The sequence below is a fragment of the Zalophus californianus genome, chromosome 17 (genome assembly GCF_009762305.2).
Source record: "Zalophus californianus isolate mZalCal1 chromosome 17, mZalCal1.pri.v2, whole genome shotgun sequence".
NCBI lineage: Eukaryota > Metazoa > Chordata > Mammalia > Carnivora > Otariidae > Zalophus > Zalophus californianus.
This window is the reverse complement of record NC_045611.1, coordinates 54,143,628-54,280,328: the sequence shown is the minus strand read 5'-3', so window position 1 is coordinate 54,280,328 and position 136,701 is coordinate 54,143,628. Positions and strand designations below refer to the sequence as shown.

Genomic DNA, 136,701 nt, shown 5'->3' with positions numbered 1-136,701 from the left:
GGGTATGGGAGAGGAGGGCTGAGGGGGCTTCTCATGTCTAACCACAGCCCCCCAACACACCTCCACCCGTTGAGTCTCAAGTCCCACTTGGACACAACCTGACAGATACCCTGGCCAGTCAATGACCCATGGATGGGAGGCTCCTTCCTACCTGGTCTGTGTCCCAGGCAGACACCTGTTGTTGGGTTCTGTGTGGCACCTGGGAGGGGAAGAGGGGATTTTCCTCTTCAGTGGGGCGGGGTGATGTGAGATACATGTAGGCATCCCCCTGCCCCCAGAAAGCACAGAAACAAGGAGGGACAGGGCTTGAGTCCTTCTAGGTCCCATACTCAGCCAGACCTCCAGGACTAAAGCACAAAGCATCCCAGGCAGGCCTTCCCTTCCCTCACCCCTTCAGGGACCTGGGCATCCTGGCCCCGTACTCACAGGTGACATTGAGTTGGATGGTCCTTTCCACCATCACACCAGCTGCAGGGAAGTACACCTGACAGGTGAGGTTGGTGCCATGGTCCTGGGGCCGTGGGGTGAGGGTGAGCACCGAGGAGAGGTGGGTCCTGGGGCCCAGGGAGGTGAGGGCCACTGACGTCCAGGAGAAGATGGGGGGCGTGCCCCACTCACAGGCCCAGGGCACAGAGCAGGTCAGGTTCCCGGGGCGGCCAGACTCCAGGGTCCCTGGCTTGAGGATGTCAGGTGTGTGGGTCAGGGCTGTGAGGAGATGGGGAGACATGGGAATCAGGAGGAGGGTCAAGGGGAGGCCCTGAGAGAAGCCTCAGGGTTTGGTTCAGCTCCTGCCTCTGAGTCCTGACATGGGTCACCCCCTTCCTGGGAGGGAAGTGAGTCCCATCCCGCTCTGACCCAGGACCTCTGTCCTTCCCCTGTGGCTTCACCTGGAGGCTGCTCCTTACCCGTCACACGCACGGAGAGCTGGTTCTGTAGGTAACTATATTTCACATAAGGCCCTCTCTCCACCCTGAAGAAGTATGTCCCCGAGTCCCTTCTCTGTGCATCTCTGATGCCCAGGGAGCAGTTGTAGTCCCGGGGGCCCCCGAGGAGGTGGAATCGGCCCTGGGTCTCCTCCTGCACTTCTCGATCTGGGTTGTTTGTGGCCACTAGAACATGCTGGCTGTAATCACTCCCTTCCTGGAACCAGTAGCCATAAGTTGGGTCACCGTCAGTGTATTCGCGTTTGGGGTAGGAGAAGCTGCAGGGCACATGCACACACAGGCCCTCCTGCACTGTCAGGGACGCCGGCACTTTCAGCCAGTATCTTGAACGCTGAGCCAGGGACCCTGTGGGGAATCGAGGGTCAGCAACAGCCCCCGCCTGCCTGCCCCCCCACCCCCGGCCCACTCACCTGCCCACAGCAGGGGCAGAAAAAACGGCGGCAGCAACATCTTTAAGATGGGGCGTGTATGGGCTTCCCGTGAGTGAAGTAGAAGAGGAAGGCCGAGGGAGGGAGGCCGAGGGGGACCTACAGGAAGCTGGGGAGGAGCACAAGGCCTTGCGGTTCACAGAAGAGGAGATGCGGCGCCGGGGCTCCCCCTCTCTCTATGCACAGCAGCCACACCCTTGGCCAGAGACCAGGGAGCCCCATCCAGGTAGGAGAGACCAGCAGCAGACCCCGTGTCCTGCCCCCCATCTCGGCACCTCCCTCTGGCACCGGAGACTGGACCAGGACCTCTGAGGACATGTGAGGCACGAGACACAGTGGATCTCCCAAGGTCTTCCCACCTGAGGGGCTTGTCTGAGCAGCATCGTCTACACCAGGGAGCTAGTCAACTCCTGGCTAGACCTGGAAGGTCACAGCCTCATCTAGACCCTCAGGTGTTCTGTCCTGCAAGGTAGAGGATGCTTTAGGTCTGTGTGAGCCTCTGGGACAGAAGAAGAGAAGGGATCCTGGGTGAAGAGAAGGCAGGAGCCATTGATTCATTGATTCATTGATTAATTCATTCTCCAAATACTTAGTGAACATCTATGTTGGCTGAACTGGAGACAAGACAGCTGGGCCTGGCCTGGTCCATCCCTTGACATGGTCCCCACCAAGGGCACCACTTCCTCCATAGACACACTGCACTTTCGCTTTCTCCCTGTGAGTTTCACGAACTGCAGACACCAGGACTTTTTAGATGTGTCTGCGGGCCTACTGGATATTTTCTAAATATACAAGGATGGGTCCTTTCTTCTTTTACTTCTATTATGTTGATTCATGAAGTTTCAAAGGCATCTCCAAAATGAAAACTGTGTAGTATCTTCACGTAAAAGAGAAGGGAGAACGGTGTTCATGGGCTAGTGGAAAATCTTTTCCACAAATGCTGTCTATATAGCGGTGCATGGACTGAAGCAGTTTTTTTAGTTCCTCGTCATAGAAATTAGCATTTCCTGTGATGTAAAAAATCAGGTTCTCAAGGTGAAACGTGGCTCAAAACACATGTCACTGCAGAAAACATAAGTGGAATGAATATGCAGCTGCAATTAAAATCGCAGGTTCTGCCCATGTGATTTTCCATCTCACTCTGTGGAGCAGCACCTGGCAAATCGTTGATGCCTATATATACAATATAAATATATAATTGCATTTGCCATCATACAGTTGTAAAACCTTCCAAACACAGTAGTATCTAAAGAAGTGTTCCTTAAACATTACTAACATAGAGCTATTTTGCACCTCATCTGATAAAGGAAGAATTGAGTCTGCAGTAAGTGAAATCACACCTTATTCTAGGTTATTCAAAATGTAGGATTGTGGCACATAACAGAAAACCCAAGGCGATGGCTTTACAGTAAAGAGAGTTATACCATTTTCATGGACTGGAAGGTTCTGTGAGTTCGCATGATGTTTCTTTAATGAACTTTGTACTTTTTATAAGATACCACTTGAAGTGTGCATTTCTACAACTTATGACAAATGTATACCACCACAATGGAGACATAGAACATAACCACCAACCCAAACGTGTTTCTGGAATCTCTTTGCAGCTCATCACTGGCACCTCCAGCCCCAGGTAACCATTGATCTCGTCTCTGTCATGGTGAATTAATTTGGCCTATTTGAGAATTTCCTAGAAATGTACTCATTTGTGTGTTCTGGATTCTCTCACTTAGCATACTCCTTTTGAAATTGATCCACGTTGAATTTGTAGTTCATAATATATGATTACTAAGTATTATTCCATGATATGCGTATATTATAATCTTTTATTTATTCACCTATTGAGAGACATTTGAAATTTTCAAGTTTTGGCTATATGAAAGTGAAATTTTTATGGGCGTATTTCCATCCTCATGAGTATATACAAGAAGTATAATTGTGAAACTAACATAAGATTGTGTCAACCATACTTCAATTAAAAAATAGACATAAAAATGCTAAAGAAGAAAGAAGATCCCTCCACAAGAGTATAATTGTTGGGTCAAAGAGTAACTGCATATTTCACACTAACAGGAATTGCTAAACTACTCTCCAAAATGGATTGAACCTTTACCACTCCTATCTACAATGTTCCAGAATGCCAGTACCTCCACAGTCTTCTTAACACTTGATATTGACAGCCTTCTAAATTTTAGCAATTTTAGCAGAAGGGTGGTGGTTTCTCAATGTGTTCTTAAATTATTAATTTATTCTAATTACACATAGTGAGATTCACTTGTTATTACCTACAATTCTGTGAAGTTTGATGGATGTATAGAATTATGTAACCATAGCCACGGTTAAGAGACTGGTGAGTACCATTCCCCAAAATGTTTTTCCTCCTGTCCCTTGGTGGCCAAACCCTCCCTCCAACCATAACCTCTGCAAAAATGCTGGTCTATTCTCCATCCCTATAGTTCTGTTGTTTACTGAATGTCACAGAATCGGAATTATACCAAGAGTAGCCTTCAAAGTCTGGCTTCATTCACTTGGCATACTGCATTAGAGGGCCCTCAATATTGTTGGTTATGTATGCCAATAATTTTTTCCTGTACTTGCTGCTGGTACTTCACTGTTTCTCTGTACCGTTATGTTATATACACCATCCCTAGGAGACCATTGGAGTTGTTTCTAGGTTTGGGGTGGCTATGAATAAAGGAACTGTCAATATTCACAGGCAGGCTTCTGTGGGAACGTGTTTTTATTTCTACTAGGTAAGTATCTAGGCATCGAGTTGCTCGGTCCCACAAGCGGTGTAGGTTTAACTGAGACAAAACTGCCAAACTGTCCTCCAAAGTGGCTGTACCATTTGGTGTTTCCACCAACAGTGTATGGTGAGTTCTGGTTGCTCCACATTCTCTTTAGTATTTGACATTACCAGGAATTTTCTTTTATTTGTGCTTGGGTTATTCAGCCCTTCCAAGAGGTGTGCACTGGTATCTCATCCTGGTTTTACTCCGGGATTTCCTCAGCACAAGTGAGGGTGAGCATGTTTTCATGTGCTCATTTGCCATCCATTGTCCTTCTTTGCTGAAGTGGCTGATTTAAATCTTTGGCTGCTCTGTTTTTACTAGAGTAAAATATGCAGAACAAAACCTTTACCCTCTAACCATTGTCCAGGTCAGTGGCATTAAGCCCATTCCCATTGTTGTGCAACCATCACCACTGTCCATCTCCACAACTTTTTTCATCAACCCAATCTGATATTGTGTGCCAGTTAAGTTAATAACCCTTGATTCCCCCCTGTCCCCCACCCATCCCCTGAGCTTGACAACCATCATTCTATTTTCTGTGTCTATGAATTTGCCTACTCTAGATACATGATATAACTGGAATCTTCTAGGATTTTTCCTTTTGTGAATGGCTTATTGCACTTAGAATAATGTGCTCAATCCATGCTGTAGAATGTGTCAAACTTTCCATCTTTTTAAGACTGCATAATATGCCATTATATGGACATACCACGTTTTGTGTATCTGCTAATCTGTTGGTAGACCCTTGGGTTGTTTCCACCTTTTAGCGCTTATGAATAATGCTGCCACGAACAAGGATGTAGAAATATCTATTCAAGTGCTTGCCTTGGATCCTTTGGGTGTATACCCAGATGTGAAATTACCGGATCCTATGGTAATACTATGTTTAATTTTTTGAGGAACTGCCGTACTAATTTCACAACAGATGCACCATTTTACAATTTCAAGAGCAAAACACAGGAGTTCCATTTTCTCTGCATCCAGGCCAACACTTGGTATTTCCTGCTTTTTGTTTCGTTTTGTTTTTTTCATAATTGCCATCAGAATGAGTGTGAAGGGGTTTCTCATTGTGTTTGTTATCTGCATTTTGCTGATAGTAGATGTTGAGCAGTATTTCATGTGCTTAGTGGTCATTTGGATACTTTTTGAGAAATAGCTATTCAAATCCTTTGCCAATTTGTAAATACAGTTGTTTGTTTTTTTGTTGTTGAGACACAATTTTTTTATATAATTAGGTTTTATTTGTTTGTTTACTTATTGCTTTGTCTTGAAAGCCCTTGATATATTCTAGATACAACTCTTTCATCAGATACATATTTGTAGGTATTTTACCTCTGTCACTTTTCTTTTAGTTCTGTTGATAGTGGCTTTTACAGAACTGCAGGTCCCTGTTCCCCAAGATGTGTGTCATGCCCGAGGTGACCCACTAGTGCATCAAGACATGGAAGAGCAGAGTAAAGAAGGTCAGGGGGCCAGATGGGGACATATAGGGATGGAAAAATCCCTTGGGCCGAGCAGTGGGCTGAATAATGACCCCAAACATACCCAGGTCTTAATCTCTGGAAACTAGATGTTACCTTACAGGAAGCAGGGTCTTTGCAGATGGGATGAAGTTACAGATCTGGACTGTGGGGATCATCCTAAATTATCTGGGTTGGGTCCTAAGTCTATCAGAGTGTCCTTCTAAAGGGGAAGCAGAGGGTGACTTCCCGCACACAGAGCAGCATTAAGTAACATGATCACAGACCCAGAGTGGAGCAGTGACACCCCAGGTTAAGGAATGCTGGCAGCCACCATCACGAGCAAGAAGCAGGAGAAGGATTCTCTCCTTGAGCCTCTGGAGATCATGGAGCTCAACCACTCTTGATTTCTGTGCAGCAAAGCTGCTTTGGATTCTGGGGTTTAGGACATGGCCCCCAAGATGTGTCACCTTGGCATCGTGACCCTTTCAGGCTGAAGGATTTTGAGAAATGGCAGGTGGAGGAAGGACCTTGTGACTTTTCCCTCCCTCTGCCCAGAGGAATGGAGCATCACATGTCTGATGACAGGTGGACCCAGAGAAGGATCCGTCAAGCACGTCTCATCAAGCCCCTCCAGTTACTACCCACAGTCAAACCCTTTGTTCTCCCAGGTGTGATTCCAACTTTTCACTCTTCACCAAATCTAGGAAAACCCCCTCAGGTTTAACTGTTTATTCGGGTCTTCGTTTCCTTATGAAGGCTCCTGTGCCACATAGATCTCATATGAAATACATTTGTATACTTTCCTCTGATTCACCCCTCTTGTGTTACAGGGTGCCCAGGAAGATCTCCCAGTAGTGGGAAACAATGTGTCTCCTTCCTAACACAGCTTTCTGACCTTCCTGTGAGAGCTTACATTTCTTTGTTTTAAGACCCCAGGAGTGTGGCATTTGTTACAAGGGCCCCAGGAAGCTAATATGGGCGGGCGGGAAATCAGAGATGCCCCTTCCAGGAGGAATGCAGGGAAGGACAGGGAACAACCTGCATCTCCAGACCCTTGCTCTGTTCCTCTTTGCAGCAAAGTCTTCACAACGTTGTCTGTACCCCTTCTGCCATCTCCCCTGAATCTCCTGAACTTGCTCCAACCACATCTTCACCCCTTTCCTGCCCCTTTTGTCAAATCTGCCATTCTTGGGTCCCCAGTGACAAACGTCTCTCCAAGTGCCTCTATTTTTCTATGTGCAGTCTGTCCCTTTCCTCCCTATCGATTATCCCCTTCCAGGAGCTGCAGGATTTAATATCTCCCGCCTGGACCCCTCTGCTGATTCCAGGCAGTCGCAGCCTGCTCCATCCCTGACATTCTCAGAATGAGCATCTCTAAAGTCCTTGACTCCATCCTGCCAGATGCTCAGGGAAGACACTGGGCATCATTCTTTCTCCTCTCTTTCCCCCACTCCCCACATCCATTGGAATATCCTGCTCAGTTTATCTTCATAATATATCCAAAAATAAGTCCCCACTTTCTCTGGTTGGATCCAGCATCATGTCCCACCTGACGTAGCCAGCAGTGCACTTCCCCATCTCTGTCTTGCTGTCATGGACCCACTCTGGCTGGTCCTGAGCAGATCAGCCATGGGGATCCTACTGAAGGGAAAATTCAATCATATCTCTGCTCTCCTCAAAGGCTTCCAGATTTCTTGCATTTTCTGCAAGGCTCACATGGTCTGCACCAGGAAAATGTCTGCATCCCTATGGTATCCGCACTCCTACCACTGGGTCTCCACCCCCATGAGGTCTCCACTTCCTCAAGGTCTCCACACCCTTGGGGTCTGCATCCCATGGGGTCTGCACCCCCATCCCACAGGGTCTGCACCCCCACCAGATCAGCACCATCATCCCAGCATCCCCAACTTGCATTCTTGTGCTCTCAACCTCAGCCTCTGGTTTCCACACCAGCCCTCCTCCTGTCTCAGAGTTACTTCACTTGCCTTTCCCCATTTTCCATTTCCTGGGATAATTTTCTCTCAGGCAAATATAGAACCTGCTTTGTCACCTGCCTTCAAGTCTTTGCTCAAATGTCACCTCCTCAACTCTTGGTTACAGAGCATGGTCCCCAGTATGTCACGTGTTCCTCAGTCCGCATGGTTTTTCTGCAAACACATATTCTACCCAAAGTGCTCTAATATTATTTCTTATTTATTTCTCTTGATTTCTTGTCTCCAGAATGACAGGTTCTTGATGACAGAGATTTTTCTGTGTTCACTGATGCACCCCAAAACAAAACTAGGTGGCATATAGTAGGTGTTCAATAGTACTTGTTGAAAGAGTCTGTTAATAACTGAGTACAAGTTGACTCAAAATCATGTCTCTCTCTCTCTCTCTCTCTCTCTCCCTCTCTCTCACACACACACACACACACACACACACACACACACACACACACACACACAAAGAGCTGGGTGGCTTTTAAGACTGAGCCTGAAGATGATTAGGACTTGGAGATGCAGGATTGGGGAGGAAAGGGCACTTCAGGAGAGGGAAAGGCACATGCAAAGTCTCAGATCAGGAAAACCCTAACCCAGTTGGGTGTGGAGATGTTGCAAGATGCAGGGAGAGGTAAAGATCTCATGGAGGGTCTAGCGGGGAATGGACCATGCCAGGCCTTCAAATCCAGCCTTTTTGTACCTCAGTCTTGACTCTGAAGAGGAATCATAGCTGTTCATGCTGTGGAGAAGTGGATGATATTGCTCTCCCAAGACTCAGTGAGTTGAGGAGAGAAGGGGAGGCAGGAGGCTGGTGGGTTAGAGGCCCAGGGAAGACAGGAGGCCACAGGAACAAGCAGGGTCAGGAGGGGGAGGAGACTGGCATCAGGATGAGCTTAGGAGGAAGGAAGGACAAGACAGAGTGAGGTACTGGATCAAGCAGAAGGGAGGGAGGTCACAGTGGAGACTACACCGCAGTTCTGGTCTAGAGATGGGAGCCATGTCAACCACGTGAGAGAAATTCAGCAGGGAGGTAGGTTCGGGAGGAATGAGGTAGCTCAACATTGGCCGTGCTGAGTGGAGCAATCCTGGGGCCATCCTGGGGGCGGTGTTGGTGGGATTCTTGGGTGGTGAGCTGCCCACATCACTCACCTGAGGGATTAACTAGGGGGCCATGTTTGCCTCCGCCAGGTCCCCTGCAGGCCTGGCTGTCTCCTTCCTGAGGAACCTCCCTCTGAGAGAAGAGACCAGGGTCTTTCAGTCTAATCATGGGTGTGCAGGATGAACTCACTCACCCGATTTCCCAGTTAAGGGGTTAGAGGGCTGACTGAGCAGGGAGAGGGCAGGTCTGGCCTCACAGATCACCTTGAGCTCAGCAGGCACATCTCATCGTGGACACAGGGTGGAATCCTCACACCTGGTAGGCTTCCCACCTGCCCCATTCTCAGCCTGTTCAGTCCCTCCTGCACTGGTTCTGGGACTTAGCCACATGCCCCACCCTCCCCGCCCCTCCCCTTCCCCTGGGGCAGTGCTCACATGAGGATGATGAGGCAGAGGAAGAGGAACAGGATCTTGACAGCAGCTTCCCCAATGGCCACCGAAACCAATTCTGCCACAGGCCCTGATTTTCCTGTAGGGAAATTGGACAAGGACAGATTCATGTGCTTGAATGCAACCCTGTGTCCTTGACTCCCAGTGGGGCTCTGGACACTGGTTCTTCAAGCCTTCCTGCCTCACTGGGTGTGGGACCACCTGTGCTGGGGCCTCATGCCACCTCATACACTGCCCTTCCAGCAGTAGTACTGGACAAATATGCCTAAGCTGGACTTCATCAGAATGAATCCTCTTGTTCGTTTGATGCTATTTAGAATGTAAGAAGGCAACCTACGTATTGGGAAGAAATATTTGCCAGTCACAGATCTGATAAGGGGATAGTATCCAGTATATATAAAGAACACTTACAACTCAACCACAAAAAGGCAATCAATCCACTTTAAAAATGGGCAAAAGACTTAAAAAGTTTCTCCAGAGAAGACATATCAATGACAAATATGTCCATGTAAAAATGAACATTAGTCATTATGTAAATGCAAGCCAGACCCCACTGAGATATTCCCTCACACCCACTGGTAGGCTATAATTATTTTGAAAAGGAAAATAACAATGTTGGGAAGAATGTGTAGAAATGGAAACCCTCACACACTGCTGGTGGGAGTATAATATGGTGCTGCCGCTGTGGGAAACAGTCTGGCATTATCCTCAAAAAGTTAAAACATAGAAACTAGCCTTTGATGGTACTGGCGCAAAAACACACACATAGATCAATGGAACAGAATAGAGAGCCCAGAAATGGACCCTCAACTCTACGGTCAACTCATCTTTGACAAAGCAGGAAAGAATGTCCAATGGAAAAAAAGACAGTCTCTTCAACAAATGGTGTTGGGACAATTGGACAGCCACATGCAGAAGAATGAAACTGGACCATTTCCTTACACCACACACAAAAATAGACTCCAAATGGTTGAAAGACCTAAACATGAGACAGGAGTCCGTCAAAATCCTAAAGGAGAACACAGGCAGGAACCTCTTCAACCTCTGCTGCAGCAACTTCTTCCTAGAAACATCGCCAAAGGCAAGGGAAGCAAGGGCAAAAATGAACTATTGGGATTTCATCAAGATAAAAAGCTTTTGCACAGCAAAAGAAACAGTCCACAAAACCAAAAGACGACCGACAGAATGGGAGAAAATATTTGCAAATGACATATCAGATAAAGGGCTAGTATCCAAAATCTATAAAGAACTTATCAAACTCAACACCCAAAGAACAAATAACCCAATCAAGAAATGGGCAGAAGACATGAACAGACATTTTTCCAAAGAAGACATCCAAATGGCCAACAGACACTTGAAAAAGTGCTCAACATCGCTCGGCATCAGGGAAATCCAAATCAAAACCTCAATGAGATACCACCTCACACCCGTCAGAATAGCTAAAATTAACAAGTCAGGAAACGACAGATGTTGGCGGGGCTGCGGAGAAAGGGGAACTCTCCTACACTGTTGGTGGGAATGCAAACTGGTGCAACCACTCTGGGAAACAGTATGGAGGTTCCTCAAACAGTTGAAAATAGAGCTACCATACGATCCAGGAATTGCACTACTGGGTATTTACCCCAAAGATACAAATGTAGGGATCCGAAGGGGTACATGCACCCCAATGTTTATAGCAGCAATGTCCACAATAGCCAAACTGTGGAAAGAGCCAAGATGTCCATCGACAGATGAATGGATAAAGAAGATGTGGTATATATACAATGGAATATTATGCAGCCATCAAAAGGAATGAGATCTTGCCATTTGCAACGACGTGGATGCAACTGGAGGGTGTTATGCTGAGTCAAATAAGTCAATCAGAGAAAGACATGTATCACATGACCTCACTGATATGAGGAATTCTTAATCTCAGGAAACAAACTGAGGGTTGCTGGACTGGTAGGGGGTGGGAGGGATGGGGTGGCTGGGTGATAGACATTGGGGAGGGTATGTGCTATGGTGAGCGCTGCGAATTGTGCAAGACTGTTGAATCACAGGTCTGTACCTCTGAAACAAGTAATGCAATATATGTTAAGAAAATAAAAGAAGAAGAAGATAGCAGGAGGGGAAGAATGAAGGGGAGTAAGTCGGAGGGGGAGACGAACCATGAGAGACGATGGACTCTGAAAAACAAACTGAGGGTTCTAGAGGGGAGGGGGTGGGGGGATGGGTTAGCCTGGTGATGGGCATTAAAGACGGCACATTCTGCGTGGAGCACTGGGTGTTATGCACAAACAATGAATCATGGAACACTACATCAAAAACTAATGATGTAATGTATGGTGATTAACATAACAACAAACAAATAAATAAATAAATAAGAAACTAGCCTTTGACCCTGCATTTTCACTCCTCGACATATGCTCCCAAATACTGAAAAGAACGTTCAAACAAAAACATGTCCTTCAGTGTTCACAGTAGCATTATCATAGCCCCGAACAGAAACCACCCATATGTCCATCACCTGATCAGTGGATAGAATATGGTGCATCCATACAATAGAATAGTATCCAGACAAAAAGGAATTAGTACTCATACATGCCCTATGGATGGCCCTTGAAAACGTTTTGGTAAAATGAAAGAAGCCAGACGCATAAGACCATAGTCTGTAGGACTTCATTTAGTTGACATATCCCCAGTAGGCAAATCCACAGAGACAGAAGGCAGATTCGTGGTTGCAGGGTTCAGGAGGAGGGGGAATGGGGACTTACTGCCTAAGAGGCAGGTGATGACAATGCACGGTGGATGGAGTCAGGTAGTGGTGATGGTCCTACAACACTGTGAATGTCCTGAGAACCACATGTTTTGCACTTTGAAATGGTTAAAATGGCAAAGTTAACTTTAGGTGAATTTTTCCTCAAGGAAATAATACTGCATTTACATAAAAAATACTGGATGGAGATAGCAGTTGCCACCTGGTACTGGCAAAGATCAGAACATTCATCCCATGCAGGCTTGGTGAAAACATACACTTTGAGCCCTGACTGTTGGGAACATAAACTTGTCCATCCTCTGTGGAGAAAATTTGGTCCCATCTCTCAAGATTTCAAAGAACCTGCGTTCGAGCTATTTTGGTTTTAGGAATGTATCCCACAGACATAAACACACACACACATACAGAATGAGATGCAAGACTATGGATTGCAGTGTTGCAGTGGTTCTGTTAGTAGAATAAAATGAATGTCACGATTTCCCATGAGAAGAAGACACACACAGAATCATAAGCCATCCACAGGGAGGAATACTGCACAGTTTAGGAGAAGATGGAGGGCAGTCTGCACTATTGATATCAGAGGACCCTAAGATCCTCTAGGCGAACACACTAAGGCTCAGAGCAATCTATGGACACGGGTCACTTCCCAGGAGGCGACTGGGTATCTGAAGACAGATTCTGCTGTGCATTTTGAAAGTCTGCTTATGTGAATATATTACCTGTTCAGAAGTACATAAATAAGCAATTATTAGGGAGAATAAAAGACGGGCCAGGAGGAGTCATCAGGAGATGCATGATAAGGGGCAGGTCTTCAGGGTGCATGTTGCCCTGTTCTCCTCTTCTCCTGATACGGGTGGGGTGTGTGTGCAGAAGTGGGGGGAGGGGGGCCAATGGGGACAGCTGCTCACAGGGCCATGGGGCCTGGGGAGGGGGAGGAAACACTGAGTTCACACACAGGGGGTCCTGGTAACTGGGTGAGTTTAGAAAGAGGCAGGGACCCGACTCTGGCTGAGCTTTGAAAAGCCCCACTCTCTATACCCTGGGAGGAGACACACCTACCTGTGGTGTGTCTTAGGCAGACACCAGTTGTTGGGTTCTGTGTGGCACCTGGGATGGGAAGAAGGGATTTTCCTCTTCACTGGGGTGTGGTGAAGTGAGATACATGTAGGCATCCCCCTGCCCCCAGAAAGCACAGAAACAAGGAGGGACAGGGCTTGAGTCCTTCTAGGTCCCACACTCAGCCAGACCTCCAGGACTAAAGCACGAAGCATCCCAGGCTGGCCTTCCCTTCCCTCACCCCTTCAGGGACCTGGGCATCCTGGCCCCGTACTCACAGGTGACATTGAGTTGGATGGTCCTTTCCACCATCACACCAGCTGCAGGGAAGTACACCTGACAGGTGAGGTTGGTGCCATGGTCCTGGGGCCGTGGGGTGAGGGTGAGCACCGAGGAGAGGTGGGTCCTGGGGCCCAGGGAGGTGAGGGCCACTGACGTCCAGGAGAAGATGGGGGGCGTGCCCCACTCACAGGCCCAGGGCACAGAGCAGGTCAGGTTCCCGGGGCGGCCAGACTCCAGGGTCCCTGGCTTGAGGATGTCAGGTGTGTGGGTCAGGGCTGTGAGGAGATGGGGAGACATGGGAATCAGGAGGAGGGTCAAGGGGAGGCCCTGAGAGAAGCCTCAGGGTTTGGTTCAGCTCCTGCCTCTGAGTCCTGACATGGGTCACCCCCTTCCTGGGAGGGAAGTGAGTCCCATCCCGCTCTGACCCAGGACCTCTGTCCTTCCCCTGTGGCTTCACCTGGAGGCTGCTCCTTACCCGTCACACGCACGGAGAGCTGGTTCTGTAGGTAACTATATTTCACATAAGGCCCTCTCTCCACCCTGAAGAAGTATGTCCCCGAGTCCCTTCTCTGTGCATCTCTGATGCCCAGGGAGCAGTTGTAGTCCCGGGGGCCCCCGAGGAGGTGGAATCGGCCCTGGGTCTCCTCCTGCACTTCTCGATCTGGGTTGTTTGTGGCCACTAGAACATGCTGGCTGTAATCACTCCCTTCCTGGAACCAGTAGCCATAAGTTGGGTCACCGTCAGTGTATTCGCGTTTGGGGTAGGAGAAGCTGCAGGGCACATGCACACACAGGCCCTCCTGCACCGTCAGGGACGCCGGCACTTTCAGCCAGTATCTTGAACGCTGAGCCAGGGACCCTGTGGGGAATCGAGGGTCAGCAACAGCCCCCGCCCGCCTGCCCCCCCATCCCCGGCCCACTCACCTGCCCACAGCAGGGGCAGCAGCAGCAGAGGCAGCATCTGTGAGATGGAGCGTTGTGTGGGCTTCCTGTGGGTGAAGTAGAAGAGGAAGGCCGTGGGAGGGAGGCTGAGGAGGATCCTCAGGAAGCTGGGGAGGAGCACAAGACCTCATGGTTCACAGAAGAGGAACTGCAGCTGTGGAGTTCACGTCCTCTCTACACAGAGCCAACCACACCCCCTGGCCACAGACCAGGGAGACCCACCCAGGGAGGAGAGACCAGGAGCAGACCGCGTGTCCTGCCCCCCATCTCTGAGCTTCCTTCCGGCACCTGAGCCTGGACCATGTGCATATGTCTTGCCCATTAGGCCTCAAATTTGCTAGAAGCCTGTCCCGATGGGGAGGGGCGGAGCAGAGGTGTCTGAGAACTCCATAGCATGCGAGGGGCATAGGTGGTGTGTGCTGGAGCCCTGCTGTCCAGGCTGTGGTGTCACTGGTGCTGTCCATTTGCTCTGGGGAAGTGGTCACTTCCTGGCCTTGGCCGAGTTAGCTGCTGTGGTGTCTCGACCTATGGTTCTTGAACAGGGGTGTCTGCCTCCCTCCCCCCAAAGGGGAAATTTGTCAGTGTCTGGACACGTTTGATCATCATGGCTTGGGAGGAGGGTGTGTCTGGCATCTAGTGGGTTGAGACTAGGGATGCTTCTAAACATCCTCCGATGCACAGGATGGCTCACACTGCAAAAAATCATGCAGCTCCAAGGTTCAACAGTGCTGAGGTTGAGAGAGCCCAGTCTAGAGCTGAGAGGCAGTCAGTTCTTCCAGTTATGGGATCTTGGAGGTTCTGTGTGGGTGTCCAGCCTGTGAAAGATGAGTAAGGGTCTTGGGTACAGAGTGGATGTCAGCTCTGTGTTAAGGCTGGCGGCAAAGAGGAGATACACCAGACCCATTTCATGCCCTTGAGAGGCCTGGTAGAGACCATGAGGGAGGAAACAGGCTGGGGCTATGGGACTGGAGGCTCTGTTGGGTGCTTTGGGACACAGTGAGCAGAGTGGACATGGCCTGCACTCTCAGGGGATAGGAAGGAAGATTCCTAGCTATAGGACCCTGCCATGGGCCCAAGGTCAATGCAGAGGCAAACTTGGGCTGAGCAGTGGGAAGAGCTCTTTGCACCTTTCTGCTGTGGTTCCCCTGCTCACACAACAAGTGGCACTTCACCATGCCCTCAGGGGCCTCCTGGTCTTGCCTCCTGCCCTGCTGGAGGCCATGCCTGCACACTCCAGAGGTGTTACCCATAGGCAATGCAGACGCCTAACTGCCTTGCAGATGCTGCCCCGCTCCTTGCCATCAGCTCTCTGACTTCTCATGGGGAGACCGACTTGTCCATTCGACCACATTCACTGGACACCACCTGTGAGCATGGTGCTGTGCTGGGTCTGGGGCTGGGGCTGGGGCTGGGAGGTGAACAGGCAGACTCTGACCCCAAAGAGCCCCCAGTCCTGCCTGGTTGGGCTCTCGTGGGACGAGGTGCAGGGAGTGTTCAAACGCTCTCCATGGACGGCTCAGGGAGACTGAACTGAAGAGGGGACCTTCAGATGCTGTCACTCCCCCATCCTTCTAATGTCGTCTTTTCCCATGTCTCTCATCCGCAGGAACTCTGTGCCCCAGCCACATGCTGGATAGGCCTCAGGCCCTTTCCTTGAGGCCCCGTCACCTCTAGGATCCAGGATCCCGAGCCCAGGCACCAACATATCTCTGTCCTGGCAACAACAACACAGAAGACAGAGTGGGTCTGTGTCACTGGGAATGCCTGAAGCTGAACCTGAGAATAAAGTTGAGCCTGAGGTCGGTCGCTCCTGTCCCTTCTACCATCCTCTCTCATACCTGCTGGGGGGAGCATCCCAGAGACCAGCTTCCTGAAACTCACTCTGCACAGAGAAGCAGGGAGACCTGGGCGCCCCGCAGGTGCCACGAGCTGCAGGGGGATTCCCCCTCTGTCTCCAGCCCCTACCCAAGACAGCTCCAGGACCCTGGACAGCGAGGGCTGGGAGCAGCTCAGGGTGTGGCCCTCTGGGACCTTTCAATGGCCTTCTCTTCACCCCTTGGTAAAGCTACCTCACTATGCCCTGTGCCCTCACATGGCCTTTCCTCTGTGCCATACCTGGAGAGGGAGGAGGCAAGGGCAGGAGGGAGAGAGATCACTCTCTTCCCCTTCCCCTTCTTATAAGCCCACCCATTTTAGGATTCCACCTTTTTATTTAAGATTTTATTTATTTATTTGAGAGAGAGAGAGAGACAGCACAGAGGGAGACTATGAGGGAGAAGCAGGCTCCCCGCTGAGCAGAGAGCCCGATGCGGGGCTCGATCCCAGGACCCTGGGACTGAAGGCAGACGCTTAACCGACTGAGCCACCCAGGCGCCCCAGGATTCCAAACCTTTATGATCTGGTTTACTTTTAGTTATCTCTGAAAATACAACCACATTGGGGGTTGAGGCTCCAGCCTATGAATTCGGGGGGCATAATTCAGTCTACAACATTCAGGTTCCATGGAGCCCCCCATGTTTCATTCTTGTCCTCTTTGTAGGCAGTTTCCTATCCCTCACATGCAAAGAAAGCAAGTCATATAAATAATTATATTCTGCATTTCCGCTTTCCATTCGAAAGAAATATGTCCCAGCCTCCATCCTCCTGGTGTCAATGATGCTCAAAGCACAGTTATATTTCCCAGGGTCTCCGAGGAGGTGGAAACATCCCCGAGTCACAACCTGCAGTACGTGGTCTAGGTGGGTCCCGGCCACTGGAGCATCCTTACCAGGCTTGTCCCTGTTCTGGAACCAGTAGCCACAAGCAGGTGTGGATTTGTTCCAGCCATCCTGAGGGTAGGAGATGGTGCAGGTGTGGGGATGCACAGCTCTCATGTCATCACAAACTTGTTTGTTCACTTCCCGCTTGAAATCCGGATGCTCAGTCTGGGACCCTGTGGGTGAGAGTCTGTGCCTCAGCCACCATCTCCTACCTGCTCACCCCTGGACAGCAGGGTTGGCTGCAGCTCTGGGAAGGGATGAGCCAAGCCCTTTGCTGAGATTTTCTCTTTCATGGAATCGTGAGCTGTGGGACCAAGAGGAAGTTCTGACAGGAAGGTGAGTGACACTGAGGTGTGTGCACAGAACAGGAACTTTAGACCTGTTCTGTATTAGAGCTAGGCTGTCTTGAGAGATTGTGCTCACTTCCCATTTTTCAGAGAGGGCTACTGAAGTTCAGACAAGGCAATGGACATGCCCTAAGCACAGGGGAAGGCAAGACCTGCTCCCTGTCTCCACGCCCATGTCCTGACCCTGCTCTCTGCATTAGGGACCAAGGCCCTCCTGGGCAGGTATCAGGGAGTTGTACTATTCTTTTTTTTTTTTTTTTTTTAGCCTAAACGCTATTTATTGAAAAGACCAGAGAAGAGAGAGTTACACGCCCCCTAGGGACAGGATGGAACAAAACAAGCAGTGCAAGTCCACCTCCTGCTCAGCATGTTCTCTTGTTGCCCCACTGGGCCATCTTGTTGTTGATGGGCATCTTCAGGAAGCAGTCAGACTGCATTTAGTTAGCGATCTTCTCCAAAGCCTCAAAACGGCACATGAAAGCCTTCAGATTTGGAAACTCATCCAGGCACTTGGGCTCAAACAGACGGTTCTGATCTAAGACATCATAGGTGAGGAAATCCACAAAGGTGAGCTTTTCTCCTGCAAACCATGAGAATTTCCCCAGGAACAAGGAGAACTGTTTCAGTTGTCCAGGTAGCTGTTCCAAGTACTGAGGCTTCAATTTGTCAAGGTCAGGGCTATAGCACAGTCGTATCAGCTGCATGCGGAAATCCATTATTTGGTTCTCCATGATGTCCACTCGAATCTTTTCTTCTTCAGTCTCACCACACATATTGTGCTGGCGAGTGATGTAGCGCAAGATAGCATTGCTCTGGGTGATCTTGTTCTTACCATCCATGAGGTAGGGAAGGTTAGGAAAGTCCAGGTCGAGCTTGAATTTCACATCCAGCCATTGGCTTCTATCATAGTTGGGAACTTCCCCGCACGTGTACTGTTTCTCCTCATAGGATGTATCAGTGAACTCCAGGAGCATGCGGATGGAGTGCGCCAGCCCGCGAATATCCCAGTAACCTAGAACCATGGTCGACTTGGACAACGACATGCCGATGCTGTCTCGGTGCCTTCCAGGACTTGGGAGTTGTACTATTCTTGCTGGGGATTAGTTCTGGAGTGGCCCAAGTTGGAGTTAAAGGCAGAAGAATATGGAAGAACCCCAAGTAAGTTGAAGGGAGATGTTTTTCCGTTCATTCGTTTATTTAACAAAACAGAGTGAACACACTCACTGTGTTGGGGGCTGGAACTGAGACCTGACCTCACTTCTTCCTGCTTAGTGGGGTGGTCCCTAGGCAATTCCAGGATTTCGTGACAGGAGCCAGAACCAGGAAGAGCAGTCTACATAGGGATTTTTTTTTCCCAGGTTTTCACCTGGTTCACGGGGCACTTGATCTCCACATCTCTCTTTTGAGAGGACAAGATCCACCCATCTCCTTGACCATGTCTCCCGCCTTCCTCCATCACCACATAAGGGCAGGGCCAGTACAGTGCCCAGTACAAATACTTGAATAAATGGATGAAGGCTTTTCCAAACGCCCCTCCCAATTCACAGTGCAAAACCCCTCCTAATCTAGCATTCTACCGCAGAATGTTTCTTACATATGCTTTTGCTTCGGGCAGCGCCTCCTCTTGTCAAGTTTCACGTGTGGGGCTTTTTCTCTTGCTTTTCACACACTCTCAGCGTCCGGAGCTGCCTGACATCATGCAGAGTCCTGGCTATTCTGTGGTTGGAGGAGCAATTTGTGTTTAGTATGACTGTAGGAAATGGGCTTGTATCAGTGTGCAATTAGGTTTTGTTACAAAATACCCCATGTAGCCCATCCTCTCTTTGCAGAGGTTCCTGGAATGCTACTTTTAAACAACCTCCCATCCAGTGCTGAGCAAAACAAAACAAAACCTCAACACAGCAAGAGAGGACGAAGGAGTGTGTTCTTGACTGCTGAGACCATCTTCCTGTGGGAATCCTCCTCAGAGGCAGAAAGGTAGGTTGTGGCCACCAGATGGCAGTAATGATTCCTCAAATGCCTGCGGTTAAACTAAAAGGCTAAAGGAATTACCTGAAAGGTCATCTGAGATTTTTATGATTCCCAGGAAGTCGTCCAGTTAACTGAGGGAACCGTGTTAGTGTGAGCATTAGTGTCATTTAATTACGGTGCTAAACGCTTTACCTGTAATACATCCTTTGAGCCTCATGTAGAGCCACTGAGGTCTATAATAATGATCCCTTTCCATTTTACGAGCGATGATGAGGTTCATAGATGTGATAATCTTTCCTTTTCTTTCCTTTTTTTTTAAGACAGATCTCTTAAGGTACAATTTTTGTACAAAAAATGGCACATATTTAATGTATGCAATTTGATGAGCTTGAACTTATGCATTGCACCTGTAAAATCGTGACCACAATCCTGGTTATAAACACGCCCACCACCTCTCAAAGTTTCCCGGTGCCTCTATGCTTTTTATTGGTTTTTGTTTTGTTTTGTTTGCTGTAATTGTAGTACGAAAACTTAACATGAGGTCTACCCCCTTAACAAGTTTGTTAAGTGCACAATACAGTACTGGTAACTATAAGCTCTGTGCGACACAGAGGATCTCACAACTGATCCATCTTGCATAACCTGAATCTTTAATTCTTCTGACCAACAGCTCCCCGTTCCCCTTCCCTCCAGCCCCTGGCAACCACCACAATACTCTCTGCTTCTGTGAGCTAAACCTATTTAGATACTTCATTTAAGTATAATCATGGAGCATTTGTCCTTCTGCGATTGGCTTGTCCCATTTAGCATAAGGCCTTAACACAAAATGCATAAGGGAGTGCTTCAGGTTGTGAAACCATCTGCATGAGCATATGGAAGTATAAAACTCACTGGGAATGCCAGGTACACAGAAAAATATGGAACACGGTAACCCTGTAATGGTGGTGTATGAATCACTTAATTTTAGTATAAACGTGAAAAGACTAAAGTGTCAAGAATAACTATGACTAAAACAATTTGTTAATGGATACTTAGAAAAGATATAAATTGTGACATCAAAAATACAAAGTGTTGAGGGATTGAAGTGTAGAGTTTTGTATGCGATTAAGTTGGGAATAGGTTATGATAGACTGTTACAAAATTGAGATATTTCATGTTGTCACTTTCTGGAGAGCAGATCAAGCTCCTGCTGGAGCCAGATTTAAATCTCATCTTCCTGTCACTAAAGCATCTCTTTTTAACTGTACATTCCAAACCTGCAAATGGAAAATATATAGTGAGGGACACAATGTGGATTATTTAATGTGGAGTAATTATTTATTTATTTGACAGAGAGAGACACGGCGAGAGAGGGAACACAAGCATGGGGAGTGGGAGAGGCAGAAGCCGGCTTCCCGTGGAGCAGGGAGCCCGATGTGGGGCTTGATCCCGGGACCCTGAGATCATGACCTGAGCCGAAGGCAGTCGTTTAACAACTGAGCCACCCAGGCGCCCCTAACGTGGAGTAATTATTGACTTGACCACCAGGTCTGAGGCTCCTGTCTTTTATGTCTCTGCCTCTGAGTCCCCCCACGTTTTTCCCAAAGATTTAATTAATTAATTAATTTAGAGTGCGAGCTGGGGGAGGGGCAGAGGGGGAAGGAGAGAGAGAATCTCAAGCAGACTCCCTACTGAGTGCAGAGCCCAACTCTGGGCTCAATCTCACAACCCAGAGATCATGACCTGAGATGAAATCAAGAGTCAGACACTTAACTGACTGAGCCACCCAGGAGCCCCTCTGAGTCCCCTTTCTTATTCAGGACATAATTTTACCTGGCTTCAGGTGTGGCTGGTTCCAGGGTTCATATGACAGAGGCCCTATACTCCCCTCGCTTTTTTTTTTTTTTTTTTGGTCGTGTGGTTGCTGATTTTACTCAGCCTGGCTTTTGTTCTCAAATTCACAAAGGTCAGAGCTGTGATGTCCACTCGGCACATGAGGACACTGAAGCCGACAGAGATCAGGTAATTTTCTGGCAGAAACGGGTCTGTGCACTTCTCCACTGCCCCCACGGCGCCCCCTGGCGGCGGCGCATCTCTCTCAACGTTCCTTGCCCCGTTAGGGCGCCCTCTGCGGCTCACCCAGAGAGTTACGCGGATCCCTGCACCAGCCGCATCCTCCCTTCATTCCTCTATTTCAACCCATCCGCTTCCACGCCAGCTGCGCCCTGACACCCAGCTCCCACCCTGCTACTCTGAAGCCAATCTCTCTGACAGTCTCGCTGCACAGGAATGATAAAAGGCAAAGAATTATTACTATTATCACTGTTGTTATTACCCACGTTACTGTTAATGTTATTTTCCCATTCCACGCCCTTCTTCTCTGGGAGCTGATGGCGGGCGGGGGGCTGCCTCCTATCCTCTCTACCAGTTCTCATGGCACCCCCATGAGGATGTAGACCAAGATCAGGGTTGCTGTGATTGACAATTTCATGGCTCCCCCCGGTGGTCTGATGCACTTGGGGTGATAGGTTTGCCCACACAGGGCCCCAGGGACAAGGCTGGGGGTCGTCAGGGTTCCGCCTGGCTTACAGTTCCACAAAGATACCAGGTTAGCATTCCCTGTGGTCTCCAGGCCTGGTGAGCAGGAAGGAGTGGATGTTTCCTAGTACAGTCAACTGCAGGGGAAGAGATTGGTCAGAGGGAAGATTCTAATCTGGGTTTCAATCTCAGCTCTGCCTCTGGCTGTCTGGGTGGTCTTAAGTAGATCACAATCCCCTCAGGTCCTCTTCACCCACCTGGAGGATGTGAGGGGTAATATCTGCCCTGAAGGGAGATATGGGGGCTAGACACAGTTCTTGGAGGATGAAGCAATTAACAGCGTTCTCAGTACAGAGTAGATCAGAATTTCTCAAGCTTAGCACTATCAATATTTGGGGCCAGATAATTATTTCAGGGGTGGAGGGGTAAGGTTATCCTGCACACTGTAGCATGTTTAGCAGCATCCCTGGCCTCTACCCACTTGATACCTGTAGCAATAACCTCCATCACTCTAAGTTTAGACCACCAAAAATGACTCTAGGCGTTAGAATTGTCCCAAGGGCAAAATTGTGTTGGTTGAGAACCACTGCAGTAGCTGTTAAAGAAAGCAGTGATGATGGAAATGATGGTGATGCTGGTGCTGATGATGTTGGTGATGCTAAAATAGTGGTGATGGTGGTGGTGATGTGGTGATGGTGGTGGTGATGATGGTGGTGGTGGTGGTGATGTAGTGATAGTGGTGGTGATGGTGGTACTGGTGGTGATGGTGGTACTGGTGGTGATGGTGGTGGTACTGGTGGCGATGGTGGTGGTGGTGATGGTGGTGATGGTGGTGGTGGTGTTGATGGTGATGGTGGTGGTGATTGTGATAATGGCGATGATGGTGGTGATGGTGATGGTGGTGATGGTGGTACTGGTGGTGATGGTGGTGGTGGTGATGGTGGTGGTACTGGTGGTGATGGTGATTGTGGTGATGATGGTGATTATGGTGGTGGTGGTGGTGATGGTGGTGATTGTGGTGGTGATGGTGGTGATGGTGGTGGTGATTGTGGTAGTGATGGTGATGATGGTGGTGGTGGTGGTGGTGGTAGTATTGATTGTGGTGACGACAGTGGAGATTTTAGAAGACACATTCTTTTTTCAAATCATTTTAGTATTTTGGTGTGGAGCCTACCTGTGGTCATTGCATGGTCTATCAAGAAGCTTACAGTATTGACCATCAGTGTGACAGTTAGCCCATTTGTGCTTTAGTTTGCCATGCATAAAATGGGAGTAATACTGGTATTGACCTCACAGGGATGTCTGCTATGGGGATAAAGTAAGGTATCACTGACAAATAGCTTGGAACAAAGCTTGGCACAGAGTAAGCACTCAATAAAATCTTAAGTATTATTATTGATAGCATCGTCACTCAATGTACTTTTCCAAACTAGTCATGATAAACTCTAGGGAGTTTAAGAGTGGTTCCAGGATATCTAGGTTACTTTTTCTTCTACAGCCTGAAAGAAGCTATCTAGCCAGGCATAAACCCCTCCTCACAACCAGGAGTGAACTGAACATCTTCCACTGCCCCATTCTCCTTAGAGATGTCACGTTCTCCTTGGTCTCAGCTCTCCAGTCTGGTATGCATGAGAGCAGGGGGCTGGGAGTCAGAGAGGCCAGATTCAGAATTAGCCTCTGTCATTTTCTAGCTGTGTGACTTTAGGCAAGTATCTTCAACTCTCCGAACTCCGGCTTCTTCATTCACAAAACAGGGTTGAAGTTTCTACTTTGTGTGACTGTTGAGAGGGTTCAATATAATTTCTATAAATCATCTACTCTAGTGTCTGGCATATAATAGGTGTGAAATAACTTACTATTATTATCACTAGTAATTAAGCCAGGTAGTGCCAGCTTCTTTCCCAGGTACACCCAGCCTCTTTTCCCTCCCCACATCTGCTACCCCATGGCACCTTCCTCCAATGCCCTTAAGACATCAGAAATGCTAAAACATATGGGGAATGTGGAGGACTCTCAGTGTAGAGGTTAAGCTCCCAGATTCATCCCCTGCTACTCCTGAGGTCCTTCACAAGGAGGGCTTGGAAATAAGAAGCTGACCCCCTCATTTCTCCAGGATTCTCCTGCATTCTTTGTTTCCTAAGGACCTGAAATGTGACATCTTCCCTGACTTCTCCCCATAGGCAGCCCCAGTTACACGAGTGTCCACCTTAGACCATGAGGACAAGACCAGGTGGGCAAAAAGGTGAGGTGGGAGCGAGGGAGAAGGGCTGAGAGTCCCCAAAGAGATGGGCTAGGCTGGAGAGAGTCCAGGGTCTAGCTGGAAGAGACAGTCAAGAGAAGGAACCAGCCCAGTCACACTGAGGTTGAGAGACGGACGCTCCTGGAGGAAGTCTGGAGTCCTCACCTAGGACTGGGTGGGGGTGGGGGCGGTGCAGGGTGACATCAAGGGCAGAGTGGCCATTGGCTGCAACATCTGTCAATCACAGCCAGCCAATGGGAAGTAGGCTGGGGTGGGTCATATGTGGAGCCCTGTGCTCTAATTGCGAGGCCTCTTCTCCACTAGGAAATGCGCTTCTGACTTCTCCTTTTCCTTAGCTCGATGCTCACGGCACCACCAGAGAAGATGCAAAGATGACCATTGCCAGTGACGGGGAAACAGAACAACCTATAAGTGCCCAACAACCAGGAATGGCTTAAATGGACACAGCACAGGCTGAGCTAGTCTGTGATGGTTAGAAACCACGCTGGAGAAAGGTGCTCACTGATGCAGGAAATGCTTACGACTCATGGTTAGAAACGCATAGTGTAAAGCAGCTCCTGGTAGGACCATCGTTATGAAGAGGGGAGATTAACTAGCTGATATAATATGTACAGCATGTATGAAAATATGGAAAATGTCAACTATTAACAGTCTTATCTCTTAATTTCCTTTTTTGCACTTTACTGTATGTTCTAAAGTGTTTTTTTTTTCCCCCTCACAAAATGTGTGAACTGTTTTTATAATCAGGAAAAAAAAAGTTATGGGCCCAGCAGGCTTCATTGTGCTGTTCTGCTCGACTAAAACCCAATGAAGTTAAAACACCACCAGCAGGAAGAACCAGCTAGGGTTTTTAGCACCTCCTGCCCCACGTCCCCCAGCTAAGTCTGAGCCCGGGGCTGACCAGCGCTGTCTTCTGAATCATCTTCAACGTGTCCAGGCAGATTGAAAATAGGTGTGTGCGTGCTTATGCATCTCGGTGCCATTTCTATATGCTCTGCCCACGAATTTGACTTTTTGCGTGGTCTCTGTGCTCACTTATTTAACCACTATATCTATGTGTCAAAATGCAGGTTCACAGATATTTCCAAGCCACCTCATTTGAATGACAGAAAGCCAAGCACATCCTGAGTTAACCACTGCATATACCCATCGACAGAGGTGGACATTATACTATTTCTATATTTAAACCTGTATCTCCCCACCTTAGAGTCTTAAGTAGATATGGCTGTTGAATTTTACCCAAAGCCTTTTCATTATTGTTAAAAAATTTTTATTATTTTTTTGTCGAAGGTAGGTTTACATACAGTAAAATGCACAAATCTTACATGTATAATTCAGTGAGGTTTGATAAATACATACACTCATATAACTACTATCCCAATCAAGATATAGGATGTTTTCTGCACCCCAGAAAGTTTCCTTGTGCACCATTTAAAGTTATTCTGCAGCCACACACCCCCAAACAGAGGCAGCTGCTTTTGTGAATTTCTGTCCCAATAGATTAGTTTCATCTGTTCTTGAACTTCATCTAAGTGGAATTATAGAGTATATTCTTTTGTATCTGGCTTCTTTCACTCAACATGTTTTTGAAATTCATTCGTGTTCTTACATGTGCCAACTGTTCATTCTTTTATTTTGATGAATAGTATTCTGTTGTTTGGCTATAATACTTTGGTTATCCACTCACTTGTTGATGGACATTTTGTTGTTGTTGTTATTGTTATTGTTGTTGTTGATGGGCATTTGAGTTGTTTCTACCTTTGGTTATTATGAATAATGCTGCTATAAATATATGCAAATGTTTGTGTGGATCTTTACTTTCATTCTTCTTGAGTAAAAATTAGGGGTGGAATTTCTGGGTCATAGAGTGGGTATATTATGTTTAACTGTATAAAAAACCACCACACTGTTGTACAGAACACACAATTGTACTATTTACATCCCACCAGAAATATTCAAGTGTTCCAATTCCTCCACACCCTCTCAACATTTGGTGTGCTCAGGCTTTTTGATTTTAGCCTTTCTAACAGATGTGATAAGGCATCTCATTGTGATGAATTTTCATTTCCTTGATGTCCAGTGGTGTTGACCACCTTTCATGTACCTACTGGCCATTTGGATCTCTTCTTTTGTGAAATATATGATTGAGTCTTTTTTCCCATTTTAAAAATTAGGTTATTGTGTTATTAACTGGTAATAATTCTTTATATATTCTAAGTTCAAGCCCCTTTTCAGGGATATATATATTATATACATATAATATATATATATTTCTTCCAGTTTATGGCTTGCCTTTTCATTTTCTTAATCGTGTTTTTTGATGAACAGAACTTTTTAATGAAAAATATATATATACTGCTTACTGTTGTGGATGTCCTATGAGAAATCTTTGCATACCCATAGATATTCTCCTAAATTTTCTTCTAGAGCAGTTCTGTCTGATAGAAAAATAGTGCAAGCCAAATATGTAATTTCAAAAATCTAGTAGCTATAATAAAAAAAGTGAAAAGAAACTGGTGAAATTACTTTGAATGATAGTGTATTTAACCCAATATATCTAAAATATTATCATTCCAGCAGGTAATCAATATTAAAAATTATTAATGAGATCTTTTATCTCTTCTTTTTTGCACAGTACATGTAGCACATATTTAAAAAAGAAAGAACTTATCTATTTGAGAGAGAGAGAGCGAGAGCGCAAGCAGCGGGGAAGGAGCAGAGGGAGAGGGACAAGCAGACTCCCTACTGAGCGAGCCAGACGCAGGGCTCTATCCCAGGACCCTGAGATCACAATCCTAGCCGAAATCAAGAGTCGGTTGCTCTAAATGACTGAGCCACCCAGGTGTCCCTAGTGTAGCATGTCTTAAATGTCATGCGTGGCTAGTAGCTACCACACTGGGCAGCACAATTATAAAACCTTTATAGTTTTCACTTTTATGTTTATGATTCCTCTCAGACTAATTTTTTTGCATGTGACATGAGAAAGGGGTCAAGGTTCATTGTTTCCAAACCTTGACCCACTTGTTCTACTGCCATGTGTTAAAAAGTCCCTCCTTGGGATGCCTGGGTGGCTCAGATGGTTAAGTGTCTGCCTTCGGCTCAGGTCATGATCCTGGGGTCCTGGGATCGAGCCCCACATCGGGCTCCCTGCTGAGCAGGGAGCCTGCTTCTCCCCCTCCTTCTGCTTCTCCCCCTGCTCATGTTCTCTCTCTCTCTCTCTCTCTCTCTGTATCTCTGTGTCTCAAATGAATACATTTTAAAATCTTTTAAAAAAATAAAAATAAAAAGTCCCTCCTTTCCCAATTGAATAGACTTGGACCTGTTCAATTAACTATATATACACACTCTATTTATGGACTCTATTCTGTCCCTTACCACAGTGTCTTCATTACTCTAGCTTTATAGTAAAGTCTTATTTCTCCAACTGGGCTCTTTTATCAGACTGTTTTTGCTGTTCTAGGTCCCTCACATTCCTATGTAAACTTTGGAACCAACTTGCCAATTTATGTGTGTATCCATATGTATGTACTTACACGTTTGGGAAACTTCCTCATATGTTTGGTTTGTCTCTATAGGGAGATTGTCTCTATAGGCAGAGATCATGTCCCACTGTTTGATTCCCTTCTGAACCCAGAAGTCTACCTCCTGAGCTTGGCTTTCAAGAACAGAGGCAGAGGAAGGCCTGGTGGAAGCGCGTTCCAGGAGGAAGCATGTCAGCAGGCCAGAGTGAGGGCTGCTGCTGGAACCCTCCTGAGTCAGGGAGACTTTTCTGCTCAAAGCACAGGGATCCAGCATGTGGTCAGCATACGCTTTGTGCCAAGAGCTCTGACAGGATTTTCCTACTATAATTCTCACCACAAACTTGCAGTTAGGGCTTCTCATCCCTGTTTCACAGAGCAAGAAACTGAGGCATGGAAAGGTAGGGATTGGTCTGTCGCTTACTTAGTAAAGGGGGGGCGTGTGACTTTGCACTTGAAACTCTCTGTTTCCAAAGCCTATGTTCTTTCCACTGTACTTACAGCTCATCACCTGCAGGCCTTTTAATCCTACAGGAATCAGCCTCCGGCCTTTTCTTTGCCCCTCAGGGGCCAAGATCCCTCAATCCAGGGCTGGGTCTCAGCACGCTCTTACTTGTGAATCTTGATCTCCAAGCACTCGATACCAGTAGCCACCTGTTCCTGCCAGCCCCAAGGCTCTGTCCCATGAAAGCTGAGGGGTGCATAATGGAGCTCTTCTTCCTCCCCTGAGGAGGGGGAAGCTGCATCTGGGGGAAGGCTGCCTGCCCAGGATTCAATCAGGGGACCCTGGAGTGGAGGGAGAGAAAAGGGAGTCAGAGCAGATCGGTGGGGAGGCAGAGAGTACCTGGGAGGCAAGCCCATGAATTCATTCATCCATTCATCCCGCACACATTTTTGTTGAATCTCCTCCATTCATACTGTCCTCAAATATTTAATACATAGCACTTTATTTGGCGCTTGTGAATCTCATTAACTTCCCCAAACAACCCCATAAGGAAGATATTATTATTGTCCTCATTTTATCACTATGAAAATGGAGGGTGAACCAAGGAAGTAGCATGCTCAAAATCCCTGGTGAAACCAGGGTCCAGTCCAAGTTCTTTCTGACCCCAAAGCCTGGTGTCCTACTGAGGCCCTCTGTGCATGAGGCCCTGAGCTAGACACTGCATGTGCTATAATGGCTACAACAGATGTAGCCCCTGATCTCTGGCAACTTACTCTTTTTTTTCCCCCTCGCAGCTTACTTTTTAACCCAGGGAGGAGGCAAGGAGTGAGTTAAACAAATAAATATCTAATTGTGAATTATTATATAATGGACGGGAACTGGGTGAGGGAGAGAGAATTACAAAGCCTTGATTCGGGTACAGCACCTGTCCTTAGGAAGCTCGCAGTTTCGTGGAAGGACAGTCAGTCAAAGAAATTATGTCCCTGTGATACAGGCAGAAAAACAGCCCCTCAAAAGTGCCCATGCCCTAATCCCCAGGGACCTATGAATATGTTACCTTATATGGCAAAAGGGACTTTGGGGATGGAATTAAATTAAGGATATTGAGATGGGGAGATTGCCCTGGATTATTTGGGTGTGGTCAATGTAATCACAGGGGTTTTTCTCTTTAAAAATGAAAGGAGGCAGAGAGGGATTTGAAGATGCTTCTGGCCTTGAAGATAGAGACCAAGGCCATCCAGCTGCCTCCAGAAGCTGGAAAAGGCAAGAAATGCATTCTCCCCTGGAGCGTCCACACGGAATTCAGCCCTGCCACCAATACCTTGACTTTAACCCAGTGAAACCCATTTTGGACTTGGCATCTCTGGAGCTGTAAGATGATAAAATTATGCTGTTGGATGCCACTAAATGTGTAGGAGCTCATTACTGCAGAGCAGCTGGGGGGGTGGGGCCATCTGTTTCTGCTGCCCCCTCAAAAAGAGAACACTTTAACAAAACAGTTCATGTTTTTGCTCCTCCTGTTCTCTCTTGATTATTCAAGGTAAGATTCACACACACACACACAACCACTTCCTGACACTGTAGTTATAGAGACCTCTGCTTAGTGAAATCTAAATGGTTCCTTTTCATTCCCTGCCTTTCTGGACTTTGCAACAGCAGGTGACCCTGTTGCATGTCTTCCCTAAATAAAAGCCTTTCTTTTCTTAAACACAAGATATTCATCAACTGCCCTGGCAGCCACTTTGCTAGTTGCTCTCCATTTCCTGACCCCTAAGTATGAGAGGGGCCCCAGACTCTGCTTCTTCAACTTCACTTTGTGACCTTATTCACTCTATCGGCTTCATGTCATCTATAGGCTAGTGGTTCCCAAAGCCTTACCCACCAGTCCATTCCCTTTCTTGAACCGTGGACTTTGATCTGATGGTGTAGTTAAAATCGCTGTTTTCTTTTGTGTCCAAAACGCACACCAAACATATTCAAACTGAACTTCTCCTTTTCTCCCCCAGATCTCTTCCTCCTACAATCTTCTCAAGCACAATGATTGATGCCTCCATTCTTCTAGCTGCTCAGTGCAGAAATCTAGGAGTCATCCTGGACCCCTTTCTGTCACTCCTATTCCACCCTCAATCCATTAGCAATTCCCATTAGTTTTAACTTCAGACTTCATCTGGAATGCAATCATGCCCCACCCTCATGCCGTCCTGGTTCTGGTCACCATCATCTCCTGCCCGGAATGTTCCTCCAGCCACCTTTCTAACTTCCATGCTACACACAGTCTCTTCTTACACACAGCAGGCAGAGGGATCTGTGAAAATGAAAGCTGGATCATGTCCTTCTTCTGCTCAAATATCTCCAGATGCCCACAGTGGACTACGTGTGCAGACATGATTTACACATACCCTGACTTCTCCAAACTCATTTCCTGCCTGTTGGCACTTGCCTCCCTCTGTCTAATTACAGAGACTTCCTCTGGTCCTCCACTCACTGGTCTGCATCCTGTTTCTGAGCATTTGTACCTGCTATTTCTTCTGCCCAGAGTGCTCTTTGGTCACAATAGATTGCGAAGTCTTGAGGCTCCTTCATGTCTTTGCTTAATCATCACTAACAAAAACTACAAACCAACCTATGTAATGGCAGAGAATGTTTGCAAATCATATATCTGAAAAGATGTTAATATCCAGAATGTATAAAGAACTTCTACAACTCGGGGCACCTGGGTGGCTCAGACGGTTAAGCATCTGCCTTCGGCTCAGGTCGTGGTCCCAGGGTCCTGGGATCGAGCCCCGCAACAGGCTCCCTGCTTGGCAGGGGGCCTGCTTCTCCCTCTCCCACTCCCCCTGCTTGTGTTCCCTCTCTTGCTGTGTCTCTGTCAGATAAATAAATAAAATCTTTAAAAAAAATAACTTCTACAACTCAACAACAGCAACAACAGCAACAACAAAAAACCCCAAATAACCCAGTTTTTTAAGTGCATAAAAAACCTTGAATTAGACATTTCTCCAAAGAAGATATACAAATGGTAATAAGTCTATGCAAGACACTCTCCATTGCTAATCATTAGAGAAATGCAAATCAAAACTACAATGAGATATCATTTCACACCCATGAGGATGTCCACTATAAAAAGCAAGAAATAGGGGCACCTGATGGCTCAGTCAGTTAAGCATCTGCCTTCGGCTCAGGTCATGATCTCAGGATCCTGGGATCTAGCCCCATGTCAGGCTCTGCACTCAACAGGAGTCTGCTTCTCTCTCTCTCACCCTCTGCTTCTCCTCTTCCACTAGTGCTCTCTCTCTCAAATAAATAAATAAAATCTTTTTTAAAAAGGCAAAAAAAAAAAAAAAACAAAACCCAAACAAACCAAGTGTTGGTGAGGCTGTAGAAAAAATGAACCCTTGTGTATTGTTGGTGGAAAAGTAAAATGGTGCAGCCACTGGGGAAGACAGTATGGTGGTTTCTCAAAAAAATAAAAATGAAAACTCCCATGATCCAGCAATTCCATTTATGAGCATTTATCAAAAAAACTTGAAAGCAGGCTCTCAAAAAGATATTTATATACCCATGTACATTGCAGCATTATTTACAATAGCTAGAGATGGAAGTAACCTTAATATCCATCAGTAGATGAATGGATAAAGAAAATGTGTTGTATACAAACAACAGGATATTATTCAATCTTCAGAAAGAAGGACATCCTGGGGCACCTGGGTAGCTCAGTTGGTTGAGTGTCTGACTCTTGATTTCAGCTCAGGTCATGATCTCAGGGTCATGGGGTTGAACCTCGTGTTGGGCTCCATGCTCAGTGGGGAGTATGCTTAAGATTCTCTCTCTCCCTCTTCCTCTGTCCCTCCCCACTCTTGCATGCTCTCTTGCTCTCTCTCTCAAATAAAAAATAAATAAATCTTTAGAAAGAAGGACATCGTGTCACAGGCTACAACATGGATAAACTTAGAGGACATAATGCTAAGTGAAATAAGCCAGTCACAAAAAGACAAGAACTGCATGATTCCACTTATGTGAGGTATCTAAAGTCATTGAACCTACAGAAACAGAAAATAGAATTGTGGTTGCCAGGGGTTGGAGTGGCAGGGGAAGTGGGTCGTTGTTGTTCAATGGGTACTTATAGAATTTGTTTTGCAAGATGAAAATGTTCTGGAACTCTGTTGCACAACTGTACATTTAAAGAAGACTAGGTGGTAAATTTACCCCAATACATAAAGAACAACAACAACAAAAATATGAGCCATCTCCCCAGCATTCCCAGTCTCTGTGCCTGCATTTTCCCCAAAGTACATGTCTATCCTTCACACTGTAGCCACTTATTTGTTGTTTGGTTGTTTGTTTGATTGGTTGGTTGTATCCCTCTGTCTAGACTAAAACTTATTGAGCCCAAGATGATTTTTTTCTTTTTTTTTTTTTTTGGATTTTGTTTATTTGACAGATAGAGCTAGTGAGCACAAGTGGGGGGAATGGCAGAGGGAAAGGGAGAAGCAGGGAGCCCAATGTGGGGCTTGACCCCAGGACCCTGGGATCGTGACCTGAACCGAAGGCAGATGCTTAACCCTCTGAGCCACCCAAGAACCCCAAAAATCTTTTTCATAGATGAATCTTTGGCAGCTGAAATGCCTGTCACTTGGCAGGTGCTCAGTAACATTTCCTGAACGAATTAATGAATGAAAGTATGCACGGTACTTTGCTCAAAATCCTCCAAAGGCTTCCAGTCACACTCTGAATATAAATGGATGAAAAGTGTAACATTTACATTGGAGCATGAAGGCTGAACAGGAATGAAGACGTGGAAATGGGAGGGAAAAGCATTTGAGGAGAAAGGAAAAGCCCATGCAAAGACCCAGAGACACAAATAACCTTGTTCAGAGGAGTGGATGGAGTAGAAAGTAAGAGTGACTTTCTGAACCATTTGGAGATTGAGACCGAAGAAAACACGTGTGCCCCTAAAAAATGTTTTTGTATATTTTTAACGGTTATTTTTTCACAACATTAAAATAATTGAAATATTATTGCAAACTTAAAGAGCATGTATAGTAAAACATTACTTTCAGTTTAAAGATTTTATTTATACCCAAACCAGAATTTTTGATAATTTTGCTTTTCTGGTTTTACTGGAAGCAAACGTAGAGAGGACATTTTTTAAAATCAACTTCTCTGCTTCTCTCATTTTTATTTGAGAATGCTGCCATGTTTGACAATTTCTGTAGACTCAATTATGATCTTAAATAATTTTTAACTAACCTTAGTCTACTGGTCCTGTCATTGTTTAGGTTTTTTGTACTTTCCTCATCATGGATTTTTTGCCTTAATTTTTATTTTTGAAATAGTATATTAAAACATCATCTGGATTACTGAGATTTTTGAGCACCACCTTAAGTTTTGCATCTGGGACAAGTTCCTCCCTCACTCCACCCTAATCCTAGTCCTTCCGGACAGATAGGTGTGCTTGAGAGGTTGGAATATGCAGGGCTATAGGGTAAAGAGTTTGGACTCTGTACTCTGGGTGAGGGGTCCACAGACCATAGCCCATGGATCAAATATGGCCCACTGCCTGTGTCTGTAAAAAAGTTTTATTGGAACACATCTGTGCTCGTTCATTTACACATGGTCTATGGCTGCTTTTACTCGACAACAGCAGAGTTGAGTGCTTACAATAGACTGTAATGCCTGCAAAGCCAAAAATACCCATCTGGCCCTAGATTAGAAAAAGTTGCCAACCTCTGGTCTAGACAATGGAGGCAAGCAGTTCAAATGCAGAGGGACTGGATAGTGTTGGTTTTTAAATGACTGCTTAGTGTAGGACAAGGGAAGTGAGAGGCAAGGAGGTGAGGGGGTCCAGGGAAAAGATTCTGAAGCTTTGGCAATGATGGGAGTCAAATGGGGGGGGGGCTGGTGCTAGCTCTCCTTAAGAGGAAAAATAGACAAGACGTGGTGAATTTGGGGCTGTAGGAGAAGAAAGGGAGGGCAGAGAGAAGGTGACTCCTCCATGCCTGGCCTGAAAGAAAGAGGAGGGGGTGGTTGTGCTGTCACAAAGATGGGGAATCCTTAAGGAGGAGGAGGAGATAAGGAGAGCAAATTTGGCCATGCAGAGAGGAGCAATCCTGGGGGCCATCCTGGGGGGAGGTGTCCAGAAAGGATGCTCAAAAGTAAGACGCCCAGGTCACTCACCTGAGACACTGACCTTGTGACAACATTTGCACCTTCCATGACCATATTCCTGATGCCAACTGCTGGCCTTGTGGCTTTCTTCCTGCAGGACCTCACTCTGAGAGAAGAGACCAGAGAGCCTTTCAGTTTGGCCAGCTCAGGGTGCTGTAGGCAGACTAACTCCCTCCTCTGTTCTCTCTTAAGGGGCTGGAAGGGTGATGGAAGTAGGAGAGCAGTGGTCCCTTTCTGGAGACCCCAGTGTTGAGAACGCAGCCTTCCCCATCCTGGACAGTGGGGCCAGAGTTCTGTAACAGACTCACCCAGGTGCCATCGACTTCCTTCCTGCCCTTGCTTCAGGGTCTTAACCCATCCAGGTCCCTCCACTCTGTGCCCGCCTGCCCTTTCCACCCCAGGACAATCCCTCCAACCGCAGGGTCAATGCTCACGTGATGACGATGATGGAGAGAAACAGGAAAAACAGAGCCATAACACCTGCTCCCCCAGCTGCCTCCAGCATCCTCTCTGAAAAAAGCCATGCTTTTCCTACAGACAGGTTGGATTATTGGTCATTCCTCTCCAAGAACTCGGTACCTTCTCCCACTCCCTCCAGGACACTGATTCCTGTTTTCCAGCCCCTCCGCCAGACTCCAAACAGGGGCACCTGGGTCTTGGAGAAGCGATTAGGGCCCAGTGAGGGAGGCATATGGCGGGGGGGGGGTTTGGATTGCAGCCTGTCTTTATTTAAAATGCAGGAATTTCATTCATGGTAATATTTATTTTGCATTCATTTATATTTTTAAAAAACACTGCATTGCAGTATTACTTCTCATTAGTAAGGTTTTTTTGGCTTCTCCTTAAATTTTTGTGCTCATGGTGAGCGCTTCACTTGCCTCACCCTCCTCCCTGCCCCACAAATCAAGGATCTGTGTCCCCATACACACCTGTGCAGGCCCCGGCCCCTCTCCTTCAAGACCCACATCCTTCCCCCTGGCTTCCCCTCCCTGCTTTCACCCCACCCTACCGCCCTGATCTGGCAGGAAAAAGACAATGATACTATAGGTGGCAAGGAATATCTTGGACTCACAGGGGAGCACAGACCAGAACTGAGCTCCCCTGTAAGGCTCGGAGGCTCCTGGGGGTCCTGGGGGTGGTGCTGTTGTTCTCCTCCAGCCCCCCCCCCACCACAGGTGCACTCATTCTGCAGGGAGAGCCTCAGGGAGACATGCTGGGAGCCCACCAGGTTCTGAGCTCAGCAGGTGAACTCCCCTTCATCTTTCTCCTGTACTTGAGGCAGCTCTACCACCCCAGGGTTCAAGGGATTTGAGGAGTGCAGGGTCAGGCTCCCCCGGGCCCAGCTCAGCCTGGCAGGGGGGTTGCTATTGACAACACAGACCAGGAGCAGGGACTGGTCCTCCAGGACTGGAAGAGATGAGCCATTCTCCAGGGTTGTGGGTGCTGGAGAAAAAGAGACAGAGGATCAGAGAGACAAAAAGATGGAGAGAAAGCAGAAGGACTTGAAAACAGACTGGATGAGGGGACAGACAAACAGAAGTAGGTTGAAGTGCAGGAAAAAGCATGCTTTTTTCCCCTTGTTGGTGGGAATGCACACTTGTCCACCCTCCATTCAGGACAACTGGCCACATACCTCAACTTGGAAAGAATATAAAAGCTACATTTTGCTTTTAGGAGTTTATCCCGCAGACATACATATGCACAGTTGGGAAAGGAGACACAAGATTAGTCATTGCAGCTTTTTGGCTAATAGAATAAAATGAATGCTGTGATTTTCCATTAGGAGAAGACACGCATGGAATCAGAATCCATCCATGGGATGGATCAACCCCACAGTCTAGGAGAAGATGGAGGGCAGTCTGCACTATTGATATCAGAGGACCCTCAGATCCTCTAGGCAAACACACTAAGGCTCAGAGCAGTCCATAGACACGGGTCACTTTCCAGGAGAGGACTGGGTATCTGAGGACAGATTCTGCTGTGCATTTTGAAAGTCTGTCTATGTGAATATATTACCTGTTCAGAAGTACATAAATAAGCAATTATTAGGGAGAATAAAAGATGGGCCAGGAGGAGTCATCAGAAGTTGCATGATAAGGGGCAGATCTGCCGGGTGCATGTTGCCCTGTTCTCTTCTCCTGATAACGGAGGGGGGAGCGTGCGGAAGGTGGGGGAGGAGGCGGCTGAAGGGGACTGCTGCTCACAGAGCCATGGAGGCTGGGGAGGAGAATGACCCTTGGGTTCACCCACAGTGGGGAACCGGCCCTGCCCTTGCTCCGCACACCCCAGGAGGAAGCTCATTCTACCTGTGCCATTTCCTTGGGAGACAGTTGCTGTCAAGTTCTGCGGAGAGTCTGGGACAGAAAGACATGGCGGATTCATGTTGATGGGGAGGGCTGGTGGACATTGGCCTTCTGTCCCCAGGAGCTGCATAAATGGGGAAAGCGTGGAAACAGGTGGCCCCCTGACCCTCTCCCAGCCTGGATTTTGGGACCAGCATTCAATGTCCCAGGCCCTGACCCCTACCCCACAGCCCTCAGGACCCCATCAGGGACCCAGGGGGTCCTGGCCTGGCTCTCACAGGACACATCAAGGTGGATGGTCCTCATCGTGGTCACTTTGGCCCCAGGCAAGATCACTTGACAGGTGAGGGGACTGCCATGGTCCTGGGGCCGTGGGGTGAGGGTGAGCACCGAGGAGAGGTGAGTCCTGGGGCCCAAGGAAGTGAGGGACACTGACGTCCAGGAGAAGATGGGGGGCGTGCCCCGCTCACAGACCCAGGGCACAGAGCAGGTCAGGTTCTCGGGGCGGCCAGACTCCAGGGTCCCTGGCTTGAGGATGTCAGGTGTGTGGGTCAGGGCTGTGAGGAGATGGGGAGACATGGGAATCAGGAGGAGGGTCAAGGGGAGGCCCTGAGAGAAGCCTCAGGGTTTGGTTCAGCTCCTGCCTCTGAGTCCTGACATGGGTTACCCCCAGTCCCTCCCAGGAGAGGAGTTCCATCCCAGCCCTGCGCTGGGACCCCTGTCCTTCCCCTGTGGCCTCTCCTGGAATCTTCTCCTTACCTGTCACTTGAACGGAGAGCTGGTTCTGTAGGTAACTATATTGCACATAAGGCCTTCTCTCCACCCTAAAGAAGTATGTCCCCGAGTCCCTTCTCTGTGCATCTCTGATGTCCAGGGAGCAGTTGTAGTCCCGGAGGTCCCCGAGGAGGTGGAATCAGCCCTGGGTCTCCTCCTGCACTTTACAACTTGGGTTGTTTGTGGCCACTGGAGCATCCTGGTCTGCACTGGCCCCTTCCTGGAACCAGTAGCCGAGAGCTGAGGTAAAGTCAGACCCTTGGTCCTGGGGGTGCAAGAAGCTGCAGGGCATGAGCACACATAGACGCTCCTGCATGGCCACTGAGCCGTGCACTTGCAGCCTGTAATCCCCTGGACCTTCCTCTCGGGCCGCCTCTGGCCATCAGCCCCCTCCCTCCTCCAGAGCAGGGCCAACAGCCGCAGGAGCATGTCTGGGCTTGGCAGTGCCAGGGTCCCCAGGGTGTCTGTTTCTCAGGGTTGGTCTCTCAGGAACTAAAAGTTGCAAGATTCAGAGGAAGCCCCGACGGGAAAATGCAGGTGATGTCAGAACAGTGACCCTCCTCAGAGGAGGAACTTCACACCCAGATGCTGTCAGGGCCAGGACAGCCATTGGGAATCAGCCATCTGCCACCACATGTCCACTCCTGGGGACCCTGGACCTAGAGGCCAGAGAGGGTGAGAGCCCTCAGGGAGCTAAATTCACCTCCTGTGCAGGGCTCGAGCCCCATCTCCCGTCTCCCTGCCAACACAGCCTCCCTCTGGAGTTGTTTTCTGCAAAGTGAAAACGGGTCCCTTCTGGCCAGACCCCCTGAATCGCAGGCTGTACATGTCTGTGGAAGTCACAGGGATACAAGGGATGGGGGAGGCCGGGGCTGGGAGTGTGAGGAGGCCGACTGTTCTCCCTCCCTTGGCATCCACACAGTGGGCATCCCCTCCCTGCTCATGAGGTCACACACTAGCCCCGGCCATTGACCCAAGAGTCACTGTCCAGTGGGGAGACAGCAAGTGTCCAGCACCTGGAGCTCCCTGTGACAGGGGGCCAGAGGCAGAGTGAGGGGCTGCTGTCCCCCCAGGTTGGAGGTTGCGTTACAGAAAGCTTGGGCAGAGGGGACACTCAGGCAGTGCAAACAAAGACTCCAAGGATGTTGAGGGGAACCCAACTCAAAGGAGAGGGAACCTGGGGCTGTTATTGTAAGCGGGGTTGGTATGAGGAGAAGTGCAGAAGAGAAGGGGCGGATTTTGAAAGGGATAGAAGTGTCGGCTTTCCCCCTTCGCTGTGGCTGTCTGGCACCAGGGTGATTTCTTCACCGCTGGTATCTCACGGGGCCATGCTCCCCTTCATTGCTCCAGAGCATGCAGGGTCTGGCGACCTCTGGGGTTTTGCCAATGCAGGGTCTGCTCCCAGGAGTCGGGTGTGCGGGGGACACAGAGTGAGGAACACCAGCTAGGTGTCATTCACCCTCAAGATGGTAGGGATTTTGTGAGAGAAGAGATGTGCCCTTGAATTCACAGAAGGTTAGTTTTAACTATGTGTCTGGGGGTTGGGAGAAGGCTCTGGGAATCCTGGTAGGTGGCAACCCCTTCTACCGATGTTGGTTCTTTTGACACATTTTTTTGGGGGAAATATAAGATACAAAGAAGGATGCCCACAAAAACAACTCAGTGATTCATCACAATATAGAAATAGAGCATTGCAGGCATCTTGGACCTCCCCCCTGGGTCCCCATCCCTATTGCACACCCCACCCCCCCAAAGGAGCCCCGAGAGTCACTTTAATGCTAATTGTTCCCTTGCTTTCCTTCATAGTTTTGTCACCCAAGCATGCTGCCTTTTATACTATGGCCTTGTTTTTCTTAAGATTTTGTATGCATAGAAAAAATTACACTATGTTTTCTTCCATTTAACTTCATGAATCTGCCCATCACATATTATTCCTTCCCAGAACCATTACCCATAATGAAGGGTACAGTAAGCGCTGGGGTCACTGATAAGGGAAGGGGCAGGATTTGAGAATGCATATGCACTCCCACACTATCAACAAGTCCTGCGTTTGCAGTCCCCCCTGCAGCCCCATCCCCCCCCCGGCCCCCTGTCCTGGAAAACCCATTCTCTCCCACCAGGGTCAATTGCAGCATCTCTGGGGTCAAAAGGGCTGAACCATGCAGAGTCTGTTTCCGTGGTCCCCAGTTTGCAAAAAAAAAAAAAAAAAAAAAAAAGGCAGAATGAGAAGGAGAGACACAGGGAAGCTACAGAGAATCTAGCTGTACGCAAAAGAGAAACATAACCCACAGGCCATCAGAGCTGGGAGGTCTTCTAGCCCCACTTCTCCGACTTTCAGAAGACACTGAGGTCCAGAGTGGGCAAATGAATTGCCCAAATCATACAGGTGCCCTGTCTTATGCACCACTGTCTACACAGGGACCCCCTTCATCAATCTTTGTCAGTCCAGGATTCATTGAGCTGGGAGATGGGTAGCTTTTGTTAATCTGACAAGGAAGAATTATTAACTCTTCCCATGGGGTGAGAGAGGAGATTTCATTCATTCGTTCAACAACCGTCTACATTGTGTCTTCAGCTTTCCAGTAAGGGGGTGAGTATGAGAGATCTAGCCCTTTTCTTTGAGGGGAGCAATATCTGGTTGAGAGACAGATTATCTGACAATTCCAATGCCATAGGGTAGATGCTTGGGAGGGGAGAGGCACAGGCTGGAGATGCGTGGGGCTCTTGCTCTTCTGGACTGCAAGGTGAGTTCTGCAAGGTGAGTTCTCAGGGACAAGAAGACATGGTAGGGAGTTTCAGGCAACTCAAGGGATGTGAATTCCACAGGTGATCTTGGTACCCTGAGAATTTCTGGACTCTCAGGTATTGTGTTCTCAACCCCACTCAGTCTTCCACTGTGCTGGAAATCTTTCTCCAGGTACCAAGTTTTGTGCTCTGTGACCAACATCACCTCTGCCCCAGCAGAGGTGGGGCCACCACCCATAGGGGGCGCTTTCTCTGCGCAGGATCCCTCCGAAAACGCGATGGTGCTGTCCGTGGTGCTGATTCAGAGGGCAAGGCTGACGTCGGGCATGTCCACAGCTCTGTGGAGAGGCCTGATCACACAGAACAGGGATCCTACGTCTGGAGTCAGGGCAGTCAGCATGTCTGATGTGCTGGGGAGGGCTCAGCTCTACCTGGGAGGGGAAACACAGGGGAAAGAGAAGACCTGAGTCTCTCTTCCTTATCCTTCTATCCACCTTCAGAAGTGTCCTACGGATAATGCCAGGCTATTGTCACTGGTCCAAGCGCAGGGAAAAATGAAGGTTCTGTGTTGCCCTTTTACATACCTGGTTCCATTTCATTTTCTGAACATCCCTGACAGAGAGGGGTAATCCTCCTAGAGGAGGCAGCCAACACTTAAGACAGATGAGTAGCTGTAGGAACTAGCCTCCAAAGACAACCCCCAAACAACCCCACCCCTCCTTTATACAAACATGAAGCTCCTCTCATTAGGAGATAAAGTTCATTACTATCTCCTCCTCTTGAATCAAGATTGGGCCCACGACTGCTTTGATCAACAGAATGTGGAGGACAAGTTGTTCCAAGACTCATACATTAAGAAGGCCTGGTAGTTTCCACTCCTGCCTTGCAGATTCCTGGGCATCTGTGTAAGCAATCTGGGGACCTGATGGAGAGAAAGGCTACATAGAGGAACCCTGAGGGTCAGACACCCAGCCCCAAAATCTCAGCCACCATCTCAACCTCAACACGACTGCCTGAAAGAGCCGAAAGCAAGCTAGCAATGCAACTGCCCAGCTGGGCCCTGGCCAATTTATAGCACCAGCACTGTGAAACAGAATAAAAGTTCAGGCTACCAGGTCATAGGGTGGTTTGATGTGCAGCAATAGATCACCAAAACAGTAGCCCACACAAGTCATAGCTAACAGGGAAAAGATAACGGGAGGTTTACTGGGCTGATGAATTTTTCTACTTACTGTATTTCAAGGATGGTTCTTAAATGGTGATCTGAGGCCTTCATTTGACCTGAGGACTACATTTCCGAGAATCCCCTTCCCCTTTTGCTTCCAGTTATTTTTTCCTAGTTAGACAATGATTTTATTGTTTGAGTACATAGTGAAACTTATTCAACCAGGGCAGAGGCTGTGGATGACTCATATTTCCAATTGAGGGGAGGGGGGACTCATTTGGTCCCATAATATCGAGCCAAGCGGTGAATACGGCTCTCCATCAGAATCAGTCAGAATTTAGCATCTTCATCCTTTCTCTTCCTCTCAAGATGCTTTTGAACAACAACAGCCTTCTTAATCAAATGGTAGAGATCCTCAGGAAGATCAGGAGCAAGTCCTTTGAACTTAAGAATTCTCAAGATTTTATTGCCTGTCACAGAACATACCTGTGCAACACCACGGGCGTCACTCAGGATCATGCCGATTTGGGGGGGAGTCAGGCCCTTCTTGGCCAGTTTGTAGATTTGCTCCTTCATGTCACCAGACACGGGTGGCCCAGAGAGAAGTTTACAGTGACATGCAAAGGATCCAGGAAAACTGTGTCCCTAGCATTTCTCTCCTACTAAGACATTGTCCCAGGATCTCTTTGACCTGACAACTGGGGCCATTTGCCTACTCACAGGACCCCATCTTCCCTGAGCAATGGACAGGATATGGCCCACCATCTCAAGACTCAGAATGACCAATGCCCAGCTGGGTCTGTCTGTCTGTCTGTGTGTATATGGTGAACATTGGTTTCCGAGGCCAGGGTGATGATTAATTTTATGTGTCAGCTTGCCATGGGCCATGGGATGCCCAGATTAAACATTATTTCCAGGTGTGTCCATGAGGGTATTTCCACATGAGATTAGAATTTGAATCAGTGGACTCAGTAAAGTAGCTAACCCTCCCCGATGCCAGTGGGCACCATCCAATCCTCTAAGGGCCTGAAAGGAACAAAAAGCAGTGGAAGAGCAGACTCATTCCCTTCCTGCCTGCTTGTGAGCTGCGACATTGGTCTTCTCCTGCCCTTGGACTGGGATTTGCAGCATCGTCTCCCCTGGTTCTCAGGCCTTGGGACTCAGACTGGAATTACACCCCTGGCTTTCCTGGGTCCCCAGCTTTCAGGTGGCATATTGTGGGAGCTCTCAGCCTCCAAAATGGAGGTAGTTCTTCATAGTAAATCTCTGTTTGGTTCTGTTTCTCTAGAGAACCCTGCCTCATACAGTCAAAAGGGGGACAGGCAGACTAAGCCAGATCTCATGAGCCATACTTCCTACTTTCTCATTCTTTCCATGAGAAATAGAAGCCACTGAAGGGTCTAAAGCTAGAGAGTCAGGGAGTGAAATGGTCAGATTTGTGTTTTCAGGTGTTCTCTCCGGCTGCCCTGGGGACGTTGGGTTGGAAGGACAGCTGGAGTGGAGTTGACAGCCTGGGGCCACTGATCATCTAGTACTGCTGTTGATAAGGGTTCCTGTCATGAAATGCAGCACGGCCCTCATTCACAGTTGTAACCTCTGAGAATGTTGGGCTTTACTCTGCCTACAGTGGGTGATAAATAAATGCTTGTGGAATGCAGACCATTAAAGGTACAAATTTAGGGGGGAAGGTGACAAATCTGGTGTAAAATAGAAACCAAATTTTGAGTTAAACACTGTATAGTGTTAACAAGGGGACTCTTGAGTGGTGGGAAGACAAGACCCCAAAGGCTAGTCCCTCCATCAGAGGACTGAGACTGGGACAGGAGGGAACAAGGATGGGAGGGGGGGTGGGTAAATGGGGAGTGGGGCAGACAGAACACAAAGGAGCCATCACAGGGTGTGTGGGCCAAGTGTTTCCAGGAAGCTGACATGATGTCCCATATCTGTCCCCCTGGGCTCCAGGTCCACACCTCAGTCCCGTCTTGAAAAGGAAGAAGGCTCAGTCAGGCCTCTCAGCCCCGCTCCCCGGGGGGTCTCCACACCTGCAGAACCAACACGGGTCTCAGATCAGAGAGCTACCACTTTCGTTCTAACTCCAGGCAGGGTGGGACAGCTCAGCACCAGCTGGAGCTCAGGAGCCAATCAGCAGACTTCCTTGGAGAGGGACAGGCCCGTTCACCTGGTGTAGTAGATCCAGGTGAGGCCATAGGTGAGGAGGAAGCCAACCCCCATGAGGGCCCCTCTGATCAGGGTGAGGACCAGCGGCCAGGAGACCTCCTGCTTCTCAGTCACACAGTTGCAGGAAGAGGGGGTTCCTGCGGAAGGGGGTCCAGAGGATGAAGTTCTGTCCCCAGGCCCCAGTCCCTTCTATATCCCAAACACCTGACCAGACTGACCACCCCCCGAAACTGTATTACAACTCACTCTGCACAGAGAGGCTGAAGGAAACGTGCTGGGAGCCCAGTGGGTGCTGAGCCTGGCAGGTGAACTCCCCTTCATCCTCAACCCCTACATGGGGCAGCTCCAGGACCCCAGGTGCTGAGGGCTGGGAGGGGCTCAGGGTTTTTCCCTCCCAGAACAAACTCAGCATGGCAGGGTTTTTTTTTTTTTTTTTTTTTTTAAGATTTATTTATTTATTTTGAGAGAGTGAGAATGAGAGAGAGAGAGAGAGAGTACATGGGGGGGGGTTAGAGGGAGAAGCAGGCTCCTCGCTGAGCAGGGAGCCCGATGCAGGACTGGATCCCGGGACTCCAGGATCATGACCTGAGCCGAAGGCAGTCGCTTAACCAACTGAGCCACCCAGGCGCCCTGGCAGGGGTTTGTTATCGGCCACAAAGACCAGGACCCATTGAGGGGTAGACAGGGATAGTGGAGCTGAGAGGTGTGTCTCTCCTACCTCCCACTCAGACGCAAAGGATGCATGACTATTTGACCCATGCTCATATACACACACATCCAGGAGTCCAGAGTGGCTGAAAGACCCTGGAGGGAAAGAGGCTGAGCTGAGCCTGGAAGGAGAAGAACTGTCATATTAACATGTGGAGGGAGGCTCCTCAGTTGGAGGAGTGACAAGCAAAGGCACTGAGCCTTGTAGGTGAAAGGAATGGCAAATATCTCTGGAGCCTGCTGGGGAGGGCGGGGAAGTTTCTGCACCGGATGAGCTGAGGAACTTACCCTGAGGTGCAAGGGAGCCACTCGGGGCTCTGAGCAGGGAAAAGGTGGGGTGGGCTCTGGGGGCAGGGAAACCCTTCTGGGCCTGTGCTTTGTGGGACACAGACTTGAGGGGAGCCACTGGAGACCAGGAAGGTGGGGACGAAGAAGGAGCAATGGTCACGGCCATATGGGTGGAGGAGAGAGGATGGGATGAAGAGGGGTTGAGGAAGGGAGCAATTTGGGACATTTTCAGGAGGTGAAGCTTACAGGACTCACTGACTTGGGGTTGTGGGGTGGAGAAAAGAAGGTATATGGAGTAAGTCAAGGAGTCCTGACCCAGGTAACTTGGGGGGATGGAGATCCATATCCCCAATTTCTGCACTTCAAAGTCATGTTCTGGACCCTGCACCAAAGCCACTCAAGAGAGACTCAGGCTCTACCCTCACTCCCTGCCCTAGACTCCTCTGGCTCCTGGTCCATTCACCTTCCTACAGCATGGACTACAGCAGCACTACCAGCAGCAGAGACTTATCTCGAACCATAAACGCCAGGCACTGTCCTGGGACAGTCTGGTCACCCGGGTCTCTCGGTATGGCAAGAATGATTTAAAAAAAAAAAAAAAAAACGGTGAACCCCAAGAGGAAGCCAGTGGTTATGAAAAGGATAGTAATTGTATGCATTAGTGCAACTTCAGACCCACAGTTGCCAGGGTGGAGAGCTTCTTGGAGACCAGTCAGTACCACTTCCCGACTCCGCAGGACTCAATGAAGCCTGGAGAAAGCAAAAGACTTCCAAAAGTCATACTGGCTGATGTGTCTTTCATATTGGAAAGGTTAATGAAAAGTTGGTATTATTTCTGCCTTGCACATTCAGAACCTGCCAGTGAATTTCCCCTCCCCCCCCCCGGAAAAAGATGTTTCCTACTGAATCAATTTCTTTATGGATACATGGCTATTTGGGGTTTTCATTTCTTCTTGAGACTGTTTCAGTAAATTATATTTTTCTTATAATTTTTATATGTCATCTGAATTTTAAAATTAATTAGCATATATCCGAGTGAAATATCCACTTACATTGTTACTTTAAAAAAGATTTATTTATTTTTAGAGAGAGGGTGAGAATCTTTCGAGAAGACTCCCTGTTGAGCACGGAGGCCAACATGGGGCTTGATCCCATGGACCCATGAGATCATGACCTGAGCTGAAACCAAGAGTCTCACGCTTAACCCACTGACTCACCCAGGCGCCCCTGCCCTTATTTTGTTCTTAAAGCAAAAGACATTGAGGCAAAACATACAGAGAAAACAGTTCAGATTATAAAGATAAGCTTGATCAATTTTCATATGATGGTGACATTCTTGGAACAACCACCTAGATCAAGAAGCCCCACCAGCACCCAGTCCTAGTTACTCCCCTCCAGGAAAGTAACCGCTATAATGACTTCTATCACCACTGATTCGTTTTCTCTGTTTTTGACTTTTATGTAGTTGGGATCTTCCAGTGCGTGGCTTCTTATGCTTGACATTTTATTGTGAGAGTCACCCACACACATAAGAGCAATTCATTTATTCTCACTCCTGAAAGAATTTCATGGTGTGCATATGCCATACACTACACGGACCTCCTACAGTAGAGGGATATTCGGGTTATTTCCAGTCTGGAACGATTAGGAAGAGTGCTGCTACAAACATGCCTTTGATATGAGTAAGTACTTTTGATGGGTATATTTTTTAGTGTGGCATTTCTCAGTAATAAATCTAGAGGGTCTGATTCTCAGGCCTCTGAGTTACTGGGACTCTAATTCTCCATGGCCCTGGCCCTAAGGACTACTGGATGTCTGGGGTCTGAGCCTCTGGATCGGAAGTCGGAGTCTCTGGGGTCTCCTGGTCCCGCCACGTCCTTTCTTACCAGCTCTCCACCCTCCAGCTCCACCTCCTCGTGAAAGGAACTGTGTACTACCCGGTTCACGGGCTGGAACCTGCACAGTGGATCTCAGTGTCACCCACTATCCAGAGCCAGGAGCTACGTCCAGAGACACCCACCCCCCAACACACACACGCCCACCCACCACCAAATCACCAACAGCTGAAGCACGCAGAGACCTCGGCTCACACACACCGCTCCTTCTCCCCATTCGACATGCTCATGAGCACCCGCCCAGGGCACGCACAAATCCACTCCCAGCCCCGACCCTCGGACTCTCTGCCCTGTGCACGCGCAACCTCTTCCTTTCACACTGGAGAGCAGCCACTGCGCTCCCACATTCAATTCCTTCCTGCAAGACCACCTCCGAGGTTAGAAATCAATGCCCTACAAGCCTATAATTTTTTTAAAAATTAAAAAAATAAAGCCTATAATAAGGGGCGCCTGGGTGGCTCAGTCGGTTAAACATCTGCCTTTCGCTCAGGTCATGATCCCAGGGTCCTGGGATCCAGTCCCACTCTGACTCCTTGCTCAGCGGGGAGCCTGCTTCTCCCTCTCCCTCTGCCTGCCACTGCCCCTGCTTATGCTCTCTATGACAAATAAATAAAATAAAATAAAATAAAATAAAAATAAAGCCTATAATAATTCCACAAAAGCAGATAATCCGAACACAGCTGCGTCGCCTTTTAAGTGTCCTGCACGGTGACGGTGACAGTGTACTGCCACAGGAAAAAAAAAACAAAAAAACAAAAAAACAAAAACCACGCAGCCCTGCCGAGTGCCAAGCTCGTGCGCAGGCGCATAAAGGAAACCGGGCTGTACACGGTAGAAGGGGCCGCAAGGGTTGTTGGAAGTTGTAGGCCCAGGAGGCCCAGTAGCCTCAGGTGCTTCGAAGTTGCCGCATGGGGTTCTGGGAGCAGTAGGCAAGACGGCCCCCAAAGCCTTGTGGGAGTTGTAGTCTCCGGAGCCACTTCCGTGCCAGACTTCCGCGTGTGGGGCACTTTGGACGTTCTAGTACCGCGTTCTGTCCAGGTGAGTTGTTCCTCCTGCAGCGGATGGGCCCGTGGGTCCCTGTTCTTAACTGCGATGCCATGTGAAGTCGAGAGGCTCGGGAAGTGGTGACGCTAGCCCCCTGGATTCCCTAACGGCTGTGCCCCAGAGGCCTTCTGGCCAGGATCCCCACGTTGGACACTGTGGTCCATCCTGTCTCTTTCCCACCCACCCTTTCCGCCAGGTAGGGATTCCACCATCTCTCTGCCCACCCCCACGGCATCGGGTACATTCAAGAGGCCCCTAGTGTGTCCTCGAACCTCTGCTCTGATAGAAGGATGTCACACACTATCATCCCTCTGACAAGGCTGCAATCCGGAGGTCCGCGTCTCTTCTTCTGGGGGGCACTTATTATTCCCACATTCTACGTTATTTACTGAGCGCGGGCACTGGGCCAAGCCCTATGCGAGGCTGGGGGGAGACGGCAGTGGACAAGGCAGACCCAGTCCCTGCCTTTAGTACCCCAAAGGGGACAGGTCTGCCACTGACAGGTAGAGTCGTGGTCAGGCGGGGATGGAGGCATACTAGCGGATCTGTGAGCCTGGAGGGGGCACCTGACCCAGGCCGGATCCATAAAGTCTTCTGCAGGAAGATGCTCAGCAGGCATTTCAAACCTGATATGTCCAAATGGAATTCCTTGTGGCCTTCCTGATGAAATGGCCCCATCATCTTCCTGGGAGCTCTGGCCAAAACCTCCAAGTCAGTCTCCATTCATCTTTTCTCATCAGCTGAGCCCCCACCACAATCCAAGTCTCGTGCAAGTCCTATGGACTCTACCTTCAAAACAGCTCGAGTCCTCCAGAAGAGCTGCACCCTTCCTTCCCCCCTCCACTGCCACCACCCCCAACCAGGCCATTTGTGACCATCACTGGCTATTGCCATAGCCTCTTCCCTGGGCTCCCTGCCTCTGCTTTTGCCCGCTCAAGTATGTTCCCCGCACAGCAGTCAATGGGATCCTTTTAAAACATAAGTCAGATCATATCCCTTTCCTGCTCAAAACCCTCTCTGAATAAAATTCAAACTCCATATCCTGGCCTATGAGTCTCTGACAACCTGCACAGACTCAACACCTGCCAGGGTCTTCCTCCTTCAGGAGGCAGACCCCCGGAACTGGGTGACTGTAGATTTAGGGCAAGAGGAGGGATGAATCCAGGGTGACTATGTCCTGTCCTGTGGAGGAGCTGGGCGGAAGGTGGTGGTGCCCTCAGGAGACAGGAAACAGCTGGGTAAGAACAGATGTCTGCCTGGGGGGCGGGGGGGATGGGAGGCTGGCCAGTGTGGGCACTTGGGATCTGAGAGAGGGCCTCGACAGGATCCTCAGTGGGGCATTTGGAGGACCAGCCAGATGGACATCACAAGCAGAGTCACCCACAAGGAGAATGGGCTGGGCAGGACCTGAGGACCATGAAGAGGACTCTCCAAAGGAGATTGGAGACTCTGCAGGAGATAAACCACAAGAGCAGAGGGAAGATCAACTCAAAAGAGAAAAAACTTCAAGGGGCCGTTGCTCAGCTTGACAGATGCACCTGATGGTCATGCCTGATGGCTCCTAAGGGCTACTTACTGGCCCAGTGACAGGGAAGAGTACTCTGAGCAGAGGGAAGAGCCAGTGCGAATACCTTGCAGTAGGTGTGTGTCCTGCAGTGTTTGAGAGTACAGACCAGCATGAGCGAGGAGGAGGCAGACAAGGTCAGAGAAAAAGGGAGCCAGGTCACAGAGAGCCTCGGAGACCACTGGCTTTTCCTAAAATGAGAACAAATGGTGGGTCAGACTAGGGTGGCAGCCGTGCAGATGGTGAGAAGTGTTGGCTTCTGGGTCTGCGTAGAAGCTAGTCAAACAGGATTTGCTGTCTTCCATTTGGGCATTTGGGGTTTGAGGTCTGAGAATGTCTCTGGGGCACCCTCAGTGGGACATGTGGAGGAATGGCTGCGACTCGACGTTGCAATTTGGAGTCACCCACGGGGAGAGTGAGAAGGGTGGTGGAGGAAGAGCAGGCTGGGGTCCTGGACCCCAAGGCTTCTGGCCTGAGCAGCTGAAAGGATGGAGCTGCTCTTCACTGCAGGAGAAGCAAGTGTGGGAAGAACAATCAGGAATCTGGGTTTTGAGATGCCTATTAGACATTTGAATGGCATGGGCCCTGCCTCAGAAAGTCACAGACAGTAAACAAAGTCACATAAGATGACTCCACGTATTGTGGCAAATCCTAGAAGCAGGGTGACCTGCTCAGAGGCTCCTGGACTAGGCCAGGCTGGAGGCAATGGTGGCTTGGGGAGGCGGTACTGAGCCTGGTGGATTTTTATGGGTTTACCAGGCATGTGGCTGGAGGATTGGAGTTTCTGCTGGGAAGGAACAAGGTAGGAGGAGGGAGGACAGAAAGGGGTCGAGGATGGGCTAATCCACGTTTTGTAAGTCCACAGAAACTTGTGGGAGATTCTGATACCAGAGCAGAATCGAGTCCAATCCTGGCGGCCCATCCACCCTGCCTGGGAAACAGAAGCAGCCCCAGTTGGTGTCCTTGGAGATGTGATCCACGCTGCCTCTGTGTCTCCCTGGAGTTGGTGATCACCCTGCTCTGCAGAGGATGCAATCGGGAGACAGTATCCCACCCCCACCCAAAGTGAAATCCAGTTGGTGTTTCCCTTTCTCCCCCTTCCCCTGAATAAAGCTGCAGTCCCCTACCCCTTCTCTTTCCTTAGAGTTGCTGACCCTCCCAGGCTCTCTAAACAGCTCTGGAGGTCCAGGTCAAAGATCTCCACCCTGTCCCTCTGATTTGGGCTGTAACAGGGACAGCCTTCCTGGAGACTGTGACACTGCTTCTTAATATGCAGCCTCAACACCTCAAACAGGACACAACCTAATTCTGAGTGTAACTTGCTTGTCTTTCCCACCCCACCCCCATACCAACTCAGGCTCCTTCTCTACTTGCTGCACAATGGGGTGCATTACGAGAAGCCTCCTGAAGCCAGAACATCCAGAAAAAGCATATTCTACCTGCACGTGGCCCTGGATCAATTTGGGCAGGAGAGGTAGCTAGCAGCCTCCCCGGAGGCTACGACCCCCGCAAACCAGAATCCGTACGTAACCTGCCTCCCCTCTCTCCCTGTCCAGGAGAAGCCAACTCCTCCCGGCCCGCCCGGAACCCGCGATGCCCGCCCCGCAGTGCGCCTCCTGCCACGCGGCGCGCGCTGCCCTCCGCCGCCCGCGCTCCGGTCAAGCGCTGTGCGGGGCCTGCTTCTGCACCGCCTTCGAGGCCGAGGTGCTGCACACGGTGCTGGCGGGCCGCCTGCTGCCGCCCGGCGCGGTGGTGGCCGTGGGGGCCTCCGGCGGCAAGGACTCCACGGTGCTGGCGCACGTGCTGCGCGAACTAGCGCCGCGCCTGGGCGTCTCGCTGCGCCTGGTGGCCGTGGACGAGGGCATCAGCGGCTACCGCGACGCGGCGCTGGCGGCCGTGCGACGCCAGGCGGCGCGCTGGGACCTCCCGCTCACCGTCGTGGCCTACGCAGACCTCTTCGGGGGCTGGACGATGGACGCCGTGGCCCGCAGCACGGCCGGCTCCGGCCGCAGCCGCGCCTGCTGCACCTTCTGCGGGGTGCTGCGGCGCCGCGCGCTGGAGGAAGGGGCGCGCCTCGTGGGAGCCACGCACATCGTGACGGGTGAGCGCAGGCACTGCAGCCGAGGGGCGAGGGGCGGGACCTAAAGGGCCTGGGCCCGGGTCCAAGAAGTGGTGAAGGAGACGCTGGGTGTGCCCTGGGTGGAGGCTGTCCACGAGGAGAAGGGGATATGCATGCCCGCTGAAGGTGTGTGAAGTGAAGTACGGGCACAGTACGCGTGCATGCCTGGGATGGGCGCTGCATGCTTTTGAGTCACTGCCATCACATTGGCAGCTAGAAGGGTGGAGGGGTACTCTCTGGGGGCTGTGGTTCCCTGCATTTTAAAAAATGACATTCTTTGTGTCTCCCCTCACAAAAGGAGGCGAGTGAAGTGGTACCACCCATCAGAAGCCAACTGTAGTCTGAAACGCAACTGTCTTTGAACTGCTTTTCTCTGTCGGCCTCTCCTCTCTGCTAACCCTTATTCTCTCCCAGTCATTACTTCCACACATAATCCTTGACCATTTACTGCGTACCAGATACAAGCTACGTAGCCCAGAGCATTACCTAACCGCAGTTACCTCTTCTGTAAAATGGGCTTATTAATAATATCGAGGTCCCAGGGTTGTTGGGAATTAGATGAGTTATGTGTAGGCACTTAGACCAGAGACTGGAAACAGGAGGCATTACAGAAATGTTTGCCATCGTGATGACACACAAGACAGTCTCTGTTCCTGCTCTTCTCTCACATGCATAATTATAACCTGAGAAGTGCTACTAAAGAAAATCACACTTTGCCAGGTTATAGCCGGAGCACCCAGTGAAGGGAGAAGAGTAGGGGTTAGGAAGCATTTCCAGAGTGAGCGAAGACCTGAAGGCCACCCAAGTAACCAGTGAAGGTCGGACAGAGGGTCGGGTTCTGAGCAGAGGAAACAGCTTATACAAAGGCCCTGAGGAGGGTTAGTATGGCCAGTTGGAGAAGCCCTAAGAAGACCAGTGTTTTACTGTCTGGACTATACAGACTCAAGTATAAGATGACAAGATGCAGAATAAGTAGAGATTTAGCTTATGTTTTTATGGTGATTGTTGTGTAAATATTCCCTTACTTCCTCCCTGGTCTTTCTAAATTCCGCGATCTGCATTCCCAGAGGCACTGAGACAAGAGCTCGCTTGAGAATCTCCATTAACGGTTAAATGCCATTTTGACTTCTGTGCAGTAGGAAGCACACTTCTGAGACTGAAATGGTACTTGTAGCGTAAAGCACTTTTACTACCTTCGTGAGAAGGCAACTAGCACAGGGCCTGGTTGGCCATAAGTGGGTGGCAAAGGAGGGCACCCCGAGTTGCTCCCCGGAAGTCTGTGTGTGTTCTCCTCTTGTTTCTCACTGTGACCACCTCCAGCCTCCACCTGGCTGTGCCATGGTGCCCAGGGGTCTCCATGGCCCTGTGTGGCCCTCCGTGCTGTTCCCCACACCCCTCTGCATCTCTCTGGGTCCTGGCTGCCCCACAGGGTCTGGGGTGTGAGGCCTCCAGGGCCTGGTCACCTTCTGCCACTTTCCATCCCCTCCCCATCTCTCTCTGGGTCCTGGGGGTGGGGTCTCCCTGGCCGGGTGGCACACTCCGTGCCACTCTGCAGGCCCCTCCCCGTCTGGCTGGGTCCTGGCTGCCCCACGGTGGCGCCCCCACCTCACCTGCTCTCCCTCTCTCCCCCAGGCCACAACGCCGACGACATGGCAGAGACCGTGCTCATGAACTTCCTGCGGGGCGACGCGGGGCGGCTGGCCCGGGGCGGGGGCCTGGGCTCGCGGGGCGAGGGGGGCGCACTGCCGCGCTGCCGCCCCCTGCAGCTGGCCTCGCAGAAGGAGGTGGTGCTGTACGCGCACTTCCGCCGCCTCGACTACTTCTCGGAGGAGTGCGTCTACGCGCCCGAGGCCTTCCGCGGCCACGCGCGCCACCTGCTCAAGCTCCTGGAGGCGGCGCGGCCGTCGGCGGCGCTGGACCTGGTGCACTCGGCCGAGCGCCTGGCCCTGGCCCCGGCCGCGCGGCCGCCGCCCCCCGGCGCCTGCTCCCGCTGCGGGGCGCTGGCCAGCCGCGCGCTCTGCCAGGCCTGCGCCCTCCTGGACGGCCTGCAGCGCGGCCGGCCCCGCCTGGCCATCGGCAAGGGCGGCGGGGCGCGCGACGAGGAGGGGCCGCCACCCCCGCCGCCCAGCGACCCCGGTTCTGCGCCGGGCCCCGCCGACGGGGAGTGCGGGGCGGCCTGTAAGGAGCGCTGCGAATAAACCCCCTCCGCCCGGGCTTCGGTGTGAGGTTGGGAGGGGGACGGACGGGACCGGTTACCCGTGACCCCGCAGAAGCTGAGGCCTGGACTCCTGGGTTTGAGGGAGGAGGGCCTGGGGGGCTGTGGGCCAGGACTCCGAGGTCTGAGGGAGGAGGGTTGGGGGGCTGGAGAAGGAGGAACTGGGGCCAGGACTCCAGGGTCTGAGGAAGGAGGGTCTGGAGACCAGAACTCTGTGTCAGAAAGGAAAGAACTGGACAACTTTCCTTTCCAGAGCCAGTAGAAACTAGGGGGCTGCCTGCCTAGTACTCTGCCGGGTTCTGGGCATGCTCGGGAGAGTCCTAACCCTTCTTTAGGACCTACTATGTGTCATGTTTGCCGGTAGCAGGATAAGCAAAACCGCTTCACTCGATGGGCTCTCTCATTTACAGAATCAGCATGCTTCTCATCGAGTGCTGTGCATACCGCGGAGGCTGCACCATCTGATTTCATCCACACCACGGTCCCATTGGCTGTAGCCTGAGGCTCGATAACTGGCCTGAGGTCACCTAGCTGGAGTTTGTCCCTCCACACCAGGCGGTGGGTGGATGGTTAGAGTTCGCCCGTGGTTCAGCATTATCCTATAGAAATATAATGTGAGTCAAATGTGTAATTTTAAGTTTTCTAAGAGCCATATTTTTTAAAGGGGGGGAACAGGTGAACTTTTAATAATATATTTTACTTGACCCAAATAAATATATTTGACCTAAATACCCCACATATTACAGTTTTAACATGTTGTTATTTTAAAACTAAAAAAGTTTTAGGGGCGCCTGGGTGGCTCAGTCATTAAGCGTCTGCCTTTGGCTCAGGTCATGATCCCAGAGTCCTGGGATCCAGCCCCGCATCGGGCTCCCTGCTCCGGGAAGCCTGCTTCTCCCTCTCCCGCTCCCTCTGCTTGTGTTCCCTCTCTGGTTGTGTCTCTGTCAAATGAATAAATAAAATCTTAAAAAAAAAAACTAAAAAAGTTTTAAAACTTTAAAAGATTTTACAATCTTTTTTTTTTTTTGTATTAAGCCTTTGAAATACAGTATGTATGTTGTGCTTACAGCCCATCTCCATTCGGATTCAACCACTGTTCAGACCTCACACGGGAACTGAGGGCCCCACAGGGGAACTAGGAAGATGCTATCCTAGGCCTTGGCCACAAGAGGTCACTGTACCCACACTTGTGCATCAGGGGGCAATTGTTTCTCTCTGCCGCCCAGGTGGGAGCTCTGCTCTCCGCAGCCACCTCCTCCCGGGCCTCCCTGGTCTGAGCCAGGCGCAAGGGCGAGAGGCACAGGCACAGTCTGGCAGAAAGATTAAGGCCCCACTGGAAACCTTCCTTGACCTCAAGACCCGTGTATTCATGCATCCATTCATTCCGCAAATATTTATTGAGCACTTCATCCGTGACAGCAGTGAACAAACACCTGCCCGAATGGGAAAGGCCAAAAAAGAAAGGAGAAAAATAAGTTGAATATGTAGTATGTCAGGTGGCAATAAATCAGGGGATGGAAACAGGCCAACATTTAAGTAGGTGTAGTGGAAGCCCTGACGTTGGGTTTTCTCTTTTTTGTAATGCAAGTGCCTGACTTGAGCTTTGCTTGCCAAAGCATCCACTTCAAAGATGGGTATCTCAGTAAACAGGATGCCAGGCACACGACTAGATAAAGAGCCAGGCCGCCTTCCCGTCTCCCAGGCTCCTTTGTTTTAAAGACCTTAGTTGATTTCTGTAAATCAAAATCACCCCGCAGCTTGTTTTCCCTCTTCCCATGCTTTAAATTCCCCCACTCGTGTTTTAAATTCACAGAGTGAGCCTGTGAAACCCTAGGTACCCCCCTGGGCCCCAGTAAAAGAAAACCCCAGAGACCCATGCACCCACCATCCACCGTGACCTCGCTTTATGGCCCCCAATTTAAAAAAAAAATTTTTGTTTTAATTTCCTGATGGTTATTGTTGAGGGCATCTTGCAATCATGAGAACCACAAGGGCCGGTCCACATACAACGTTGGTTATCGATAGGCTGAGACACACACAAAACAGGCCTCGAGGAGGTGACAATGGAGCAAAGACCCATCCAAGGTGAGGCAGCGAGCTCTGCAGATTTGTGAGAAGAGCAGAGGAATGATAACGATCATCCCTTTATTCACACAGCAAACATTTGCTGGCACCTCCCAGGAGCCAGGCCCTGCAGGGAGCAGTGGAGAAATAGCTGAGTCAGCCTCAGTCCCTGCCCTCAGTGGGCTTCCCATCTGGTGGGAAGGCAGGCATGGACACAGAGGATACATGCCACAGTGGGGAGTTAGCAAGGACACAGGGGAGCCTAGAGGTGGGGTGCCCAGCTCAGCATGAGGTGTCATAGAATGCCTTCTGAAGGAGGTAGTGTTTCAACCGGGCCCCAGAAGGTGAGTAAGAATGAGCACGAGATGGGGCCCCCTGGGTGGCTCAGTCGGTTAAGTGTCTGCCTTTGGCCCAGGTCATGATCCCGGAGTCCTGGGATCGAGTCCCGCATCGGGCTCCCTGCTCAGCTGGGAGTCTGCTTCTCCCTCTGCCCCTGCCCCCACTCCTTCTCTCTCTCTCTCAAATAAATAAAATCTTAAAAAGAAGAAGAAGAAGAAGAAGAACGAGCGCGAGAAAGCGGTGGGAGGGAGACAAAGCTGAGAGAACAGCAGCAGGTGTAGGGGTCTGCAGGTAACGAAGCACCTTGAAGCTGTGTGGAATGGCTGCTCCCTGGGCAAGATGGCTGGGGAAGAGCTAGCCCAGGAGGCTGGGCCCCTGAGAAGAGTGAAAAGCTGCTGCACACTGAGGGCTGCCTGCTGGAGGTAATGGGGGCCTTAGGAAGGGTTCAGAGCAGACAGGACTAGCTCTGGGTATCAGAAAGCTCCTTCTGGGGCCATGTCCCGGAAGACTGCAGGGAGAAGCCAAAACAGAGCAGCAGCAAGGGGGTGGGATGGTGGGAATGGATGTGAGGGCTATTTAAGAAGCACTCACCAAGGGCTGGAAATCCTACTAAACTCTAGGGTGTGTTTTGTAAGTGTGAGAGTTCCCACATGAACCCCAGTACAAGAGAAGTCTGTCCTAAACAGACTGAACAGAAATAAAAGATGTTTGCCAATTAGGCAGATGGCCATAGTAAACACGGGACAGTCTTTTGCTGAGGGAGAAAGCCATAGTAAGCATGGAGGGCAGAGTAGGGGTGTTGCTGAGACAGAAGCCCTAGTCATTGTGGAGGGGGACTTTTGCTGTGGTCTTTGGCCTTGGTAAACTGCAGCCCCTACATAAACACAAGGGATCCTTAATTCTTGTTGAGTATGGCAGTGGATCTGTGAAAGGATCAAGGCTGATAATGCAGAAACCTCATCCCCCAGAGTCAGAAGCTTTCTTCCCCTTAGGGATTTCAAACCCAGTCTCAGAAAGATGGGCTTTCCCATCTTCCCCCTGTGTGTTGGAGATTGGTGTCATGTCTGAAGAGGTAGAAGCATTGGGTAGAGAGATTCTGGAGGAAATCAGATTTCTGGAGAGAAGCAGAGATTCTGGAGGGAATCAGGAATTCTGGAGGGAAGTGGATTTTTTGATAGAAGCAGAGATTCTGGAGAGGAGGAGGCTTTGAGATCATCTCACCCTTTCGGCCTGTTTATACAGAACCTCACTGCATGTCAGGTAGCAGACTAGTCTCGGGATTCAGCAGTGAACCTGGTCCCGGCCCCCATGAAGCTTCAGTTCAAATGAGAGAGATGTTACTTCATTCCACAAATGTTTACTGTGTACCTACTATGTGCCAGGGCACAGATCGGATAAAGAAGGCAAAAACCCCCGCACTGTCAGAGATGACACTCAAGTTATGGGAACAGAATCCACAAGAAAGCAAGTAAATAAAACATGAGGGACATCTGACGGTGATAAATGCCATAGAGGGGGAAAAAAAGACAATAAACAAGGAAGCAAACACATAAAGCAATTGTAGTTTGAAGTAAGGCATAGAAAGAAAACCAACAAAGGTCTGAGATAGAAACTAAAGGGGGATGTCTGCTCCAGACAAGGTGATCATAGGCATAGTGAAGGGGTGTCCCAGGCAAAGGGAACAGCAAAGACAAAGACCCTAAATTGGGAAGGCAACTACCATGCTGAGAAAATCAAAGAAGTCCAGGGGAGCTGAGGCACAGTGCATGATGGAGTGATGAGGTTGGAGGGATGGACATAAGCCAGACAGAATGCCTTGGAGGCATCTGGGTTTTATTCTATTTGCAGTGGGGAATCATAGATGGGTTTTAAGCAGTTTTTAGCATGAATCTGTTTTATATTTTAGGAACACGTTGGCTGCTGGACTTGAACTTGGCATGGGGTGAGGGAAGGTGGGAACAGGGGTCAAATGTGGAAGCAGTGAGACTAGTTGGGATGCTACTGCACCTGTCCAGGTGAGAAATAAATGTGGCTTGGTATGAGAGGAAAGAAGTAGGTGGATTCCGGGCGCCTGGCGGGCTCAGTCGTTAAGCGTCTGCCTTCGCTCAAGTCACGATCCCCGGGTCCTGGGATCGAGTTCCACACCGGGCTCCCTGCTCTGCGGGGAGCCTGCTTCTCCCTTTCCCACCCCCCTCCCCCGCTTGTGTTCCCTCTCTCGCTGTCTCTCTCTCTCTATATCAAAAGAAATAAATAAAATCTTAAAAAAAAAAGTGGGTGGATTCCATGACTATTTTGGCGCTAAGGTTATAGGAATTGCCAAAGTGGGAGGTGGGAGTGAGGGAGGGATCAAAGACCATTCCCAGCTTTTGACCTGAGCAACAGGGAAAATGATGGTGTCATTTACTAATAAGGGGAACACCAAGGGGGTGGTGGGGGTGGACCCATATTCTCCCACTTTTTAAACAGAAATAAGTGGGAGATAATAAAGATGGAAGGAGGTGGGGCAGAAATGTTTGCTGCCTGTTGACCTGGCATCAGGGGTGCCCAGGTGTGCATCCAGAGGCTGCCTGGCACGTAGCAGATACAGGTGCTGAGTCAGAGACATCGGACAGATTACCCAGAAAGTTTGGGTAATCAAAGAGACACGTGAGATCAGCAGCAGAGGGGCATCGAGTCAGACAGGCTGAGGTTTGAACCCCAGCGACACCACTCGCTCACGATGCAATGTTGGGCAACTAACCTCATTTCTCTGGGTTTTCTCCATCTATAGAATGGGAGCAATTATGTGTGCACCACGAAAAACCAGTGGGGAGATTCAGAGAGGTGTGGCACATGGAGGTACTAGAAAAATTGCCAACCAAGAGCCGGTCAGGGGCCCAACAAGGCAGAGGTAAGGGTCTGTGTGCTCACCCCACAAGCATTCATTGCATGCTGGGTTGTCCCAGGGGCTGAATGACCCAGGTTCCAATCCTGGCTCTGCCACTTTTACCAGTGACTTTTGTCTGAGACCCCATTTCCTCACCTGCAACATGGTGCTAATAAGAGTATCTAAGCCTCATAAAGCTGCTATGGGGATTAAATGTGATGATGTTTATGAGGTCTTTGGCAACCAGCTTGATGTTTATTATAAGCGAAGACAGAGACAGGCATTCCCTGACAACAAGGACCCAGGAGCATTGAAGAGAGAGGACCCCCTGGTTTTGCAGTCCCCCAGCCTCCACATGGTCTGAGACCTCCCCTGTCACCCATTCCCACGGTAGCTCCCTATCTCCATCCAGAAAGGCTCCACCTCTGAAGCCACGAAACCCACATCCCACTCCCTGACCACAGCCTCCCATGCTTCCAGAGCTGTGGGTGGCTCTGCCATACCTGTTCTTCCACCTCAAAGGCACCCTGACCCCCTCATGCAGCCTCCTGCCAAGCCACTTCTGTCTGCACTTCCTACACCCCACAGTCCACCCCTTTCCCTCCCTAGAATCCTCAGCTCCCTTGTCTTAGCATCCCTCTCACCACCACCCAGCCCTACACTGCCCGCTCTTCGCTGGAAAAAAACAAAACAAAACTGTCCAACTGCTCAAATGATGCCCCTTTAAATTCCTGATCACCAACTTCACCTGGGCACCTCCTCCGCCACCCTCACCTCCCCAACCCCACCCACCCAGGTGCCCCTTGAGGTGAGCTGGCATCGATCTTCCGGGAGGAAACAGAAGCCAACCCAAGCGCCCTCCCTCCTCTTCCTGCCACAGGACTCACACCCCACCCGAAACCTCACCCGCCCTTTCCTTCTTCCTTCCTGGAACAATGGAAGAGGCGTTTTTCCTCCTGTCTGGAGCTAATCCCACCACTCTGGCGGTTGCACCATCCGCCCCTTTGTTCTTGGGCATCTCGCTCCCTGCGGTTGTTAAGAGCTCTCCGCCTGGGTTCAAATCATGGAATCATGGTGCCACCACTCAGCGTTGTGTAAACTTGGGCGGGCGACTTCTCTTCCTCGTCTGTACATTGAAGATAATAAGAGCATCTTTCTCACGAAACCATGGGAAGGGTTTGGTGAGTTAATTTATGAAAAATGCACTAAAACAGTGCTGGACACCCAAATCCGTGTGTAAATGGAATTGACCCTCAAATCGCCTTGGGAGACAATAGAAGATTCTGGTAGTGGAGCGGAGATTCCTATAGTCCTGGAGTTTGTACGTTTCCTCTTGCGCTGACCAGCTAGGTGACCTTGGACCAGCCACGTCCCCTCAGCCTCAGTTTCTCAGCCTGTAAAATGGGGACAAGATAGTACCTATCCCATAGGGTCCACATTTTCCATGACTCACTCTGCTCCAGCCATGCTGGCCTCCTCACTGGTCCCCAGACACACCTCAGGGCTTTGGCACTGTTGCTCCTCCTGTCTGGAATAGTCTTCCCCCAGAGATCCCTGTCTACCTTTAGGTCTTTGCCTGAAGGTCATCTTGGTTGGGCCTTCCCTGACCCTACTCCATTCCCTACTTTCTTACTATTTTTCATAGCACGGATAAATTGTAATATTATGTGTTGTACTTACTTAATTTTCTCTTGATTGCTCCTGATTCCAGAATGTAAGCTTCAGCAGGGCAGGGATTTCTGCCCGTTTTGTTCATGGCTATATCCTCAGTGCTTGGAACTGTGACTCAAGCATAGTGGGTGCTCTGTGTTGTTGAATGGAAGGAGGGAGAGTGAAGGAAAGCAGGAGGGAGAGAGGGAGGGAGGGAGCACAGAGCCAGGTCGCAGGACCCTGAGATCATGACCTGAGCTGAAATCAAGAGCCGGCTGCTTAACTGACCGAGCCACCTCAATTTTTTTATTTTTAAAGATTTTATTTTGGAGGCGCCTGGGTGGCTCAGTCGTTAAGCCTCTGCCTTCGGCTCTGGTCATGATCCCAGGTCCTGGGATCGAGCCCCGCATCGGGCTCCCTGCTCCGCGGGAAGCCTGCTTCTCCCTCTCCCACTCCCCCTGCTTGTGTTCCCTCTCCTGCTGTCTCTCACTCTGTCAGATAAATAAATAAAGTCTTTTTTTAAAAAAAGATTTTATTTTTAGGTAATCTCTACACCCAACACGGGGCTCGAACTTACTACCCCAACATCTAGAGTCCCTTGTTCCACCGACTAAGCCAGATAGCTGTGATCCTGCAAATCAATTTATCTTTAAAGTTTTGAACATTAAAGCACAAAATAAAAGCACACAGCACCGCACCTGGCCGTGCCAAGCCCTCAGTACATGGGAGCTGCTTTTGTCCTTCCCTCTCTCCTCACCAACTTTCGCTGGTCACAACCTCTCGCCCCACCACATCTAAGAGCTGTCTGCACTCACCACCTCCTCCCCTGCTTCCGGTCCCACCGGCCACAGAAACGTTCCAGTCTCCCCTCTGTCCTTTTTCCCAGTGGCCGCCCAGCTGTGTCCCACCCTCATGTCTCTTCCTTCCTAAAAAGTTATCTCAACTTCCACGCTACCACCCTTCCCTGACCTTCTTTCTAGCTCTCTGTTTGCTCCTTCTCAGCCCCCTGCCCCCTAAACCGGGGTCTTCCTTAGGGTCCTGGGCAGATGTCCTTGGTCCTCTCACTAGATATAGTCTCCCCGCGTGGGCCGCAGGGGCCCCACCTCTGTCTCTAACCAGGCAGCTGTCCTAAGCTCCGGACCTAGGTCTCCACTGAGGACCCTAAGGGCTCTTCTCTCCCCTGCTCAGAATCACCCTGGGCTTCTGCTTCTCCCAGCCACTTTTTCCTCCTGCCCCCTGAGCTCTGTCACCATCGTCCTGCCTGAAGGTCCCTACTCAGGCCCCTCCCCTCTTCCCACCCCCCGCCCAACCCTACACTCCCTCCATCCCCCTGGCGAACTCCTACTCATCCACCGCAGGCCCCAGCTTAGACAGCCCGCCCTTTGGGAACCCTTCCCCACTCCTGGGGTTCCATCAGGCTGTTCCACATTCCTTGTCAGAGGGCACATCACCCCGGACCGAGTTTCCTATTGCCCCATTGATGTTTCCCACCAGACCATGAGCTCCTTGAAAGCAAGGACTCTGGCCATCTGTTCATTCATTCATTCACTTATTCATTAAATATCTTTTGCACACCCATGTCAGGGCAAACAACACTGCTAAGGTGGTGGGTGGAGGGGTGAGCAGGTGGCCCAGGTTTTGGATTCTGGCAGAAGGCACTGAGTAACCTGGTGGGAGCCTGCAGGGGCTGGGGGCTGGGCTGGGGAGCAAGAAGGAGGTGAAAGGAGCATATTTGTGGTGCATGGCCAGCCTTTCACTAGGGCTCCCTTGGATTCACTGAAGCCTTCTGCATAAGCAGAGCCTTCTTTTTATATTTTTTAATTTTTTTTTTAAGATTTTATTTATTTGAGAGAGAAAGAGTATGAACAGAGGGAGGGGCTGAGGGGAAGGGAGAAGCAGACTCCACGCTGAGCACGGAGCCCGACCCAGGCCTTGATCCCAGGACCCCAGGATCATGACCTGAGCCGAAGGTAGATACCCAGCCGACTGAGCCACCCAGGCGCCCCTCAGAGCCTTCTTTTTAGGCGGAGGGAGGCCTCATGCTTACCAGAGTCTTCCAGCTCAGCGGAGGGTCCCCCTGAGTCCATCAAATCAAGGTTTATGCTCAGATGGAGGCGGTGGGTTTGTCTTTACCAGGAAATTCTGTTTTGTTGCTGTTTATTTTGAAATAAATTATGAAGAAAAAAAAAGAAATACTTATGGACTCTAAGAAGTTGCTCAAATGGGCTCCTTCCCTCAGCTTCCCCTGGTGGTAATGTTGTCATAGATAAATAATCGCAGGACGTATCTGCCCCCAGGAAATCCCCGAGGGCCATTAGCTAGACTACAGGTCTAGTTCCGCATCTCTGTGCATCTGTTTGCCTATGTGTGTGTATGCACAGGTGTTTCTTTTTTTTTTTTTAAGATTTTTATTTATTTATTTGACAGAGAGAGAGAGAGAGAGAGAGCACAAGCAGGGGGAGTGGCAGGCAAAGGGAGAGGGAGAAGCAGGCTCCCCGAGGTCCTGGGATCACGATCTGAGCCCTGAGCCAAAGGCCGACTCTTAACCAACTGAGCCACCTAGATGCTCCTGCACAGGTGTTTCCATGTAATGTTACCTCATCTGTAGATCTGTGTCACCACAAGGGGCCCCCAGACGCAGAGCAGCCCCTTCCCAGTCCCCCTGTGGCCCTGGGTGGGGGTTGGGGGGGACGGGGAGGTCTTTCCTTCTGTTCAGCATCCCACCCTTCTGGTTTGCCAGGGCCAGAGCTGAGGCCTTCAGCCCCTCAGAGCCGGGTCACAGGAAACAGAAGTGCACACAGGGAGGTGGGCATGTGGATTCAAACGCGCAGAATGAGTCCCCAGGGACAGAGACAGGGCTAAGCAGCAGCCCAGGCAGACAGGGAGGAAAGTGGTTTGGGAGCCAGATTGGGTGGAGGGTGGGGGGCGGTGCTGGGGTGTTGGGAGAGGGAGAGTGCTGAGGCTGCCTCCTGAGTCACTGTTCCCTGCTCAGGCCCAGGGACAAATTGCAGTCATTAGGGAATTTAAGAGGCTGGGGAGGTGCTGAGGGCCCGGGCCCTGGCCCAAGTTAGGAGGGGTCCCTTGAACCCAGGGCCCCTTCTCGGCCGCCTGGAGCCCCTCCCCACCTCACCGCTGTCTCTCTCCCTCTCTCTGGGTCTCCGTCTCTGTCTCTGTCCCCCACTCTGCCCCCGCCCTTCTGCAAAGCCCCAGCTGGGGCACCCCAGTTCTGCACTGACCCTCCTCCTCCCTGCTGGGGCCCTTGCTCCCCCAAATCCCAGGACTGTGAGAGCCACAAAGTGAGAAAGCCTAGGGGACAAGACTGTCCCAGGTGCCTCCTGCCCCTCCTGTCTCCTGCCAGTTCCCAGCCCCTCCCCCTGCCGCCCTCTTCCTGGCGGCTGGCACCTTCCACGTCTGCCTCCTGCCTCCCGGTCTCCTCTGTGTCCCCATCACCTGTGTACATGTCGCTCCCTCTGTCTCCCCCTCCTCTGTCTCGTCCGGCATCTTCCTCCCGGTCCTCTCCAGTGTATCAGCATTTCGTCGGGGCCATCCCTGCTCCCCCACCCCCAGCCTATTCCCTCGGTTCCGCCCCGCCCCCTTGGCTTCCCCACCCTGCCCTCTCCATGAATCTCTGTCTCTGGGCCTCCCCTGTTCCCTTGTCTTTCCCCCCATCTGCCTCCTCTGTCCCCATGTCCACATTCATCTTCCTTCCCTTCCCCATCTTTCTCTAGTCTCTCTCCCTCTGACTCTTGTGTCTCCAGCCTGTTTTTCTCTGACCCTGTCTCTAGCTCTCCACCTACATATGTGACTTCTTTTTCACTTCCCAGCCTTCTCTGTGTCTCTGCTCCCCACCCTCACCCCACCCCTCCCAGCACCTTCTCCTGAGCCCCCCACTTTGTCCACCCTGCCCTGGGGTCCCCCCTCCCTGGGTTCCTCCCAGATTAAACACCTTCACTGGGCGGGTTCTCATTAATGTGGTGGCTGCTTCTCTGGCCAGAGAGGGGAGGGAGGAGATAGGACCAGGGAGCCCTGGAATGAGAACTGGACTATAAAAAAAAAATGTCAGGAGAAGGGCGGGGGGCAGGGCCAGTTGCCCAGACCAAGGATAAAAGGCCTCCATGGAGTGACAGGGAGGCAAGACACCACCCCCACCTTCTCTACACACAGAGGCACATCCACGTTTCTAAGGGTCTTGGTCTCTGTTTAAAGCCCTCTCTGTCTCTGTCCCTCAAACTCTGGGTCTCTTGCAGCCTGCTTCTCTCTCACTTTCTCTCTGCATTTGCCAGAACCCAACCCCAGCCCCCAGAATGTTCCTCCTGCTAACAACACTCCAGATCGTGGCTCTAGGTAAGACAGCAGTGGGGTCCGGGGTATGGACAGTCCCCTGGAGATGCTGAGAAGAGACAGGGAGGGTTTCCAGGGACCCAGTGTGCTCAAGGGTGACCTGGTGAGAAGGCATGGGTGTGGTTTTGGGGGTCGTGGCTGAGGAGCCCTTAGGAGGGGGCCTGGGTTCTGAGTTGTGGAGATATCAGGAGATATCAGGGTACAGGAGTTGAAGGAGATGGGGAGAAATAAGTGAGGAATTGTGGAGAAGTGTCCAGGCCTGTCTGGGTTTTATTTAAAAGGAGGGCTGCAGAACTAATGGAAAGACAGCATGTTGTTGGCGGTGAAGGGGGGTGGGTGCGATGTAGGGAGGGAGGCTCATGGGGAGGGGCGTGGATTGGCAGATGCAGTGGGTGTGGGGCGAGACGGTGGGTCCTGGGGGGCCATAGGGGTGGGAAGGTTGGAAAAAGAACAGGGAGCTCCTTGAATGTGTTGGAGAAGGATTAATGGGGGGGATTGTGGTATGTTGTGAGAAGTGATGTTGATGAGAAGTGGGAGAGTAAAGTCAAGGGTAGTAGATATGTCAGTGCCCTGGATGAGGTGGCCGTGGGATCCAGTAATATACTATGGAGGTGATGGGGGGATTGTCAGAAAACTCCCTGATCGTGTTGGGGTAACAATGGGGGCAACACTGGGCATATCTCATACTGCGTGGGGCAGATAGAGGTGGGTGGTTTAGGGGGTAGGTAAAGAAAGGTGATTTGTGGGTCCCAGACATCCTAGAGAGTTGAAGGGTGGAGAACATCTGTTCATCTGCTTTCCCCACCCCACCCCTGCCTGTTCCTAGCCATGGCACAGAGCCAAGAGGATGAGAACAAGATAATTGGTGGTTATACATGCATCCAGAACTCCCAGCCATGGCAGGCGGCCCTACTGGCAGGTCCCTTTCGTCGTTTCCTCTGTGGAGGGGCCCTGCTGTCAGGCCAGTGGGCCATCACTGCTGCTCACTGTGCACGCCCGTGAGTACCCCCCTCCCCTATTCTTGTGCCAAGTGGATTCCAGAGTCTAGAGCCCCAGAGCTCAGCTAAGAACCTGGAGCATTGTGTTGAACCTGATGTAGTAGCTGGGTCCTGGTTTGGGGTCTAGATAATAGCCTAGAATTACCAACACAGCTCAGAATATGGAATCCAGCCATAAATCTTGAGCTCAGTTTAGATTCTTTTTTTTTTTAAGATTTATTTTTTGGGGTGCCTGGGTGGCTCAGTCATTAGGCATCTGCCTTCTGCTCGGGTCATGATCCCAGGGTCCTGGGATCAAGCCCCACATCGGGCTCCCTGCTCGGCCAGGAGCCTGCTTCTCCCTCTCCCGCTCCCCCTGCTTGTGTTCCCTCTCTAGCTGTCTCTCTCCCTGTGTCAAATAAATGAATAAAATCTTTAAAAAAAATATTTTATTTATTTATTTATCTAGAGAGAGATTGAGCATGAGTAGGGGGAGGGGCAGAGGGAAAGACAGAATCTCCAGCAGACTCCAAGCTGAGGAGCAGAGCCCAATGTGGGGCTGGACTCCACGATCCCACAACCCCAGGCAAAATCAAGAATCTGATGCTCAACTGAATGAGCCACCCAGGTGCCCCTCAGTTTAGATTCTGAAAGCAGATTGGCAGTTTAGAACCCATATGCCAGCTTAGAGTCCCACACAAAACCTAGAACCTAACATAATCTGGAGATCTATCTAGAGGCCAAGCTCTACATAGAGACTAAGATTTAGGAGCCCATTCCAGATTGGTGGTTCAGTTTAGGGTACAGTCTATATTCAGAAACTCAGGACCCCTCTCAAAACTTAGAATTCAAAGTCTAGTCCAGACCTGTAGTCCAACCATAAATCCAGAACCCTGCTTACAGCTAGAACATATAGTTCAGAGTGTAGGATAGACAGAACCAGAACCTATTCTAGATGCAATGTTCAATTCAGAGTCTGGTCTACAGCTCCTTTTTTAGCAGTCTGGAACCCAACCTTCAACCCAGTGTCTAAATCCCAGAATGCAGACCATAATCTGAAGTCCCATACAGAACTCAGAACCCCTCCAAGAGTCTAGACCTAAACCTAGAACCCAGATCCCAGACAAGAGCCCACCCAGAGCCTATAAATCAGATCTAATGCCATAAACTAAAGTTTGATGTAGAACCTAGAGCCCAGAACTCAGCCCAGAGTCTAGAATGCAAAGCTCAGAATGCAAGCCAACATCTAGAAACTTGGATCCAAGCCATAACCTGGAGCTCCATCTAGAACCCAGAGCTCAGTCTGAGGTCAAGGGCTCAGACCAGAGTCTAGAAGCAAGAGCCCAGATCATAACTGTAATTCAATATGAAACTGAGCCTAGCCAAGAATTAAGAACTCAGACTGATGTTTAGGACCCTAAGCTCAAACACGGAGCTCAAACCATTGTCTAAAACCCAGGTCATAAATCAGAACTTAAGCAAGAACCCAGAATTCAACCTAGAAACTGAAGCTCGTATCCATGTCCAGAATCTATTGCTCAATATAGAATTGAGACTACACTAAGACTAAAAGCTCAAACCAACATCTAGAACCCAGACTCAAACCATAACACAGAGCTCAAAATAGAACCCGCAGCCTATCCTAACACCAGAATCTCACACTCATATCTAGAAAGTATGCCGTGATCCAGGCTCAAACTAGAGAGCCCAGATCCTAGCTTAGACTCAAACGTTCAAAATATCTAGAACCCAGGGGCCAGGCTGGAACCAGGATGTAGCCTCCCTGGAGCCTACTCCAGGATATCAATCCTTATTTAGAGCCTACAGCCATAGCCCAGAGTCTCACTTGGAACTCAGAGCCTAGAACCCAGCACTGAGCCAAGAGCTCCCAACTATCACCTTACACCCAAGCCAGAAACCAGAGCATAGCTCAAGAGAGGAAGGGGTGGATGGTGGGATTGGCCCAAGAGAGAATGCCCAGGCCATGGGAAAGAGCACAGGAGTCCATTGAATGCTCCATAAGCAGTTCAGACTTGTGGAAAATTCATCACCAGGTAAGGGAATGGGGCCAGAGGGTGGAGAGGGGTCTCCAGGTCAGATCCTGAGCAGTGCTACTTTTGGGGGTTATGGGCCAGGATCCTTCACGTAGCCCTGGGCAAGCACAACCTGAGGAATTGGGAGGCCACCCAGCAGGTGCTGCGTGTGGTTCGCCAGGTGCCACACCCCCAGTACAACTCCCGGACCCACAATAACGACCTGATGCTGCTGCAGCTGGAGCGGCCTGTTCGGCTGGGGAGGGCGGTGAGGCCCATCACCATAGCCAGTTCCTGTGCCAGCCCAGGGACTCCTTGTCATGTGTCAGGCTGGGGCACCACATCTAGCCCCATTGGTGAGTACTCCTGCATCCTGGGAAGGAAGGGTTGGAGGGCCTGGACTTCTGGGTGTGAGGGAGGAGGAGGTGGGCCCCCAGACTCCTGGTCCTGCTGGAATGTAGACCCCCACTTGTAACCCTTCTGTGCCCTCCAGCCAGGTACCCCAACTCCCTGCAATGTGTGAACATCAACATCTCCTCGGATCAGGAGTGTCGGCAGGCTTATTCCCAAGCTATCACTGCTGGCATGGTCTGTGCAGGTGTCCCCCAAGGTGGGAAGGACTCCTGTCAGGTGAGGCCCAGGGGCAGAGCCGGAGGAGGGGGATTGTTTGGGGCTGGAACTTGGGTATCAAAGGATCTCAGGAGCATGAAAATCAGCGGAGGCCTCCCCAGAGACTGAGAGAGATTGTAATGGCTGGGCTGCCTCCTTGCTGTCCACCCTTGGATAACAGACCTAATCCCTCTGTGCCTAAGTTTTCTCATCTGTCAGATGGGGGTAGCACCTCTTAGGGCAGGTAGTGGAATGAGATGGTAGTCCATAGAAAGAGTGCAGAGCGTGGCTCTCGTTGCTGCTATTACATATGGGCACTGGGAAATCTGTGCTAAGGGACTCTAGAGACCTTTCCTGAGAGGTGACCCGAGAGACAGGGAGATAAAGAGGCATACACAGTTTTCTAGAGCGGCGCAGTGAGCTCCAAGAGGCAGAGACAGCAGGAAACTGTGAAGAGGGAAGGCAGTGACCCCAACTCTTCGGGCTGATATCTCCAGAGCCCTGTGGGGCGGGGGGGGGGGTGGTCTCAGCCCACCTCCTTCTTCATCTTTGCCTCTTGGGTTTTCCACACCCGTGGCTCTGACCATCTGTCCATGGGTGTTTCCATCTCTGCCTCTTCCCTTCAGGGTGACTCAGGGGGACCCCTGGTGTGCAAAGGACAGCTCCAAGGTCTTGTGTCCTGGGGGATGGAACGTTGTGCCCTGCCCGGCTATCCCGGAGTCTACACCAACCTGTGCAAGTACCAAACCTGGATCCAGAAAACCATACGGAGCAAATGATTGCTGGTGTAACTGAGTATCAGCTGCCCACCTGCTTCCCCAGACCTTGCTCTCTCCACTCAAGACCCAGGGGTCCCAGCCCCCAGCCCCCTCCAAGCGCCCAGCCCCCTCCTCCCTCAGACCCAGGAGTCCTGGCCCCCAGCCTCTTGATCCGGACCCCTGGCCCCGAACTCTCCTTTCTCAGAGATGTTCCTTCAGGATTTTTCTCCACACCCCTACAACATCATTATTCAAGGCCCCTTAGGTACGGAACAGGAACATGAAAGCGCAAAACTGGCATCATAGCCCAAAGAAGACATTTTTCAAAACTCTTAGTGTCTCTAAAAACCAGATAAATAGGGGCTCCTGGGTGGCTCAGTCGTTGGGCGTCTGCCTCGGCTCGGGTCATGGTCCCAGGGTCCTGGGATCGAGCTCCTCATTGGGCTCCCTGCTCAGCAAGAGGCCTGCTTCTCCCTCTCCCACTCCCCCTGCTTGTGTTCCCTCCCTCACTGTGTCTCTCTGTGTCAAATAAATAAATAAAATCTTTAAAAAAACAAAAACAGATAAATAGGGATGCTGGGATGGAGCCCCACATCAGGCTCCCTGCTCAGCAGGGAGTCTGCTTCTCCCTCCCTCTGCCTCTCCCCCTGCTTGTGCTCTCTCTCGCTCTCTGTCAAATAAATAAATAAAATCTTTAAAAATAAATAAACAAATAAAATAAAAACAAAACCCGGAGAATCCTAAATTCCATTCGTCAGTTCATTTAATTCATCCTACGGATATGCCTACCGTGGCTAAATTGTTCTTGACAAGTGGCTGAGTGGGGTGCATGCTGCTCCCTGGGGGCGCTCCCCAGCCACATTGTCTGGTGTGACAGAAGAAAACACCCAGCCTTGCAGCCTGACCCTGAACCAGACTGCCCTCCCTGAGCCTCAGCTCAGCTCCGGTTCCTGTGAGCAGGGACTGCTGAGGTCCAGGGCAGGGAAGGCAAAGACTCACCTTGTTTCTTGGAAAACCCTATGCAAATAAAAAGGTCCTCTTTTTCCTAATCAGATCTCAGGTGAGGAGAGTTGAGTCAATCACCCTCTGGAATTCAAGTCCTGGCAGAGACCTGCTCTCATTTTATTTCTTTATTCCATCTGTCATCCCTGGCTCCAGTCCCCTCCCTCCCCACAGGCACCAACACAAATGGCCTTGAATACCGTGCATCCTTGCAAAACACGCCTCATCACAAGCTGTTGCTTCTAATTTACATGAAGCCATTGTGTTATGAATCTCATTCTCTTTCTTACTTTCATTCATCAAGACTATTTATTAGGCTCCTACAGTGCACCAGGCATTGTTCTAGGTGCTGGGAATTGAGCTGTGAAGAAGCCAGATGAATCTAAATGCTTCCCCTCACAGAGCTTAGGCTCCAGCAGGAGGTGACAGACAAGAAACAACAAACACAATTTAAGAGTAAAGTAGAGGGGCGCCTGGCTGGCTCAGTCGGTGGAGCATGCTGCTCTTCATCTGGAGGTTGTAGGCTCAAGCCCCACATTGGGTGTAGAGATTACTTAAAAATAAAACCTCTAAAAAATAAAATAAAAGTAAAGTAAAGAAGAGAGTGCCAGAACCAGCTCAGTACCAGCCCCAAAGAGCCGATTGGCCAATTTTTAGGAATTGTGAGAGCCAGGTGGTAAACACAACCATTATTAAAAATTAAATTACATAAACTTACAATTAAATAATGAATATTAAAAAGAAGGTCAATAAGTACCCAACATTCATCAATTCCTAATTATTTTCACTAATGGTTATGTTTTGAATTTATGTTTGTCTGTTGCATTATGTCTATAACCATGAGCTCTTCACATCTCTTTCCAACTCTGTGCCCAGTGACATTGCACCGGTAGGTTGATATCAGTCCAAGCAGGAGTATTACACCATAGAAATTGGCAAAAGCTTTTTTGGTTAAATCCTTTCCAGCACAGCACATGACAGGTCTGCCTAGGAATGACCCGATGATCGTAGCGTTGTCTCTTCATGGTTCTGCTCTGGGATACTGTGAAGCTCAGCTAGAGTAGAAGGCAATGCAGTCTCACCAGGGTTCACTTGCTCTCTTGTGGGGCAGCACAGGATCCGAGAATTCTCAGGCGCTGGTTCTGGGATCCACGGCAGCTCCAAAGATTGCTGGGACATGAGGCTGCACCTTCTGTGCAGGTGAAGCAGACACACCTTGGCTCTCATATGTAACAGCCATACAAGCTCTGTGGAGGAAAGGGGACAAGAGCAGCTGTGTATTGGGGTAGATTCAGGCCCCCGGTAAGATGAAGATACAGCCCATGCTGTGATTCTTAGCCTGCATCCTATAAAGCTAATAAAAGTAGTTTTTTTTTTTAAGATTTTATTTATTTATTTGACAGAGAGAGACGCAGGGAGAGGGAACACAAGCAGGGGGAGTGGGAGAGGGAGAAGCAGCCTTCCCGCGGAGCAGGGAGCCAGATGGATGTGGGGCTGGATCCCAGGACCCTGGGATCATGACCTGAGCCGAAGGCAGACGCTTAACAACTGAGCCACCCAGGCGCCCCAGCATTATATCATAATTTGATTGACAGCTTCTTTCTCTGTCTCAGAGGTATGCAAAATAATAGTGCAAATACAATCACTAGCATCTTAAGTTGGGTGATATAGGGTACATGGAAGGTGGGTGTTGGTGAGGAGTCAGGTTGAGGTATTTTTTTTGTAAGTTGGCTCTGCGCCAACATGGGGCTCGAACTCACAACCCTGAGATCAAGAGTCACATGCTCTACCGACTAAGCCAGCCAGGTGCCCCAAAGTTGAGGTATAAAATACGGGATCTTATTTCACCAAACACTCTCTCCATGTTGCTGTTTGCTCATTTAGTTTATTGCTTCTCACTGCTACAGAGTGTTCTCCATCTGTGCTGTCCAATATGGTTGCTGTCCAATATGGTAGCCATTAGCCACACGTGGTCCTTTAATTTTTAAATTAAAATTAGCTAAATTTAATACATGTTAAGATTCCATTCCTTAGCTGCTCTCGCCACATTCCCAGTGCTCAATAACTGATGTGGCTAGTGGCTGCCATTTTGGACAGTGCAGATAAATAGAATATTTCCACCATCACACAAAGTTCTATTGGCGAGCACTACTCTAGTCTATACCCTTGCTTCTCAAAGTGCGGTCTAGGGAACAGCAGCATTGGAATTACCTGGAGCTTAGTAGAGGTCAGAGTCTTGGGCCCCACCCCAGGCCAAATGAACCAGAATCTGCATTTTAATAGGATCCTCGGGGGACACAATCTATATTAAAGTTTGAGAAGCACCACCTCACCCTATATATCCACCACGACCCAATTTAAGGACCCAGTTCTTTAATGATGGACGCCTAGGTTCCCTCCACTACCCAAGCCATAGGGCGATGACTATTTGGGGGCATGCACCTTATGTGCCTATAGAAGACTTCTCTGGAATATTCACAGAAGTGGGACCATTGGACCAAAAGCCCTACTTTTAATCAATTGCACCAAGAACTGGCAGGTTTTTGTCTAGATAAGAGGGATTCCTATCTCCCCACACCCTCAGCAATGCTTGCAGTTCATTCTGCAAATGTAAGTCACATCTGCATGTGACAAATGTAAATTGTCATTGAACTTTATTGAATATTCATCTTTATTCAATATTTTTTTAATGCTCATCCAGCAAATAGTCATTGAATTTTATTATATGCTGGGTACTGTTCTAGAACAAAACAGATAAGCACCTCTGCCCCCAGGGAACTCACTTTGAAAGGAGAGGCAGACAGGAAATACATAGATGAATAAGTAAAACACGAAGTATTACAGATGGGAGTGCCTTGGACAAAAGTCAAGCAGAGTAAGTGGAATAAAGAATGTCAGAGGAGGGATTTTAAGTAGGTGGTTGTGCAACGAAGGGTTAACTTGGCAGGCCTGGGTTGTCCAAAACCTGTACAGAAGGAAAGGGTTGGCCCTTGCCTGTTCTTCTGCCTGATAACAGTGTCTTTGTTGGCCTAGGGGCCTTGGACATGCCAGATAGTCTCTCCTAATAAAAATGACATGGCAGAGGCCTTGGGGCGTGTTGTATCTGTTTGGCCTCTGCAGGTGTTAAGAGAGTAAGGTCAGCCATGTAGACAGCCAGGGGCCCGATCCCCAGTGAGAACCCTGGACACCAAGGCTCAGGGGAGCTTCCCAGTTGGCAGTACTCTGCATGTGTTATCACACATCGCTGCTGGGAGAAGGAAGCACAACTCCACGGAGAGAGGTCATCCCGAATCTTGTGGCTAGTCTCTCCCAGACTCTGCCCTATGCGCCATTTTCCTCTGCTTGTCTGATGCTATATTTGTACGTGTGATAAACCGAAACTATGAGTATAACAGCTTCTCTGGGTTCCGTGAGTCCTTCTAGTGATCCGCTGTGCCTGTCCTGGAAATTCCCAACTACATTGGTCAAGAAAGTCTTCAGAGAGAGGAGGACAAGAAGGGAGGAAACCATGTAGACATCTGGCTTGGACGAGGCTCTGCGAGTGTGCCTGGCATGAGAAGGGTGGTCAAGAGGAGACAATCAATGATGTCTAGAGGCTTGTAGGCCACCATCAGGAAATGGGACATTCACTCCGAGTGATGTGGGAGGCACTGCAGGGTTTTGAGAAGAGGACCGACCTGCCCTGACTCACGTTCTCTTAAAAGGTCACTCTGGCTGCTGCGTCAAAAATAGGGTGTAAGTGGGCAGGCCAGAAACAGGGAGGCCTGATAGGAAATTTGCAATAATCCAAGTGGGAGATGACGGTGGCCGGGAGGGCCCAGATGGCGAAGGTGGAGGGTGTTGAGAAACGGTCAGATTTGGGATCTATTTTGAAGGCAGAGCTGACAGGGTTGAGTAAAAAGATGGATGTGTGGCATGAGAGAAGGAATCCGAAAGACAGATGAAGGTTTTCACTTTTGAGGACTGGAAGGACGGCGAGACCACCGATGGAAAAGATCGAGAGGAGCCTGCTTGGTTTTGGACATGCAGATGTGAAGTAGGCAGTTGTATGTCAAGTTGAGAGTTCAGGAGCCAGGTCTGGCTGGAGACTTAAATCTGGGAGTCGTCAGCATTTGGATGGTATTTAAAACCACCAGGCCTGATGAGATCACTGAGGGAGTGAGTGTAGATGGAGGAGAGGAAAGGACCCAGTGCCGAGCCCTGTGGTGCTCTGCCGTGTAGAGACAGGACGGTTGAGAGCAGCATCAGACGCGAGTGAGGAACAGCACTGAGCTATGAGGAAGACCAGGAGGGTGACGTGTCCCAGAACCCGAGGAAAAATCTCTTTGAAGGAGCAGGGAGTGATCCACTTGTTAAATGCTGCTGATAACTCAAGTAAGAGGGGTTCAGCCACACAGAAGTTACTGGTGCCCTCGACAGGGATCCGGCTGGTGGCGTAGCGGGGGAGAGAGCCTGCATAGAGTGGGCTCAGGAGAGAACAGGAGGACAAGACTTGCAGACAGTGAGTGTTGACAACTTTTTAAAGAAGAACTGTAGTCATGGGGGAAAAGAAATGGGGCCAAAAAAAAAAAAAAAATCCTGAAGAAGAACCTGAAGGTTGAGAGGTTCTATTTTTTGTTTTTGTTTTAATTCCTTTAATGGAACATGGGAGCAATTGCAGCATGTTCATATGTTGTTGGTTTTTTTTTTTTAAGATATAATTTATTTGACAGACACAGCGAGAGAGGGAACACAAGCAGGGGGAGTGGGAGAGGGAGAAGCAGGCTTCCCGCGGAGCAGGGAGCCCGATGCGGGGCTCGATCCCAGGACCCTGGGTTCATGGCCCGAGCTGAAGGGAGATGCTTAACGACTGAGCCACCCAGGCGCCCCAGCATGTTCGTATGTTATTGGAACTGGTCACTGGAGAAGAAAAAAATGGATGCAGACAAGGGAGCGCAGAAGTGCTGGCTGGAACAGTGTCCCCAGGGAGGTGAGAGGGGGGTAGCAGGCACAAGTGGAAGGGTCTGTCTTAGACGGAGGCCCAGACTGTTCATCTATAGAAATAGGAGAGGAGGCAGAGGATGTGGGCACAGATGCAGGTGGGGGGCAAGACTGACCTTTCTAGTTTTTGCTATTCTGAGGGGTGAAAAGTGGTTTGCTGTTGCTGCACAGGAAAGATGATGACTGGGGTGACATCCTTCCCCACATGGACCCAGCTCTAGAGAAGAATTTATGGGTCTCCACTCCATGGGCATCTTTCTCTCCAAGAGCACAAGTCCGGTTTCTCCCCAGGCTTCTCAATCTCTCCATCTCTATGTCTCCGTGCCTCTGTCTCCCTCTGCAATCCCTCTGCCCTCTCCCACCCACCCTGTCGTTCTATCTCTGTGTATTTATCCCTTTGTATCTTTCTCTGTCTCCCCCTCCCTTCACGTTTGCATCGGGGCCTCTCCTCTGAGCCTGGGTGTGGGGCCAACTTTTTCATCCCAGCCAGCACTTCCAACCAGAACTTCCAGTCCTCGCTTGACAAAGAACCCCATTTTGAAGCCAAGCTAGGGTGGGGCCTCCGGAAACCTCAGGCTACCTCCATCTCCAGATTTACTTTTTTAACAAGCACATTTGTGGCCCTTGGTCTGTGTCAGGCTCTCATGTAAGCACTAAGCACCTTCAAATATTAACTCATTTAACCCTCCTGAATGAGACATGGAGATCCTATGCTATCGATAGTGACGTTTTGCAAATGGGGACACTGAGGCACAGAGTGGCCATGTCACTTGAATTCAGGTCACTTGAACAGTCAGGCTCCAGAGTCTCAGTTCTGAACCACTAGGAACACTGCCTCTTTTTCTAGTCCTTTCTCCAGCTCTGCCCTCCGATGGGGGAAAGACCCTGATCTATGAGACAGTACCCCTGGATTTGGTCTAGTTGTGTGGTTTTGGCAGCTGTCTGCCCTCCATGGGCTCCAGTTGCCTTACTGATCAGGTGAGGGGGTGGAATGCACCCAACTCTCGGTGGGCCTATGACCTCACTTCAACGTGAGTCAGACCTAAGTCCAGGCCAGTCATAAACCCTAACGTCAGCATCGACCTGGTACTCATCCCGAAGCAAACACCAAAGCCGGCCACCCCCTCTCCAGGTTCCAGCCCTTCCCAAGCAAGAAAGGCTTTGCTGGAAGTGTGGACCCAGGCCACAAGAGGGCATAGGTACCCTGACTTCCCACACAAGCTTGTCAGTCCCCTTACTTAACCCGCATCCTCTCTCCTCCTGCATCTTCCCTCCACCCAACCTGAACCCAACACTACCCAGGAAGAGTGAATTCATTGCCCACTCTGGGGCCAGCCATGTGAGGTGGGGGAGTTTCATGGTGAGGAAAGACAATGCTCTTTCTGTCACCTTGAGAGGAGTTCACAGCTATAAACCAGCCCATTCCCAACAAAACTCTACCCCAACATAGCTACTCAACCCCACCTCTAGTCCTCATTATTACCATCAACCCCCAACACCAGCTCAGCTATATTTCAACACTTCCCTTCCAAATCCTCATTCTTGGCTCCATCTCCAACCCCAACCTAGTAGGACTCCATCAACATTCTTATCCTCAGATCCTTCCCATCTAGAAATCAATCCTATTCTCAAAACCAACTCCTCACCCCACCCTCACCCTGTGTCTACTCTCCTCCCCAAGCTCACTTGCATTCCAAATGCTATCATCGGACCCGTCCTAAACCTGTCCACAAACTTTTGTTCCTAATGTAGGGGAAAAATGTGAAAGACTTTGACATGGACCCAACAGATGTCTCTGATGGAAAATTAAAAGGGCTATCTGATTTTATGGGGTCTTTGCTTCTATTATTGCCTTTGAGCTCTTTACTTTACTTTACATCTCCGTAAATCATAGCCAGCTGATAGCAATGCAAATCATTCTTGTCCATAATTGTGCAAATGAGTTTTGGCAGGTGGAAATACGATCAATTTCCCTACCCCCACCCGTGTACTATAAACCAGTTTTGTCTCTATTTATAAATTCACTTCAGCATTCCTTATTGCCTCTAGCTGTGCGGTTCTTTGTAATATCTTACTAGCTCCGTCATTTATTAATAAATCAAAATAAGATCTTTGACATTTATTTATCTTTTACTTTTAAAGATAAAGATTTTATTTATTTATTTGACAAGAGAGACACAGCGAGAGAGGGAACACAAGCAGGGGGAGTGGGAGAGGGAGAAGCAGGCTTCCCGCGGAGCAGGGAGCCCGACATGGGGCTCCATCCCAGGACCCTGGGATCATGACCCCAGCCGAAGGCAGACGCTTAATGACTGAGCCACCCAGGCGCCCCGACATATATTTATCATATATATATATATATATATATATATATATATATATATATATATATATGAGAGTCATGGTTAGATCCTTTTTTAAAAACGTATCTTAAAAAAAAAAAACTTACCTTCTGACACTAGATTTGATCCCTATATCCAAACTTAAACTCCTCCAAAATGGACTACACCAATTTTGATATGAACTCTCACTCTGCCCATCTTAATCCCTATCCTTATTATGACACCACTGCTCTCTCTCCAAACTTCATCTGATCCCCATCCCTGGCTTCCTTCCAAATTCTGACCCCACCTCTGCCCTCCTTAATCCTTAATCCTGCCCCCTCCACCCCCTAAGGATTAATTCATGGCCCCACCCAGTCACAGTTCCAGGAGGCACCTACTCATTCCCAAAACACCACCTCTTCCTCCTTCCTCCTCCCCATCATCCTGCCCCCAGAGCTTTCCGATTCATGCTTCTCCCTGTCCACCTACATCCATCCCCATGGACTCCCTCACCCCAACTAGCCCTGTTCCTAAAAGACCATTTACCCAAAATATTGCTTTCCCCGGGGCCCCACCCAAGTCCAAGTACAGTTGACTTTCTATCCACCTATCTGAAGATTCCCTTCTTGCACCGGATGGCTGTGGGGGTGGGGTAGGGGAAGGGGAATGGTGGGAGTAAATTTAGGCATCCCTGTGTTTTTCAGAAAGTCTGGAGATGGAGCTGGTGCTGGAGATGAAGCTGGGAACTGGAATTTGGATGTGTTGGGTTTGATGTTTGGATAAACTTGAGATAAGGCTGTGGATGGGATTGGGTTTGGGGACTAGGCTGACCACAAGGAGTATGGTTAAAATGAGGGAGATAGGAATAAGGTGGAATATCGCCCTCTGGGAGCTGTCGGATATAAGGACACGCACAGGGGTTGGAGAGATTAGAAAGTGGGATGAAAAATGGGCTGATGTTAGAGAGAGTCATGGGAATTTCGGGTGGGTTTGAGGAAGGAAAATAGCTTTCCCCTTTCCTCTAGGTGGGTTCTGCTGCCCCAAAGTTCACAGGGGGTTCAACTGGGGCCTGGGCGGGGCCAGATCTGGGTCCCAGCTTGTCCTGGAAGCTCCGCCCCAAGCGGAAGGGCCAAGCCCAGGTTTGGGGGGGGGGGGACTGGCAGCAGCCTGCTGAGCCATTGGGGGTGGAGAGGGGGAGGCCAGCAACAGGGAAATGCTGAGGGCGCTGGGGGAGGGAATTCAGGGGTTAAAAGCCATGGGTCCGGGCTGAAGTTGGAGGCAGCTAGCGGCGAAGCGCTGCACCCGGGCCTCTCTCCGAGGTAGGGTCTGCCTGGGGCGGGGGCGGGAGCGTCAGAGGGGAGGAGTGGGGAGAGGAAGGAGAGGTGAGGAGGGAAAGGAAAAGAGGGAGAACAGCTGAGTCAGGGAGATGGAGCGGGAAGCCAGAGGTTCAGTTATAGAGATAGAAATCTACAGAGCTGGAGAGGGTAGCGAGGGGGCGGAGAGCGGCGGGAGAGGGTACTAAGGCACCCGCTCGCTGGAGTGCACGGGTGGACGCGGGCGCACGCTTGCTGGAGTGCACGGGTGGACGCGGGCGCACGCTGCCCCAGCCCCTCCTACCTCCTTACTGGGGCTCCCCACCGAGAATGGAAATTAGGGAGGGGGTGCAGATTCCAGGGTCAAGGTTCTTAGAGAAGGAGATTCAAGATTGGGAAGTGCAGGAGCAGTGGTGGGGAGGAGGGGCGGCCAGAGATGGGGGTTCAGCCAGCCCTTAACAACCCCCGAACTTCTCAGGCCCCGCCCGCCCTGCTCCCCATCCCTGAGCCGCCATGTGGCCCCTGGCCGCTGTGATCGCCTTCCTGACCGTGGCCTTGTCAGGCGGTAAGAATGCGCGGGGGTGGAGGCGGGGTGGCCCCCGGAACAATGGTAGGAGGGGTCAGGCCAGGAGTAGGGGGCGTGGGAGCCCCGAGCTCCGCCCACCGCCCACTCGGGGTCCGCGGGGACAGCCCCAGAGCTTCCTGCTTGTCCCTGCGTGACCTGGTTTCTCCGATGGGGTGAGCCCACTCTCCCCACCGACCCCAGGCTCCTCCCTGGGGCGTCCCAGATCTTCTGGGGCCCGCTCTATTTTTAAGTGTTCCGGATCTTACCCACCAGCCCCTTCCCTGATTTCCCGCCTCTGCACTGGGAAGCCCACTCCCACCCGCATCCCCTGCCCCCGCAGCAGCCCCTCTCACATTCAAGGCCGCCCTGAGAGAGAGGAGTGAGACTCGGGTTCAAATCTTGATGCTGCTACTCTGAGCAAGTAAGTTAGCTTCTCTGTGTTTTTTTCATCTGTGAAATGAGAACATAAAAGTCCCTATTACGAAAGGTTGTTGTGAATATGAAAACAAGCTAGTGCACAGCAGATAGAAGGGGCTGGCAACTTAGTCATTATTACTTTATTAGAAGTATTCGCTCTTCATTCTCAGCCCCTCCAGAACCTTCTAGTTTGTTCTTCCTTTAATCCTCGGGGTGACCCCACACCTGATTCGACCCTGAGTCAGTCAGTCCCAAATATTTCTCTTCAGTTGAAGCGCCTTTTTGCAGGCAAATTCTCTGGAAACCCCATTCAGTCATCATCATCCATCCATCCATCCAACCAAGCAGCCATTTAACCAACAGCTGTTGAGCACTAGGCACTGTGCTGGGTGTTGTACAGGCACACACAGTTCCTGCTCTTAACACCCAGATCCTAGCGGGGAAGGATGCACACATTATTCAAACAATTACCCAAATAATTAGTTAATAATTACAACTGTGACAGGAGGTGATAGCTTCGAGGAGCCAAGCCAGGAGCCTAGAGATGTAATGGAAGCACCTGGTCTGGAAGGCCCTGCCCCAAAGGACTAGACCCCTGAGCTGAGACCTGAAGAAGGGAGGAGTCCTCGGGCATCTGGCACCGGGCATGGGGCACCACCCTTGGCCTGAAGGTGGGGTGGTTTCTATCCTTTGGCACCACTCCCAGGACTCGTGCCCATGTCTCAAGCCCCTCCTGGGTACCACGCCCTGGGCTAGGAGCTCCAAATGCGTCTTGTGGAGCCCACAACAGCCTTATGAAGTAGGAGTACTATAATTAGTCCAGTTTCACAGCTAAAAACGTGGGACTGAGACAGCAGGTCCTTGCCCAAAGACACCGGGGGTGCCTGAGTCAGGATCCTGATCATGTTGCCTGCCCTGTCTCCAGCATCCTAGACTTTAGGTTCTGGCAACCATCTTCATTATTTTAGATCTAATGGTCTGCTTAGAATCAATTTTTTTTAACTTACAGTATATTAAAGATTTTATGTATTTATTTGAGAGAGCAAGAACGAGCAGTGGGGAGGGGCAGAGGGAGAGAGAGCGAGAGAAGCAGACTCCCTGCTAAGCAGAGAGCCCGATGTGGGACTCGATCCCAGAACCCGGAGATCATGACCTGAGCTGAAGGCAGACGCTTAACCAACTGAGCCACCCAGGCGCCCCATTAACTTACAGTATATTAAAAGTAAAGTTCAAATCATTGTCCTAAATGGAAAAGAGCATCCTTTGCTATAAATAAAAGGTAAGAGGAAAAAAATACGTCCTGCACAATGTGACAAAAACAATGTGTTTCTTGGGTTGGACCCTCTGACATTCCCAGTGCTGTACCCTTTTGGACCTCCCCCAAAACAGTGACTGTAGATGGTTCAGCTTAATAACTTTTAGGTTACTGGCGAAAGGCTTCTGCTTCCTGGTTCTAAAAAGTGAACTCAGGGATGCCTGGGTGGCTCAGTCAGTTGAGCAGCTGCCTTTGGCTCGGATCATGATCCCAGGGTCCTGGGATCAAGCCCCGCATCAGGCTCTCTGCTCAGTGGGGAGCCTGCTTCTCCCTCTCCCTCTGCCTGCCTCTCTGCCTACTTGTCCTCTCTCTCTCTCTCTGTATCAAATAAATAGATAAATAAAATCTTTAAAGAATAAATAAAAATAAAAAGTGAGCTCAGCGAGGATTAGAGAGGTGTTAAAAGCAGAGTAGCCCCATCATGAGACGTTCCTCCTCAACAAAATCAGGACTGGAAGAGAACTGGGCAGTGACTCTGTTTCCAAGGCTGCAATTTGGTGTCACTCACGCCTCATTTCCAAACCACCTAAAATGACCTTGTGCCCACCAATGACTCCTGTCCCCAATTTTGAGAACCGCTGAGCTAATCTTGAGGCTTATGCAGGTGGGAGATCTGGCCCACAGAGGAGAGGAACCTGCTGGCCACAGAGCTGGGGACCTCCTGTAGTAGCCAATAATTAATAACAGTCCTCACTTCTGAGCATTTGCTTAATGCCAGGTACTGTGCCCAATGAGAGATATTTTCTTTTTCTTTTTTTTAAAGATGTTATTTATTTATTTGAGAGAAAGAGAGCCCAAGCAGGGGAGAGTGGCAGAGGGAGAGGGAGAAGTAGGCTCCCCACTGAGCAGGGAGCCCCATGCGGTGCTCGTTCCCAGGACCCTGGGATCATGACCTGAGCCGAAGGCAGACGCTTGACCGACTGAGCCACCCAGGTGCCCTGAGAGATGTTTTCCTGCTTTACAGCTGAGGAAGCTAAGGCTGGTGATTGGTACAGGAATGTAAACAAATATAAAGAGAAATGAATAGTGAGCATGGTTCTGATGAAAATCAACGGGGGGGGATGTAATAGGGAGTGACTGGGGGGCTGGGAGGGACACTATTAGACCAGGTGGCCAGGAACCTGGGATGGCTTCTGAGGAGGTGATATTTGAGCTGAGCTGAGCTCTCAGAGTCAATAAGGACACAGACATGTAACCTGTAGATTCTGAGTGCCGTCAAGTAGAATATTTCCTAGATATGATGTCCTATGTCTGTCCTGTCCAGTATGGTAGCCACTGGCCATGTGGGGCTCTTGAGCATTTCAGATGTAACTGGTGTGGTTGAAGAACTGAATTTATTTCATTTTAATTAGTTTAAATTTAAATATCCACATGTAGCTAGTGGCTACCATTCTGAGCAGCACAGAACTAGATAAAGAACTGTGTCTGGAGAATGGGTCCACGAGTCCGGAACAGAGTGTGTGAAGGGGACAGGTAGGAGATGGGGCCAAAGGGGCTCACAAGAGTCAGATGTTAGAGCCCTGCAAACTTTGAATTTGAGATGGTTAGGCTATGGGTTGTATTTAAAGCCATAGAGGCACCCAGTAAATGCATGTTGGATGGATGGATGGATACTTACTGCCTAGGTAGATGTGTAGGTCAGTCTCATTCCTATTCCTGGAATCCATCCCCACGGTGGGATGAGGAAATGCAGGTGGGAAGAAAGTCAGGTTTCCACTTACCCATCAGAAGCTTCCTTGTTCCATGAACTCTGAACCCCCAATGGAGTTAGCACTTGTGCGGAAAAGGACTTCATCATCTCTCTGCCCTGACTCATCGCCATTACATGGAAGATGGCAACTCCTAGAGGCCAAGAAGTGAATCATCAGTTCCTGGTCATCCAGAGCAAAATTCTGACTTTCTCCCCAAGCCCAGTGCCTCCTTCCCTGCCTCGGACCCCAATTTCCTAACATTTTCTCTTCTTCACCAGGCATCTCTCAGGAATATCCCAAGATTCTCAACGGCACCAATGGGACCAGCGGGTTTCTCCCGGGTGGCTACACCTGCCGCCCCCACTCTCAGCCCTGGCAGGCAGCCCTGCTAGTTCAAGGGCGGCTGCTCTGTGGGGGAGTCCTGGTCCACCCCAGATGGGTCCTCACTGCAGCACACTGTCTGAAGGAGTATGTGGGGGTCAGGGCAGCAGGAGGGTAGGGATGAAAATGGGGCTGGGGTGGTGGGAGAGTGGAGCTAGATTGAGGATGAGGTCGGAGTTAGGGCTGGGGTTGGGGATGGGATTGGAGTTGAAGTGTGGAAGATGTTTGGAGAGGAGGAAAGTGGTGGAGATGGGCTTCTCCTCCCTAATCACCTCCTTCCCGCACCCACAGCCGGTACAGAGTTTACCTGGGCAAGCATGCCCTGGGGCGCGCGGAGGCTGGAGAGCAGGTGAGGGAGGTAGTCCGCTCTATTCCCCACCCTCAATACCAGATCAGCCCCACCCACCTGAACCATGACCACGACATCATGCTTCTGGAGCTGCAGTCCCCAGTCCAGCCCACGAACCACATCCGTGTCCTCCCTCTCTCCCACAACGACCATCTCCCCGCTGGTACCTGCTGTCGGGTGTCTGGCTGGGGCACCACCACCAGCCCCCAGGGTAGGCACCCTCACAGGTGGCCTGAGGTGTCAGTGGCTGGGAAAAGTGGGGCAGAAACAGGAGGGAAGGTTGGAGGAGAATTCCTTTGTATATATAAGTAACAAATGTATAGTTATATGTTACATATCACATATATATGTTTTATATATATATCCCTCATATAAATATACAAATTTTATAAATATATAGTTATATATGTCACATATATCCTTTCTATAAATGTCTATTTATAAATATAAAGTTAATGTCATAGATTATGTAGTTATAGATACTTTAAAACATATTTAAATTTATAAATATGTATAAAGTTGTTATATTTCCCTTATGTAAATGTACATAGAGTTGTAAAGTTATATATTATATATAATGTTATAGATCAAATATCATATAAACTTATTTATTCTTTATATATATAAATTAATAAAAACAAATAGGGTCGTATATGCTATATATTACATGTATATTTATATAAATATACATCACTATACATTTGTATATGCAGATTATATAGATTGATTTTTCTAAATCATAAATTCTATATTCATTTAGATACGTTTGAATATAAATTATGTATTATATAAATTATACATAAATATATTTAAATAAATATGTAACATAAATTTGATATATTGGTAGGTATGTATTTGTTAAACATAAGGAAATGTTAGGTGTATCCTTTGTGTATAAATTACATGTGCATGAATAGAAGGTTGATCCTTATAGCAGCAAGGGCCCTTTGCATCGTCTTAGTGGTGCCCAAGCTTCCTTCCATCTCATTCCCTCTTCCTCCCTGACTTGCCATCTCTCTTCCTTGTTTTCCCCATCCCCAGTGCTCTGTCTCTCACCATCTCCCACCGTCCCTCTCCTCGGCTCCCTCCCTTTTATGGCTCTTCCATCCCAGTCTCCTGTGTTCTTTCCATCTTCCCCTCCACTTCCCTCCTGTTTCTCTCCACACCTGCCTCCTCCATCACTTTCCCCAGATACATGTCCCATTTCTTCCGCATCTTCCCCCTTCCGTCCGTTTTCTACCAACTGTCCTGTTTAACTTCACCCCTTAGCCTGTCCTAGACAGACATCCTTAGACTCTCCTCTCTCTCCTCCCCAGTGAGTTACCCCCAAACCTTACAATGTGCCAACATCCAGCTACGCTCAGATGAGGAGTGTCGTCAAGTCTACCCGGGGAAGATCACACCCAACATGCTTTGTGCCGGCACAGAGGAGGGTGGCAAGGACTCCTGCGAGGTGAGAACCAGGGGGTGGTGGGATGCCATGGGCCAGGTTGGGAAGCAAGGATGGAGGTGGGGTCAGATGCTGGGGGGAAAGGACTTGCTTCTAGCCTTGAAGGAAGCAGCCTTTTAAAACGACATGTCCCCTAGCATAGAGGGTCAAGATAAAAAGAGCGTACCCGTGGCTGGAGAATATAATTCATCATAAGCCTCAGCTTTAACTGACAGTGGCGGCCCAGATCCCTGTGTTGAGATTCATAAAAGTTAGCGTTTTTTCGGATGCAAGTGACAGAAACCCAACTCCAACCAGCTTAAGCAAGACACACTGGCTTTTGTAACTGAAAAATCCAGGGGTGTCTTGCTTCAGGCACAGATGGATCCAGGTGCACAAATAATGTGTTTAGGACTCTGTCTCCTTTCAACTCTGCTCTTCTCTCTTCTGTTTTTGTCTTCATTCTCAATTAAGCTTTTCCCATGCAATAGCAAGATGGCCCCAGCAGCTTTGGGCTTACATCCCACCCTCCTAAGCAACTCGACTAAAAAGTTTTCCAGTTGTTTACATAAACATCTTGAGTGTGAGTCTCACTAGTCTGACTTAGGTCATGTGTCCTGGACCATCATTCTGGCCAGAGCTGTGGGATTCTCTGGTGGACCAAGTCTGTCATGGGACTGACTGTGGGCCAGGAAGGGGGACAAGCAAGGATTGAGGGAAAAGGAGGGGACTTTCCCCAAAAAAAGAAAATCAGGAGGCAGTTATCAAAATAAGGGGAAATAATACTACATGGGCAAAAACCTCCACAAACACAAGAAACAAAACCTATGTTCAATAGAGGAGGCTTCTGAGATTGAGTTTTGGTTCAGTGGGAAAGAGCAATGAATGATTTAATGATGTGTGCCTCGATTAATCAGTGACGTCTGTCTTGGGTCCAAGGGGGGGAGAAGCGGAAATACACATGTGGCAGACCCTAACCAGATGTGGATGAGTTCACTCAGTAGTGAGCTGGCTCCAGGGAACCATAAAACCACAGCAGAGTTGGGGGTGGGGGGAAAGGCAGCACCAGAGAACTGGGAGTGGGCATTGAGCTAAAGTGTCACCACTCTAATGAGACTGAGGAGCAGAGAAAAACGTGGAGAGAGAAGTCTTACTCTTGGTCTCCATGTGCATCCAGCTCCATCTTTCCCTTTGTGTCTCTTTTGTTTGTCTTCTTGTGTTCCTGTTTCTTATTCTCTCTGTGTGCCTGTCTCTCTTTGTCTCTGCCTCTGAGTGTGTCTCTCTCCATTTTTCACTCTTTCCCACATGTCCCAGCCTGTGCCTTTGGCTCCACCAAGGACCCCACCTCTCTCTCTTCCCCCACTCAGGGCGACTCCGGGGGCCCCCTGATCTGTAATGGAACACTCCATGGCATCATCTCCTGGGGAGACTTCCCATGCGGGCAGCCCAACCGGCCTGGTGTCTACACCCGAGTCTCGCAGTATGTTCTGTGGATCCGAGACACAATTCGAAAACATAAAACCCAGGAGCAGAAATGGACGAAGGGCCCACAATAAAAGCCGGGTTGCTCACCTGCCTCCTTCCTCCCTCTGTGCCCTCCTCACTCCATTTGCCTGGTTAGCCCAGCCCATCTTGGTCCCTCCCAAAGTTCCACTTGAACCAGTGATCCATGTTCTCAGTGTGTCTGATCCTAGCTGACGTTTCGTGTTTCAAAAGCATTCAATCACTTCCAATATTATGGTCTCCCAGATACTGCATCCTGAAACACCTCGGTACCCTGAACGTTCCAACCCGGACAATGTTCCAGGACTCCCACGGTTTCAACATAATCCCCGATAGCCATCTAGATGTTCTGTCTGTGGAACACACTGAATACATCCATTGGCGCATCTCAACAATATTCTATGTCCCATGAATGGAACTTCCTTGACAACATCCTATACCCCTTCAAATATTTATTTATTGATTCCAGGCACTTCTGTGTTTGGTGCTCAAGAAAGATCTAGACTCCTGTGATATTTCATCCTGAAAATATTATCTTGTGCCCAGAATCTGCCCCAACAATATTCTAGGCACATCTGAATGATTAATCACATCACAGCTAGTATTGAATCCTCATAAAGGTTCATTCTCACATAGTTTGGGGTCTCCCAAGTGTCCCTTCTCTACCTACATCCCACATTTTGCCAGTGTTCCCTGTCTCTGAATCCCCATGCCCACTAACGATCAATATCACACTAGATTAGCATTCTGGGGTTCAGTACCCAGAGGGGCCTCCATGCCTAGACCCTATTATCTGCCAAATATTGTCTTTTTATCTCCCCCACAGCATCTTTGTTCAGTGATCCCAAATGCAGTGGTTAAATGCTCAAGCCACCGAGTCCCTGCTTTGAGCAAAACATAGAACTGCCCCTCTATTTTTTCATCTGCAAGTGGGGATCATCATTGCTCCTCAGCACTGTTATGATTTTTTACTTATTTTTTTACTTTTTATTATTTTTTAATTTTATTATATTAGTCACCATACAATACATCATTAGTTTTTGATGTAGTGATCCACAATTCATTGTTTTCATATTAACACCCAGTGCTCCATGCATTACGTGCCCTCCTTAATACCCATCACCGGGCTAACCCATCCCCCCATCCCCCCTCCCCTCTAAAACCCTCAGTTTGTTTCTCAGAGTCCGTAGTCTCTCATGGTTCATCTCTCCCTCTGATTTCCCCTCTTCATTTTTCCCTTATGATTAATGTTAAGCACTTCCATTAATATTATTTGCATGGTTCTCTGTAGAACATCATCTTAGGGTATAAACAACAACCCCTCAAATTTGCAGTGTCCAAAAAGTGTTCCATTTGGCTGGCTCAGTTGGTAGAGCATGCAACTCTTGATCTCAGGGTCCTGAGTTCAAACCCCATGCTGGGCATAGGGCTTACTTAAAACAAAACAACAAAAAAAGAAGTTACTTTTTTCAGCCTTTGTTCAAGCTGACCATCTGCAGGCACCCTTCTGGGTGTTGGTAAATACAACTTTATTTATTTAGCAAATATTGGCACTTACCACAAGCCAGGCACTGTTGCAGGCACAGATGATAAACAGTGAATTAGATAAAACTTCTGCCCTTGTAAAGCTTGCGTTCTTTGCAAGGAGACACAATTACAAAAAAAAAAAAAAAGAATAAGGAGATAGACTGAAGTGGCAATGTGAACCATGGCAAAAAAAGCAGAGACAAAGGATAAGGAATGTTGGGTTGGGGGAGTGAGTGGAGTTGCTATTTTATTCTTTTATGTAAGTTCTATGCCCAACGTGATGCTTGTTTGTACTCATGACCCTGAGATCGAGTCACATGTTCTACTGCCTGAGCCACCCAGGTGCCCCGGAGTTGCTATTTTTTATTTCTTTTTAAAAATTTTATTTATTAAAATAAATAAATAAATAAATAAAAATAAAAAATAAAATAAAAATTTTATTTATTTATTTAACAGACACAGCGAGAGAGAGAACACAAGCAGGGGGAGTGGGAGAGGGAGAAGCAGGCTTCCCGCGGAGCAGGGAGCCCGATGCGGGGCTCGATCCCAGGACCCCGGGATCATGACCCCAGCTGAAGGCAGATGCTTAACGACTCAGCCACCCAGGCGCCCCCAGAGTTGCTATTTTAAATAGGATGGTCTGGGGAAGAGCCCTGAGATGGTGACATTAAAAAACAAAAACAAAACAAAACAATGAAAGGATGGAGGGAGAGAGCCAAGTGCCCATCTGGGGAGCAGCACCCCATGTAGAAAATACAAGTGCAAAGGCTCTGAGGCAGGAGCCAGACTGGTGCACCTGAAGATTGGGAAGATGGTGACGAGGTTGGTGTGGAAGTGACTGCACTTCAAGAGCTCAGGAGGTGAAGGTTCTTGGACCAGGTGATGTTCTCAGGGGAGTTAAGGAGGCAGATTCTGGATCTGCTTGAAGAGATTGTTGGACAGTATCTGCTGACATCAGATGAAGAATGTGAGAGAAAACACAGCCAAGGAGACCTCAATGCTTTGGCCTGAGCAACCGTAAACTAAATGGAGCTGCCATTTACTAAAATTTTGGAAGGAAGAGATTTGCAGAGAAATGCTGGGAGTTTTTGTTTGAACTGTTTATTAGACAGTCAAGTGGCAATAAACTCTGCTCTCAGGGGATTTACAGAAAATTAACAACTAAATAACTGCAAATTGTGATGATTTCTATGTGATAATAAATGTAATCCATGAAGGATCTAAACAGGGTTCTGTGTTAGAAAATTAGAGGGGAGGCTGTTTTCCACAGGTAGTCAGCAAGGGCTTCTTGGAGGAGGTGGCATTTGGCTGAAGACCTAAAAAGTGAGAGGGACCCATACTGTGCAAAGAACAGAAGGAGGGAGCCGTTATCTTTAAGGGTCCACCATCCCTGGTTCCTATAGGGGAGACTGTAGTTTAGCATTAAAAAGCACACAGGGTGGGGGCTCCTGGCTGGCTCATTCGGCAGAGCATGAGACTCTTGGTCTTGAGGTTGTGAGTTCAAGCTCCACGTTGGATGTACAGATTACTTAAAAATAAATAAAAATGAATGAATAAAAGCACAGAGGATGGAGTCTGAAAGATCTGGTTGTGGGTGGAAGAATCTTTTGGGAGTGTCTGTTTCCTCCTCTGGCACTAACAGGACCTACTGCTCAAGGTTGTTGAAAGATTGACATTTAAAGACTGCACTCAGCAACTTCTCAATCAGAGCAGCATGATGTAGTAGCTAAGAACAGAGTTTCTGAGGCCAGGCTGCCTGGGTGTGAATTCCAGCTCTGCCACTTATTTAACCCCATGACTTACCTTCATGCCTCAGTTTTCCTACCACTCCAATGGGTATAACACTGGTACTTAACACCAAATTGCATAAAGACCTAAAAGCTAAGGCTCAAACCATAAAGTTAATGGAAGATAATGACAGAGAACATTTTTGTGACTTAGGGGTGAGGAAAGACTTTAAAACTTCAGATGGACTAATCATAAGCAAAAACTGTTTAATCTGACTAAGGATTTTCAGTTCAACAAAAGACAACAAGAACAAAGTAAATCAATGCGGGAAGATACTTGCAAAGTGTAATACTGACCTGGCATTGGTATCTAAAATGTGCAAGGAAATCCTGCACATAAACAAGAAGAATACTCAGGGCTATGAATGGATTTGCAGAGGAGGAAACAAACAGGAAGGTAAGATGAAAGATGTACAGACTCATTAGTCATCTAAGAAACACAAATACAAATAATCTCTTTATGTTTATTAGATAGATTAGAAATCTTTAAAGTGAAATAACCCATGTATTGGCAGGGATGCAGAGACAATGCTCTAGTGCACAGCTGGTATGAATGGACGCTGTCTAGTTATTTTGGGAAAGTAATTTGGCACTCCTTGGCTGAATTAAGTATATGCACACCCTGGGACCCAGTAGTTCCACTCATGAGGTCTCTCCTAGGGCAGTGATCATGCAGATCCCAAAGAGGCAAGTATGAAGTGTCTGTCACTCATTTCTTTGTTGTGCTGGGAATTAGAGGAAAACTGAGCACCCACCAATGAGGGTGGGGGTGGATGTTAGGACATGGTGGAGAGCGCCAAGGAGGACCACACAGCATTTACAAGCAACAGGCTAGATGCGCACGTGATCAGAATCTTAAAGATATAGTGCTACCAACTTCAATGGTGAAAGTTAAGAAGATTGACAGTATTAAGTGTTAGCAAAGATGTGGGGCACTGGAATGCTTATACGCTGCTGGTGGCAATGCAAAGTGGGACAACCACTTTAGAAAACATTGGGCAATTTCTTATAGAGTTAAACATACACATCATATGATCCCGCAGTGCCACTCCTAGGTGCCTGGCTAAGAGAAATGAAAACATATGCCTACACAATGATGTGTACATGAATGTTTATAGCAACATTATTTGGAATAACCCGGAAACTGGAAGCAACCCAGATATCCAACAACTGGTGAATGGATGAAGGCTGTTGTATATTCCATGCTGTGGGATACTGCACAGCAATAAACAGGAATGAACTATTGACGGAGAAATGCAAAAACATGGGTGATTCTGAAATGCATTATGTTAGTGAGAGAAGCCAAACATTTATATGATCTAAAAGGCAAAATGATAGTGGCAGAATGTAGATCAGTGGTAGCCTGGGGCAGAGGAGGGAGGGAGAGCTTTTGCTGAAGGGGTGCAGGGCAGCTTAAGGATGGGGAGCAAGGTGAGAGGTACTGTTCTATGTTTTGATTATAGTGGAGGTTGCCCAATAGTCTCCAGTTTCCAAAATTCATCAAATCGAACACCTAAAATGAATGGATTTTAATTTATGTAAATAATACCTTCTTTAAAAATGAAAAAAAAAGCTTGTTCTGAGCTTAAAAAAGAAAAACTGTATACCACAATACTGCTGACGTAAAATCAAACTACACAGAACTCTACACAGTGCTTTGCACACAAAATATACAATTTGTAAGAACATATTCTAATTTAAAAAATATACAACACTGAATGTACTAAGTGCTACTAAACCGCGCACCTTAAATGGTGACATTTATGTGAATTTAACTTTACCTTTTTAATTTTTAAAAATGTAAAAATTTTATGTATGTGACTCTCTTAGTTTTTATTTTTATTTTTTTTAAAGATTTTATTTATTTGAGAGAGAGAATGAGAGAGAGAGAGAGCGCACATGAGAGAGGGGAGGATCAGAGGGAGAAGCAGACTCCCCGCCGAGCAGGGACCCTGATGTGGGACTCGATCTCGGGACTCCAGGATCATGACCTGAGCCGAAGGCAGTCGCTTAACCAACTGAGTTACCCAGGCGCCCGTCTCTTGTAGTTTTTAAAAGGATTTAAAAAATAAAATAAAATAAAATAAAAAATAAAAGGCTATGCAATAAAAAATACAATAGCAGAAGGTACTCATTGATAAAGGTGACAAAGAATACATAGTAACAAAGATAATAGCAAAGATACACAGTAATAAAAGCGATAGCAAAAGATACACAGTAACAAAGATAATAGCAAAGATGTGCAATGGTGAGGACAATAGCAGAAAGGGAAGGAGACAAAAGGAATAAGGTAATAAGGAAAACAAAAGAGGGACTTGTACATATCACTCACAATAATGTGCCACCAGTGAATTCCTCTCTGCACACCTGAGGCTTTAGAACACTCTAATCACAAACTAATGATGTACTATATGTTGGCTGACTGAACATAATAAGAAAAAAAAAGATCTAAATATATTAATACATTAAAAAAAAATAGCACCTACGTGGTGAGAGGGGTCTTGGGAGGATTAATTGCATTAATATGTGAAAAGCACTCAGAACACCTGCCACCCGAGTGAGTGCTTACTGAGCAGTGCTCTCATTAGTACGGATCATTGTTCTTACTGACAAAATTGTTATGATGATTTGTCTCCAAGGCCCCAGAGCCAGAGCAGACAGCCTTGGGCGATTTGGGAGCAGCCAGCTGGGGATTTGGGAGAATGGGAGGCGGCCGCCCAAATCCTTCTTGTGGAACAAAAAATAATGACATACCTGAGTTGGAGGTTCTGCCTGGCCAACAACACCTTAATTCAGAAAGGCTAGCCAGGTGGCCAGGCTTCTCAGGCATCCCTCTGCCCGCCCTCCCTCCCTCTCCTGGGATTTTGCAGCCACTTGCCCTCCTCTTCCTGTTTTCGCTCAGGGGAATTTTAATAACAATGGGATCCTGTGCAGGAGGGATTTGGAAAGCTGGTGGTTGTGAGGGAGGGGCTAGAAAAGTCTTTTGGAAAAGACTGAAGAGACTGAAAGCCTTCGGAAGGGGAGTGTGTCAGAGGTGTAACCACGCTTCCCAGCGTTGGCCTGGCACATCAAGCCCTTGCTTTTTATCCTCCCAAGGCCCCAGATGGGGAGATGTCAGCTCCTAGACTAGACTTAGGCTAAGGAGTTCTCCCTCTAGCCTGAAGGGTCCAGGCCAAGCGCAGCCACTTCCCCTACTGAGAGGCCTTTTACGAGGGACTAGGCTGGACTTCCCAGCCTAGTAGGGGTATTGGTCTCTGCACGCAATCCCAATGTGTGGGGGTGGGGTTCCCCAACACCATCAAGCAATTGTCCCACAGTTGAGGTTAACTACACTATCTACCAGGAGGTACTGTCAGATCACATAGGTTAAGGGCTCAGTCCTGCAAGACTGCCCCCTACCTCTGCCTTCGGATGCCAATCTCATGTCCTAGTTCTTTACCTGTGCTTCTGGACAAGTGCTATATAGATCGGAGGGTTCCACGACATCCCCCTTGGGTTGGAAAACTTTGCCAGAGCGGCTCACAGAACTCAGAGAAACATTTTACTTACTTGATTACCAGTTTACTGTAAAAGGATAAAACTCAGAACAGCCAGGTAGAAGAGATGGGTAGGGCAAGATTTGTGGGTAGGGGTACGGAACTTCCTTACCCTGCCTGGGTGCACCCTTCTCTCTGCATGTGTTCGCCAACCTGGAAACTCTCTGAGCCCCGTCCTTTTGGGTATTTGCGGAGGCTTCACTGCATAGGCACAATTGATTAACTCATTGTCCGTTGGTGATTGATTCCATCTGCAGCCCCAGTCCTCTCCCATTGTTAGGTGCTTTCCCCAAAAATCATTCACAGGACAAAAGACACTTTTTTTTTTTTTTTTTTTTGCTTTCTTAGGAAATTCCTAGAGTTTTAGGAGCTCTGTGCCAGGAATGGGGACTAAGACCAAAAACATACTTCTTATCCTAAATCACAATATCACAGGGGCAATGGGCATATAAGCCCAAGTTTCCATTCTAACGAGTTCAATGACAAGACAAAAGAAGCAGACAGGCTGTGGAAGGGTAAAGGGGGCGGAGGCCCAAGTGAGGATTTTTGGAGGAGAGATAATGGAGGATAATGTTGTAGCCACCCCACAGAAACCGATGGACTCCTCCATCTGAAAGTTGGCCCACGTGTCTGGCCTGACATGCCACACATGCACTACAGGGTCCCTCCTGCCTCTGGGGGTGGCCACATTTGGCACTGTGAACAGGAGTGTAGATGACCATGGGGTCTTTCTCATCATGCTGTCCTGCTCACTGGCCCTGCTGGCTGCCGGTGAACATGCATTTGAGACTGTGCTGCTTGGCACTGCATCTGCTGTTGCAGACTTAACCAACCCAAGTCAGAAGCTTCCATAGTTGGCCTTCAGGAACAGAGGTGTGGGGCTGGGGGCTTCCATCAAGTGGCTCTGGGTAGCATGTCTGCGCGCAGACCTATCTGTGTGCCTCTTCCCAGCTCAAGAGTTCTGGGCAGGGGCGGAGTTGGAGGGGGTGGGCTGAAAGTTCCAACCCTCTAATCATGCTGTTGGTTCTCCTGGCAACCAGATTGCATTTTCCTCACCTCAGCAGCATAAATTCTGGTAGGGTTGAAAGCAGATTTTGGCTCAGGTCATGATATCAGGGTCTTGAGATGGACCCGGGGCAGGCTCTGGGCTCAGGGCAGAGTTGGCTTGTCTCTCTCCCTGCCCTAGCTGTGCAAGACACTAATGGCTGCAGAGGGCCAGACCTCTGGAGGCAGATTTCCGGGCCGGGAGCCAGGGAGCAGTGAGTGGTGGCTGCTGTCTTGGGATGGGATGTCTCAGAAGGAAGAGATCACTGGGTGCTAGGGAGAATCAGTGTCCCAAGGGTCCAGACCAGAGGACCGGCTGGGAGCTAGGGCCACAAGATGGAGCGAGTAGGGTCTGAGAACAGGTTGGTGGGGCAGTTGGGGAGCTGGGTTTGGGTCATCCAGGAGGCTGTTGGATGCACAGACCTGAAGCCAGGGAGAGACTAAGAGCCATGCTATCGCAAGTGACAAGTGAAACTGCCCCGTGTATGCAGTCAGTGTGGAGAACAAGGCTTAGAACAGGCCCTGGGAACACCTTTGTTTGTCAAGGCACCAGGGGAGGAAAAAAGGCCTATTCATTACTGAGAGGCAGAAAGTGGGAGGGAAACCAGAAATGCATGAAGGAGGAAGGGGCAGGCCAGGTGGAAGGCTGCCTGAAGGCTGAGTAAAGTGAGGACCAGGAGACCACGGGATTGCTCAATAGGGAAGTCTCTGGAGACCCAAAAAGACAGAGGCTGTGGGGGGCAAGCGGTGAGGAGATCTCTGTGGATAGGTTTGACTGGGAAGGATGGAAGAGAAACAGGGCAAGGCTCTGAGAGTGGTGGGGGGCCACTGGTTCTGATGCAACTCTGTGGTCCCACTGTCACCCAGCAGAGGGTCAGGCACACAGGGCATTTTGAAATGTTTGTTGAGTGAATGCATGAGTGAATGAATTGGACAGAGAAATAGAAGAGAGAGAGATAGAGATAGAGACAGAAGACAAAGAATAGCAGCAAGCTGTAACTGATAGTTCTTCACAGCTGAGAAAAAGATTCTGTCATCTAAGTCAGCTTTGAAAATTCTTTCTTCAGAAAGAAACTGGGAAGGGCAATTTTGAGAGTGTCTTCACTTAATGTACCTGATATTCTCACCCATATTTTGTTGCCTTGTTTGATGATCCCAAGAGGAAGTAGTGTGTGGACAGGGAGCTGCCTCCCAGCCCTATCTTTCAGATGAACAAACTGAGGTCAAGCCGAAGCCTGATAGCCCCCAGTGAGTCATGGTGTGAGCTGAGGTTTCAGCCCAGTCTGTAGGATTCCAAAAGCTATCCTACTTTGAAACCTGTAAGAACATTCCTACGTTCTTCTGTTCACCCCTGTACTCATTCAGTTAGCCATTCATTTGTTCATCCATATCTTTGGACAATGATTAATGATACAGGCTCTGGAGACAGCCTGCTTGGGTTCAAACTCTGGCTCTGGTACTTGCCAGCTGCATGACTATGGGTGAGTGACTTTATCTAGTCCTGCCTCAGTTTCCACATCTGTGATGGTCTCCATGTTGTGGGCCCTCAGCCCAGGTGTTGGCATAGCTGAGTTCTCTCTAGGAAACAGGCTGCATGTTGAGCTTACAATGATGCCCAACAGTAAAGCATGGAGCTCGGGACTTGAGAGCTCTGGGGTCCTCCCCAGGGGAGGTGGCAAAGGTGCTCAGAGCTTTCCCTGAGTGCGGGAGGTATGAGCATGAGGTTGTGAGCCAGTCCATGCCCTCTTGAAGCTTCCAGCTACAAAAGAAGGGATTGGCTTTTTCCAGAAGCCACAAACTGCAAGACTGTATGCCAAAAGAGAACCACTAGGTAGCCACTCCCCACTCCCTATAGCCCCGGCACCGCCAATCTGCTTTTTGTCCCTGTGCATGCGCCTGTTCTGGACATTTCACATACATGGGATCATACAAGATGTGGCCTTTGCGACTGACTTCTTTCACCTAGCATACTGTTTTCAAAGTTCATCCACATTGTGGCAGGCGTCAGTGCCGTACTCCTTTTTCTGGCTGCATAATACTCCATGGTATGGATAGACCGTATTTTATTTACCATTCATCATGGGACGGACATCAGCTTCATGGGTACAGAGTCTCTTTTGGGGCTGAAGAAAATGTCCTGGAATTAGGTTGTGGTGACGGTTGCACAGTGGGTTGAGTGTGGTGGAATCCACTGAATTGTGGACTTGAAAATTGTTCAAGTGCTAAGTTTTCTGTTATGTGAATTTTACTTTAACAAAGTAGAGGCAAGGGCGCCTGGGTGGCTCAGTTGGTTAAGCCACTGCCTTCGGCTCAGGTCATGGTCCTGGAGTCCCGGGATCGAGTCCCGCATCGGGCTCCCTGTTCGGCGGGGAGTCTGCTTCTCCCTCTGACCCTCTTCCCTCTCGTGCTCTCTATCTCTCATTCTCTCTCTCTAATAAATAAATAAAATCTTTAAAAAAAAAAAAAAAAAAAAAACAAAGTAGAGGCAAGGCGCCTGGGTGGCTCAGTCGTTAAGCGTCTGCCTTCGGCTCGGGTCATGATCCCAGGGTCCTGGGATCAAGCCCCATGTCGGGGCTCCCTGCTCCACGGGAAGCCTGCTTCTCCCTCTGCCTCTGCCATCCTCCCCCACCCCAACTTGTGCTCTCTCTCTCTCTCTCTCTCTGTCAAATAAATGAATAAATAAATCTTTAAAAAAAGTAGAGGCAGAAAGAGAAGAGAGAGTGCGAGAGAGAAAGAAATCTGTGGGGGAACCATAGGTGTTTGGGGTTTTTTGCTGATATTTTATTTTATTTTAAAGACTTCTTATGGTAAGTAATCTCTACACCCAACGTGAGGTTTGAACGTGCAACCGCAAGATCAAGAGTTGGCATGCTCTACTGACTGACCCAGTCAGGTGCCCCGGCCAGTATTTTAAAATCAGGAAATGTCCTACCATAAATTTGAATTTCCAGCTTCTTTTGAAAAGCCCTGGGAACTGACAGTGCTGATGTGTGTTCCAGAGGGCAGCTCCCGACTGGAGCTGAGAGTGAATTTTATTGCATGTAAATTGCATCTCCATAAAAGCAGAGCCCCCAGAAATCCAGAAATAGAGAGGGCTTGAGTTAGGTGGTGTTTCAAAACAAATCAAAAGCTAAAGACAGCACAGATTGTCTTGTCCCTGGTTCTCTCTCCATCCCCTGTCCCTTTCTTTCTCGGTGGAAGCCCTCATGCAGGAAAAAACCCACAGACTTTCAAGGAATTAGATAAATGGACTACATGCTGATAGGAAGAGTGGGCTTCTTTGCAGGAAACAGGGTGAACCGTGCATTGAGAAAATTCAATTAGAATAAACTCTGGGGAACCCAGTTTAGAAACCTCTTCAGTCTCTTCCTGATCACCTATTTCGAAATCTCTTCCTTCTCTTTCTGGGCTCTCTCTGCTCTTGCTTTCCCTGCTTCTCCCTTCCACTGTCTGAGCTCTTAGCTACCTACCCTCCTGCCTATTTCCTGCACAGGGTGGGGAGGGGCCCGAGTGTGGGCGCCCCCACCCTCCCTCAGCTTTCCTCACCTCGTCGGGAATCGGGATTAGAACCCAGCTCCCAGATCACCTTGAGTCATGGGTCTCTGGCACTGGCTTGGAGAGGAGGGGAGAAGGAGTGGGGTTGGGTCTTCGCCCCACAACCGTCCTGGCCCCCTCCACCACCCCCCCATTTAGTTGTAAAGCTCAATTAGGTGCCATTAGGGTTTCTACAGGATTAGAGGGTGCCCCACCCCATGTCTTCCTGCTCCCCTTCCCTCAACCAGGAAATTGCATGGGCTGGGACAAAGAGAGTTAAAAGCTGTGTCACCTGCCGGTCTGGGGCAGACAGACGGAAGGAGGGGGACAGGTGGGGCAGCATGACAGGTGGCTGAGAAGCCAGGTGGACAGTGGGAGAGTTGACTGGCAGGGTGGCAGGTGGATGACAGAACAGGCAGGTAGTGGACAGACAGATAACAGAGACAGACAGGCTGAAACTGTGACAGCCACATGGAGGTCCCAGCAGGCAGATGGACAAGGTGAGGAGGGGGCAGGTGGTCACCAATAGGGTGACACCCAAGACAGACAGCGAGGGGGATGGGCAGGCATCCCGTCCTCTTGGGAGTTGCTGGTGGGAGGGGTGGGCAAAGCAAGGGGTGAGTTGACAGGGAAAGGGCCATCTCTGAGATTCCCCCACGTTTCCCAGGACCTGGAGGCAGGCCACCCTGGGTTCCAGCATCTTGTTGCTCCTCTCTGTTACTGGTGAGTTCCCCAGGAGGATGGGAGCCCCATCTCCCCTTCCAGGTTTTGTCCCCAGCCTGGCACGGAGGAGGGCAAGGGGCTGCCTCTGTACCTCCGATCACCTCCACCTCTTGGGGCCCTGCCACCTCTGTCCCCCTGTATCTTTTGAACTATCTCTCCTCTGTGTCTTCCTGTCACCATGCCTCTGTCCTTTCTCTCTCTCTGTGGATCTCTGTCTCTGTCTCCCTCTTATCTTTAAGTATCTCTCTGCCTTTTTCTCTTTCTCTTCCTCTCTGTGTCTCTGGGCATTGCTGGGTCTTTTCGTATTTGTCACTGTGTCCATGTCTCCCCGACCCTCACTCTCTCTCAGGGGCTCTCTTTCTCTTGCCTCCCTGTGTCTTCGTCTCTGCATCTCACCTCCTATCTCTGACTCCCAGTCTCTAGATCTCTGACCCCATCTCTCTGGCCCACACCCCGTCCTCAGGGCTCAGTCAACCCGCCACAGAGAAGATTATCAAAGGCAAGGAGTGTGCCCGTCACTCGCAGCCTTGGCAGGTGGGGCTGTTTGAGGGCACCCGCCTGCGCTGTGGGGGCGTCCTCATTGACCGCAGGTGGGTCCTCACAGCAGCTCACTGCAGTGGCAGGTAAGCCCCTGTCTGGATGGTCCCTTCTAGGGGTAGGCAAAGGAAAGGTGGTGGGAAAGGGAGCCCTCAGGGTAAGGGCTCAGGAGAGGGGGGTGCCATGGAGCAAGGAGATGGTCCTGCCCCAAGAAGGTCTGAGACTAGACAAAGAGTAAGACTTCCTCAACAATGGGCTGGGGTGAGGTGGGGAGGGCAGGAAGGGTCCTGGAACCTGCCCACCTACCTGCTCCATTCCCTGGTGTTCCCCTTCCTTCCCAGATGACCTCTGTCACCATCCCAGCCTCTCTCTGACCCAGTCTGGGCAACCTCTCTGGGCCTCAGCGGTCCCATCTGTAAAATGAAGGGAATGGGCTTTTCCAGTCTGAAACTTCGAGGTTTTTTCAAAAGGGAAGTTTCAGACACGAAGAGATGGATTGATTCAGGGACAGAACAGAGAGCGTCCACTCATTACTCACTCGTTCCTTCAGCTGAGGGTGCTGACAGCCCAGGCAGCCTCTAGGTGGTAAGAACAGAGCAGTGAGTATGACAGTTGGATGTCTCTGCCTCAGCTAAGAGGATCAGGAAGGGACAGAGATGCAGGGGCTCGGGGAGGAGAAGTAGGCAAACACAGGAAATGGAAAGATGGTGACAGAGGTGAGAGACAGAGCAAGCCTGTGAGGGAGTGAGGACAGACACTGAGATGCAGAATAGCAGAGAGGCTGGAGGGCCGGGGATCCAGAGGCCCACCCTACCCTCACTGAGCCACCTTGACCCCCAGCAGGTACTGGGTGCGCCTGGGGGAGCACAGCCTCACCAGGCTGGACTGGACGGAGCAGATCCGGCGCAGTGGCTTCTCCATGACCCACCCTGGCTACCAGGGAGCCCTGCATAACCATGACAATGACCTCCGGCTCCTGCGACTGGGCACCCCCGTCCCTTTGACTCGCAGCATCCAGCCCCTGGCCCTGCCCACCACCTGTGCAGCGGCCGGCACCAAGTGCCAGATCTCAGGCTGGGGCATCACCAATCAACTATGGAGTAAGGGGACATCAGCGTCAGGGCTCAGGATGGGCAAAGTCTGGGGTGTAGGGCAAGAGATCAGGAGTCATGCCATTTCAACAGAAGGCTGTGTCAAGGGTCAAACATGAGGACTGTGGTGTGGGGTCAGAGATCATGGTGGGCCAGGGGTCTTGGGAGTCAAAGTGGTTAAGGGGTTGGGTATAGAGTCAGAAGTCATGGGTCAGGATGTGGTTGTAGGCCAGAGTTATGGCACGGGTCATCAGACTGGAGCAAAAGGCATATATAAATAGAATCTTGGGGTAACGGGTCATGGACTCGAGTGTTAGAGGTCACTGTAGAATTGAGGACATGGGATCCAGATGTTGCACAAGCTGGCCGTAATCTGAGGGTGGAAACTGGGTTCGATCAGGGATCACTGGTCTGGGATTGGAAGCCCTAGAGGTTAGGGGTCATGAGGTCCCGGCTCAAATAAACAGGGAAAATAAGTCACTTTGGAGTTGGCACCAATGGTTTATCGCTGAGTTTAGAAGTTTAAGAGAAGACGAGGAGTGTGGGGTCTGGAGACAGAGAGAGAACAGGAGGTCAAGTTGGGACCTAAGTATAATAAGATTGAAGGTCAAAGGTCACAGCATCTGGAATTTAAAGAGAAAAGTGGGTCTGGATTCATTGCTTCTGAGGTTGGAGGGACAAAGGGTGTCTTGAGTTATGGCACTCAGTCATAGGTTAAAGGTCGGGGGACTGGGTCAATGAACTGGGGCAAGGGTCACTATGAAATGAAGTAATAAATCTGAAATTTAAACGTTTGCAGATTGTAGTGGGGGGTCATAGGAAAAGGGCAGGGTATAGACTTATATTTGGCTTCCTTGAGTCGTGGGAGGTGGCCCCCAAATGGGAAGCTTTGGGAAACCCTGTGGCTTCTGTCTTCCACCCCCAGACCCATTCCCAGACCTGCTGCAATGCCTCAATGTCTCCATCGTTTCCAGTGCCACCTGCCGGGCTGTGTTCCCCGGGAGAATCACGGACAACATGGTGTGTGCCAGCGGCACGGAAGGGGCGGATGCCTGCCAGGTGAGTGAATGCCGGCACCGCATGGTCACCCAGGGCAGGAAGCTGGGGACAGAGCAGGGAGGATGGGGGGGGAGAGAGATGTGGTCAGAAGGACCTTCCTTCTGGATCCGGAGGCGCAGGATAAGGCAGGAAGAGCCAGGTGATGGAGGACAAAGAGAAGGAGGGGTGGGTGGAGAGAACAGAGGGAGGGAGGGAACAGAGAAGGACAGATGGGAGGGGCACAGGAGAGCCGAGAGGAAGAGGAAGAGAAGGTGGGGGAGGGCAAAGAGGTGGCAGAGATTTGGAACTGAGGTGTGTAACCGGTTGTCTCTCCCCATTCCATCCTCCAACTGATGCTGGCTCAGGCAAGAGCGAGAGAATCCAGCCTGGAGGCAGGAAAGGAGCCTGGTGGTCTCTCCTGCCCTCGAATTCGGCTCCCTTGCTCCCTCGGCTCCTCCAGGTTGGAGGCTGCCCCACCCTACTGGCTAAGGCTCCAGCCTTTGTGCCTGAGAGAGCCTTTATAGATCCCGCCTTCCTTTGCTGGGATTGGTCACTGATGGTGGTGCTCTTTCCCTCATTGGTCAGCACACCAGCCAGTCATCCTCTATAGAATTCTTATAGGTCCCCGCCTCCTTTGCTGGGATTGGTCGTTGAAGATACTCATTGGTCAGAGCTCTAGCCATTGTCCCTGAGAGACCCCCTCCCCCACCTTTTATGGAGTCCTGCCTTCCCTGGGATTGGCGCCCTAGGAACAGCGTGTTCTTCCCTGTTGATCCGTCACTGCTGTGGAGGGAACGTGGGGGACGTGGCAGTGCTCTTCTCTGATAACCAGGCTTGGATCCTCTGTCTTCAGGGCCTGGGAATGGGTTTGGGGGTGGGGCAAGGACAATGGGAACAGGATTTCTCCCTTATTCATTTGGTGCTGCTTCTCCTTCTGCATTCCAGGGCGACTCTGGGGGCCCCCTGGTGTGCGGAGGAGTCCTTCAGGGTCTGGTGTCCTGGGGGACCGTGGAGCCTTGCGGGCAAGAAGGCATCCCAGGGGTCTACACCAATATTTGCAAATATGTGGACTGGATCCGGATGGTCATGAGGAACAACTAACCTGCTCCCTCCACCTCCACCCCTCAGCTTGGGGGCCACACTGACTGGCCCTCGGAGCACCAACGCGTCCTCCATTATCACCCCTGGCTCCAGCTCCCCTTGGACTGGGGATCTTCTTCCCAGAACTCCAACTCCAGCCAGCCCTTCTAAGTCCCAAGTTTGGCGGAGGAAGGAATGTGTGACTTCCTGGAATAAATATAACGAGCTATGTCTGTCTATTTGATATCCCTGTGCTGGTTGACACAGGAGGGAGGCTCATCAGTCCCCCAATCACAGGTGTAGGAATAGAGACCACAGAGGGCAAGAGTTTTCCCTTAGGGGTCACTCAGGAACGGAGGAGAAAAGGTTACTTATAACAATAAAAATAAGGGCCTTTTTTTTTTTTTTGTCTATCCAGCACTTTAGGAACAGTGCCCATGAAGGACCTGAGGAGGGGGGAAATTATTGGCCCCAAAATACCAAATGAAAATTGCAAAATCAAAATTCACGACCATTTAATTAAATGTCTATAAAATGTAACATTCTTCCACCTAGCCAATTCCAACTTGGCTTTGCTGGAGCTGTTGAGCACACATTATATTTAATGTGGGATGTGGGTTCGTTTTAATATGTCTGTGATGATGGAAGGCGGGTGTAGCCTTGGAAAGCAAGCGGAACCAGCCTAGGTCTTAAAGTAATCCTGCCCACCCCTTGGGTTCTGTCTTCACCGCCATCCAGGAGGTGCAAAGGGAGCTTCTCCCCAGTGAGTGGAAGGGGAATTTGGGGTGGGAGAGTGAGGGGTGATGGTGACAGCGAGGGAACACTTGCTGGATACCTGCAGTGCTCGGCTCTCCTGGAGTCTTCATCCCAACCACCCCAAGGCAGGGCTGTCCCCCCATGTCGCAGATGAAGAAACTGAGCCTCACCAGGGTGGAGTTCCTTGGCTCACGTCACTGTGGTAGGAAGAGGCAGAGCCGGGGTTTGAGGCCAGGGCTGGCTGCCTCAGGAACCTATACCCAGTCGTCTTGCCCCACTTCTGGTTGGGGGAGAGAGGAGGGCAAGACAGAGAGCAGGAGATCTCACTGATAACGAGCAGGCCCGGAAATAGAGGGATCGGCAGACAGGAACTTGAGGTGGCTCAGATTCGGAAGTCATCGGACCTAAGTCTCGCAGCGAGTAAGTGCCACAGCTGGATTTGGGGGCGCCCCAGGGTTCCCGGGAGGCGGAGGCAGGAGGGGGGAGTGGAGGGAAGGGAAGGGGGCAGAAGTGAAGCCCCAGAGGAGCGCTAGGGTTTGGGGCCTTGCAGAGGGCTGACTCCCTTTCCTGGGCCTTGATTCCCACAGGCCCCAACCTGCCTCCCCCACCCTCCCGTCCTGCCCCTTCCTTCGGCTGGCAGCAGCCCCACCTCCGTGACGCCCCAGTTTCCCCCCCTCCTTGGAATGGAGAAGGGAGGGCCCAGAAGAAGCCAGGGGCCCACCTGGGCTTGGGCTGTGGGAAGGGAGGAGCAGGGACAGGAGGAGAGACACAGAGCCTGGGAGGATGAGGTGGAGGGAGAGAGAGAGGAGGTGGAGGGAGGCAGAGACCAAGAGACACAAAGAAAGATAAAGAATTAAAGGAGTCCTGCAGAGAGGTACTGAGAGAGACACAGAGATAGACAAAGAGACGGAAAGGCACAGGCACAGAGAGGCAAAGAGAAATATGGCCACGGAGTTACAGAAAGGAAGCAACCAGCAGAGATGAAGAGAGAGACAGACCAGGACGGATGCGGGGTGGGGTGTAGGGGACAGAAACAGAGAGAAGAGGGGCTTGGAGAAGTGACAGAGGCAGACCGGCAGGCACACACACCCCATCCCCAGGGCTGTAAGGCAGGGCTAGGAGGCCCAGTCATCAGGGCCACCCCGCACCTGCCTTTCGCCTGATGCTCTGACCCAATCTGCCTTTGACCCAAACCGCCACAGCTGCTGCCGCCACCAACCCAGCACCCAGGGCCCCAGTCCCAGAGCCCGTGAGTCGGGCAGGGAAGGGAAGACCCTCTTGCAGGCGCCTGTGCTCCTGGAGCAAGTCAGGCCTCCCTGCCTCCACACCATTTCTCCCTCTGCTCTGTCCTTCTCGGCTTGGGTGGGTGCTCTCTGCCTCTCTGTCTCTCCAACTGGCTGCCCTGCCCCCGACTTCAGTGACCTCTGATCCCCGCTTTGATAGCTGAATCCAGCCCTCCACCCCACCCCCCTGCAGGCCAGGGCAGCTGAGGACACTTGCCCTTCCCCTGACCAGCCCCGCCCAGTTCCATCTGTCTGTCCTTCAAAGGGGCAGGGATTCAGAAGGACAGGGCCCGTCCCAGGCTGAGCCCCCTACTGCATGCTGGGCAGCCCTCAAAGGGCCCATATCACCCTGGGGTGGATGCAGAATGGGGTTGGGGGGGCCGGGCCAGGTCTCAGGAGGGCAAGAAGGAAAACATTCTCCCAGATGCATCTCACAGGTACTATGGCTGACTTAAAACAGGGCCAGCTAATACCTTGCCCCAGCCAAAGCCCCTCGCAGCATCTGCCACATCCTCCTTGGCTCTGGCTATGAGAAGCTTTTAGCTGAGATCAGGCCCCTCCAAGGCCACCTTGATACCAAAGATTTGTTTTAAAGGTTTGGAGGCTGGGATGCTGTGAGAACTTGGGTATTCCTCCAACCCTGTTGTTTCTCCCTGGGGGCAGCCAGAGCAGGCTGGGGAGGGAGGAGAGGGCATGAACCAGCCCCTCCATAGTCTCCCCATAAAGTGATTGGGCCCCTTGTCCCTTCTTGTTCCCAGAAGAACCTGAGGCCTGCCCTTCCCCTCTCCAGGCCAAGATGATTCTTCGATTAATCATGCTTGCTCTGCTGACAGGTACGGTAGGGGATGGGGGAGGGCAGGGGCCTCCCTCTCTAATCTCTAGGCTCCCTCAACCCTCTATAACTGGCTACTGACTGAGCCAATGCTGAAAATATAGAATAACGCATAGGGCACCTAAATGGATATAGGAGCCATAATAAGGTCCCGATGCCCCTTGCTGCATAATCCCTTTAGATGCTAGAATGGGGAGAGGTCAAGGAGGGTCCCAGGGGAGGGGCCGTGGCAGCTGCAGTGGGGCAGAAGACACTCCAACAGAGCAGAACGGTAGCTACTGACCTTGCAAGCAGTACGGAAGGATTTCGGTCATTTAATACCTGGCTGGCCTATCCAGACAGTGCCTCCCAGCGGGACACCAGGCTGAGACCCAGACCACCCACCCCTTGTCTGCTCTCCCCACCCCCACTTTTGGGAGTTGTCTCATGCCTGAGCCCCCTCTTTTGCCCTCACTCCCCTCCAGGGCATGTAGGGGGAGAGACCAGGATCATCAAGGGGTATGAGTGCTCTCCTCATTCCCAGCCCTGGCAGGTGGCTCTGTTCCAGAAGACACGGCTGCTCTGTGGGGCAACCCTCATCGCTCCCAAATGGCTCCTGACAGCAGCTCACTGCCGCAAGCCGTGGGTGCGGGGGCTGGGGCGGGCCGGCAGGGGGCTGGAGATGGAGAGATGGATGGAGAGGGGCTTGGGGATGGGGAGGATGCGATGGGGTCCAGGATGGGCGCGGGTGGGGTAGCATGGATGATGGACACCGAGACAGGATGGGAGGACGGAAGCCATCGGACCTGGGATGGTGCTGGAATGGGGATGTGGTTGGGGAGGGGTCCAGTGGGAAGTGGGGATGAGGTCGGAAGTGGGGCTGTGTTCCTTTGTTCTCTCCGGGGCTCTCACCCCTTCCCCTTCCCCCATGTCTCTCCCCACCTCCCCTCTCTTGTCTCTCCCTGACCTTCCATCTCTGACCGCCCTCTCTCCCACCTCAGCCGATACGTGGTTCATCTGGGGGAACACAACCTCCAGCGGCGGGATGGCTGTGAGCAGACCCGAATGGCCACTGAGTCCTTCCCCCACCCAGACTTCAACAACAGCCTCCCCAACAAAGACCACCGCAATGACATCATGCTGGTGAAGATGACGACAGCAGCCTTCATCACTGGGGCCGTCCGACCGCTCACCCTGTCATCTAACTGTGTCACTGCTGGCACCCGCTGCCTCATTTCCGGCTGGGGCACCACAACCAGCCCCCAGTGTAGGGGCTCCAGAGGGGGACACGGAGGGGGGCGGGTGACCCCGGTTGTGGAAGGACAGAGGGAACCAGAGGAACCTGCAGAGGGGAGAGTCCCAGAGTACGAGAGTATGAGAGGGGGATCCCTGGGGGTGTCAGTGGTGGGATAAGTCAACCCTGGCGGTGTCAGAGGTGGGATAAGTCAACCCTGGCGGTGTCAGTGGTGGGATAAGTCAAAAAGAAGAGGGAAAACGTAAGAGCTGGGGGGCCGTGTGGAGACAAAAGTCTGGGCCTTGGGGTCAGACAGATATGATGTGCAATGCCAGATCCACGACCTGCTCGTTGTAGGACCTCAGGCACGTGGCTTCCCCTCTCTGAACCTTGGTTTTCTTCTCTATAAAATGAGGATAATCACACCCACCTACTAGGGCTGGATTAGAGATAGTGTATATAGAACGACTGGCATAATACATTTACTCGGTACCATTACCGGTGCCATTGCTGCGAGCACAGAAATGAGTTGGCTGTAAGCAAGAAGGACAGGGACTGGCTGTGGTGTGGGTGCAAGGCAGGCACTACAGGGTGGGGAAGGGGACCAGGGGCTCTCGTTTTCCACACCCCTTCATGCCGTTTCCACAGTGCACCTGCCCCATGCCTTGCGATGCGCCAACATCACCATCATTAAGCAGGAGGAGTGTGAGAAGGCCTACCCTGGCAACATCACGGACACCATGGTGTGTGCCAGTGTTCGGGAAGAGGGCAAGGATTCCTGCCAGGTCAGGGGGCAGGGCCTGGGTCTCCAGCCACCCATCCCATTCCCATCTCCTGGGATGAGATCCACAATCTCATTCCCAACCCTGACCCTGTCTCCCCTTGCCACCCCAACTCCATGTCCACCCCTAGTTCCCATTCCAAACCTCCAAGGGATCCCCAGCTCCATCCCCATTCCCACCCCTATTCCCAGCCCCAACCATCCCCCAATCAACCCTAACCCCATCTTTATTGCCACCCACAGCTCCAACCTCATCCCCAGTCGTCCCGCCAACCCCATCCTCAGTCTCCACCCCACTCCTAACACCATCCCTACAACATCCCAACACCACCTCCTCCCTAACACGGCGCCCAACCCTGCCCCCCCTCCCATGGCCACTCCTCCTTTCTGACTCGTTGTCTCTCTCTCCATACCCAGGGTGACTCTGGGGGCCCTCTGGTCTGTGATGGATCTCTTCAAGGCATTATCTCCTGGGGCCAGGACCCGTGCGCTCTCACCAGAAAGCCTGGTGTCTATACAAAAGTCTGCAAATATGTAGACTGGATCCAGAAGACTATGGAGAATAACTAGCCAGGACCAGCCCAACACCCCTGATTTCTACTTGCCGATGTTGCTCTTGTTCATTCTGTTAACAGTCAAGCCAGAGCAAGGACACCTTTGTGTATTTTTTCGGCCTCCTTGACTATGAGAGATGCTATAGCTTAATAATCAACTTGGGGTTTGGAATCAGTGAGGCCTGGGTTCAAATCTTGCCTTGTACTAATTTGTGATTCTGGGAGAGATAATATTTGGTTCACTGTTGTATCCCCAAGCCCCAGAGACAGTTTCTGGCACTCACCAAGGTTTCAATAAATACTTACTGAACAAATGAATCTTTGGAGTGCTTACTATATGCCAGACCCTGATCCAAGGGCTTTTAGATATATCAACTAACTTAATCTTCACAAAGATTAAGTGCCATTATTATGCCCATTTTGCAGATGAGGTAACTGGGCACAGAGAAACAAGTCACTTGCTCATAGTCACACTGCCAGTAAGGAGAAGAGCAAGGAATCTAAAGCAAGGTCTTTTCTTTTCCTTTTTCTTTCTTTCTTTCTCTATTTTATTTTTTTTAAGATTTTATTTATTTATTTGACTGAGAGAGACACAGTGAGAGAAGGAACACAAGCAGGGGGAGTGGGAGAGGGAGAAGCAGGCTTCCCGCCGAGCAGGGAGCCCGATGCGGGGCTCGATCCCAGGACCTGGGATCATGACCCGAGCCGAAGGCAGACGCTTAACAACTGAGCCACCCAGGCACCTCTCTTTCCTTCTCTCTTTAAAGCAAGCTGATTTCTTAACTACCAAGCGGAACTGCCTTGATTGAGGCTGTTTTCTTATCAGTAAAATCGTGCACTTATAAGAATGATAGCCCAGTAGGTACATCAGCCTGCACATAATTAAGACCTAAGAGAAGGAGCTATCACTGTTTTTCTTTCCAACCTCCAGGCGAGGTAGTTCCTCCACACTAGTGCAACCAGTATGATAACCACTAACCATATGAGGCCTTTTAAGTTAAAATGACCTCACATATCAAATGCTCTGTAGTCACACCTAGGACTGCTGTGTTGAATAGCACACACAGGGCATTTCCACTGTTGTAGAGAGTTCAACTGGATAGTGCGGAGTCAACCTCTGCAGTTAATTCAATTCCCACTGGAAAAGATGCCCCACAACTAGTCCAGAACTCAGGATCTTTTTTGACGTCCTGCTCGGCTTTCGGGGGAGGTTGCTGGCACGAGGAGTAAGAGCCCAGAGCTGGAACTGGGCCCTCCCGGTTGTTAGGTGGACTTGCTGTGTGACCTTCTGTGAGTCACTGCCTTCTCTGAGCCTCGATTCCTCACCCGAAAGGAGGGGGTTAGTTCAGGTCATACTGATGCTCCTCTGTGGCCTTGGCCTCCTGTGATTCATGGGCCCGTGTGTCATCTGAAGGCACACGGATGGCAGGGAGGATGTGATGTGATCACACTTGGGTGTGATGCGCAGCGCCCCGCCCCCCAGCAGGAGGAAGAGGGGCGCTAGTCACTGGGACACACAGTGAGCCCACTGCTCAGGCTGTGGGAGTGGGCTCAGCACAGAGCTTCGCGCTGGCTCTGGGGCTCTGCCTCGTTCCCTCTCTGCCCCCTTTCTATGTCCGTGATTTCTTCTTTTCTTTGTCTCTGTGTGTCCCAGTCTCTGTGTCTTCTACCCTTTCCTTCCGTCTGTCTCCCTTTCCTTCCGTCTGTCTTATCTCTCTGCCTCCCTCTCTCCTGGCCAGCATTCTGGCTTTTCTCAGTCACTAGGTATGCATTTCCCTGTTTGTTTTCCTCTCTCTTGGTTGTAATCACCTCTTTCCAACATTATCTCTGAGACCCGGAGGCTACCTGGGAACATGGCATACTCTCTCCCCACTGAGAAGACTTTTTGGAATAGGACACCTGGGGAATCCCCATGGAGTCCAGCTCCAAAAAGGGTGTTTGGGGCTCTAGAAGAAGCCTGTATTCCTGGGGCCCCTCCCAGAGCAGGAATCTGGGGCCTAGGTTGGGTGCCAGTCCCACCCACGGTATAATTAGGGAGAGGGAAAGGGAGGGAGTGAATCCCTGGGGGGAGGGTGGGGAAATTTCCGGGCTCTTCGAGGTTAAAAGGGAAGGCCAGGCCAGGGGTCCCAGGGCAGAGGATTCCGGTGGCCCACTCGGCAGGGCAGAGGCATTCTTGGGTCTACTCCCTCCTTTCCAGCAGCGACTCCCAGGTGAGGTGGGATGCACCTCACCCTAGTAGGGGCGGGTCGCGAGAGCATGGGTGGGGACCTTTGGGTCGCGGACAGCCCTGTTTGAACCTCAGTTTCCCTATCTATGGCACGCGCCTCTGAGCCTCGGACCCTGGCCGCACCTGCGAAGGAGGGCGAACCCCAAAAGCTGCTTGGCAGGCAGTCCGGGAAAGCTCGGGCTGGGACCTCATTCCCCCTTCTGGTGTAGGGAGGTCAGGAGGACGCCAGGAGGGGCGTCATTAGGGTAATTGTGCCCATGTCGGGTATTCCGGCCCGAATCGCCAGTCTGTCCCTCGGCCCCTGAGATTTGTGCCGGCGGTTAAGCGGGTCCCCGCGGGGTGGGTTGGCCCAGGCCGGGCGGACGGGCGCGGTGGGGTGGGTGTGCGGGTGTCTGTGACGGAGTATCTGTTTTAATTCGCTCTCCCCCCCGCCCCCCCCCCCCCCCCGCAGCCTCGGTCCTGGCCATGGGACCTCCATACTTCCACCTGTGCCCCGCCTCCCCCGCCCGGGCCCTGGCGAGGCTGCTCCTGCCGCTGCTCGTGACGCAACTGTGGGGTGAGGCGGGGGACAGGGCTTGGCGGGAGGTCCCAGGGAGAGTGTGCTCTCCTCACCAACCCCCGCGCACCGCTCCTCCTCTGGGGACCCCAGCACCCACCCGCCGATCCAGAGGAGGCTCGCCCCTAAGTCAGCCCCACCCCTCGCCGAGCTTCGCTCCAGGGGGCCCCCCCCGCCCCCAGTTTGGATCCCTACTCCTTTCCCCTCTTGGCCTCCTTTCCCGGCCCCTTACTAACCCCGGCCCCTCTCTCAGTCCCATTCTGTCCCCGCCCCTTCTTAGTCCGCCCATTTCTCCCCGGGCTTGCCTTACCGCTTTGGCCCTCGTCCCTCTCTCCGCCCGCTGCTCTATTCCCGCCCCTGCTCCTCAAGCTCCGCCGCGATCTGCCCTCGCCCCCTGGTGGCCTCGTCGCGTTCCATTCGCGCTCTGCTCCGAGAGCGGCGCTCTGTCCCTCCAGTCTCACCCAGTTCGCTCTCCTCACTCCAGTCCGCTCTATTCCTGCCTCCTTTCTCTTTCCCGCCGTTCTTCCCCTCCCACTTCCATTCGGTTCCTGCAGGACCCCCAATTTCCAACCCCCCGGCTTCTCTGGTTCTGGCTGCGGAGCCCCCCCAGCTCCGGCCCTAAACCCAGCCCTTGTCCTGCCTGCTCTGATCTCCACCCCTTTTCTTTCTCCAGCCGCGGAGGCGGTGCTGCTCCCCAGAAACGACACGGGCTTGGACCTTGTGGCCTCAGGCGCTCCATGCGCACGCGGTTCGCAGCCCTGGCAGGTCTCCCTCTTCAATGGCCTCTCATTCCACTGCGCGGGCGTCCTGGTGGACAAGAGTTGGGTGCTCACAGCCGCGCACTGCGGGAACAGCAAGTAGGGGGAGCCCCTCGGGGCAGCCAGTGAGGGGCTGTGGAGGCAGGCCCGGCGGAGAGGGCGGGAAGGGCTGGGGCACACTTGAATCCATGTGGGAGTCAGTTCTGGAGGGCTTCCTGTAGGAGGTGTGTGTGTGGGGGGGGGGGCCGCCAGGGGGCGGTTTGGTCCTTCTAAGCGTTTCTGGGCCCGTCCACGACCCCTGTCTTGCTGATACTCCTTGGGTTCCACTGAAGTGTAGATAGTTGTATGCAACAGAAGTCAGGGTTTGACTAAGGAAATTGTTCACCTCATGAGTCCGCACTGAGGGAGGAAGGAAGAGGTGGGCTTACCCAGGTGGACCCTTGCCCTCAATTCTTGCAGAACTCAGAGACCCAAACACCTGATCATTCTTCCCCATGTCCCAAGAACTCAGATCCCCAGCTCCCTTCTCCCACACCACCTCCTCCCTCAGACCCAGGAGTCCAGGCTCCTACCCTGCTACCAGTACCCTTCTTCCCAGGGACTCAGAGTCTGGTCGCAGTCCCTAAGGAGGCTTTGCCCCCATATATCTCTTCCCTTCCTAGTCCTCTGTGGGCTCGCATCGGGGACGACCACCTGCTCCTCCTCCAGGGTGAGCAGCTCCGCCGGACCACTCGCCACGTTACCCACCCCAAGTACCGCCAGGGCTCAGGCCCCATCCTGCCTAGGCGGACAGACGAGCATGACCTCATGCTGCTGAAGCTGGCCAGGCCTGCTGTGCTGGGGCCTCGCATCCAGACCCTGCGCCTGCCCTACCACTGTGCCCAGCCTGGAGATCAGTGCCAGGTTGCTGGCTGGGGCACCACGGCTACCCGAAGAGGCAAGAGCTGGGGGCCCTGAGGCCTGTATCCTGGGGAATACTTTGAGGGCCAGGACTTTGGGTCTGAGGGAGGAGGGGGCTGGGGGTGTGGACTCCTGGGTCCTGGAGGATTAGGGGCTGGCCACGGGTTTACCTACTGTTTTCTCCCATCAGTGAAGTACAACAGGGGCCTGAGCTGCTCCAGGGTCACTGTCCTGAGCCCTAAAGACTGCGAGGTCTTCTACCCTGGTGTCGTCACCAGCAACATGATATGTGCGGGACTGGACCAGGGTCAGGACCCCTGCCAGGTAAGGACTGGCCGGGATTGGTCTCGGACTCATGGGAGCCAGGATGGGGAAGTTATGAGAAATCAGAAGGCCCTGTCCCTGTCCCCAGCCCCAGCCCAGTGCCATCCCCGTGTCCGACACTATTCTGTCTTTACCCCATCTTCATCCCCGTGTGTGACTCTCCACCTGTTCGTGCCCGGCCCTACCCACTTACCACCGCATCCTCAACAGCATTCCCAGCTTCAGGCCGGTCCTAAACCCCGACCCCATCCCTACTCTCCATCCGTCTTCATCCCCTCACCTGCCACAAGCTACAACGCCAGGGCCATCACATTCCCATTCTCATCCCCACCCCCCCCCCCCGTCCGATGTCCACAGCCCCCAGGCCAGTCCCACCCAACCCAAGCTCATACTTAATTCCAACGCCACCCCAAGCTCATCTTTACCCAAACGTAACTCCAGCCCTGCCCAAACCTCTTCGCCATCACTATCCCAGACCCCCAAGTGGGTCCATGTATTTATTTGCTCTCTCCTCCTCCCACCCCCAGAGTGACTCTGGTGGCCCTCTGGTCTGTGATGAGACCCTGCAGGGCATCCTTTCATGGGGCGTTTACCCCTGCGGCTCTGCTCAGCATCCAGCTGTCTACACCCAGATCTGCAAATACAGCTCCTGGATAGAGAAAACCATACGCTCCAACTGATCCAGAGGTCCTGCCACTCCACCAGCTGCCCTCTTGCTCCTTCCTCCGCAGTGCAGGGGCTGAACCCTCCCCCTGCCCCTTTCGAACCTCCGCCGCCCATCTACACCTCCTAACATCTCTCCTCTTCCCTTACTCCCCCTGCCTACCACTGCTCTGGCGCACTTTGAAGCCGAAGTGCTAAAAGTGGTGGCAAAGTTTAATTCAAGAGAAGCAAGGAAGCTGTGTCCGAGAGAAGCTGTCATTCACTCAACCTGCCTCCCTCTGCTACTTCCTTCTGTGTGACCTCGGGCAAGCTAAGTACCCTCTCTGGGCCTCTATTTCCTCATCTGGAAAATGGGGACAATGAAGTGTCTACCTCACAGATGCATGGTGAAGAGACGATCATATAATACGATTGCATAGGTTGCTATGGTAATTATCAGTAAAGCATTAACGCAGGGGCTGGTGAGCCCTGACTAAATGTTACCTGTTGTCATGATCTGTGAACAGGTCCTGGTTAAAATAAATGTATGTGACTCCATGTTCTGGGGAGAAAAGCACAGGGGTAGCCCCCAATCCCAAGCCCCCTCGCCCCATCCTCTGCATCCCCATCCCTCAGGGCTGATGGGAGAATCACATTGCCCTCCCTCCTTTCAAGTTCCATGAAGCACCCCTTAACCACTTCCTTCCTCCCTCCCACTGTTCCCCACGTCTTGGTCCACCCAACACCAGTTCCTCCTGTCCCAGCAGGAGCTGGGCCACCTCTGAGTCATCTGGTCCCTTCTCTGCCCTGCTGGGGCCACTGGAACCCAAGCCACCTCACCCCAGATCCACCTCAGCCTCTAAGACCAGAGGAAACCGCCCCACCTTAGTTGCTAGGTTCGTGTAAAGAAGTCCTCTGAGATTTAGGGGAAATTTTTTGTTTAGATCCCTCTCCATCCCCTCACCAACCACAAGCTCCAGTCCCAGCTCCACCGTATCTCCATTCTCTTCTGATCCAACCCCATAAGCCCCAGTCCACCACCATCCCCCACCTTATCCAAAATTGGCTTGGAAATTTCATCCTGAAAATTTGGAAGGAGAAGCGTTCTTTTTCCTCTCCCTGAAAGTGTCTCCATGCAAATATTCCTGCACTGGGGGGTATACTACACAGAATCCAGGCAGAGCTGATGGATGTTTGGGTGCCTCCATTTAGCCTAGACTCTGGAGACTTAACATCAGCTGAACATACGCACAACAGAAGTGTTCCATTTTTTACTGCTCTTGTTTCCCCTTTCAAACGCCAATTTACTGAGCACCTATTATATGGCAGGCTTGATGCTGGGCACGAAACCACAAGGTCCTTGCCCTCATAGAGCCCACAGAAGACTGGCACACAGTCTCCAGCTCCCTTCCTCTGCCCCATTAACACACCCAGGAAACGCCAATCAGACATATCAGCTGACTTTGTCATGCAAGACTCAGAAGCAAAGGAGGTAGGAACTCGATTCATTTTTAAAGGCACATCGCCTGTTCCTTTTGTCATCATGCTACACGTGTTTACTGAGTTGTGTCCTACTCTAGGTCCTGGAGATGAATCAGCCCGAGCTCTACCCTCAAGGAGCTGCTAGTCAGGTCAGGGAGACAGGCAAGACTTCCATTCTTGTCATTCAGGTTTCTACTCAAAGGTCACCTCCTCAGAGAGGCCTTCCAGGATTGCCCTGGCTAGAGGGGTCCCCTGCCCTCACCAGGACAACAATCCATTGCTTGGTTTATTTCTTTTGCAGCACTTGTTAGAGATGAAATGACCTCGTTTATTTGTTTACTGCATAATGGTCTGTCCCCTCTCTCTCCTGACTCAGTCCATGGAAGCAGGGACTCTGATTTATTCACTGTGATTTTCTTTTTTTTTTTTTTAAGATTTTATTTATTTATTTGACAGAGAGAGACGCAGCGAGAGAGGGAACACAAGCAGGGGGAGTGGGAGAGGGAGAAGCAGGCTTCCCGCGGAGCTGGGAGCCCGATGCGCGGCTCGATCCCAGGACCCTGGGATCATGACCTGAGCCGAAGGCAGACGCTCAACGACTGAGCCACCCAGGGGCCCCTCACTGTGATTTTCTTAAGCACCTGGTACAGTGCCCGGCACACAGAAGCCACTCAATACATCATTGGATTAACAACACAAATTGATCAGTGCTGCATCAGAAGGAGGCACAAGGTGCCCTAAGGAGAGGCCATGGACTCTTTCTGAAGGAGTCAGGGAAGTCATCTCAGATCAGGGGACATTTGCATGGGGTTTAAGAGATAAGCAGGAATGTACTGGGTAGAGAAAGAAATGTATTTCTGTCACTTTGTGACCTTGAGAAAATTACTGGAATGCTCCCTCGACCTCAGTTTTCCCCTCTGTGGAATAAAGATTGAATAGACTCTTGTGAGAATTAAATGAGATGGTATATATATGAAATGCTTACCTGCCAGGCACAGAGTACGGTCAATAAAGGTAGCTATCAAGGGGCGCCTGGGTGGCTCAGTCAGTTGGGCGCCTGACTCTTGGTTTCAGCTCAGGTCTTGATCTCAGAGTCCTGAGTTTGAGCCCTGCATTGGGCTCCATGCTGGATGTGGAGTCTACTTAAAAAAAAAAAAAGTAAAAAAAAAATTTTTTTAAAGGTAGCTACGGAGGTTATCAGAAGCCGTTAGTATGGCATTTCGCACATAGTGTGTCTCTTCAGTCTCAGTCTTTGGTCTTCCATCCCTGTCTGGAGAGAGAGTAAAGCACCCTACAACCATGAGTAATGTGTATTAAAATGGGGGCAGTGCAGGGCTTTATAGGAGATGTATAGACTTACTATGTATCTTACTACATTGGTTAAATGCCTACCATGTGCCAAACACTGTTGTAAGTGCTTCATATGGGTTAACTCACTCAATCAACCCCCAACCTGGATTATTATTACTTCTTAATACATGGGCCAACTGAGAGAGGTTCACTGACTTGCCCAAGGTCACACACCTAATAATTGCCAGCATTGAGATGTGGACCCAGGTCGTCCAGTTCCAGAGTCCGTGCTCTAAACCACTATACCCAGTGACACATTCAAGGGGAGCCCAGACCCAGAGTGATAATCAGGCTTACAGCAACGGAAAGTGGAGAAGTCTGTGAGTGTCCAGGGGAGGAAAAGATGTAGTCTTCCTTGAGAAATCAGAGAAGACTTCCTGGAGGAGGGGGCATTTAGTTTGAATCTCGAAGGATGAGTAGGAGTTTACCAGGAAAAGAATATGGAGAAAGACATTCACTCATTTAATTAACATCTCCTTGAGGCCTCCTGAGAGCTCAGCCCTGAATGGGTGATCCTGGGGACACAGAGATGAATCAGATCTGGGCTTGGCCCTGCAGCGGCTGCCCACCTGATGAGGAGGAAGGAGGGGGAGAGAGGCAGGTAGGATGGGCTGATGGGAAGGACAATGGAGGGGAGGAGATGAAAAAACAGGGCAATGTTCTCAGGACTTGGCCCAGATCTGGTGGTATTAAGAGAAAAGGAAAGTGCTTAGTTCCAGGCAGGTTGGGCACGTGGGTCTTGGGTGGTAGGGTTATGAAGAAGGGGGTAGGGTAGTTTATGACAAGAGTGAGTTAATCCAGTTAGGCCCACATTTCCTCAACCTTCTAGGAGAGGCCTTTGTCCTTGCAAGATGGGGCCCAAATGCCCAGGGCAGGGAGGGCTTTTAAGGGGTACACATGGGTGTGGCTTCTTGTGGTCTCTGCCTTGCTCAGTCTGTCTCTCCCTTTCTCTCCTTCCCTCACCCTGGATCCTCCTGTATCTCTGTCCCTCTCTTTTTTTAATTTTCTTTCTCTTTCCCTGCGTTGCCCCATCCAGCCTGCCTTCTTCCTACTGAGTCTCTTCTTTCTCCCAACCCTCCCCTGCTTTCTGGGGTGGGGTGGAGATGAGGTGGTCCTCCTGCATATCCCTCCAGCCTGCCCGGGACACTGGCCCCAGCTCCCCACAGCTTCATTCAAGATAAACTCACTTCCACTTCAGGACCAGCCTTAGGGATCATCTTTCTCTCCCTCTTCCTCCTCCAGAACACAGAATATCCTGTCTCCAAGTCCTGCATCCTGAGATTATGGGAATGAGGGTTCCCCTCTCTGGAGATCCCAGGGGGACTCCATACCCCAGAGGTCCTCCCCCATTCAGCCCAGCCCTGGCTCAGCAGGCCACCAGCTCATCCAGCTCAGGAGGGGGGGGTCCCCCTGCATTGCCTCCATTTCCAAGGCCCCCAGTCAAGGCCCAAGGGCTTCCCCCTCCCCCTGGGACATTTCCCAACCCAGATTAATCACAGGGGCGGCCCCAGAGAGGAGGAAGGAGATGGCATGGCTTACCTTCAAGAAGCACGGCAGCCTGAATGCATGCTCAAGACCCAGGCACCCCAAGGTCATGAGGCTGGGATTCGTCTGTGCTCTGCTTTCTCTCCTGGCAGGTGAGGCTCCACCTGTCCATCTGCTGCCCCTCCACGGTCCTGGGAGCCCCACCAGCCAGCTTGCCCTTGACCTCCCTGGCTTCCGCTCCTTCATGCTAGGCATCTAGCATGTCTCCCTCAGCCCTCCCACGGTGCTTGTCATTGACCCCTCTGCCTCCACCCCACCCCAGGGCATGGCTGGGCAGACACCAGAGCCATCGGGGCCGAGGAATGCCGCCCCAACTCGCAGCCCTGGCAGGCTGGGCTCTTCTACCTCACCCACCTCTTCTGCGGGGCTTCCCTCATCAGTGACCGCTGGCTGCTCACAGCTGCCCACTGCCAGAAGCCGTGAGTGACCTGGGCGCCACTGGGGTGGGGGGAGGGCTGGAGGTAAGTGAGGGAGTCAAGAGGACTTCAGTAGAGGAGGGAGGGAGCTGTGGTTGGAAGGATTTAGCTTTCATTTCTGTTCCCCAAAGCTCAACTCTTAGAATTAGAGTTGACCCTCCAAATTCTAGAGTCCCAAATAATCTAATTATTAGGGTCTAAAATTCAAAACTGTTAGAAACCTGGACTCTGACCCAGAAAAATCCAGTCATGGACTCCTAAAATCTCAGATCCATGAGATTCTACATTAGTTTCTGTGAATTCTAGGATTGAGACTCAGATTGGTAGAATCTTAGGAGCCTAGAGCAGCCCTGCCCTGTGTATATAACTCCAGCCACATAGTTAAGTTTAAATTTTCTTTTTTTTTAAAGAATTTTATTTATTTAATTGGGAGAGAGAGAGTGTGTATGAGTGGGGGGAGGGGCAGAGGGAGAAGCAGACTCCCCGCTGAGCAAGGAGCCTGTTGTGGGGCTCGATCCCAGGACACTGGGATCATGACCTGAGCTGAAGGCAGACACTTAACCAAGTGAGCCACCCAGGCACCCCAAGTTTAAATTTTCTAGTAGACATATTACAATAGTAAAAAAGAAAGGATTAACATTGGTTTTAATAATAGATTTAATTTGACACACTCAAACCATTATTTTATTTTATTTTTATTATTATTTTTAAAATTTAAATTCAATTAGCCAACATACAGTACATTAGTTTTTTTTTATGTAGTGTTCAATGATTCATTAGTTGCGTATATCACCCAGTGCTTATGAGATCACGTGCCCTCCTTAATGCCCATCACCTAGTTACCCCATCCCCCCACCCCCTCCTTTCCGCAACTCTGTTTGTTTCCCCGGAGTCAAGAGTCTCTCATGGTCAAACCATTATTTTAATGTGCAATCCATTTTTAAATAGTTATGAATGATATAGTTTAGGTTTTTTTTAATACTACACTTTTGAAATCAGATGCGCATTTTACACATATGACATGTCTCAATTTGGATAGTCACATTTCAAGTGCTCAATAGTTGTATGGGATAGCACAACCCTAAAATCTTAGGTACAGTATTCTAGCTAGGTTCGTTGAAAATAGAAGCTCATGGTCCTAGAATCTTTGATTCACAGTATTCTAGAATACTGTGACTTGCAGATTCTAGAATCTTGAATCAGTAGAATTCTAGATGTCTAGAATCTGGTGAGTTAAACATTTTAGAAGGCTATCATTCCAGATTCTTAAAATCCCCAAAGTTTTAATTGAGAGAATTCTAGAGTCTTAAACTATTTGAACCCTAGATTCTTAAATTTCTAAAATCATAGAATTACAGAATTCTAGGAATGTCTGTGTGGCTCAGTTGGTTGAGTGTCTGCCTTTGGCTCAGCTCATGATCCCTGGGTCCTGGGATTGAGTCTCGTGTCAGTCTCCTTGCTCGGCAGGGAGCCTGCTTCTCCCTCTGCCTGCCGCTCCCCCCTGCTTGTGCTCTCCCTCCCTCTCTCTAACTCTCTGACAAATAAATAAATGAATAAAATCTTTTAAAAATATATAAAGGGTGCCTGGGTGGCTCAGTTGGTTAAGCGACTGCCTTCGGCTCAGGTCATGATCCTGGAGTTCCGGGATCGAGTCCTGCATCGGGCTCCCTGCTCAGCGGGGAGTCTGCTTCTCCCTCTGACCCTCCCACCTCTCATGTGCTCTCTCTCTCTCTCATTCTCTCTCTTAAATAAATAAATCAATAAAATCTTTAAACAATATATATATATATAAAAGAATTATAGAATTTTAGATTGATGAAATCCATTTTATAGTCCCAGTATACTAGAATTCTAGGGTCTTTAAATCCTTGATTTCATCCAGATAATTTAAAACCCCAGACTTTTGACCTAGAGAAATCTAGAATGTTAGAATATTGGATTCATAACAATCTAGAACATAGAATTCTAGAATCGTGGATTCCTAGGGTGTGAGAAGATTCTGGAATTCTAATGGAATCTTAGAATCTACCTGATGCAGAAATCCAGAATTTCTATATTACCTCTGGAAAGGGGTGGCCCATCTTCTTCTGATATTCTTCCCTCCAGGAATGAAGCACGGGTGCTGAATGAAGTACAGAATGCTGTCTGGGAATTTCCCATCATGCATTGCTCCATGATAGGGCCTCTTTCAGCTCAGGTCTGTACTTAAGGCTAGGAGAAGAATGTTCAGATTTCAGCTCCAAAGACTAAGGAGAGAGGCAGAGATATGGAGGTAGAAAAGATTCAGGCTTGAGGACTAGTTGGGGGAGATTGGTTTCCCAGACACGGAGCCCAGGCAATGAGGTGGCAGAGATAGAGATAATGTCTCATACTCATTAAACCCTGAATTCTCAGTCATAAGCCTGGTTCCTAAGGTCAGAGGTCAGAGGCCGAGGAATGGACATGTACATCCCCAGAGAGTCCCCAGCTGTCCAGGGCAGGGGACCCAGAGCAGAACAAGTGGACTGAGGGTTTGAGGTCAGGCCTCAGGAAGACATGCATTGAAGGTGAGGGTATATGGCTGACAGGAAAAGCCTAAGGCCATGGCTGACCCCCAACTTGGGGATTTTCCATTTCCCATCCCCCTCCATGCACACACACACACACACACACAACACACAACACACACATACAGAGCCACTCCCCACAGAAGCCACCAGACCTGTGGGGGCAGGAGGTGGGGATGTTGTTCTGTGATAGGTGGAGCCCCCATGTGCCTACACAGTTCCAGGGGACCCAGGTCACCATGAAGGCTCCAGGTGGGGCAGGAAGGTGACTTACTTGGTATGGGACTAGGAAGGGGTGTGAGCTTTTAGGGGAGAGCTACAAAGGTAGAGGCAGACAAAGAGATGGAGTGAGAAGCTGGGGCCCAGAGAGGGTGTGGGCCTTGCTTAAAATCCCACAGCACTCTGGGTCATACAGAAATGATGGGGGCCCAGAGAGAGTGTGTGGCTTGTGGAGCACATATCACCCTGGTGGACACCCAGCTTGACCTCTGAGGCCTGTCCCAACAGGTATCTGTGGGTCCGCCTTGGGGAGCACCACCTCTGGCAATGGGAGGGCCCAGAGCAACTGTTCCGGGCCACAGACTTCTTCCCCCACCCTGGGTTCAACAAGGACCTCAAGGCTCATGACCACAGTGATGACATCATGCTGATCCGTCTGCCCAGGAAGGCATACCTGGGACCTGCTGTGCAGCCCCTCAACCTCAGCCAGACCTGTGTCTCCCCAGGCACCCAGTGCCTCATCTCAGGCTGGGGGGCCGTGTCCAGTCCTAAGGGTATATAGCCTTGCCCGCAACTCAATTCCTTGTGTCTCATGCTGAGGGTCTGAATTCCCCCTATTTCTCTGTCTCTGCCTTTTCATCTCTTGATAGATAGACAGATAAGGAAAAAATCTAAGATGCTGTCAATTACAAGATGTATCACTATTTACAACCACTAAGAACAGGGGGAACAAAGTTCCCGTGAATGCTTGCATGACATCATTTGCTGGAAAACACGCCCTGATTTCAGAGATGTTTAAATATGAAAATATATACTTCATGGGATTGAAATGAGGCCTAGGTCTCTCAGAGTCACAGATCAGCCACCCATTAGCCACATTTAGCCTCCCACATCAGTCTTGGTTTTCAAAATGCCTTGAAAAAATAGTCTGAGCTTGAGAGATTTTTACATAAAAGCCAAATTTCTACGTTTGCTGGGAAAATCCAAAAAGCTGGCCACGCGGGACCCACATTCCCCAAATAGTGACCGTTGGGCAGAATCTGCCTTCAGATCAGATGCGGGTTTTCTGGGCCTCTACAGTGCCTCCTACTGGTTGTTGTTTCTGCATAGTCCGCTCCTCCCACTTCTGTTTGCCTGTCAAGCCCATCTGAATCTGCGCCCCTGGATTATATACGTGGACATATGCATATCTACATCCATATCTATATTCTACACGCTGTGTCTCCCTGTCTGGGTCTAGTATCTCTTATGTCTTTGTCTCTGTCAATGACCGTAAATGTTTCCTCCCTTTCTCACTGCCTTCTCCCTTGGCATCTCTGGGCCTGTTTTTTTCTTTTTCTTCATTGCTTCCTCTGAGAATCTCTTTCCCCTTAAGAGGTCTATCTCCTGCCATGGTCTCTATTTTTCTCTGTGTGTCATGTATGTATCTCTTCTTGGCTCTTGGCTCCCTGCATCTTTCTGTTTCTCTGTCTCTCCCTCTTTGGCCCTCTCCCTCTCCTCAAACATCTGTTTCTCTTTCACATTATGATTCTGTCACTGTCTCTTGTTTCTATCTTTGAGAGTCTTCTGCTGTGGTTCTGTGGGTCCTCCTTAGGGAAGGGTCTGGGTGGAGGGGCTGCTGAATGTGATAGGCACAGCTGCTGATCCTCTATGGGTGGATCTCTTTTGCCAACAGTGCAGTACCCACTCACGCTACAGTGCGCCAACATCAGCATCCTGGATCACAAACTGTGCCATCGGGCATATCCAGGCCACATCTCAGACAGTATGCTCTGTGCCGGCCTCTGGGAGGGGGGCCGGGGCTCCTGCCAGGTGAGACCTACTCTGGGGAGGAGGGGAACGGATATCCTGCGGGATTCCTGGGTCCTAGGGAATTAGGGAGCTGGGGGCCCCAGAATTCCTGGATGAAAGCAAGGAGGGATCCCGGACACTTGGGTCCTGGGAGAGGATGGGACCAAGGCCAGGATTCCTGGATGTAAAGGGGACTGGAGGTCCCGACTCCAGAACCTAAAGGGGGAGAGGACTGGGAGTACAGACTTTAAGTCCTGGGGGAAGAGGGAACTAGAATCCCAGGGTGCTAAGTGCAGGGATGAGGTGAGGGCTATGAGCGCTTATTCCTGGGTTTGAGGGAGGAGGGACTGGCTGCCTGGACGCCAGGGTGTCGTGAGAAGAGGAAACTGGGGGCTTCCTGAGAGGAAGTGGCCAGTGTAATATGAATACACCTGCTTAACAGTTTCTTTGCTCTTCTGCCGCGCACAGGGTGACTCTGGGGGCCCCCTGGTTTGCGAAGGGACCCTGGCGGGTGTGGTGTCTGGGGGTGCCGAGCCCTGCTCCAGACCCCGGCGCCCTGCCGTGTACACCAGCGTGTGCCACTACGTGGACTGGATCCGAAAGACCATGGAGGACAACTGAGCCCTCATGCCTTGGGCGACCAAGAGAGGAGGGTGGGCGGAGGGTAGAGGGGAACTGCAGGGCTCCGGCCTCAGAGATCTCGGCGCGTGGCCTCAGCGGCCCCGAGACACCTTCTGGATCTTCAGGCTCCGCGCCCTCAGGGCCCGCCCCATCGGAAAGCAGCGGGGAGACACCTCCGCCCCCGTAGCCCCGTCTCCGTGATGTCACCAGAACGGGCATCACCCCCGTGGAACAGCTTCATCTGTGGCTCGGCTCCAGAAGCACCTCCAGCCGACAGCTCCTGCCCTCGGAACTCTGCCCAATGAGAATTCCCCTCCGGGCCCCACCCCTTGTAACCCCGCCTCCTCCGTGGGAGAGCCCGCCCCCGTGACGTCAGGGGCGCTGTAGCTTCCCCTACCAGCCACCCGTGCAGGGTCGGGCTCCGCCCCTCGTGCCCGAGCCCCTGGGCGTTTGAATCCTGGCGGACACCCGACTGAGAGAAGTTGGGGGAGGGTCTCAATTCATTCAGATTCAATGGATGGTTTTACAATAAACGCGCGGAGCCGCGCCGTCCGTCTGCCTGCGTTGTGGGATGAAGGAAGGGCCAAGTGTGGGCGGCGGTGGGCAGACAGAGAACCGCCACCGTACAGCAATTCCCCCTTAATCCCTTAGTAGGACCTACCTAAAGTCTGTCTCCATCAGCCCTATTGCAGCAAGGCCGCTGGGCTCTGCTTGGGCTGGTCCCGTCGCCGCCAGGGGAAGGGGAAACCAGGTCACGGTGCCTCCCAAACCTGCCTTCCCAGATCCCGGGCCTCTCCGGGGCAGCGGGCGGGGCCCGATCCGCCCTCAGAAGACTCATCTTTCTTCCATTTCCAGTTAGTGGCAGCAGCCCCCTTCTCCCACAAGAACCCAGGCTCCAAGTCGCTCCTAAAAAGACTTAAGAATTCAGCCCTTAACCCCCTTCTCCCTCAAACTAAAACCTCAGGCCAGTCCCCCCGCCCCCGACCCAAAAGTTCGGGTCCCCGTCCCCCTCCACCGTCAGACTCAGGAGTCCAGAACCCCATTCCTTCCCCTCCCAGGTCCAGGAGTCCAGACACAACCTCCCTTCCCTCAATTCAGGGGTCTGGGCCCCCAGTTCCTATTCCCTCAGACCTACAGTCTGGAATCCCAGCCCCCTGCTCCAGACCCAGAGTTCAGGCCCCCAGCCCCCTCCTCTCTCAGACCCAGGATTCCGGGCTCCAGCTCCCTCCTCCCTCAGACTCGGGAGTTCAGACCCCCAATCCCTATCTTCCCTGGACCCTGAGTCCAGGTCCCCAGCCCCCTCCCTCGGAGCCAGTTGTCCAGGTGTCTGACCCCAGAAGTCACAGCACTGACGTCCTTCTCTTCCAAGCCTGAGGAGTTCCAGATCCTAGCCCCCCCCGCGCCCCGTTTCCCTTTCAGCCCCTCAGCCCCTCCTCACTCATACACAGTGTTCCAGTTCCCTGATGCTCCGTGGGCTCCAGAACGGGAGGAGGCGGAGCGGAAGGCGGGGATTCCCAGTTAAAAGCCTCCAGAACCTAGTACCAGGCAGACAGAGCTGAAATACTGGGGCCTCTTCCTCTGGGTCTGAATCAGTCGGTGACCCCGCCCCTGGATTCTGCAAGGTGAGATGCCAAAGTTCTCAGACACAGGCATCAGGCCCCGGGGCCCCTGCTCTCCCAGGGCCCAGGACCCCAATCTCAGACCCCTTCCTCCTTCAAGACTTAGGAATCTGGACCCTGGTCCCCTCCTCCCCAAGACTTAGGAATCTTAACTCCAAGTTCCCTCTTCCTTCAGATCCAGGAGTCCGGGACTCTAACTCTCCCATTCCTGGGAATGTAGGAATCCAGCCTCTACCTCCTTTCCTCAGATTCAGAAATCTGTGGTCTGCCCCCTTCTTCCTCAGACCTAAGAAGATGGGTCCCCAGGGGGCCCCCCTCCAGCAAGACCCAGAAGAATGGCTCCAGATGCTCTGCCCCCTTATTTCAAGTTTCTCCTAGGAGTCAGGGCTCCTCCCTCTTCATTTCTCAGCCCTGCCTTCTCCATCTCCCAGACCCCACCATGGGATATCCCTCACCTGCTGCAGTCTGGACCTGGATGTTCCTGTTCTTGCTGTTGGAAGCCTGGGCAGGTGAGGGGTGCCTGGGTGGGAGCCCGTGGGAATGCCTTGGTAGGCGCTTGTGATAGCATGCGGGGGGGATGTGAAACATGTGATCACATGTGGGAACTTCTTTGAGCTTTCCTGAGGGTGGATGGAGGCATACACACATAGCAGTGGGTAGGAGTGTGTCAGATTATGCTGCATGTTGCATGAGTACACCAAGCTGGTAGGGCTCCTTGCTGAGTGGTGCAGATATACACAGTATACGGGGCATGTGGAAGCATGTGGGAACATGTGGAAGCATGCTCGGGTGTGTGACTCAGTGTGACTCATGGGTTTCAATGAGTGGACGTGTGCATTTGTGTGGCAGCCTGCGCAAGCTGGGGGCCTCACATTCCCAGTGTGGACATGTGAGGAGGCAGGCAGAGAATGTGCCGTATGTCATTTTGAACCCACAGTGGGTTTTCCTGGCCTTTGCACTGCCCCAGGGGGTGACGATCCAAACTCTCTCCCTCCTGCTGCAGGACACGTGAGGGCACAGGGGTCCAAGGTGCTGGGCGGCCAGGAATGTGAGGCCCATTCGCAACCTTGGCAGACAGCCTTGTACCAAGGCATCCGGCTGCTATGCGGGGGTGTCCTCATCGATGACAACTGGGTCCTTACAGCAGCCCACTGTAAAAAACAGTGAGTGGATGCCTGGGGCAGAGGTGGGCTGGGGCCTGGGGAAAGGGGAAAGAAGAGAGCTGGGGACTGAGCCTCTGAAAGAGGAGGGCTGAGGGAGGAGGGGGCTGGGTTCCCAGACTCCTGCCTGGGTCCCAAATTACTTTCCACCATTACAGGAAGTACACAGTACGCCTGGGGGATCACAGCCTGAAGAATAAGGACAGTTCAGAGCAAGAAATGGCTGTGGCTCAGTCCATCCCACACCCCTGCTACAACCGCAGCAGTGAGGACCACAGCCATGATCTCATGCTCATCCGACTGCGTGGTCGGGCATCCCTGGGGCCCAAAGTGAAGCCCATCAACCTGGCGGATCACTGCCCTGAAGCTGGCCAGAAGTGCACCATCTCGGGCTGGGGCACCGTCACCAGCCCCCGAGGTAGTAGGAGGGAGAGGAGGAGCTGGCTGGCCCAGTGGACCTCAAGCCATTGGCAAAGCTTTGCCTCTAGAAGGAGATAGAGAAGGGACAGTGATTGTGAGGTTGAGATTCACAGGTGGCCCATGTTGGAAACCTGGAAGGCCATAATATTAACAGGACTGGTGGGAGAAAGAAAGCAAAATAGCAGATTGTTAAACCTGGTTTCCAAAAAATGGATGGGTGAATGAGTGGATAAAGGATGCATGCCTCCTTGGGGTGCCTGGGTGGCTCCATCGGTTGAGTTCAGGTCTCGATCTTGGTTCAGGTCTTGATCTCAAGGTCCTGAGTTCAGGTCCCGACTTGGGCTCCACACCCAGCTTAAAAAAAAAAAAAAAAGAATGCATGCCTCCTTCACGGTGGAGAGTACCATGTTTTGTTTTGTTTTGTTTTGTTTTTTTAAGATTTTATTTATTTGAGAGAGAATGAGAGAGAGAGCATGGGGGGAGAAACAGAGGGAGAGAGGGAAGGAGACTCCTCGCTGAGCAAGGATCCCAACTCGGGACTCAATCTCAGGACCCTGGGATCATGACCTGAGCTGAACGCAGACCCTTAACTGACTGAGCCACCCAGGTGTCCCATGGAGAGCACCACGTTATGAAATCTTTCATTGCACAGGATTTTCTATAATCTTCTTAACAGACTTGGGATATTTGGGCTCCTCAGTGGCCCAAGAGAACAAGCTCCTAAGCATCTTCTCCCTTTTGAGCCCATGATTCCTGGCGCCAGAGACTCTCTTCCTTCACACCCAGGAATCCAGTCCCTTCCTCTCCCAAGACCCACTGTCTAGGTCTCCAGCTCCCTCCTCACTCTGGACCCAAAGTCTGGACCTCCATTGAAGTCCTCCTTTTGGGACTTCAGGGTCCAGGCAACCCTTACCCTACTTCACAGTGAGAGAATTGAGACTCAGCTCAGAGAGGCATGTGATTCACCAGGAAATCCAGGATTTTCCAAGCAAAGACAGGATTCAGATCCCTGCCTGTCTGACTCCTCCTTCTAAGGGGACAATGGGATGCTGTGGAAACCCACCTGTTCATGAATCAGTCAGGTCATTTCAAACCATGGCTCTGCTCTTTCCTCTGGGCAAGCCCCTTCCCATCTCTTGCCTCATTTTCCTCATCTGCAAAATGATGGATTTTTAAGATTAGATAATAGATTTTAGGTAATAGATAATAGATTTTTAAGCTCCATAGGGCTCAGGTTAAATCTTTTTTCTTCATTGTGTGTTCCCAGTGTTCAGGATGGTACCTGGTACACAGTAGGTACTTGATAAATATTTGTTGAATGAATGCATGGATAAATGAATGATGGAACAAATGAACATATCCCTTTCTTTTTTTTTTTTTAAAGATTTATCTATTTATTTGAGAGAGCAGGGGGAGAGGCAGAGGGAGAGGGAGAGAGAGAATCTCAAGCAGGCTCCACACTCAGCTCAGAGCCCAATGTGGGGCTCTATCCCATGCCCTGTGACCATGACCTGAGCCAAAACCAACAGTCAGATGCTTAACTGACTGAGCCACCCAGGTGTCCCCGTATACCTCTTTCAAAAAGCTATTGTGAGTTCAGACTTCTCACAATCAATGAGATTGTGAAGTATACAGCTTCTGGAACATAGAGGTCCCAGATAGAAGTTTTCCCCCCTCAAGTCAATTGCTTAAAGTTTAATAAGAAATATTAATTCCATTTTCTTTCCTTTTTTATTGAAGTATCATTGGCCACAACATTCTGTTAGTTTTGTGTGTAAATACAATGACTGGACATTTGTATACACTGCAAACTGATCACCACAATAAGTCTAATTACCATCTGTCACCATACAAAGTTGTAACAATATTATTGACTATATTCCCTGTGGTGTACATTACATGATTAATTCCACTTTTAGTCATTAATTCACCATTTATTTGTAAGCATCTGGTATACCCCAACTGCTTTACTGTGTGAAGTTTCTATCCTATGGAGTTGCATGCTAGGTGGGGAAAATCGATGATTAAAAAATACATATAAAATGAATTATTAGGCAGGGTTAAGTGCTAGAATGAAATATCATGGAGAGTAAGAGAATAGGGAGTGATGGAGGGGTGACGTCTTTAGGTCATGGAAGGCTTCTAAGATGAGGTGACTTTTGGAAAAAGTAGCTTTTAGCTGAAATTGGGGACCTGATGGTCTGGGGTTGGGAAAATTGGAGAGACAAGGTCAGAGGTGTCATAAGGGGGCACCTCCATGTCTTCCAGTCACCTGATCCTTATTTTGAAAATTAGTGGAAAGAAACAGAAGGTAGGGTCCAACATCCCTTCTCTAGATGTTGGAAAGGAAACAGCAGGGGCCATGGCTCTGTTTAATGTGGTGAGAAGTGATGTACCCTGTGAAATGTGTCAGAAAACTCTCCTGTGTAGCCGTGGATGTACAGAAGGGAGATTAGATCCAGACAGGATTGAGGATGAAAATGGTTGCTCTCTCTGGGAACTTACAACCTCTGCCCCCTCAGAGAATTTTCCTGACACCCTCAACTGTGCAGAAGTAGAAATCTTTCCCCAGAAGAAATGTAAGGATGTCTACGCCAGGCAAGTCACAGATGCTATGATTTGTGCAGGCGACAGCAATGGGGCTGATTCATGCCAGGTGAGTGACTTTTGAAACTCCCTTCTTCCCTTGTCCCTCACCCCCCACAGAGGCTCGAGGCTTGGCAGTAGGGTGACCTCAAAGAGTTAGTATCCAGAGAGGTTACCCCTATCTCTAGAGTGGGAAACAGGTTCAGAGAAGGCCACACTCTCTTTGCAGATCACACTGCACAGGGTTCAGGAATGTTGAATTGTTGCTATCATTTTCCTGGGAACCCTTGTCTTCAGGATGGGGTGCAGAGAGGGGAGCGGATAAGAGTGTAAGAGATGTCCACGAGGGAAAGACTCTGAGGCTAGAGGGTTTGCAAGCTCCCTGCTCCCTTCCTCACCAATAGTTTTGGGATTTTGTGCTGACTCTACCACTGACTAGGTAGAGTCTTTTTTTTGTCTTCCCCACTTTTCTTTGGGACCTGACTGGGTTCCTTAGCATGGCTGCCTTCTATGATTGGTCCCTCGGGGAGCAATGCTCTCTTGCCAACTGGGTAGGGAATGGTGCCATTGACTTTAATGGTCCCTCGACAAATTCCCCATACCCAAGATAACAAATCTTGGGATTTGCCACAGATATAACACTCTCATTCTTATTGGCTGCATTTGGATCCTCAGGACTCCCCCAGGTTTGCCCCCTTCATGGAAGCTTCACCCCCTTTGCTAATGATTGGTCCTTGAAGACAATGCTTCACGCTTTCTTCCCCATTGGCCAGGAATGAAGTCATTTCCATCAGCGTCGTCCCATGAAATCTAATTTCTCGGAATGGTTTTGGTTCCATAGAGACATGATTCCCAAAAGACTTTGTCCCTTGCATGTGTGTGTGTGTGTGTGTCCATAAGAACTCTGCTCCTTTCTCCTATGTTTGGTAACTGGAATCAAAGATCTTTTTTTTTTAAAGATTTTATTTATTTATTTGAGAGAGAGAGAATGAGAGACAGAGAGCATGAGAGGGAAGAGGGTCAGAGGGAGAAGCAGACTCCCCGCCGAGCAGGGAGCCCGATACGGGACTCGATCCAGGGACTCCAGGATCATGACCTGAGCCGAAGGCAGTCACTTAACCAACTGAGCCACCCAGGCACCCTCAAAGATCTTTTCACCATTGACCGGAATGGAGACATCAGCTCAGTTCCCTCCACGGAATCCTCACTGTCTTCTTCCTGGTTTAGACCTTTGAGACACCATTCTCTTCCCTCCTATTCCAGGATTTCCCCCATTGCCCTAGGACATCCGGTCTGTGTCCCTATACGTGTAGCCCCACCCTTCTTTCTCACCACTGGCCCCAGGGTACAATGCTCTTATCCCTTTTGGCTAGAGGGAACCAATCGTGCTACAGAACTAGTACTAACTTCTGGGTACCGCAGGGCATCTTAGGTGAAAGTATTCTACTCTCCCCATCCAGGGAGATTCCGGGGGTCCGCTGGTGTGTGGTGGTGTTCTCCAGGGCATCACATCCTGGGGATCGGACCCCTGTGGGCGGCCCGAGAGACCTGGTGTCTACACCAACATTTGCCGCTACTTGGACTGGATCAAGAAGACCATAGGCAGCAGGGTTTGATGCTAGGACAAGCTTTGGACGCTCTTCAATAAAACTCACAACTCATCCTGGCTCCTTGCCTGTCTATGCTTTGGCCCTGTGGGGAGGGATGGAAGGATGGGGGTCTGCGCCTTGCTGAGAGGCTTGATGGGAGGTCTATAGAGACCAGGATCCCCATGGCCACTCTTGGCTATCACCACTGCCTGGAGTGATCCCCTTTTTCTAGAAAGGCTTGGAGGAACGGGAGGTTAATTTCAGGGGGGAAGACACACAAGGATCTCCAAATATCCAATGGGCTGGCCTGCAAAAGACAGATTTGAAAGAACTTCTGTTTCGTTTTTCTGAGCAGCTAAAGTGTTTCTAAGCTTTGAGACGAGAGTTCCCCTCCTCCATTATAAAATATGTAGAGCAGGGTACAGGAAATACATGAGCAGCTTAAATATGCACCCATGGAACCACCACCCAGATGAAGAAATAGAACATTGACAGCCTGCAAAACTCTTAGCGACAGATTCTTTTTCCTTAGGAGAAACAGAAATCTTTCTCACAGCTTAGAGCTTTTCTGCTGTGGTAGAAGGGAATGAGTCACTTCATTGCATGTGTCCAAATTGAAGTGTGGAGAAAAAGAGATTTGGGGGAGTTTTCATTAGAACAGAGGCTTAATGTAAGTTGTCTTGGGAAAGATGTGTGTGGAGGGGGTAGTTATTGTAAGGATATAAATACATTGCAACAGGATGGGCACTGGCTCCCCTCTATCTCATCTCTCTTCACCTGTTTCAATCCTTTCTTGCTACCAACCTTCTAACTCATTGACTCTCTGACGCCTTTCTCTCCTTCATGCCTCTGCATTTTCATAATGTTGGCTCGCTCATGCGCTATTCCAGTCTCTCTCCTTACTTCACAACCTCTGAACTTCACTTTCACCTACCACCAACAGCTTCACTGTCCCAGGATTTCTCAGATTATATTCTCATGCAAGAGAATCCAATTGGTCCAGGTGAACTTTCCTCCTTCAGCCGGCCACATGATAGGTTACTGAATGGCCAATGGTTTGACTGCATTCTGTTCAGGTGGCCAGTCCCAGCCAATCAGTGGATATTTAGAGTCAGGTGACAGGAGATGTCTCTCTCCGTCCTGGGCTGTGGGTGGGACTCTTCTCCACAAGTGGTGTGGGTGTGCAAGAGGCCTCTCGTGCATCAACTTCTGTCCTCCGTGAAAGTTCCCAGAATACCAGACATCTTTTTTTTTTAAGATTTTATTTATTTATTCATCAGAGACAGAGAGAGAGAGAGAGAGAGAGAGAGAGAAAGAGGCAGAGGGAGAAGCAGGCTCCCCGCTGAGCAGGGAGCCCGATGCGGGACTCGATCCCAGGACCCTGGGATCATGACCTGAGCTGAAGGCAGACACTTAACCATCTGAGCCACCCAGGTGCCCCAGAATACCAGACATCTTGATGAAAACTTTCTGGCTTGGTAGTAAACTCCTGCAACTGGGGATGCATTTTTGGAGGTGATACTCAAGGGTCATCTTGGTCTAAAGAATTGTTTTAGAATTTTTATTATGAACAATTTCAAACATACATAAAATACTATGGGAACCCTTGTATACCACCATCCAACTCAATCAAAACCAATCCTTTCACCTATACTACACACTTCCCTAATGCCGGAATATTTTGAAACTAATGGTGACCAACCTATTGTTCTTAAATATTTTGTCATATGTTTCTAAAAAAGGGTATGGCAAACTAAAGCCAATGGGCCAAATCCCAAGAGCTAAAAATAGCTTTTACCACTCGATTTGATGACAGGGAGCATTAATTTTGAACTCTAATTAAGCAAGATGTTATCCCCCAAAAATAGTTCCATTCTGCTCATTAATAGACCTGTATGACAAAAATTGGTAACAAATGATTATTACTGTATTTTGGATTTCATCAATAAAATTGGAAATTTATTTTCCAGTTTTCTCTCTTGTTGTAAGTAGTTATATAATATCCTCAACTTTATCTCATGGTCTGCAAAGCCTAAAATATACACTCTTTGGCTCTTTTTTGAGAAAAGTTTGCCAACTCCAGCTCTAAAATCTAGATTATTTTAAAACATAAACACCTTACATTATCAAGGCTTTACAGAGTTAGTAATAATTCCTTAATATCACCCAGTATCCAGGTGGTATTTAAATGGGGGGGAAAAAACAGACAACAGACAACACTTGAAAATTGATTTATAATATTAAGGAGGGGCATGGCTGAGGTCAAGGGGGAAGAGACTGGTCCAAGGTCAACCAGAAATTCAGGAATAGGATCGTGGACTATGGAATCTGGGAGGAAATCAGAACACCAGGCATGGACAAAAGCTGGAAGGATCTACTTAGTCAGGGAGCTTTTGGATAGCAGTGTCAGAGCCCCAGTTAGAACTGGCTTATATGCAAGAGGGGATGGTTGGCTTAGGTGCTTAGGAAGGTTATGGGGATGGTTCATGATGTCAGAATGGTACACGGGTACCAGAGTCTCAAGTACTTGAAATGGTGACTTAAGCCAATCAGATCTCTCACACATGCTGTTGCTCTCTCTCTCTCTCTCTCTCTCTCTGTGACACTTTCTGTCACTCTGCCTACTTCTCCCTGCCTTTATTTTTCTTTTTGGTGTGTGTGAGTTGTTTCTCATTTCTGCTTGTCTCTTTCCTTCTTCTGTGGATCTCATTCTAGCCTCTGTAGACAGACGTTTTCAGATGGAGAGAACACAGCAGCTACTGACACATCCAATTAAGCAAACACAGCAGAAACAAAGATCTCCATTCTCCTGGCATCTTGATATTACTCCCAGGGAAGAACTCTGATTGGTTCAGTTTGAACTGAGCCCACCCCTTGGATCAATCTTTGTTGTCAGGGAGGAGGCAATGCTCTTGTTGGCTTGGCCTGGGTCGTGCATCAATCCCAGTGGTTGGATGGGCAGATGGGAGGGATTGGAGAACTATGATTGACATTTTTACCAGAACTATGTGAAATGAAAGAGCAGCTTCTCAGAAGAAGTGGGGAGCTGTTCTTGAAAGAAGAGGGAAGGGAATCCAGGAAGTCAGAAACAATGGGTCTTCAGAACCCAAGGGCTGAGTCAGGAGGTTCCAGGGTCACAGTGTCCAGGATCCCTCAGGGCAAGGCACAGCTGACAGGATAACCAGATGCCAGTTCTCAGGTGTGATCATGAGCTGAAGGATGAGTCATCAGGCAATGGTTCAGGACACAAGTTTGAGGGCGAGGGAGGTATGAGGCTGGGTATCTGTGTGGGACTTCAGAACAGGCATTGGTGCTAAACACAAAGGGCACAGGAGGGCTGGGGTTTGACAGTCTCACCAATGTGGGGGTAGGCATCATTAATAGTCCCATAGGGTTCCAAGTCCATTCTGAGCCATATGAGACTTTAAGGGTGTGTGACAGTGTCCCTGGAAAGTTTTCTTCTCAGACTGTGGGTCTGTACAACTGTGATACCATGGGCAATCCTCAGCATTTGAATTCTGCCTCTTCTGACTCCTCAGCTATATGACTTTGATCAAGGGATCTCACCTCTTTTAAAACTCCATTTTCTCATCTATATAATGGGAAAGACAGTCCTCACTTGGACCCATGTGAGGAATAGAGATGAGTTCTGAGAAATGTTTGACACATCACACAGCAGGTATACGAGGAATGGAAGCTGCTTCATTCTGGATGACGGGGTAAGGGAGCTAATATTAACTCAGTGTATGCTATGTGTACATCCACTTCCTTTTCATAATTTTATTTTATCCTCCCGTTTACCTTAAGAAGTAAATTTTTCTCTCCCCCACTTTATTTTTTTAAAGATTTTATTTATTAGAGAGAGAGAGAGAACATGAGTGGGGGGGAGTGGAAGAGGGAGAGGAAGAAGTAGACTCCCCACTGAGCAGGGAGCCTGACGCAGTGCCTGCTCCCAAGACCCCGAGATCATGACCGGAGCCAAAGGCAGACGCCCAACCAACTGAGCCACCCAGGTGCCCCACTCCCCACTTAAAAGAGGGGCAAAGTGAAGCTTAGAAAAATTAAGTCACTTACCTGAAATCACAGGGCAAGCAATTAGGATTCACACCTGGTTTGGTCTGACTTGTGAGTCCAAGTTCTTTTACTCACACCCCATGGTTGATTGGCACAGGGATCAAGGAAAGACTGAGTCTAGGGTTGGCAAATCGGTGGATGACGGTAGTTTGCAAACTACTATTTGTTTAAGTACCTCCTATGTTCCCTGGTCTGGGCTGGGTGTTAAAGAAAACACCAATGAACACCAGACTCGTTCCTTCTGTTCATGAAGACATGTTTAACAACAAAATCAGATTAAATAATTAAGAACACAGAAAAACAGATATGCAGAGCGTAGCAGAGGAGAAGTTCTGGATTTGTAAGAGTGGACAACAGGGCTCCAGAGGAGTGTAGCTCCCTTCCTCTTTCTGACAGAATGCTGATGAGGCAGGGGGATGAAGAGAGAATCCAGGGATAGAGATTTGGGCAGTAGATAACAAATTGGAAGTCTTGCTAAAATTCCTCTCCTTAGGAAGCTGAGAGGGAAAGATACAGATTACTGACTCATAGGGATATGAAGTCAAGTGGACTGGGGTCTACCTCTACTTGACTGGGGAGCCCAAGTCAGGAAGGTTGACACCCCTCAAGGCCAGGGTCCTCCTGTGGAATTGGTGGGGTCAATAGTCTGAGTTTGGGGGTCTCATTATGGATTTGATGAGAGTAAGTGTCTCAGAAAGTTTGGGGACTTAGCTTGAATTTAGTCAGTATGGGGTCAATGTTAGTATGCTGTCTGTTGGTAGACTTTATTTCAGAGTTTGTGTGAAATAAAGGGTCAAGGTGGTGTGTGGAGTTAGGAAAATGAAGATGGGATGGGGAAAGAGTCGGACATGGAAGTGAATATGAAATTTCAGGTAGAAATTGGGTTGGAGATGAGATAGAGCTGGAACTGGAGTCAGAGTGTTAGGATTGGGATGAGTTGGGGATGAGTTAATAGCGATGTCAGTGTGGGCTTCCTGGAATATTACTATAGTCTCGGATGGACACTATAATTTGAGTTGTGCATGGGTCAGGCTTGGGACTGAGGCTCTGGTGATATTCAGTTTTGGGTCAAGATTGAGTTTGGTTTTTGTTTAGGGATTCAGGGTTTGGGTCAAAGTTTAAGGTTGGTTGAGGTGTGAGTTGTAGCTCGAGCTGACATTTGGAATCAGGGACTTGGTCAGGAACTAGATTCCAAGTTGAGGTATAAGTTAGAACTGGGTAAGGATAAAGCGGAGTTGAGGGTTAGGTTTGGGTATGAGTTGAAGTTTCAGGTTAAGACTTGGGCTTGTGTTATGATTGGTGTTGAGAACTCTGTCACAGCAAGGATTGGAGTTAGAATTATACTTGAAGCCAGAGACTGAGATCTTTCTCACCCTCTCACAAACACTTGATCATATCTGAACAGGGCTTCTCAATGAATGGCACCACCATCCATTGAGCAAGAGACCTTGAAGTCTTAACATCTGACTCCCTCACCACATCCTACATTTAATCCATCCCCGAGGCCTGTTGATTCTCTTTCCTAAGCACATATTGGATCCATCCACTTACTGCCATCTCCACCTCCTAAATAGCCTTATCTAAGTCACCGTCATCTCTCATCTGGACTATAGCAATGGTCTTGTTATGGGTCCGAGTCCCCTTAAAATCCATCCTTCATATAGCAGGTAGAGTGACATTTTGCAGATACAAACCTTGTTATGTCACTTTTCTGACTAGAGTTTGAGTGGTTCACCATCATCCACAGGATAAAGTCAAACTCGCCATGACATGTTCTTCATCGTCTGGGTTCCAGCCAACCCTCAGTCTCTGAACTCCAACCATAACTCCCATTTCAGGACCTTTGCACATGCTATTTCCTCTAAATGATATACTCTCTAGTCTGCTCCCATTTTATTCTAGTTAATGTTTATTGTTCTTTCAACTCTCAGCCTATTGTCAATTCCTGGGTCCAAGTCCCTAGGAAGTGTTTTGATAATACCCTGTGCCTTTCCTTAAGAGCACACATTATACTTGTAATTTTACATTTGTTTATGAATTATTTATCTTTCTTTTACCCTAGACTGTCATCTCCTTTAGGGAAGGGTCTCTGTCCAGGTTTGTGCGCCATTGTATCCTCAGCATCTAGCCCAGCCTGGTATACAGCTGGTGCTCAGTATGTATTTCTTAAATGCATAGAGGATTGGATCTGAAAGACTGTGTGGGTCGGGGGCTGGGGGAGTAGTTCTCTAGTTGGATTGGAGGTAGGCGTGGTTTGTTGATTACTGTGGCTTCAAGATACAGATTTAAGTAGAATTGGGTTTGGATTCATGGTTTAGGATCAGATTTGAATTTAACCCTTGTGGTCTTAGCAAGGAAGATTTTGGCTCTAGGAACCAAATACTCTGAATCAGATAGGAAACCCAAAGAAGTCATAGGATGAGTAGCCACCATAGTTGGTTAATTCACTAGCTCAGAGACCTCACCAAAGACCCCAATTATC

At 50.1% G+C, this 136,701-nt stretch overlaps 12 protein-coding genes and 1 long non-coding RNA gene across 24 annotated transcripts in view; 8 read left to right on the top strand and 5 right to left on the bottom strand.

Annotated features, from left to right (window-relative positions):
* The window catches only part of LOC113936577 (myeloid cell surface antigen CD33-like), a 9,027-nt gene extending 7,503 nt beyond the window's left edge, over positions 1–1,524 (bottom strand). For all 4 annotated transcript variants that reach the window (XM_035725127.1, XM_035725128.1, XM_035725129.1 and 1 more), the window contains exons 1-4: positions 1,355–1,524; positions 906–1,289; positions 427–705; positions 152–199 (exon numbers count right to left, since the gene is read on the bottom strand). In XM_035725127.1, coding sequence (XP_035581020.1) covers positions 152–199; positions 427–705; positions 906–1,289; positions 1,355–1,394 — 751 coding nt within the window. In that variant the 5' untranslated portion in view covers positions 1,395–1,524. The remainder of the gene's footprint in view (positions 1–151; positions 200–426; positions 706–905; positions 1,290–1,354) is intronic.
* A 736-nt stretch (positions 1,525–2,260) lies between these two features.
* On the bottom strand, positions 2,261–14,307 carry LOC113936578 (myeloid cell surface antigen CD33-like). 5 transcript variants are annotated; one of them, XM_035725132.1, is made up of 7 exons: positions 14,172–14,307; positions 13,723–14,106; positions 13,244–13,522; positions 12,969–13,016; positions 9,140–9,233; positions 8,756–8,837; positions 7,245–7,262 (listed from the first exon to the last, which is right to left on the bottom strand). In XM_035725132.1, exons 1-6 carry the CDS (start codon positions 14,206–14,208, stop codon positions 8,768–8,770), a joined length of 912 nt encoding a protein of 303 aa, XP_035581025.1. In that variant the 5' UTR covers positions 14,209–14,307; the 3' UTR covers positions 7,245–7,262; positions 8,756–8,767. The 5 variants fall into 5 exon arrangements, with proteins under 5 accessions (XP_035581027.1, XP_035581026.1, XP_035581025.1 ...); XM_035725134.1 differs by lacking the exons at positions 7,245–7,262; positions 8,756–8,837 and adding an exon at positions 2,261–2,434; XM_035725133.1 differs by lacking the exons at positions 7,245–7,262; positions 8,756–8,837 and adding an exon at positions 4,159–4,478.
* A 3,410-nt stretch (positions 14,308–17,717) lies between these two features.
* LOC113936575 (glutathione S-transferase Mu 5) lies at positions 17,718–18,362 on the bottom strand. Of its 2 annotated transcripts, XM_027619941.1 has the most exons (2): positions 17,859–18,362; positions 17,733–17,756 (listed from the first exon to the last, which is right to left on the bottom strand). In XM_027619941.1, the coding sequence occupies exons 1-2, from the start codon at positions 18,336–18,338 to the stop codon at positions 17,733–17,735; spliced, it is 504 nt and encodes a 167-aa protein (XP_027475742.1). In that variant the 5' UTR covers positions 18,339–18,362. The 2 variants fall into 2 exon arrangements, with proteins under 2 accessions (XP_027475741.1, XP_027475742.1); XM_027619940.2 differs by having other exon boundaries at positions 17,718–18,362.
* A 9,808-nt stretch (positions 18,363–28,170) lies between these two features.
* Positions 28,171–37,680, bottom strand: LOC113936571 (sialic acid-binding Ig-like lectin 8). The gene is given in 8 exon segments (XM_027619934.1): positions 28,171–28,347; positions 34,184–34,280; positions 34,609–34,699; positions 35,354–35,617; positions 36,481–36,528; positions 36,756–37,034; positions 37,237–37,599; positions 37,602–37,680. Coding segments are annotated over 8 exon segments (1,398 nt in total).
* Positions 37,681–47,183: 9,503 nt separating this feature from the next.
* On the top strand, positions 47,184–54,048 carry CTU1 (cytosolic thiouridylase subunit 1). Of its 3 annotated transcripts, XM_035724867.1 has the most exons (4): positions 47,184–47,268; positions 48,599–48,915; positions 49,704–50,939; positions 52,590–54,048. In XM_035724867.1, the coding sequence occupies exons 3-4, from the start codon at positions 50,432–50,434 to the stop codon at positions 53,153–53,155; spliced, it is 1,074 nt and encodes a 357-aa protein (XP_035580760.1). In that variant the 5' UTR covers positions 47,184–47,268; positions 48,599–48,915; positions 49,704–50,431; the 3' UTR covers positions 53,156–54,048. The 3 variants fall into 3 exon arrangements, with proteins under 3 accessions (XP_035580760.1, XP_035580762.1, XP_035580761.1); XM_035724869.1 differs by lacking the exon at positions 48,599–48,915 and having other exon boundaries at positions 47,216–47,268; positions 50,395–50,939; XM_035724868.1 differs by lacking the exon at positions 47,184–47,268 and adding an exon at positions 47,282–48,512 and having other exon boundaries at positions 48,599–50,939.
* Positions 54,049–64,355: 10,307 nt separating this feature from the next.
* KLK14 (kallikrein related peptidase 14) lies at positions 64,356–68,830 on the top strand. The gene is made up of 5 exons (XM_027617358.1): positions 64,356–64,435; positions 65,259–65,430; positions 67,545–67,798; positions 67,936–68,072; positions 68,678–68,830. Exons 1-5 carry the CDS (start codon positions 64,396–64,398, stop codon positions 68,828–68,830), a joined length of 756 nt encoding a protein of 251 aa, XP_027473159.1. The 5' UTR covers positions 64,356–64,395.
* Positions 68,831–78,306: 9,476 nt separating this feature from the next.
* Positions 78,307–86,150, top strand: KLK13 (kallikrein related peptidase 13). 2 transcript variants are annotated; one of them, XM_027617343.1, is made up of 6 exons: positions 78,307–78,434; positions 78,907–78,993; positions 82,695–82,884; positions 83,089–83,357; positions 84,463–84,599; positions 85,943–86,150. In XM_027617343.1, the coding sequence occupies exons 2-6, from the start codon at positions 78,942–78,944 to the stop codon at positions 86,129–86,131; spliced, it is 837 nt and encodes a 278-aa protein (XP_027473144.1). In that variant the 5' UTR covers positions 78,307–78,434; positions 78,907–78,941; the 3' UTR covers positions 86,132–86,150. The 2 variants fall into 2 exon arrangements, with proteins under 2 accessions (XP_027473144.1, XP_027473145.1); XM_027617344.1 differs by lacking the exons at positions 82,695–82,884; positions 83,089–83,357.
* Positions 86,151–97,885: 11,735 nt separating this feature from the next.
* KLK12 (kallikrein related peptidase 12) lies at positions 97,886–102,132 on the top strand. Its single transcript, XM_027617347.1, has 6 exons — positions 97,886–98,006; positions 98,174–98,229; positions 98,693–98,852; positions 99,607–99,866; positions 100,783–100,916; positions 101,841–102,132. The coding sequence occupies exons 1-6, from the start codon at positions 97,978–97,980 to the stop codon at positions 101,994–101,996; spliced, it is 795 nt and encodes a 264-aa protein (XP_027473148.1). The 5' UTR covers positions 97,886–97,977; the 3' UTR covers positions 101,997–102,132.
* Positions 100,349–101,348, bottom strand: LOC113935409. Its single transcript, XR_003524037.1, has 3 exons — positions 101,217–101,348; positions 100,797–100,958; positions 100,349–100,480 (listed from the first exon to the last, which is right to left on the bottom strand). It is a non-coding gene; the product is annotated as an uncharacterized LOC113935409 (long non-coding RNA).
* Positions 102,133–103,033: 901 nt separating the features above from the next.
* KLK11 (kallikrein related peptidase 11) lies at positions 103,034–107,712 on the top strand. The gene is given in 6 exon segments (XM_027617376.1): positions 103,034–103,151; positions 104,773–104,847; positions 105,311–105,471; positions 105,756–106,092; positions 106,708–106,844; positions 107,258–107,712. Coding segments are annotated over 5 exon segments (825 nt in total). The 5' UTR covers positions 103,034–103,151; positions 104,773–104,810; the 3' UTR covers positions 107,411–107,712.
* Positions 107,713–110,086: 2,374 nt separating this feature from the next.
* KLK10 (kallikrein related peptidase 10) lies at positions 110,087–113,299 on the top strand. Its single transcript, XM_027617346.2, has 5 exons — positions 110,087–110,177; positions 110,851–111,034; positions 111,598–111,872; positions 112,026–112,159; positions 112,687–113,299. The coding sequence occupies exons 1-5, from the start codon at positions 110,087–110,089 to the stop codon at positions 112,837–112,839; spliced, it is 837 nt and encodes a 278-aa protein (XP_027473147.1). The 3' UTR covers positions 112,840–113,299.
* A 3,894-nt stretch (positions 113,300–117,193) lies between these two features.
* Positions 117,194–123,076, top strand: KLK9 (kallikrein related peptidase 9). The gene is made up of 5 exons (XM_027617357.2): positions 117,194–117,270; positions 117,441–117,597; positions 120,648–120,913; positions 122,035–122,171; positions 122,619–123,076. The coding sequence occupies exons 1-5, from the start codon at positions 117,228–117,230 to the stop codon at positions 122,769–122,771; spliced, it is 756 nt and encodes a 251-aa protein (XP_027473158.2). The 5' UTR covers positions 117,194–117,227; the 3' UTR covers positions 122,772–123,076.
* Positions 123,077–124,297: 1,221 nt separating this feature from the next.
* KLK8 (kallikrein related peptidase 8) lies at positions 124,298–130,172 on the top strand. Its single transcript, XM_027619376.1, has 6 exons — positions 124,298–124,393; positions 124,822–124,899; positions 125,394–125,553; positions 125,709–125,968; positions 128,493–128,626; positions 130,017–130,172. Exons 2-6 carry the CDS (start codon positions 124,830–124,832, stop codon positions 130,170–130,172), a joined length of 780 nt encoding a protein of 259 aa, XP_027475177.1. The 5' UTR covers positions 124,298–124,393; positions 124,822–124,829.
* Positions 130,173–136,701: the final 6,529 nt, after the last annotated feature.

Excerpts from the sequence above, each read along its gene's own strand:
- LOC113936578 (XM_035725132.1), bottom strand. The coding sequence starts at position 14,208 with ATGCTGCCTCTGCTGCTGCTGCCCCTGCTGTGGGCAG. Across the intron at positions 13,523-13,722 it reads GCTCTCCGTGCGTGTGACGG|CCCTGACCCACACACCTGAC; the intron begins GTAAGGAGCAGC and ends ATCTCCTCACAG. Across the intron at positions 9,234-12,968 it reads CTGCCTAAGACACACCACAG|GAAAATCAGGGCCTGTGGCA; the intron begins GTAGGTGTGTCT and ends ATTTCCCTACAG.
- LOC113936575 (XM_027619940.2), bottom strand. The coding sequence starts at position 18,338 with ATGTCGTTGTCCAAGTCGACCATGGTTCTAGGTTACTGGGATATTCGC.
- CTU1 (XM_035724867.1), top strand. The coding sequence starts at position 50,432 with ATGCCCGCCCCGCAGTGCGCCTCCTGCCACGCGGCGCGCGCTGCCCTC. Across the intron at positions 50,940-52,589 it reads AGCCACGCACATCGTGACGG|GCCACAACGCCGACGACATG; the intron begins GTGAGCGCAGGC and ends TCTCTCCCCCAG.
- KLK14 (XM_027617358.1), top strand. The coding sequence starts at position 64,396 with ATGTTCCTCCTGCTAACAACACTCCAGATCGTGGCTCTAG. Across the intron at positions 64,436-65,258 it reads ACTCCAGATCGTGGCTCTAG|CCATGGCACAGAGCCAAGAG; the intron begins GTAAGACAGCAG and ends GCCTGTTCCTAG. Across the intron at positions 68,073-68,677 it reads GTGGGAAGGACTCCTGTCAG|GGTGACTCAGGGGGACCCCT; the intron begins GTGAGGCCCAGG and ends TCTTCCCTTCAG.
- KLK13 (XM_027617343.1), top strand. The coding sequence starts at position 78,942 with ATGTGGCCCCTGGCCGCTGTGATCGCCTTCCTGACCGTGGCCTTGTCA. Across the intron at positions 78,994-82,694 it reads GACCGTGGCCTTGTCAGGCG|GCATCTCTCAGGAATATCCC; the intron begins GTAAGAATGCGC and ends CTTCTTCACCAG. Across the intron at positions 84,600-85,942 it reads GTGGCAAGGACTCCTGCGAG|GGCGACTCCGGGGGCCCCCT; the intron begins GTGAGAACCAGG and ends TCCCCCACTCAG.
- KLK12 (XM_027617347.1), top strand. The coding sequence starts at position 97,978 with ATGGAGGTCCCAGCAGGCAGATGGACAAG. Across the intron at positions 98,007-98,173 it reads CCAGCAGGCAGATGGACAAG|GACCTGGAGGCAGGCCACCC; the intron begins GTGAGGAGGGGG and ends CACGTTTCCCAG. Across the intron at positions 98,853-99,606 it reads GCAGCTCACTGCAGTGGCAG|CAGGTACTGGGTGCGCCTGG; the intron begins GTAAGCCCCTGT and ends CTTGACCCCCAG.
- KLK10 (XM_027617346.2), top strand. The coding sequence starts at position 110,087 with ATGGGACCTCCATACTTCCACCTGTGCCCCGCCTCCCCCGCCCGGGCC. Across the intron at positions 110,178-110,850 it reads GCTCGTGACGCAACTGTGGG|CCGCGGAGGCGGTGCTGCTC; the intron begins GTGAGGCGGGGG and ends TTCTTTCTCCAG. Across the intron at positions 111,035-111,597 it reads GCGCACTGCGGGAACAGCAA|TCCTCTGTGGGCTCGCATCG; the intron begins GTAGGGGGAGCC and ends TTCCCTTCCTAG.
- KLK9 (XM_027617357.2), top strand. The coding sequence starts at position 117,228 with ATGAGGCTGGGATTCGTCTGTGCTCTGCTTTCTCTCCTGGCAG. Across the intron at positions 117,271-117,440 it reads TCTGCTTTCTCTCCTGGCAG|GGCATGGCTGGGCAGACACC; the intron begins GTGAGGCTCCAC and ends ACCCCACCCCAG. Across the intron at positions 117,598-120,647 it reads GCTGCCCACTGCCAGAAGCC|GTATCTGTGGGTCCGCCTTG; the intron begins GTGAGTGACCTG and ends CTGTCCCAACAG.
- KLK8 (XM_027619376.1), top strand. The coding sequence starts at position 124,830 with ATGGGATATCCCTCACCTGCTGCAGTCTGGACCTGGATGTTCCTGTTC. Across the intron at positions 125,554-125,708 it reads GCAGCCCACTGTAAAAAACA|GAAGTACACAGTACGCCTGG; the intron begins GTGAGTGGATGC and ends CCACCATTACAG. Across the intron at positions 125,969-128,492 it reads CACCGTCACCAGCCCCCGAG|AGAATTTTCCTGACACCCTC; the intron begins GTAGTAGGAGGG and ends CTGCCCCCTCAG.